The sequence below is a fragment of the Urtica dioica genome, chromosome 7, assembly GCF_054948205.1.
Source record: "Urtica dioica subsp. dioica isolate 48M chromosome 7, U.dioica_male_clone48M_v1_H2, whole genome shotgun sequence".
NCBI classification, from domain to species: Eukaryota; Viridiplantae; Streptophyta; class Magnoliopsida; order Rosales; family Urticaceae; genus Urtica; species Urtica dioica.
In genome coordinates this window covers 45155369-45273847 of record NC_142762.1, presented here as the reverse complement: position 1 = coordinate 45273847, position 118479 = coordinate 45155369, and the positions used below count along the sequence as shown (strand labels likewise).

At 34.7% G+C, this 118479-nt stretch overlaps 12 protein-coding genes across 16 annotated transcripts; all 12 read right to left on the bottom strand.

Annotated features, from left to right (window-relative positions):
• Window positions 1-13743: 13743 nt before the first annotated feature.
• Window positions 13744-15611, bottom strand: HSFB4 (heat shock transcription factor B4). The gene is made up of 2 exons (XM_089620553.1): window positions 15083-15611; window positions 13744-14999 (listed from the first exon to the last, which is right to left on the bottom strand). Exons 1-2 carry the CDS (start codon window positions 15329-15331, stop codon window positions 14172-14174), a joined length of 1077 nt encoding a protein of 358 aa, XP_089476679.1. The 5' UTR covers window positions 15332-15611; the 3' UTR covers window positions 13744-14171.
• A 15576-nt stretch (window positions 15612-31187) lies between these two features.
• On the bottom strand, window positions 31188-34106 carry SBP1 (S-ribonuclease binding protein 1). Its single transcript, XM_089621104.1, has 4 exons — window positions 33953-34106; window positions 33728-33828; window positions 33116-33432; window positions 31188-31950 (listed from the first exon to the last, which is right to left on the bottom strand). Exons 1-4 carry the CDS (start codon window positions 34021-34023, stop codon window positions 31453-31455), a joined length of 987 nt encoding a protein of 328 aa, XP_089477230.1. The 5' UTR covers window positions 34024-34106; the 3' UTR covers window positions 31188-31452.
• Window positions 34107-38321: 4215 nt separating this feature from the next.
• On the bottom strand, window positions 38322-40049 carry LOC149392080 (uncharacterized). The gene is made up of 3 exons (XM_089620519.1): window positions 39379-40049; window positions 39107-39292; window positions 38322-39023 (listed from the first exon to the last, which is right to left on the bottom strand). Exons 1-3 carry the CDS (start codon window positions 39877-39879, stop codon window positions 38736-38738), a joined length of 975 nt encoding a protein of 324 aa, XP_089476645.1. The 5' UTR covers window positions 39880-40049; the 3' UTR covers window positions 38322-38735.
• An 8519-nt stretch (window positions 40050-48568) lies between these two features.
• LOC149392079 (small ribosomal subunit protein eS28) lies at window positions 48569-48934 on the bottom strand. The gene has a single exon (XM_089618610.1). It carries the CDS (start codon window positions 48932-48934, stop codon window positions 48737-48739), a length of 198 nt encoding a protein of 65 aa, XP_089474736.1. The 3' UTR covers window positions 48569-48736.
• Window positions 48935-53905: 4971 nt separating this feature from the next.
• Window positions 53906-56714, bottom strand: LOC149392078 (subtilisin-like protease SBT1.9). Its single transcript, XM_089620246.1, has one exon. The coding sequence runs from the start codon at window positions 56572-56574 to the stop codon at window positions 54220-54222; it is 2355 nt and encodes a 784-aa protein (XP_089476372.1). The 5' UTR covers window positions 56575-56714; the 3' UTR covers window positions 53906-54219.
• A 5915-nt stretch (window positions 56715-62629) lies between these two features.
• LOC149392077 (putative serine/threonine-protein kinase At1g01540) lies at window positions 62630-65461 on the bottom strand. Of its 2 annotated transcripts, none has more exons than XM_089620247.1 (7): window positions 64639-65457; window positions 64444-64548; window positions 64245-64367; window positions 63997-64167; window positions 63777-63906; window positions 63374-63583; window positions 62630-63023 (listed from the first exon to the last, which is right to left on the bottom strand). In XM_089620247.1, exons 1-7 carry the CDS (start codon window positions 65238-65240, stop codon window positions 62874-62876), a joined length of 1491 nt encoding a protein of 496 aa, XP_089476373.1. In that variant the 5' UTR covers window positions 65241-65457; the 3' UTR covers window positions 62630-62873. The 2 variants fall into 2 exon arrangements, with proteins under 2 accessions (XP_089476373.1, XP_089476374.1); XM_089620248.1 differs by having other exon boundaries at window positions 62884-63043; window positions 64639-65461.
• Window positions 65462-81370: 15909 nt separating this feature from the next.
• LOC149392076 (transcription factor bHLH95-like) lies at window positions 81371-84151 on the bottom strand. 2 transcript variants are annotated; one of them, XM_089620250.1, is made up of 3 exons: window positions 83841-84151; window positions 82411-82800; window positions 81371-81825 (listed from the first exon to the last, which is right to left on the bottom strand). In XM_089620250.1, the coding sequence occupies exons 1-3, from the start codon at window positions 84036-84038 to the stop codon at window positions 81718-81720; spliced, it is 696 nt and encodes a 231-aa protein (XP_089476376.1). In that variant the 5' UTR covers window positions 84039-84151; the 3' UTR covers window positions 81371-81717. The 2 variants fall into 2 exon arrangements, with proteins under 2 accessions (XP_089476376.1, XP_089476377.1); XM_089620251.1 differs by having other exon boundaries at window positions 81723-81844.
• A 2083-nt stretch (window positions 84152-86234) lies between these two features.
• Window positions 86235-88878, bottom strand: LOC149392075 (transcription factor SPATULA-like). Its single transcript, XM_089620249.1, has 6 exons — window positions 88032-88878; window positions 87812-87910; window positions 87644-87709; window positions 87464-87529; window positions 86652-86936; window positions 86235-86532 (listed from the first exon to the last, which is right to left on the bottom strand). Exons 1-6 carry the CDS (start codon window positions 88470-88472, stop codon window positions 86461-86463), a joined length of 1029 nt encoding a protein of 342 aa, XP_089476375.1. The 5' UTR covers window positions 88473-88878; the 3' UTR covers window positions 86235-86460.
• Window positions 88879-90482: 1604 nt separating this feature from the next.
• Window positions 90483-94956, bottom strand: LOC149392074 (putative E3 ubiquitin-protein ligase RHG1A). Of its 2 annotated transcripts, none has more exons than XM_089619183.1 (7): window positions 94524-94956; window positions 94296-94371; window positions 91885-93636; window positions 91564-91614; window positions 91290-91388; window positions 91056-91196; window positions 90483-90970 (listed from the first exon to the last, which is right to left on the bottom strand). In XM_089619183.1, the coding sequence occupies exons 3-7, from the start codon at window positions 93538-93540 to the stop codon at window positions 90839-90841; spliced, it is 2079 nt and encodes a 692-aa protein (XP_089475309.1). In that variant the 5' UTR covers window positions 93541-93636; window positions 94296-94371; window positions 94524-94956; the 3' UTR covers window positions 90483-90838. The 2 variants fall into 2 exon arrangements, with proteins under 2 accessions (XP_089475309.1, XP_089475308.1); XM_089619182.1 differs by having other exon boundaries at window positions 91564-91617; window positions 94524-94955.
• A 3580-nt stretch (window positions 94957-98536) lies between these two features.
• LOC149392073 (NAC transcription factor 56-like) lies at window positions 98537-100917 on the bottom strand. 2 transcript variants are annotated; one of them, XR_016300294.1, is made up of 4 exons: window positions 100394-100917; window positions 99575-99826; window positions 98934-99273; window positions 98537-98824 (listed from the first exon to the last, which is right to left on the bottom strand). XR_016300294.1 is itself a non-coding variant. In XM_089620965.1 (3 exons), exons 1-3 carry the CDS (start codon window positions 100841-100843, stop codon window positions 99190-99192), a joined length of 786 nt encoding a protein of 261 aa, XP_089477091.1. In that variant the 5' UTR covers window positions 100844-100917; the 3' UTR covers window positions 98537-99189. The 2 variants fall into 2 exon arrangements, 1 of the variants encoding a protein (XP_089477091.1); XM_089620965.1 differs by having other exon boundaries at window positions 98537-99273.
• A 2072-nt stretch (window positions 100918-102989) lies between these two features.
• LOC149392072 (HXXXD-type acyl-transferase family protein) lies at window positions 102990-105802 on the bottom strand. The gene is made up of 2 exons (XM_089618468.1): window positions 105202-105802; window positions 102990-103976 (listed from the first exon to the last, which is right to left on the bottom strand). The coding sequence occupies exons 1-2, from the start codon at window positions 105661-105663 to the stop codon at window positions 103083-103085; spliced, it is 1356 nt and encodes a 451-aa protein (XP_089474594.1). The 5' UTR covers window positions 105664-105802; the 3' UTR covers window positions 102990-103082.
• A 10115-nt stretch (window positions 105803-115917) lies between these two features.
• WOX4 (WUSCHEL related homeobox 4) lies at window positions 115918-117102 on the bottom strand. The gene is made up of 3 exons (XM_089621021.1): window positions 116856-117102; window positions 116493-116777; window positions 115918-116403 (listed from the first exon to the last, which is right to left on the bottom strand). Exons 1-3 carry the CDS (start codon window positions 117042-117044, stop codon window positions 116176-116178), a joined length of 702 nt encoding a protein of 233 aa, XP_089477147.1. The 5' UTR covers window positions 117045-117102; the 3' UTR covers window positions 115918-116175.
• Between the last annotated feature and the right edge of the window lie 1377 nt (window positions 117103-118479).

Genomic DNA, 118479 nt, shown 5'->3' with positions numbered 1-118479 from the left:
CTTATCTCTTCTTCTCTCCCCCACAGCACATTTATATTTCTTCTATACATTTATATATTATATGCATTAATAATTCCCTTCTAGAAATATATACTATATTATATAATTATGATGTATATGGACACAATATATTAATAGTTCTTGTTTCTTACCCACTTTCCTTCCATCCACCCCCATTGGGAATCGGAAGCACAGCCTTGGCTCTCTCTATCGAAGAATATTAGAACTTCTTTCTATATAGCTATGTCGTATTGTAGACTCTGTATTTTATTTTATTATTTTTCATACAGATGCATTTTTATGCAAATTAATTATTAACCTAAATTTTTCGTAGAAAATCAACTGGAGTCAATTTTTTTAATCGTTTTTATATCAAAATTACAAAATATTAATTAAAATTAATTTTCAAAACATTGATCATTAAAGGTAAATAAATTAAAATAAAATTTTAACTTTAAACTTATACATGTACTTTCGAATTATATGCATTTGTATATATGTGTTTCTATTAAATGAGAAATGGTCCCATCTTGATCACTGTTTTTCTGAATTTCATCAGCATTGCCACTTTCAAACTTGGATTCTTTTCTGACTTACCAAAAGTTGCAAATAAGCAGTCAAAAACATCCAGTTGGCCTGTTTCTGTAGCTTCAATCTTTTGGTAGACGGAATCGGTAATCTATGATAATATTATTTGTTTTGTTCAGAAATCGTATATTTGCATGGCGATTAATTTATTAATATTCTTATGTTAAGTACATTTAAAAAAATTAAAGTATTTAAACTTTGTTATAAATTTTATAATCGAGGCCATAACAACTTAACTTGTACAAACAAATATGTGACTTTTTATATACAAATATTGATTTTTAGTTGAAATAAAGTAAGCATAGAAATAATAGAATAGGTAAAATTATATTTCTGTCTCATATAAGTAGTCGTAGATTAGAGGAACTCATAAATTGGGAAGTTTTTTTTTTATATATAGAAAAAATGAAAATCATCAAAATTACTCATACCAAATTACCAATTGTCCAAATCCCTTTGAAACATCCAACTATGTTGAATATATTACGCTTTTAAAATACTATTTCTGTAATTTTCTCTACAAACTGCTAACTATAGGCCCTTGTCAAATATTGGTTAAATTTGCCTATAGTAGTATTTCTATGAAAAGTTGTTGGAAGAATATGTCTAAATTTTTATTCTAAAAATTATTTTTTTCAAGTGGTAAACAATCATTTGATTTTTTTTTTTTTTTACAGTTTTGTTTATAAAAAAAAAACTGTTTGCGTTTGAAAAAAAAAACATTATTCTTGAAAAGAATTTAAATAGCACTTTAAAAAGTAATTTTATGGAAAGGTTTCAGAGTGGATCGAAGCTACTTATCTATTAGGACATTTCCTTAACTAGGACTAAATTAAATGACATTTCCATTTTCCTATTTTTTCAAAAATTTACTAAACTAGGACTAATAAAAAAAAAATCGTTTTTTCGATGGGATGAGCGGGAAGATAGAAAGAAAGAGAAAAAATAAGAGATTTTATTGGGGAAGATTGTAGGTTGGTAATTAGTATGATGGTATAATAGGTAGATTTTTGTGTATCTCTCATTTGACTTTTGTTTGACCGGTCCTAATTTGGTAAATTTTTGAAAAAAATAGGAAAATGGAATTTTGCCTTAATTTAGTGCTACTTTTGGCAATTTTCTTATCTATTATAAAGCTATTTCTATTATAAAGCCCAAATAGCTTGGGGGTTATGGTTCGAGCTTATTCTCTAGCAACTTGCTCATTGGAACAAACAACCCTACAAGCACTTTACTGGCCCAAGTCTGGAAACAGCCCTTTTTGAAAAAACGATCATTGGAACACTGTGCTTCTTCATATCTCGCCCGCACATAAAAAAAATTAAAAAAAAAAAAAAAAAAAAAAAAAAAAAAAAGAAGAAGAAGAAGAAGAAGATGCGATATTATTTTAAATTCTAATGACTCTCTGTATTGCATTCATTTGAGGGTCCATTTTTTTTCAACGACTGCTATATAATGACCCTAGTTTTGCCTCATATTCCTAGAAGATACTTGTTATTTGGAATCGCGTGCTATTCTTGTTCTACTTAGGTGTTGTAATAGCCTACGTAGATAATAACCAACACTATATGTTTTTCTACGTAGCTCTCAATTTTTATTTTTTATTTAAATCTTAAACAAAGTATAGTCTAATTCCACACAGAAATACGGTTTCGGAAGCACAAATAAGCCTTTAGCTCGTTAACACCAACTGTTTTGTGGGTCCAATGCCCAACACTATATGGGCTCTTCCGGAAATCAGTAGTAGTCTACAACCCAGAAGATATTTGGACAAGAATATTAATTTCCACAATCTTTTAATAATAGCTAATCAAGACGGTTGCGCCTAAACCTGGCTTACCGGGAGTTCCCGCGCCTCCCGTCCCGCCCCCGCCCGGACTCCCGTTAATTCGCCGAACGGGAGTCCCGTCCCGTTATATAACGGGACGGAGGCGGTAAATGTCTAACGGGATCGTACCGGGAGTTCCCGCGCCTCCCGTCCCGCCCCCGCCCGGACTCCCGTTAATTCGCCGAACGGGAGTCCCGTCCCGTTATATAACGGGACGGAGGCGGTAAATGTCTAACGGGATCCGCGGATCCCGTTAGGCATTAAAAAAAAAAAAAATTTAAAAAAAAGAATTTAATAAATAAAATGAAAGGATTAAAGTGAAAAGATTTGGAATAAGTGGGTAGAAATGAAAAATATGAATGTTGTTAAATAATTAAAAATGGGTAAAAAAAACAATAAAGAAGAATGTGAAATTAAAAATGGGCCTCCTAAAAAACCTCACCGACCCCTAAAAAGGTGCGACGGCGAGGAAAAAGAGCACCCCTTTCCTCGTTAAATGTTTGAAAATGTATCCCGGACAAGGGCCGGGATATCCCTTTGTTATACACGATACTTTAACCATTTATGTTTACGTTTGCAAAATCAACTTCAAAATCGTCTAGAATATCGAAGCACATGAATGTTTCTTGTGCTCGATTTCGATGTTGAATCCAATCTTTTCCGCACGTCAATGCTTCGACCATCTCCGGTTTCAGGCTGCATCTTCTATCGTCGATGATCCGGCCCGCGCTGCTAAAAGCCGCCTCAGAGGACACAGTTGAAACTGGGATGGTGAGGATGTCTTGTGCCATAGATGACAAGATCGGAAACCTCCTCGCATTCTGCCTCCACCAAACCAAGAGGTCGATGGCTTCGTCGTCCGACCTGACCCAATCGTTCCTATCGTACTCTTGGATCTCCGGATGGGACCGTGCGTCGGTTGCGCTTGACCTCGTCTGACTTGTCCCAGCTTCTTGTTGTTGAGGAGACGGGCTGTACGCGGGCGCGTTGACGAAGACATTCGTGTATTGGTGTCTTCTCGGATATTGCGTCTGTGATTGAGAAGGTTGCGCTCGGTATTGCGGTAGAAGTTTCGCCTCGTAAACCTTGAAAAGATCAAAAAAAGCTTGCACGATCCTCGGAAGATCAAGTGCAACGTAATCTTGGTCCACAAAATGGTTTCTTATGTATTTCAAAAAAAAATTTAAACCTCCAATTTTACATCGGACGTCTAGAATGGCTCCAAAACCGTATAGTAATGGAACCTTTCCAGCCCCCCAATATTTTAAAAACTTTGCTGTCATTGCTTGAATAGAATCTTGAAAAATAGTTTCGTTTTTATTTTTATCAAGATGCACAGCTATTGCGGTCATAGTATGAAGACCGAGAAAAGAAGTGGGAGTGTAAACAGCAGAAAGATAACAAGTTTCTTTATAAAAAATGTCGAGAAAAGAAACAAATGATTAAGCCATCCTAATATCCAAATCAGATATAGCGTTTTCGCCATGTACGCTGTTAATGTAAGAAACAATAACATCGACGTAACGCTCGGATAAGAAGTTGGTCAGCATAAGAAAGGTTGAATTCCACCTAATTTTGTTATCTAGGTGAAATGTGCGTTCTTGAAGGCCGTTTAGTCTAAGCCGTCTCTTAAGCTCATCTACTCTAGAGGTTGAACTATTTATCCAACTTATGTAATTCCTAATCTTGTTTATCGAAGGGTCGTAACTAGCGGCTCCGGCTTGAACTATGAGGTTGATGATGTGGGTAGCACAACGTTGATGTATAAGGGTTTCGTCTGCGTTAAGTTTTTGGGTCAACTCCCTAATCATGGCGTTGTTGCTAGTGGCATTATCTAAGGTCACAGATATAACCCTATTGTTCAAACCCCACTCAGCTAAAACACTAACTATGATATCTAAGATGTTCACACCAGTGTGCGAACCTTCTATCCTCCTAAACGCTATGATACGTTTGTTCAGGTTCCAATCGTCGTCTATGTTATGGACTACAACGCTCATAAAGTCCATCTTAGATTGACCGGTCCATATATCCGATGTTAAGGCTACGCTATATCTACCAGAGGATATTGAGTCTTTCATTTGTTCCTTTTCTCCTAAAAACCATTTTAGGATATCGGATCTCAAGGCTTTCCTAGACATTAGTTGTACGTTTGGAATAAAAGAACTAATGAATCTAACAAAGCCTTGAGATTCGATATGACTAAAAGATTGATCGGTTGATACAAAATATTCAACTAAATCACGTCTAAATCTTAAAGGATCGATGTTACTTACTTGGGTTGTAGAGGCTCCAGATTGTGTCCCCCCCTGGCAGTGTCTGTGATGACTCCACAATAGCGACGTCCCAACTCTAGTGTTATGAGCGCTAAAGATTTTGCCACAAACGTGACATTTTCCGGCTTTTTCACCGTTGGCAACCACCTCTTCAAAGAACGTCCAGACAACAGACCTCGCTCGACGTCGTGATGCTTGTGCTTGTTGAGGTTGTTGTTGTTGTTGCGGTGGTTGTTGTTGTTGAGGTGGTTGTTGTTGTTGTTGTTCTTCTCGGGCACGTCGTCTTTGTCGGGTCTCCTCTTGTTGCTCACGTTGTCGAGGTCGTGGAACTTGAGTTCGAGGCTGAGGTGGTGGCGGTGGGACGTCTTCTTCTTCATCCTCCTCCTCCTCGTCATCATGTTGTTCATTTGGATCTTGGGTTTCGTCGTCGTCTTCTTCTTCATTTGGATTTTGGGATTGATGATAATGTTCCTCGAACACTTGAAACTCTTGAAAAGCGGCTTCGGATGGCGGTATTTGTGCTTGATATGCTTGCTCGGGATCCATTTGAGGATAATATGGCATTTGTGTGTTTGGAATTTCGGTGAATTCCGTATTGTGGAAAGTAGGAGCAACATAATTTGGATCGAAAGAGTATTGGGTGTTTGGGTCGGGGGCGTTTTGAGACAAATGCAACCAATTTTCTTCAAAACGGTGCATTCGTTCTCCTCGGGAAGCTCTTCCCCTTCGACCTCCTCGGTTGTGGGATGATGATGCCATGAGAAAATGAAAGCTTTAGAGAGTAAAATTGAGAGAGTTTGAGAGAATTAGAGAGAGAGATTGAGAGAATTTGAGAGAGTTTGAGAGAGTTTGAGTGAAAGGTGTGAAGAAAATGAATGAAATGGGGGGGTATTTATAGATTTTAGAAATAAGTGGGAAAAAAAAATAAATAAAAAAACCTCATTTTCGGCTCCAACGGCATAAAACCAACGTTCATATTCAAACGGCTCTTTTTTTTCGGCCGTTGGATCTTTGATCCAACGGCCGAGATTAAAAAAAAAAAAAAAAAAAAAAAAAAAAGCAACGGTCGCTAACGGGATCCGCGGATCCCGTTAGCTACAGTAACGGGACGGGACTCCCGTCCGTTACGCTTAACGGGACCTCCCGTCCCGTTACCTTCATTACCGGTAGCGGGGATTCCGTCCCGTCCCGCTACCGGTAAGCCACGTTTAGTTGCGCCGATAAAAAAAAAATCATAACGGCTAAACAAACTAGTAAACACGCGACTTATATTTAATCTAACAACAACAATATGATTAGAAAACAAGATGAACGGAACAGTAAAAATTCAAGATGCGTGATCTTATCAATTCCGGTTTCTATTCCTCATAAGAATCGTAACTTTAGATGTGCTCAAGTTACTAAGACTCAAAAGAATTATGGATTATTATTTTTAATAAAGCAACGAATATACATATTTCTACCTAAGTGATCAGACCAAATAGAACTAAAAACATTAATGAACGGTGATCAAATACAAGAATAAAAATAACCACACACAATAAATAAATAAATAAATGAATAAATAAATAAAAAATCAAACAACGTCAAAAGACTCAAAACCAACTTCATTATTTCGTATCACGGTTTGAAATCATCCTCAACGATTTAAAAATCGAGTTGAGCATAATTAAAATGACGAAATAGGGTGTCGGAACAATCGCATCACGGCAATTGCTCGACACGCATCGTCGCCTGAGATTCTATTTTAGTCTTCGACCGTTTGTCTCATCTAAAGTGCGGCTCTGTCCAGTGTGTGCGTACTTTCCTGTCTCCATTTGATTAAATGATCATTGTGATTTCTCTTGTGATTGTGATGATGTTGGGCTTTTATATTGAAAAGCCCATTTTCTTGATTCCAGTGACGTTGCCAATGAATTTGCAAATAGTCAAACCCCGAATGATTGGGTCTGCTTGCAGCGTATGGCCTTAGAATACAGAGTTCCAAAACTTCGATATTTCGCTCTGATTCTTGCCACTCACTCTTCGGTGCATAAAAATCATTAAATCATGAAAAGTATTATTACGAGTATAATTACGAGTTATTGAGACAATGAATATGATTGAAAATGAATCTTAAATAATTAAAAAAAATAAATCAACTATCAAATGTTCACATTATCCTTTTAACATTTTTTCTTCTCATTTCATTCGTATTTCTTTATCGAGAAATTGCTCAAAGTACCACATTCTCACTAACTTTTTTCAATAATTCACCAAAACATAATTTTGGCCAAAAATACAAGTTGGTCCCTTCTAAACAAATAATTTTACCCTCCACTTAAAATCATCTTTCAATCTCACACCTACCATCTCCAAACTAATTAATAACCTCATTTAATAATATTTTATTATATATATATAATTAATAACCTCATTTAATATCACTTGTTCATCTATCATCTATCTCTCTCTCTCCCGTCATTCTCTCTTTCTACCTCAAAACCAAAAGAGAATCAAAACTCTAGATTTGAGCTCCGACACGCTCAATGAAGCACGACCAAAACTCATAGATCCGGTCACGACGAAGAACGTAGCTCCGACCAAGCACGTAGCTCCGATCCTCACCCAAGGTTAGTTTTTTTTTTTTTTTTTCAAACTTTTCCTTGGTTTTTGGGTATGTTTATTCTGGGTATGTTTTAGATTGGCCAAAAAATGACACTTTTTTTTCAGGGCAATTTTCATTGTTTTTAGGCGAAGTTCATCAGTTGTTGACATATGATGTCAACAACTGATGAACTTCGTTGATAATAATGTCATCGAAGTTCATCAGTTATTGACGTCAACTGTTGACATTGGAAGACAACTGTTGACATTGGAAGACAACTGTTGACATTAGCGTCAACAATTGACATCACTGTTGACATCAACTGTTGACATCTGAAGTCAACAATTACTAACTTTACCTTTGTTTGTAATTGTTAGTAATTGTTGACGTTAGATGTCAACAGTAGATGTCAATTGTTGACGCTAATGTCAACAGTTGTCTTCCAATATCAACAGTTGACGTCAATAACTAATGAACTTCGATGACATTATTATCAACGAAGTTCATCAGTTGTTGACATCAGATGTCAACTGTTGACATCTGACGTAAACAACTGATGAACTTTACCTACAAATAATAAAAATTGCCCAGAAAAAAAAAAAAAAAGAGTCTCGTTTTTTGGCCAATCTAAAACATACCCAAAAACCAAGGAAAAGTTTGAAAAAAAAAAAAAAAAAAACTAACCTTGGGCGAGGATCGGAGCTACGTGCTTGGTCGGAGCTACGTTCTTCGTCGTGACCGGATCTATGAGTTTTGGACGTGCTTCCTTGAGCGTGTCGGAGCTCAAATCCAAGGGTTTGGGTCAGCTCAACTTTGGCAAGGGTTGAGTGAGCTCAAATCTAGGGTTTTGATTCTCTTTTAGTTTTGAGGTAGAAAGAGAGAATGACGGGAGAGAGAGATGTTAGATGAACAAGTGATATTAAATGAGGTTATTAATTATATATATAATAAAATATTATTAAATGAGGTTATTAATTAGTTTGGAGAGGGTAGGTGTGAGATTGAAAGATAATTTTAAGTGGAGGGTAAAATTGGTTTTTTACAAGGGACCAACTTGTATTTTTGGCCAAAATTATGTTTTGGTGGATTATTGGAAAAAGTTAGTGAGAATGTGATACTTTGAGCAATTTCTCTTCTTTATTTCCCTATCTTTTTTCTTCTTTCATCTTCTCTTTGTTATCTTTCTATCTATTTTGTCATTGTCTCTCTCACGACCAAAATAACCATAATTTATGAACAAGAATTCTGCTTTGCCTGAGATAATTGAACAACTCCACTGATTATAGTGTCACTCAAGGAAGACCTCCCTGATGAGGCAAATTTCCCCCATCACAAATAGCGCCTCGGGATCAAAGCAAAGTCATTCCCTTCCACATCATTATTTATCACCACGAATTCCTCTGTCACCGTGTTTAGCATGTCTGCAAAGTTAAAGGCTAGCTTGGATCTCGCACACTTTGGATCTGCCGTGAAAGCCGATGTCAATGTAACGATATTCCTGACACCCTCGACTCTGAGCGACACTCCAAACCCTCTCTTTCTATTTTTTTCTTGTTTTCATGCGTACCCTTTTGTGTAGTTTTTCTATTATTCCCGTTTTGGATATGACAAAATTTTTTTGCTTGTTTGAAGTTTCATTGATATATCTATCAACAAATCCGAGCTTGTTTGAAGATTTAATGACATATATGTCATAAAATGATGTGATTTGTATTTAAATCTTCATAGAAACTCGTATTCGATTAAAAAAAAATCCCATAATATGACATAACATATAGATTTAATTATTCATTAAAATAGACAACTCAAGAAAATTTATTTTTAATGTTTTTCTAAAACACAAAGGCGGTGTCTCCGATACTTACCTTAGCACCGGCGGATGAGGGTGAGGGGCAGACGAAAGACACCATAGATCTGGTCGGATGGAGAGAGAGGGAGAGAGAGAGAGAGAGAGAGAGAGAGAGAGAGAGAGAGAGAGAGAGAGAGAGAGAGAGAGAAAAGGAGAGCAATTAGAAAAAAAAAAAATTAAAGGGTGAAATTGTATACAAAATTTTATTAATAGTTTTGGCATGATTATGCTTTAGATTGATTTTTGTAAAATATTCTATAATATACTAATATTCTTATCTAAATCCTTTTTCAAAAGAATGGTTGTTTTAAATCCAATATAAGATTTTTTTTTTTCAAATGTTAATTATTTCCTTTATAAATGAAGTTGAAAACATCATTTTTGTAAAGTTGTAAGATCAATGGACACACTATTTTTACGATCATTTTATTAAAAAAATATACTATCGCATGACATTTCCCAAAAATTAAAATTCACCGTTAATATATTACTATTTGTGATCTTTTTTTTTTCTTTTTCATTTTTGGGCCAACCAACGAAAAGGGAACCTATTTTTTATATTAAAAAAGTTTATGGACCAACCGACGGAAAGGAAAAATTCATTTTATTTTGAAATTTTGTCTGCAATTAGTGGTATGTCATGTGATTTTGTGGAAGATAATTTGTGAGTTTGACATCTTCCAATTTTTTTAGAAATTAGATTTATTATTAAACTCAATGCTATCTAACTTAAAATTATTTATGCATGTGTATTATTTGACCAACTAATAACACATTTATTAGGAAAATTCGCTGTTATATGGCACCAATAAACATTACAAGAATGTGAAATTTGCTCCTAAAGATAAAGGTTACTTTATTTTATTTAATGGCGTCAAAGACTTGGCATTAAAAAGTAAACCCACACTAATTCCAAAATTAAGCTTCGAGGGGGCGAATGATTCTTCTTTATTAGCACACTAATAATGTAAAGAAACATCGTTAATAATGATGATAACTTAAGAACTTTTATCGTAATTAGCAATCAAGTATTATATTTGTTACTTTTTCTAAGTTCGAAATCAATACTTAAGTACTAGGCATGACACCGACGGCTATGTGTCTTTTGATACCATTTATCCCATAAAAACATTTTCCCAACACCCGGAGCAAAATAAATTAATCAGGGAATTTTATAATTTCGCATAGATATGATCATGCAGTCGTGCACTTCTAAATTCCCACATTAAATTTAATAATACTGTTAATTTGTCAGTAAAATGATATAGATTTATATAAGAGAAATTGTCCCATTTGTCACAAATTTTATAATTTTTTCCCACTTTACACCAAAAGATTAATTTTTACCAAAATGTTATCATCTATATCAACAATGTTGACAACTATTTTTGCGCTTCACTATGAGATGTCAACATTGTTAACATAGATGTCAACAATGTTGACATCTCGGTGGCATTTTTGGAAAAATTAGTCTTTTGGTGGAAAGTGAAAAAAAAAAAATTATAAAATTGATGGCAAATGAGGCAATTTCTCTTTATATATTTGCCAAACCTGCTAAAAAAAGTGTCCCACCAAAAGAAAAGACATAAGAAAGAAAAATGGACTCATATAAAGAAGCTCAGACTTTTTGAATTAGTTAGCTCATTTTAGTCTTTTTCTGTTAATATTATTTTTAGGATAAGTTCTCAGGATTTTTTTGTTACACCCAATTAGTTTGTTGGCTTCTCGGATCTTAAGAGCATCTGCAATGCTAACATCATATTTGATATAATTTTCATACTAAATATGTTGTAATTTTTACACAAAATTTTGATTTTACTTAAGAGAATATTCTACGAATATAATTTTAGATTAATTTTTTAATTTCATTAGTTAATAATTATGTCTAATTATATGTAATTCCGTAATTATATTTTATTTATTCATAATGTGTAATATCTAGTGTAAATTAATGATAAGTTATTTTAAAACAGAAAAATATAATTATAAAAAAGTGAAAAATTAATAAACTTCATTACATAGATGGTACAACATTTTTCTTGAGAATAAATAATACACCTTTAAAAAACATAAATATGTAAATTACATATTATTAATTAAATTAATTACTATAAAAATAAAAAAATTATTATAAAAAAATTAGCATACTAAATTATTTAAGTTGTATTGAATGAATTAACAAGCTCTAAATAGATTATTAATTAATTTAACTAAATATGTATTTTTAATCATAGATTATGAATTAATTAGAATAAAATAATATTTAAATATTTAGTGTAATTTTGATACTAAATTTACAATTAAATTAAATTTGACGTAACACTGTTCATTTAGTATCAAAACTACACAATATAAAATTTTAGAGTTTTAAAGTTTTTACTTTTAGAAAAGGGAAAATATCAAGAGTATATATCGTGTTTAATCAAAACGCGAGATTTATCCCTTCGATTTATAGAAATATCAGACATATCCATTCAGTTTAATATAAATGACATATACCTCCCCTAAAAAATGTTATACTACAAATATTACCCTTTTCGTTTATTTTTTACAAAAAAAATAATTTGAACTCCCCAAAATACCCTTAATAGAATAAATATTATTTATTATTTTATTACAAAAAATAAAATGTTTCTTTATAAAAAAAAATCCTTAACCTTTTATAAAGAACTTTTTAATTTAATGTTTTTGTATATAGAATAGAAAATAAAAAATTATTTCATTAAGGGTATTTTGGGGAGTTCAATTTTTTTTTTTTTTTTGTAAAAAATAAACGAAAATGGTGATATTTGTAAGAGAGATATATGCCAATTATATTAAACTGAAGTAATATATCTAATATTTATGAAAATTGAAGGTATAAATCGTGCATGGATACTGTTGATATTTTCGGTTTAGAAAATTCCAACTCTATTTATGAAGATTTATATTTCCCATAAGTATTGCAATGATTGAATACGACACAGATTTGAAACCATTTTCTATTATTATATAATAGGAAATGTCAATCAAGCGAATTTAGAAGACTTAAACGAAGCAAACACTAGTCTTTTTAAACCCGATGCCCTTTATTTTCTTTTTTTCTTTTTCCTTTTTATGCTCTCAAGAAGGCCATTTTCGGGGTCCGATAACAAAGCATCTTTTACCGGGTGATCCGTATCCACTTTAAAGCCCATACATGATTATACACTTTTATTTAGCTTAGCTATCTATTGGACTTTGAATTTACTTTGCTTAAACAAACTATACTACACGTGCAAATTCAAGTCACGTGCGACAAGACGACCCAAAAGGGACAAAAGCGTAAAGATAGATAGCCACTTAGACGTGGCCACGGTTTCCAAACTAGGGTTAGGGTTCTATTATATTTTATTGGGTGTGTGAGATAGAAATCATTGCACGACAAATATATATTCTAATCTCAAACCCAATAATATACCTCGCTTTGTTTCTTCACACAGAGTAGACTTGAAATATATCTTTCTTACTCACTTTCATTTTCTGTGTTCACAGAGTTTGCCCGTTTTATTAGACCTTTAGACTAGAGTATTAAAAGAATTGCATAAATAATGTTACAAGCAACAAAAAAAAAAGAGTTAAGAAAAAGAAACAAAGTTTTCCTCAAAAAAAGATAAAAAGAAAAAGAAACAAAGTGGGAAAATGTATAGTCAAACTTTATGTTGAACTTCACTTGTTAGGGGAATAAGACATAGAAAAAAGTGTATAATCCCGAAAGACTAAAAAAAAAAGAGTAGTGCTTTTTCTGGACAAAGATGGCAATATATTCGTATATCCATCAGATAAGAAGGTTATTTTTATATCTTTTTTTAAGGTGTAATAAGATACGAAGGAAATATAATAATACATAGGGGAGAATAAGAGATTCACATAGGGGGTTGAAGAGATTGATCAGGTTCTTAAAGTAGGAAAAAGCACAGGTTTTTATCTGGTCTTTGGTGTATAGTAGAAGAAGTATAGAAGCCTTGATAGAAACATTTCAAGAACCACGTTTTCTTATTTTTTCCTCTTATATTTCGCTTTCATTTCGAAATACCCACAAGGCCACCACAACTACTCTTTACTTCCTTTTCTTTATAAATATATTCGTGCCGTGCGTGACAGACATTTCACATACACGAGAAATGGAGATTATAAATTTGATGAAAAGCTTATAATGACCTTCTTTTTCAATAATTATCTGGCAATACGATAATAATAATAATAATAATAATTAGGCTGCTAATACATATGTGATTTTGAGGACGAATGGTCATTTTGGTGTCAGCGTTTTATTTTCTTCTCGTCATCGAGTTTCGAAGTTATAAGAGACGAAGCATTCCTGACTCATATTTGTACGTATTAGCCATTAATGAAACGTTATAGAGAAAGCCCTAGAGTAAAGTGTCTAAGAAAAAACAGCCTGTAAAACCCTGGGTTTCATTTTTGATATTTTCTTCCTTTATTTTTGTTTACACGTTTAAAAAGAACACTCCAAAACCAATAGCACTCTCGTTTCTCTCTATTATGCATTAATTAAACTGAAACTTAACAGAGAAGATGTACACATATCAGGAAACTGTGGAGCAGAATAATAGAAAGATAAGCGAAAATAAGAGATCCGATGATGATAGAGAGCATTAAATTGCACTACGCAAAGAAACTGGGAAAAGAAAAACAATGGATGTGTTGGCCATTTTAACTTACATTAATAATTTGTGATCTTCACTCTAATCAAAACCCACCTGCATTAATGGCGGTATATAGAGAGAGAAAGAGAGGAACAAAAACATCTTAACCCGGCACTAAAAAGCTAGCTAATAATTAATAATATATTTACACTGATGATGATCGAATATCACAAAACCCCATGAACCACACGCACACAAAAACAAAAACACTCACAAAACACGTACTACTACTACTAACCCATATTCGTGTTATCATTAAAGCTTAGGATCAACCAACTAGAAACTAAAATATAAGAAAAGAGAAAAGCTGTGATAATAATAATAATCTTAAATTTATTAATAAATAAAAAAAAGACTAACACGTTGAAGGAGGCATGAGATTGAGACCTAGATCGTCCTTCTCCAGAACAAACCGAGCCTTGGTTGTTTGATCAACGTTATTGTTTGCATTAAAAGAAGCGTATTGATCAGGGTGTAATCTCTTCTTCGAATATTGAAGCGGAACGCCAAACAGCTTCGTTTTACACCCCATGCTATTATTATTACTCACCGGCTCTTCCACTATCGTCGCCGGAGAGTGGTTATTACCGAACTGCTTAGGGTTTACACTGTTCGCGTTACAGTACCCGAGAAACTGGCTCGCCGGCTTCGGATGGTGATGATGATTAGCAACAGAAGAAGCGTTTCCGAGAAGAAAGCTCGAGGAAGTACTCGTAGCCTGGTACGAAACATTACTCGGAGCCACAGGCTTAACGTGGTTCTGAACAAAGTAGATAATATCGTTGTAAAGCTTCCTCATGTGAGCTAGCTCCGACATGAGCATGGAGTTGCTGCGGCGGAGCCTCTCGTTGTCCTCGGAAAGCGCCGTCACGGAGCTCGCCGTCGTCGTCATTCCGTTCATCGGCGACGGAGGAGAGTCGCAGGAGGACCAATTGGCCGGGTTTTCGTCGGAGTCGGAGGGAGATACGCTGAGCCGGCCCGCGGAGGAGTGGAACGGGAAGAAACTCACCGGAGAAGAAGAGTTTATTCCGATCTGGTGGTGCATCGGGTGGTGGTGATGGTGGTGGTGCGGATTCGGCTGAGCCGTCTTCCGGCGGTGAATCTCGCACAGCAAATGCTTCTCTCCTTTCTTGAAGAACTCGTTCGCGAATTCCCACCGGTCCGGCACAATCTTTCTGAAACCCTAATTCCCCAAATTCGAACACACAGAGTCAGAACCAGAGACTAAAATCAACCTATTTATACACATATAGATACAATGCTCACGTAGGTGTTGAGCTGGCGGACGAAGCTGGAGAAGTTGTTGTGCTTGAAGTAGTTCGGAAGGAGGTCTCTGGCGAACTCCGGCGGCCTCCAGACGACGAACGTTGACTCGTCCTCTCCCCAAGAAACGATGTGGTCGGTCGCCACGTCATCAACGAGCTGGTACGTCTTCGTCAGAAACGGTGCCGGAACCGCCTTGTGCGACTCCAGAGAGAGCAGTATTCCCTCGCAGTTCTCCAACATTACCGCCATTTACGAGCTACGATCAGATCTGGTTTTCTCTTTGTTTCTCTCTCTCTCTCTGAAACTTCGGTGGATAAAAGAGTGCTAGTGACTAATACTGACTCATGAGACTTAGTTTTTGTATGTGTGATGATGGACAGTAATGCGGTTATTTTTAGGAGAGAAATGGATTTTACTTTAGTTTAATGAGGAATTAATTAAGAATTTAGACTTACACTCTCCTCGGTTATGTAGTGAGAGATGAGAGGGAATATGTGTCTGTCTGTCTAGGACTGTGAAATAAGGGCCTTTCAAGACAAACCCGTGACACACTCTACACACACACACACACACACAAACATACTATTCTCTCTTTTTTTTTTTTATTATTATTTTTTTGCTTTGAATAATTTCTCTCTCCTGGCATTAGATCCCGCGCACACCCACTTAAAAATCAGGTTCTTCTTCGTCTTTCTAAGAATTTACCATTCCACCCCCTTCTTCTTTTCCCTTCTTTCTTTATTTTTTTTTACCTCTTTATGCAATCCCGTTAGTAACATGGTCAAAATCTTCATTACTATTGTTGCCATAAACAGGTTATGGTTTTTCCTTTCCATTATTCCTATTTTAGGCGTTCAAATCTGTAGAATTTCTTCTCATTGTACAGGAATAGGTTTCTACTTTCCAAAACGGTATGTTGGCATTAAATACGCGTAGCCTGGGGTAATAAAGCCCAGAGTTTTAAGCACTGTTACTGCTTTTTGGTATACGGTAAAATTGCTTTTACACAAAATATTCCCTCGCGAAATAGTTTTAGGATATCTGCCAAAATTCAAAATGCCATTATGAAGAGTTACGTTTACACTAATCATGCACAATTTGTCCGTTCAAAATAAAGTAGGACTATCACTTGGTAATTTAGCACTAAATAGATGGTTGCTATCTCATTATTAATATACAGCTTATATATATATATAATATGATTATCTCACGTCGATATAAGCAAGTTAAACACAAAAGTTTGTTTGGTTATGCTTTTGCATATTAAAGAAAGAAAATAAATTTTGCGGCTATATATCTTGCATGCATGGTGGTAGAAGAAACTAGATGCATGAAGGGTATTTCTGTCACGGAATAAAGAACATATAGTTTTAAAAAGGAAACAGCAAGTATTGTAAGGAAAAAAAAAAAAAAAAACAAAAACAAAAACAAAGTGTGGTAGTAAGGTAATAACTAATAATAAGGGTAGCTTGGTTTCACGTCAAACGAGTGTCCTCTTTTTTCAATTTGTAGTTTAGCCGTTGTTGTTTAATGGTGGCAATATAACAACCAAAGAAGGGTCTATAAAAAATTTCGAATCCCCATCATTTTTTACTATACTATCTATCCCTATATAGAATCTCTCTATCTATAGCTGATATATTATAAGGTAAAGGATACATCGAACTACGTGATGGGATTTAAAGCCTGTTTTCTTCGTGACGACATTATTTCTTTTCTTCTATTTGCTTCTCTATCTCTCCCTCTCACCACTTTTCTTGTTCTTCTCCTTCTTCTTCTTCTTCTTCTCTTCTATTACTTCTTTTTTCACACAACATTCCAAACTTCTATATCATACAACAACTTGACAATATGCTCTCTCTGTCCACTATCACCTTTACTAGCTAACTTACAATATCTCTCTCTTGAGCCTCAAACTTTGGCTCTACATCTATCGGCTCGGCTCACTTGCTGACGTGTCCAGGTGATTGAATTATTGGACCTAAAAGTTGCCATGAATAACTGAAAAGGGGAGGTGCTATGTATGTATACAAAATAAATTAATAAGTTCCACAGCTTTCTCTTTTTCCATCTTTGTAATGGCCCAATAAATATTCTTCTTTTTTACTCTCTTCCAAAGGTGGTGGTACACACAGGCATATACACGGATCCTTTTTATTTTTTCTCCCTGAGAATGTGAGATAATTAAAGGACTAATTATCATTATTTGAGTCTCAAACAACAAACTACGAGGAGAGAAAAATAATTAAGATGATCAGATTCAGAGAGAGAGAGAGAGAGAGAGAGAGAGAGAGAGAGAAGGGTTACATAATTATCCGCCGCTTAACTGTTGGATCAGTGTCCGTAAAAGCATACAGACTATATATATAATTATTATAATATGTAGTTTATCATAAAGTGTGATTAAATATTAATGCGATAGTACCTCAAAGGAAGATTGTAATAATAAGGGAAGTGAGTGGACTGGATCTGTAAAAGTATATAAAAATAAAAAATAAAAAAATAAAGGATCAAAGATTTCATGGTGTGTGAATTGTAATTAGCGCAATAGTGACAGTCACCGAGTGTTGTTGTGGAGGTAGTACCACATGTACTGTAGATATAGTGTAGGGACACAAATACCCATTTTTGGGCCCCACAATGGGAAACAAATTGGAAAAATGATGGTAAATTATTTCATTACAGATATTAACTGATCATTATTGGAAAAACAAAGTTAGGGCTGTCCCCAGTTCCCCCCACGCCTTGTATAATTTCTTACTTTTTTAACATGTTACCCATTTGAGGTTAATAGTGATTTCATTAATTCTTCCTCTATTTTTGGCTAATAGAAAGCCAAAAAGTTTCAATCTTTGTCCCTAATTACGCGGGAGAGAGAGAATCATTACCAAACGGCTGTTTTTATTTTCTTTTTCAAGGTTGAGTTTTTCTTCTAGTTGAAGGACTGTGCTTTGATAATCTTTATTGTTTATCTTTTGGTTCATTGTTTGTCTTGGTACAGAAATGTTAAAAATTTAATACTCTTTTTAGTCAGATTGGGTTTTCAAAATACCAAATATATATGGAGTGTCAGCTTCATCGACTCCAGGAATTGAATTCAAATAAAAACAAATGCAAACCATATACTTATTTTGTATTATTATCTCTAAAACTAAACAAGTGATATGCCATTTTTCTATTTTTCTATTTTTTATTTTTAAATAATTTGTAGATGAGCCTTTTGTAGCTTTTTATTTTTTTCTTCTTCTTCTTCTTCTTCTCCTTCTTTTAATTCCATGTTCACACACAGTGTTTCTCTTTCTCTCTGTGCAAATTTTCTGCACTGTTTCAGCGGCTGACATTTGACAGTAGTCCTTTTAATTTTGATGGTTTCTGAATTCTGATAGAGTATGCTATTCTCGTGATTCTTGTTTTGTTTTTTGTTTTTCCATTGACAACATGTTTTCACTTATAACATTTCCTATTCCCTTATTCATGTTACATGCACATTTCTGGGAACATTTCCCTTGTACCTTTCACCCAACCCCCTAAGCACCTCTCTTTAATGTTACTTCTTTCTACGTTAATTTGTTCCTATTTTATCCACTAGCAATAATAAACAAATAAATAAATAAAAGAGAGAAATAAAGGTGACAGTGAAAATATCATGATATCTTTTATGACGTCAATTATGCAGGTTTAATTTTAAATTAAAATATGGTAGGATTTAAATATACGTACCATTGTGTTTGGACCTCACATAGATCAGAGTTCATGAAATTGTCGTGTTTTGCATTTAAGTATAACAAAGAGCCATGAACAAAATTATTAATTTTTAGGCTTATTTGAATCTACGGTCCCTGCTTTTTACCCATTTTGGAAAAGTGATCCTTATATATTTTTTTTCTTGGCACAAGTAGCTTCTGAATTTTAACTTTAATGCATTTGTGACTCTCTTTTTTAACCTCTTTTTTTTGGGTCAATTTTAGACAAAACCCCAAGTGCATGACATATGTGACAAAAAGCAAATAATATGATCACCATTTAAGGATCAATCTGCCATCAAAACATTTAAGTTCAAGGATCAAACTGAAAATAAGTCCGTTTCAAAATGATTAAAAAGAATAAATGCAAATAATAAGAAAACTCATACGTATATTAATGAACGTACAAATTTGAAATGACAGGAGGTGATAGTTAGTTGATCATCACCTAGATAGAAGAAATCTATTATTATGTAATAATCCATAGTGAGATATAGAGAGAATATACAGTTAAGTACCTATATATACTATATATCTTCATATTGATATTGATGTCTAACAATATCAAATCTATATTATTTAGTATACAGAATATAGTAGCCTATAATTGCTATAAGTATATAGGGTAGAATGTAAGGATACATTCATTCTCACAGGGATAGCTAGAGAACTTATGTTATTATGTAGCACTAATTTCAAATTTCTCTTCTCTCTTTTTTTTTATGCTTGAATAGTATAAGACACAAAATACATATGAGAGAGAGAGAGAGAGAGAGAGAGAGAGAGAGAGAGAGAGAGAGATCAAATAATATAAATGGGTCCACAAACGAGTATGGAAATCTAGAAAAACAAAGGCTGGTTTCTTTCACAAGTTGTCAGCAACTGAGACAGATCCTACCGAGCCCACCACCATCACTACGAAAATCACCCCAAAAACACACACAAATACATTTATATATATATGTGTGTGTGTGTATATATATATATATATATATATAGAGAGAGAGAGAGAGAGAGAGAGAGAGAGAGAGAAGAAGCACCTTCAAGTTGAACACGTTGAAGAGCCAAGAAGATTCTATTCTAATTTCTAAAACGCAGTGAAAGTGAAACCAACCCCACCTCCTCTCACATGACCACCGCCGATACCTTCCAAGCCCAATTATTAATTTATTCTTATTATTATTTTACTACCCCAACTATCCCCTTCTTTCTCTTGATAACCCCATTCCCTAATTATATAATACATATTTCTCTCTGTGGTTTATGGGAATTTCAAGGAGAGACAACTTAAAACACAGAGCGAATACGGATAAAATATAAATAATCTCTGATCCTAATATCGGGTTTTACAAATTATTATTATATACACTATTTCGAATGCAAACATACTATCATATTCGGAAATGAACACACTAGTACCATCTTTCTCTCTCTCTCTAAAGTAAAAGAATCAAAACCTGTATTCTATACGACAAGCTACAAGGTTCTTTCTTCTGTCTCTTTTAAGCACTCTCTTTTGTCCGTTTCACTAAATTTCTCTTGCACGGAGAAACCAACACATTTAATATTATTATTTGTTAATCTCAAAATCTATTTTTCTTTTAAGAGAAGGTAGGAAGAACATGCCATGAAAATGATCTAGCCTATAGCTATCTATTTAATTCTTAAAAATAAAAATAAAGAATAATAAAAATTATGGTCAAAGAAGTTTCAAACTGTGGAGAGTAAAGACAGAATTAAACAAATCAAGGGTCACGAGGGGTGAGGATATGCCACGAGTAAGTGATGATATTCGCTGATGGCACATTATTATTTATCAGTAAATAATATATATATATATATATATATATATATATATGGTTTTTATTTCCTGATACAATTAACTAATAATGGAAGTATATTAGTATATATTAGAAGAAATACCAGTTTGTCTTTCTGGTGCATCAATGTGTCAAGCTTTTGTCCAGTGTGTATTACATTGTCATATTTAGCCCTTCTCTTCTCTTCTCATCTCTCTAAGTACACATCACATATTATTTTTTCTCTCATCACATGCATGTTCCCACTTGCTGCTCTGAATGATTCAGTGATATCTCAAAAATTTACATATAAGACATAACCAAATAAATGGGGAATTGTGTTGCATTATCTTGGGGCATCATTTATGTTCCTGCAACTAATTAATTATGTATTCCTATAACGTCTTTTGAATCAATAGAAGAGTAAAGTTTTTGACCGTACGTTGTGATTGATATGCTCCTAGAGTTTTCTTTTTTAAATGGATAAGTATGTGTAGCTTCATATTGCATTAAAATAAATTCTTCCGGAACTATCCATGAAGAAATTTGTTAAAATATGTTTATATGGAATAAAAAAATGAGTATTTTTTTATTTTGTATAGAAATATTTTTTGAAGTAAATAATTTCTAAAATATAAAGAAGATACAGTTAGAATATAAAATATGGTCGTACAAATAAATTCGATATATAAAATAAAATAATAAATAATAGGAGGCTTAATAATATATCTCAAGATATCACGTATTATTTCGAAATTTATCCTTGAATCTGATAAAATTTTCCTTATATATTTTTAGTGGAGGAAAAACAAAATGCACATCTTAAATTTTTCACATAATTAATTTTTTAAAAACTTTGATGTGTTTCCACACGCACTCTAAACAAAATTCGCTTACCGATATCAAAGATCAACTGTTTGAGAATCTAATCAAGCATCGAAGTCTTGATTCAAAGGGTTTGAAAATTCCACCAAAAATATCAGAGCAAATCGATATTTAAAATAGCAAATCAGTAAACGGAAAAGGTTAAAAATGACCTGACAAGATATGTTGAATTTAAATATAGAGTTCTGTGAAATGTGAATCATAAATTCATTAATATTTGTTACTATTGGGCAAGTGAGCTGAATATGCATAATTTTGGGTTTGTGGAATGAAGTGAAAATTTATTTTCATCGCACATAAAATTTCATGTTTAACTGGAATGTATCATTCATTCCAATGTTGATCGAAATTTTATTGGCGGAAATTTTCAATTTTATGTATTAAAAAAAATAATCAAATCTTATAAATACTATAAATTATATATTAAATTTATATATTATAATTTAAAACTGTATATGAAGAAGAAGAAAAAAAAGTGGCGAAAATTGTAATTATAGGCTCTAGATAATTGACTATATATGCATATATATAACCTTCTTTCTGAGTAAATACAATATGGGTGTGTGTGAACTTTAACTTTATGTTCTATAAAATTTGATGGACGCTATGAAGTCCGTGCGTGTTAACCAAAATTTCGAAGGTTTATCAAATTGCGGTTTTTTGCAATATATATTATCTAAAAAGTCGGAATTAAAAAGATCATAAATTCTAATTATTTTAGAAGATCGTAGAAAGAAGACAAACACTACGTTGCAAGGCAAATTTGACACAGAATCAAATGTCACTAAAAAGTGATGAAGATATAAGCTTATGTCTTCGTCTAAACTCTTCTTCTTCTTCATAGTTTAATATATAAATTTAACGATGATGGATATAGATAATAAAACAACTAACGAAGAATGCTTATTTTTATTTCAATTTCTGTCAAGTTTTTCTAAAAGCATGTTACTACTTTACGTGGAATACCTTATTATATTCTGTCACACGTCATGCAATTAATTAGATTAGTAATCAATCCGTATATGTTATAAATTTTGGACAGTTTTTTTTGTATTTTAACCATATTTAATTCGTTCTCCTTCCCAGATATAGCTACCAATATAACCTGAGTGTCCTGAAGTAAAAAAAATATAAAAAATAAATTATTATAACTGAGGACGTTTACATTGGAAAGTAAAACCAGCATATATATTAAATATATATATTTATATAATGTGTTATTTTCCCTATTTATATATATTTATATAATGTGTTATATTCCCGAAAAAATATGACCATTAAGAGATATCTTATTTTGATAAATATGAAACTTAGGTGTAAAGGGTCCTTTTTCTAGTTTAATTTCAAATTTCAATTTTTCTGGTCTTTGATAATTATATTATTAAATTGTAAAGGGATGAATAATTACAAATATTTGTTTTAAAAATAAAAGTAACTCATGGACCCATACGTGGGGGAGAAAAAGAGAGTGGAGAAAGATATGCTCTTCTAGCATATGACTATAATTACATAATGAAGAATCCATTAAGGAAATATACATTGAAAAACGGGGATTTTGTATCCATGCAAAAGTCAAATTTTCCGTGAAAAAAAAGACGCTTAAAAAGCAATATGTGAGAATAATCTTTCTCCAATCTAAGCCCGAAAGTCTTTTCTCCTTAATTATAATAAAGGTAATTGTAGACTTGCATGGCGTGTTGTTTCGTAATTATCAACAAATTAAAAGTATATTTTGGGTCACTTTAGAATTACATTAAAAGGAGAGAACAACAAGAGATGTCTTTCCCTCCACTAATGTCTTTACCCTCTTCCTTTCTCTCTCTCTCTTTTTTTTTCTTTTCTAATTCCCTTTTTCTTTCTTTGCTAAAGACATCAAATCAATCTATACGTTATAAAGATGCTTCCATGAGAACGTAAGATTGATAACTTTATCGAATATACGTAAAAGTATATACACTTAGAATTGATAGTATATTCGAAAACGTCTAAACCCTTCTATTTTCTAGCCATATATTTTTGTAATAATAAAAAATCAAATTAAGGGGGTTTCAAATATGATCTAGCCAATTGATGTGATGCTGGGCCTAACAACTCCACTAATAACATACTTTTGATCAATGTAATGATCAGTCCATGGCCAACATTACATGTCTTTTCTTGATGACAAAAAAAATTAAAATAAAGAAGAAGATGGGTCCGAAATTAAGTTTATAGTACAAAACATGAACACCCTATGTATGACCTAAACATGATTAACCAAAAAAAGCACTACCCACCAAATGTCAAAAAGAAGGCCAAAGAAGAAGGAATGGTAGTTTGGTATATTTGGTTAGATTAAGAGAAGATATATAGGGGAACATAAAGGCTGTTGGATCACATGCACATCACATTCCTTTTCTTCTTCTCTTCTCTTCTTTTTATACTGTGGCTCATGAACGTTAAAAGAAAAGGCGTTTTAGAATATTTTGACATATATAAAAAAGAGAATATTTTTTTATGAAAAAAAAAAGAGAAAGAAAGAAAGAAAGCAAGAAATGAAAGTGATCAAAGAAGCTCAAAGGGTCCCACATTCCAAGGTGAGATTAGTTGCTTGGTATTTAACTTCCTCAATCCAAGGGATTCAGTGGTGATGATCAAGCTCGTAGTGGGACCCACCTCTTATCCTCGCCATCATTTCCTGCATGTATTACCAAGACCCACCTCTCACGTCCATTACTTACCAAAGCAATTAAAGTGTGCTTAAAAGTGGAAATTTTCTTCTTCTTTATTTCTGATGACAGCCAATAATTCGTCTCTCTCTGCCGTAAATCCGTATTCATTGGCTTCATCGAAATTCCGGGAGAAAAATCTATATGCTTTGCCCTCCAAATATCCGAGATAGTGCTTCGCTTCATTATTATGTGTTTATCAGAAAATCATTTGCCTTGCTCCGTTGATTCGGACTCGGACCTAAAAACAATATTCGTTGGTATATTTGATGCTTTTTTTTTTCCTTCATATTTCCACTCTCTATAATCATAGAAATATTATTGCCACCCAATTATCCACTACTAGGAAAAACCATCTTTTTGGCTTCTCAATCATGTCAAGCATAAAGTTCGTATAAGTGATCAATCGGTTCCGATGCATATGATTCAAGCAGCGCTTAAAAACGATGTATACTTCTGGTCCACCAAACTAGCTTTGAGCATACTTCAATCTTTCCCAATCTGTGCTACGTTTCGATTTTAACGCTCACTTAAGTTAGAAATAAAATCTGTTTAATTTCCATTGATTTTGCATGGATACATTACTTGGTTTGTTAATGATTTTCGAACAAATGTAATTGGTAAGTGTGTAGCTCATTAAACAAGCTAAAAATATAGTCATGATAATTTTAATCATTTATATAATTTCAGGGCAATCATAATATTGAATAATTATATCTGTACATATAATTATATTTACATAATAATTATAATTATGTACAAATCATTCATTAATCTTATGGACAGTGTAAAAAATATTTGGACATAACATTGACTATATATTTTGTTAGAAACTTAAAACACGGCATATTTTGCTAATCAAAATGGTTATATATCGTATAATTTTTTTCAAAAAGATAATATTGACTGGGGAAGAGGGAGAACGTGTGTAATCTTTTAGGGGTAAAATGCATTATAGAGTTTTTTAATAAAGAAAATAGATAAGAATTTTAGAAATTAAAAAAATGTCTAATTTCTTTTTCTTTTAAAATTTTGTATGCAGTTGAATTCTTATCAACCACTATTAATATAACATATACCATGTGGAGAAGCAAGTCTACATTTGATTAATTTTGCAATCTAGTCATTTACGAAAATAAACAAGTTAACACAGACTATCATATTTTTATGGTTGCCACGTTGTCAAAGTAACTGAACAAAAAACACAATGATTAAATTTTATCAATAACAATAAATAAAATAAAAAACCAATTCATATCCCACATTTTTCAAAATTAATCAGTTTTTTAATCTCTCTCTCTCATATTGTTCTTCAAATCATCCTACTAACAAAAATAATTAGATTTTTGTAGCATTTTTAATATGTTTCGGAAGGTTTATAGTGGTTAGACTGGGTAAATCATGAATACTTCATTGACATAAAAATAGACCATGATGGTTATTTTGTAGCTCATCACAAATACTTGTTAGTTTTAGTAAATAACAACTACTATGCATGAAAACAAAATTTTATACAAATTATGTATATCATATTAACAAAAATAAGTTGTCGACGAATTAGATTCAACCAGCAAAAAGGTAGAATTCTACACTAGACAAGAACATGAAGAAGTTAGAAAAAAAATGTAAAGGTATGCCAAATTTTCAAAATTTATGGACTGTTGGTTGCAAAGAAAAATAAATTAGGTCACCGTTCATAAAGTTTTCAAGAACCGTGGATTCAAATACAGCAAATAAATTCAACAAATAATAGACAAGGACATGTAGTAGATAATTAAATTTAAAACATGAGTATTGTCTGTCTGATTTCTATACAAGAGCCTGGACCACCACAAGCCAAACACTGTTGCTAAAAGTGGAACCAACCAACATTTTATAGGACGCATAATTTTCATTTCTTTGTGCTTCTTTATATTATGGATCACATATATATATATATATATATATATGTCTATATGTATATATATGTATATATGTCTATGTCCGACTACACATATACAGAGCCTCTTCTTGCGTCCTTCCAATAAGACTAATATGTATACGTACAAATCTGTGAGACAACTGTCTTCCAGTCTATCATCTGTGTGGTACATCATTTGTAAGGTTTTTATTTGATATTGGTTTATCTTTTCTTTTCAGGTCCTGTCCGGAGACAAAAAATAATAAAACAAAAAAGGACGGATTTGAAGAAGAAGAAAATATATATACGGAGTCAATAAATCAGGCCGGTAAATTTTGCTGCATTGAAGGAAGCAAGTTGAAAAATTAATATATTACTTGAGCGAGTTGTAAATTAATTTATTTTACCTTTAAATGAATGGATTGCTTATTCTAAAGATGAATAAGAGAAATAATAAATGAAGCGTCACGGAATAAATGCTTCAAAGTAGTACTAAAATATTAATGATGAAGAACAAGTATGATTTTTTTCACCCACCTCTAATTACCCTCTGTGTGTGTGAGGTATAGTCCTTTCCTTGTGTATGACATTGCCTAGCAAACGGAAAGTACACATTTTTTGTTTCAAATGTTTATTTCACAACCGAATGCGTTTTAATCGCCTAACTAACATAAGCATAAGCTACATATGATTATGTTGAACATTATCAAAATAGAGTTTTTTACTAGCAATATTTCTAAAATAATCTTTATTTTGATTCCTTTTTAAAATAATATTTTTTTAAGCGTACAATTATTTGAGATAATTTTTCATATAAGTAAAAATGTACGTAATGATCATGAAAAAAACTAAATAGAGCAGAAAATAGTAAACAATTTTTATTTTTCAAATGTAAACATCAACAAAAATTATTGGAACTTGAAAAACACTATTTTCCCAATAAAAAGTTAGACACTTTATTCTTACGATTAATTCAAAACTAATTAAATTCATGCGATTTCCAAGATTATGAGTAATTTACTCGCTTATTATTACCACGTATGTTTTTCCTCTATTTGCTTTAGTTCCAAGGGTATGCTAATACATTTCAAAATATATTTACGCCATAAAATTATAATTAAAGTGTCCTAAAGAATAAAAAAAATCAAAATCAGATCATTGTCTATCAGTGAGGCAAGTAAAAAGCTTTAAACAATATGGAGCTCGTTATTACAGACAGACAGCACTTATTGACCTACCACAAAAATGTGATCAAAATTGGCTCAGTGTTAGAGAAAAGAAAAATTAGTTGGAGGCACACATATACTTTCACTACTGTAAAAGCTCTGGCTAAATTAAAGGTTCTTTCAGGGAAAAAAAAAGAAGTAGAGAGATACAAAGTGGAAGGAACCATAGAAGAGCTGGGCCAGAGACCCCACAATGGAAAGAAGAAGGAAAACAAATATAAAGTAGAAAAAAAAAATACAGCTTTATAGGGAATAAGGAGGAGAAGTTGGGTGATTGAACTCAAGTAAAGCTTCTCTCTCTTCTTCAGTCATTTTCCCTTTCAATTAATTTCATATGATACTATATTGTATAACTATGTCTTAAACTCAAACATTATCCTAAAATCAACCGAGTATATACTAATAGACTAGTAGTACGTGCATGTGCATGTAAATGACATGTATATTAAGACTTGCTACTCGAAAAAAAAAAAAAAAAAATTAAAGGGTGTAAAAAAGGGGGTAAACCGTAGACGGACTAATTTGGTCTAGAATGGTTTTTTTTGGTAATCTGGTCTGGTATCTTATGTTTAAACCGATCTTAGACACTCCAATCCGATTTCAAATATAAAATCCAGGTTCTATTATGTTTAAGCCAAAATAAGTTTCAAAAACACAGTATCACATACAATTTCAACCTAATATGACAGGGACGGTCAAAAAATAATACGGTCTAGCTAGTTTAACTTATTTTCTTATATAGTCTATTCCGATCTTAATTTCTTCATATTATTTCGATATAATACAATTCGGAAACACTTTAGGGACGAATTGGACGCCGGTACACCCCTTAAAAAAATTGGTATTACCTAGATGTTTCATAAAATTCCTTTCAACGATATTATTCATTTGAGAAAAAAAAAATGGAGAGGTATGAGTATGATAGGACCTATAAGCTGGATCTGTATTTTGGGATGGTGGAAGTGGAGGTGGAGATAATGGCAATGATAATATCTAATTGGAATTCAAATATAGATATTGTAATGGTTTCAACAATCATGGACCAAGCATATTCATTTGCTTCTTTGTCATCACTTTCCAAGGCATGATTAGGTTAGAAAAGTTCTTCAATCTTCTCCATGCATTGGGCCTCAAATCAAGATAAACAAAAAACGTTATTCTCTCATAACCTCATATAATTCCCTCTACTTTTGTGTCCAACACACCTCTAAATACTTATCATAACTTGCTTCCCAAGGCTTTCTAAGTTCAAGAAAGTAAGATAGCTCATAATGGTAATTTGATATGGAAAAGTTGGAGATGATGAATTATAATTAATTTTGCTATTTATTTTTTCCTTCGAGGGCTACGTTTTGCTTGCTTGATATCTTTGAGATCATGTCCGTAGCTCTCTTTTCCTATGTAAATGTTGTGGCTATAGTTGAATGGCTCGGTGGAGATGAAGGGTAGTGATCTATTTACCGGAAAAAAAAAATTATATAGATAAAAAATATAAAGTTCATTATAATAATATTGTCTTTTCAGAAAATGGCTATAGCATTATTACATTGCAATTATGTTAGAGCGTATCTTTGTGACCTCTCTTCCATGAGATCTAGGTGCTATGATTATTTATGTATGCTCATAATACTTTAAGAGCCTACCCACTGTAGAACTGGATATAGTTATTACTTAAATACGATAAATTATCTTTATATTATCACTTTTTACTAGATACAATAATTTTTTTTTTAAAAAAACCTTCACTGACTAATTACTGAAACACCTTAATGTCGGTATGCGCGTAAATATCTATGCCCATCAAATTTATAAACATCTGGCATGTAAATATTTCAAAGAAAAAAATGTACCTTTAATGAAAAATAATAACAAAAAAGTGATTTTTTTTAAAGAAAATTTAAAATATATGAAATAACTTTTTTTATATTAATTATAATTTACATTTCCACCTCAATATTCATCGGAAAGAAGTCTAAATAGGCCCAATAATTATAGAATTGAATCTCAGAACGAGTCTTTACAAAAATAAAAAAATATGTATTTGATAAACAAAATGCATTTTCGGCCCCTTTTTTTATATAATTATCACGCATATTCACATAAAAAAAAAATTCTCTTAAAATATATATTTGAAAAATTTATACATTTGTATCTTTTACCCTAAAACTCTCATACACAGGTGCAATTTCCTATACTCTAGAGTCTAGGGAAAAGGATTCGTAAGAGAGTTCTAATCCTTACACCAAGAATGAGAAATCCATGCAGTAAAGCCAGATGTGATGGTTTATAAGAGCAACTCTAATCCACGCCAAAATCAAATTTGGCATGGGATAGAACATATTTGGTTTAAATTTGCTCCAATGTACACCAAATTCTACTTAAATTTAATGTAGATAAATAGTTACACACATAATTTGGTGTGGGACTATAGATCTACATCAAATTTGGTGTACCACAATTTTTATTTGCAAATTCAGCCCCTCAAAAATTAATTTATTATTTTGACCCTAATTTAAATAGTTCATATATAAAAAATACACATCATCAATCAAAAAAAGAGAGTAAATAAGATAACATTAATAAAATACATTACATTAATTAAGCACAATACATACCAAATAAAATACCCACCAATTATACTAATAATATTACAAACACAATCTCAATAAATAAATTTTAAAAAAAAACTTGCTACACGCGCGGCATAATAGAAAAAAAAAACAAAAAAAACATGTGCATATTCAAATAAAAACACAAATTATTTGAACAAAACTATCACGTGTGTGTTTTTTAGGGTGATTTTTTTTTTAATATTAATTTTGTAAAAACACTGTAGTTACACCAAATTTGGTGTAAAAGCTACACCAGTTTGTTGTTATGGATTGGAGATGATCTAAATAATTGCACCTGGACTGGACATGAACATGAGTATTTTAATGACAAAAAACAAGACTGTATATTTTGTTCAATGACTTTTCCAAATCTTTTTTCCTAGTTAGGAAGTACATGCGAAAGATGCAATTTTACGCATAACAAATAATCAGTTGATAAAATATTACGCATTTACATAGAATTTTACACCCACGGAAGAAAAAAGGAAAAAAAAAAAAAAAATCTCACAAAAATGGCAACTCACTTACCCATTTTTAAACGTGCAAATTTCCTAGGTTGCCTCATTCTTAAAAACAATTTATAATAGTACCATATATGCCATTCTTAATTTTGAGAGTAACCAATTTTATGCAGATTATATTCTTACTATAATTCTTCATTTTTGCCTTAAATTTTTTTGACTCGCTAGACAGCAGAGGAAATATATACATTCGCGAAATTAAAACGGAGTTTAGATTTTATGTAGTAGGTATTAAGTATATTCTTTTTTTTTTTAATAATATTAAGTATATTCTTATGAGCATTTATTTCAAAGAGAGAAATTTAGAGAATTATAAATCAAGATGAAATTTCCCCTTTCTAATCCAACTTCTGTTGGGCTAGAACTCCAACTGGGAAACCGCCAAGATCTCATATCCATCATCTAAAGGGATATTCGGCAAGATACCAAGGGTCCATAGTTGAAATTTATATTTAAGTTTTTTTTTTTGGAAAATAATTGTGTGTATATGTGATTATGTGTGGGTGAGAGGGGTTTTTTATTTATTTAATTAAAATGTTAAATAGTTGTAGGTAGAATTGAGATTTTGAAAATTTATCAGAGTCAACGAAGAGAAAGTCAACAAAACAATATTTGTGACCAGATTCTATAATCCTAACTATGATTTGTACAGAAAAGTAATGTAAGACCAGATTTGACTAGGAACCCACCAATCTTAAAACTCCAAAAACGTAACCAAACGTATCAGAACTTGTTTATATGCAGATGCAATTGGATCTGTCACCGGACAATTTGTTCATTGCATCGACTTCGAAATATATGCAAAGCCATGACTTTCGATAAGAGCACAAAGTAGACCTTGGAATAGAATTAGCAAAGGACAAGACAAGTTCACACAGAAGAAGAAGAAGAAGAAGCTATACAGAGAGACAAGACGTTCAGTAAGAAAGGTTCATAATTAAAAGTTAGTAGTTTGGTTTTTAATAGTACTAAAAAATCACATATAGACCTCCAAGCCAATGAACTTGGAGGAATGGCACATGGGACAAAAGCTGAGCTTGGCCTCGCAGCGTTTGCAGAGGCACAAGTGCTTACAGGGCAAGAGAAGCATGGTGACCTGGTTGAGCCCGCAGGCTTTACAGGTCATGGTGTCGTTGGTGGCGGGGCCGAGGAAGTCGAAGCAAGAGGCGGTGTCGTCGACCTCGCTGCTGTCGCCGCAGCCTTCTCTGTTGCTGGCGGCGGCGTAGACGTGGTGGAGGTTGGAGTTGAGGGCCGAGATCATGGTCTCGTTGTACTTGGCTCTCTGCTGCCACGCCGCCGCCTCCGCGCTCACCTGCCTCATCCGCTCCTCCAGCTCCGTGTTCCTCTTGTTCATCCTCTCCACCTCCTCTTCCTTCTCCCGCAGCTTCTCCATCACTCTCTCCTCCATTGCCGACATCATTTCCACCTCGCTCGCCTCCACTTTTTCCAATATGTTTTGCCGCATTCTCTCGCCCTGTAATATAAGATTGAACAAAAGATATGCATCATCAAAGTCCCTTTTTTTTATTATTATTATAACCACAGTGTCCGGGCCACGAGTCCCTGACGTTATCAACCTGGAGACTACCCTGTTTGGGCCTTTTTTTATGGGTCCAGTAGATATTTAGCCAACCTTTAATAAATATTCGGTAAATAGCCAATCTTTATATAATCAGTTGTAAATAATAGTTTAAATAGTTGTAACCGTAATAAAGGTTGGCTATTTACCAGATATTTATCAAAGGTTAACTAAATAGCAGTCTAATAGTGTAAATATGGATAGTTTGTTAATTAATTGTTTTTTTATAACCACAGTGTCCAGGTTAGACCCGATTAAAATCCACGAGGCCCTGACGTTATCAGCCTGGAGACTACCCTGTTAGGTCCCTTTTTTATGGGTCCAGTGGATATATAACCATATTTACATGTAAGGTTTGCTATTTAACCAACTTTTAATAAAAATTTGGTAAATAGTCAATCTTTGTGTAATCAATTGTAAATAGTTGAAAATAATAGTATAAATAATTGTAACCGTACTAAAAGTTGGCTATTTAACAAATATTTACCAAAGGTTGGCTAAATAGCAATCTAAAAGTGTAAATATGGCTAGTTTGCTAATTATTTGTTTTTTTATAACCACAGTGTCCGGTTTAGAGCCGATTAAAATCCACGAGCCCCTGACATTATCAACCGGAGACTACCCCAGTGAACCACAAGAATCGCCCTTACCACTAGACCAAACCCTTGGGGTTGGTAAATCTATTCTTATCCCCGAGTTTTGAGTCTACTTGGGTCTCTGTCCTTACCACTAGACCAACTAGCTGGGTTTTGTTCGAAATCTTATATAAAAATCATAGAAGGCTAAATTTCCCAATTCAAAACTAATAAAAGTAAGTCTACTTCAACTTCGAAACACCAGTTCTAATGACACTAATTCCGTTATAATCGAATATCTTGTTCGGATATTTCTATTTAAATTGGTGAAATATCTCATAAACTGATTAATCGGAAGAATCGATCAAACCATCCCGTTTTCTTTGTCTAAGAATCCAGCTTGATGACAAGTAACCATGACACAAAGACTTAAGTTCGGGAACTTGACAAATGAGATCTGTGTTTGAGGATAAGAGTGAGCAAACCTGAATCTTGAGGAATCTATCCATCTCAGCCTCTTGTTGCTGCAACTCGCGGTCGACTTCGTCGGCGATGAGCGACAGCAACGACGAGTCTCCAGTCGAGGCGATCCGTGTATTGTCAAGCGAGAGTCCCAACCCAGTCGAGACCGACCGCGGCCGCAAGAAATCAATGGACGATATCTGCGAGTTGTTCTCCATGAAATCTTGCTCCTTTAGTCTTTTCTTCTTACTCCCCAGCTCGTAATTCCACTGCAACTCAGCTCCAGTGTCGCTGCAATCTGTTGCCGCGGCCGGGCCCGGAGCAAATCCAACTACATGAACTAGAAAGAAGATGAAGAAAAATCACAGCTTGTTTGAGCAGATACGAATTGAAGAAACAGAAAAAAAGACTACTGCTTTGGATCGACTGAATTCGTATGTAATCACAAGTCAGCTCAATTTAGCCCTAAAATTAATCTGCAAAACCCTAGATTTTCGTTTTCCCCCTTTTTCGTTGAGACATGGTAGCTAAACTAATCATACGAAAAAAAATCGATTCTTTACCGCGTTTTTCTACGAGCGATTGCTCATCGAACCAGCGAAACTAAAATTCAGAAGAAAATGAAAGAAAATTACAGGGCGGCACATAAGGAGGATGCTGGGACTGATCTAGTACGTTCGTCGGTTCATAGTAATTGACTGGCGGTGATACCTGACCGTCGATCGAGTAAAAATTTCTGGAATAAAATCATATTAAAAAAAAAAAAAAAACAAGACGCATTGCAAGGGCTAGTCAGCAGAGATTAATCACTTGATTTCACTTTCTAAGTTTCAATTTTTGGGGGGTTCAGTTGAGATTACCTGAAAGATTTTGGCTGCTGTTGTTGCTGAGGCTGGTATTGTTGCTGGAAACGGTGTTCGTGAAAAGCCATGTCTGTGAGAGCCAAACTCGTCGTAGCTTATTTCTTTGTACTTCTCGTGTCAGGTTGTGAACGCGAAGAAAGAAGATGACCGGGACAACTATTTTTTTATTTTTATTAACTTTTGGGGCTATTCTCTAATTCTACCAAACTTTTATGGGCTTTCATAACCTTTTTAGGCCCATTATATTAAGCACCCATTCACTTAAAGGGTTCCTTTTTCATTGTAAATGTACTAAATAGCCAATTTAAACTTATGAATTTGCAAAATAGCAAAAGTTTGTAATGTGAAGCAAGTTGGTTTCTAAAAAAACTTTGAATCCAAGATTAATTTGTTTGAAAGTGATAAATTACTTATAATAATCGTCAAAAAATTTAATCCTGACTGTCAAACGCAAATTTGGCTATTTTGCTGAAAAATTGAAATTTGGCTATTTTGCTAATCAATAAGTTTCAAAGGGCTATTTTGTTAAATTTTTCCAAATAATATTAATTATATACCCATATATTTTCATGTCCCTTCTATATTTTTCCTATTCCTAACGTCATTTATATGCTATTCAACATTCTATCAAGGCATTGAGTTTGGCTTGACAAAATTAAAAATAGATGGTTTTCAATATTCACTTTAAATTTTGTGTTACCCATTCGAGTTTGAGAGTTGATCTATTCTCACAGTGAATCTTGCATTTCACTAATTGGATTCCAACTGCAAGCAAAAACATGCTCAATTTGATAGGCTTTAACTGCAAGCGAAAACATGCTCTAATCGAGTGTTCTTCTGCTCTTTGAGTCCATCTCTAGATTGGGTGTGTTTTCTTTTCTGTTCCTTAAATTATTTGTTATAATCAAAGACGATTCAACCTAGTCGAAATAGAAATTGGATCATCATCTTCATGATGTGACTGCTAGTAAATAAATGGCTCCCTATATTTTTTTTAAAAACATTGATAATATGGTTTTTTTTTAATAATACCATTGACAATACTTTTTTTTTTTATTAGAATCAATAATTTTATTGTTGCGATCTACATCTTTTTCAGTAATCTGAATGTGTGAGTGAGTTTAAGGACCCCAAAACGTTTGTATTTATAACCTCATCGTCATCAATGAGAAAGATCACAATCTTACTATTGTAGGTAATTGCTTAATTTTGGTCATTTATTTGAGCGCGATTTTGACCATTGATTAGTTAGTAAACTTAATATATGTGGATCATAATAATGAAGAAAATATTTCTTCATTAATACCATAAAAATATGTATTCTTATAGATAAATGAGAACGAAACATACTTATCATAAATGAAATTACTTGGAAATTTTAATAGTTGTGTCAAGCAATTAGTAGATAACATAACTATGTCAAATCATTCAAATATCATTTCTGCATGGTGGAACTAACCTCACCCAAAATACATGCACATCAAACCTTAAAGCCATATTGGCTAAACCATGTGTCGGTAAAATACACAATCGCATAACAAAAGGCAAAGAACAACATTAAATATGTGAAATAATGAAAACCCTTTGATGCCTCGCTACGTCACATGTTGAAGACCCACAAAAATCTCACTTGCTTCAGAAGTCCTAGTAGATGGGTCAATGATAGAGGAAAGAATTTGGTTATTGTTGTTCCACCACCGTACGAGCTTCGACTCCGCCTTGATCGAAGCCCGAACTAACATCACTAACACAACCACACATCCTTATGGCAGCATCGGTCAACTCCAATCACGAGGTCATATGTCTCCTCGCAAGATAAGATTTCACCGGGTTCCAATTGTTACATAATTTTAAATGAAAGATTTAACCTTAGAATGCACAGACGCACATCATAGACTTCCACCATGTTTGTGTGACAATGTTGTTCGAATACTTTTCACAAAGTATATCCCGTCTCTCGAATAGTGTCGACCCATCTCATTACACTACTACAAATTTGGTCTCCCGATGCCTATATCTGTAGTAGTGTTAGTTTGATCAAATTTTGAACAATATACGTGTTATCAAGATGTTCAACATCAACTAGGGTTATAAGTTCGCATCTCATTGTCATTTGACTTTGAGATGGAACCTTATGACACTTTAACATGGTATTAGAGCGAAACTCATTCTTGTTGTTAAGTCACTTGATTCTACAAATTTCACGCTCTAGTTATTCAATCTTGGCGCGAAAAAGCGCATCAGGAAGTTTTACATCGACTAAAGACGTATTTTTTGTGCTTCTTGTAAAAGTTACGAGTTAGACATATCTTTTGGGCTTCTTGTAAAAGTTATGAGTTACTATTCTCATTCGTCGTTGTCATTAATTTTGAAATGAAATCTCATGATATTTTAACACCTGTGTTAGTTTTATTTTTCGATTAGTTAAATCTTAGCTCTAGTTCATATACTTGTGTGCGTTATTTTCTTGGAGTTATATAATACTAGTCTGGTGCGTTGCTGGCTTATCGGTTCGGAAGCAAACGGAAGGAATGACTTCCGGGTCATCTTTATGCTCATCGAAAATTTCCGAGTTCCGATAACACGGAAATGGCAGCCACAGTTCCGATATGTGTTGGAAATGGCAGTGGGTGTGCGGAAATGGGTATACCGATAGTAGCCATGAGAGGTTGTGGACTGTTTGCGTTGATGGGTTATGCAGAGAGAGAGAGTTTGGACTGAGGGTCACTTAGCTCATTAAATACAATTGTTTGGTTTTGGCAGTGATGTGTAGTGGAGAGAGATGTTTTTATGCATCTGCCAATATTTTTCAATATATAATAATTCATGTACGTATAGCTTATAATAAGACAAAAATAGTGTTAATATTTGTAGACTTTTTTTTTATTAATTTGTTTAATATTTAACTATTTTTTACCCGCCATTTTTATATTCTCCTTATTTTTTTACAATTTTTAACTTTTTTATTTTACATATTAGTACCTTTTTTAAAAAATTTAACAGTTTAGTCCATTTTATTTACCATTTAACTTTGATTTTTTTTTTTTTTTTTTAATTACTTGATGGAAGTTAACGGAAATCCATATTTTCATTAAACTTAACGGAAATTCCATTTCCAATAACCAATGGAAGGCATCGATTTGCCTAATGGAAATGTCATTTCCAATAAACAATGGAATGTGACTTATTGGAAATAGAATTTCCATTACCTTCCAATAGCCGGGTTGAGTATGGTGTTGAGTTGAATTAAGGTGTTTTATTCGCTGTCTACTTAATTTTGTAATGACGTTTATGCTTTCCAAAAGTTATATGATTAGCTTGGCAGACCTAACAATCATTTAAGTAATATAGAAAAATAAGACACATTTCAATGCAGACAATAGAATTTTGATTACCACAAACAAACAAAAATATTGAAACGCGATACCCATTATTGTCTGCATTTAAATGTGTGATATTTTGCAATCACATTAGCTGGGTTATATTTTCTCTCTCCATCATGTAGAAACCCATTATTTATATTAAATTTTCAGCACATATACTATAGTCGTGTTGTCGTGTGTTGTGCTGGTAAAAAAAAAAAAAAAAAAAAAAGAGAGAGAGAGAGAGAGAACATGGAAAACAAGGGAACGAAGTCATGAAACGGAAACTTTCACATGGCCTAATTTGATAATCATTATGTATTTAAAAGTTGGAACCGACATCCACTTAAACACGGGAAAATTTTAGGATAATTTACTCGTAGTTCACAATTTATCCACTTCAATTACTTCCTCTCTTCGTATTTTAATCCGTGCAAGCAGATAAAACTCCCTTAATTTTCGGCCAACTTTATTTTGCAAATCCGACAGCAAAAATCATATCGGTTGCCCGTAATCTTTATATAAAAATATGTTATTCAATCTATGGTCATTTTCTCTATGATCGAACGTGCGAATACGACATTGCTTTTGATACTTGATGGACAAGGAATAATAACACATTGTGTTTGCACTTTGTATCGATGTTTCCCCATCAAGTTATGGCCTGAAGGCTAAATTTCCAGACTCGTGTCACATGTTGTGTTTGGTATAAGAAATATAAGTACTATGCGAAACCATCTTCTTTCTTTTTTTTGTAAATGGAAATGATTGTGACAAACTTGTAGCTTTTCACCCAAAAAAAAAAAAAAAAAAAAAAAAAATTATTTTCAAAATTGAGTGCAGTGAAGTGGATTATTTTCACCCTCGTGGTTATAATACTCATCTTTGTCATGAATCATGATACTCTTTCCCTTTGACTCAACAGGTTGATCATTTCCACGCTTCTCTGGGACACAATGATAAAAGGCAATACAAACTAGAAAGTTTTACACCATTAACCCAAATTGATATAAACTGTATTATGGAATATAGATTATAGTATTGTGTGTATGAAAGTCTGATCAATGAGAAAACTACAAGATTAATTGCAATCTCATCATTGAGAATAATAATAAACAAGAGAAAGAAAAAAAGGGTAAGGAATATAAATAAACAAATATAGTTTTAATTTAACCACATGAGGAAAGTCATCACCGCCGGGGTGGATCCAACCTGTAAACCGGGCAGTTCGGGCAACCGAAGAATTTCGAAACCGCGTCTCTCGTTCCCTGCCCGACCAACCCACCCTAACCTGCCCGCTGAGCTGTCACTCACCGCCGATTGCAAACGAAATAATCACAACAATAAATAAAAATATGATATTCCCAACAAAACTCTTCACGATTTCTATTTCTTTACTTTCCTCTTCTCTTTAACGATCATGAATCGACTTTGCAAGAATTCTTCAGCGTGATCGCTTTACCGAGCTTCTTTGGATCGTAAGTGAATAGACACTCAACTCGCCTGTTAAACTTAGTCCTCACTAATTTCCCCAGAACGTTGGCTTTCGAGCGAACCACGAAGCTCAGCCTCAGATTCACCGGCAAAGTCGTCGTTCCGGTCGAGCTGCTCAGTCCCGCTCCGCTTCCGTACATCGGGATTTTGCTTCCCATCACCGGGATTACCAGAGATCTCTGGCCCTTTCTCGATTGATAAAACTCTTTAATCTGGAAAAGGAAATGTTCAATTCGTAATCGATTCATCGAATTTTGAAACAAACAAAACAAAAACAGAAGAGAAATTGACTTACAGATCCAGACGCAACTACGATTTCGGAATAAGACAGATCTATAGGCGTTGACGTTACGTGTACACCGAAAAACGTGCCAGTGTTTCGAAAAGTCAGTCTCAGCGTCGAATTCAGAGTTATCATATCCGTAGCGACGCCGGTACTGTCGGAACCAGCTTGGATCTTGAACTCGTCGACTTTTATGCTCTGAATCAGATGTTCAGAACAATCAATTTAGGTTTTCAAACAAATCAAGCAAAAAAAAAAAGAGGGAAAGAGTACCAAAAACTAACCCTAAGAGTGATCCTGGGCTTCATAGGCTTACTAGCACCCCAAAGAATAAGCGAGAAGAGAGTGAAGAGAAGAAAGAACCCGACGATGAAAGCCAAGACGTAGCAGCGGCGAGGAATGCCGTTCCTCCGATCGTCGGCCTCGAGGAGTCCCTCTTCCTCGATCACGTCACACTCTTTCCAGTTCTTGTCGCCGTTCTTTCCGGCTCCGGCGCGGCGAGAGGCGTCGTTGGGGGAGATCTTGCGGGATCCGGGCTTGAGAGAGCCGGAGAATCTGGTGGAGGAGGACTCGCGGGAGTGACGCCCCATGGAGGACTGGGAGTGCGAGTGCGGCGGCGATCCCATCGGACTCAGCACCGGCGTCGAGTGGAACGACGTCGCCGTTTTCTCGCCGTCGTGTGAGTCGCGCGAGGGGCTCTGCACGTAGTACACCTGTCGCCGCGGCGAGCGCGGCGGCGACGATGCCGCCAGGCTCGTCACCTCCGAGTCCGTCTTCGCGTGCATTGTCGCTGCTTGTGATTGAGAGCGAGATGAAGAAATTCGGTGTGAGGGTTTTGGGTGATGAAGTGTGGAAATTAAAAAGGAAAGGGAAAGGAAGAAGAAGAAGAAGCTAGGAAGTTAAGAACGAGTACAGTTGTCACCGCTTAAGCAAAAGCTATTAACTTATATATATTATTGGTCTTCTCTCTTTGTATTTTATTATAATTTCTAAAACTTTGGACACTTGATTTAAAATTAATAATTTGTTATGTGCTTACATTAGATATTGACCAAACTGCCGTCGATAAATTTTATAAATATATTTGAAAATACTCTAAATTGACATTTTAATTTTACTATTGAAAAAAGGGAAATAGAGGAATTTAGACTAATAACCCATTTATCTTTCCCAACCAAAATGCTAATTTGGATAATTCTATTAGCGAGCCTAGTGTGCAAATACTTTTTTGCCTTCATTTTATTCTTTATTTCATTTTTTTTTTCTCTCTAACTATGTTCCTCGCTGCCAATACAAATACTTCACCGTTCTCTCTGTGGAAAAACTACTCTCCCAAAATATAGAATTAGAACAATCGAAACTCTCACTCTATCCATCTCATTCTCAATAAACGACAATCATCTGGCAATTCTTCTTCTTCTCCTTCAAAATCAGGCTGTCATTGCAAACCCTAGCATCCACAACCGTATCGTCACCATTTTCGACCTCGCTTCTGAACAAGAAACTCTCGAAAAGGTTTCCCCCTGAGTTGGACCGCATTCTCCACCTCGACGTCGTCGGAAGTCTCCATCGCGAGCACCACCCCCTCGTTTACTAGATGATAGGTGCGTTAATCACGCAGAAAACTCCTATTTTCCCGACTAAAATCAAGCTTGTTCTAGAGTATTTGTGATGTTTTTGTGTGTTTTTGAGAGACTTGTAGGTTTTAGAGGCCAATGAGGTATTAAGGAGGTTAGTAGAGCATCACGTGAAGTAACAGAGCAATTTTAAGAAGATTCGGAGACTTTTCGTCAAATTAGAGCAAAGAAAAAATACAGCGTCCTCTTGTGAACAATTCTGAGAGTTTGAAGTAAATATTTTGGATGATCCAAGTCCATGATTAGATAGAGCTCTCTCTTAGCTTTCCAACGCATATTTATTTGCAAGAATCGGACATCGGAGCTAGGAGTTATGGCCGTTACAAAAACGGTGCGCGCAGGAAAAAAAAAAGTGCGCGGCGCGACCCAAGGACCTCGCGCCGCGAGGTTCCAAAAATCGCCGAAATCATCTCCGAGCATGAGGCGCGGAACGCGAGGTCCGCCGGGATGTCAACCTCGCGGCGCGACCCTCAAACCACGCGCCGCGAGGTCCGCAAAGACAAAAAAAGAGGAAACGCGGATTTGGAGTCGATCTGAGCCGTTGGATCACTTTTAATTACCCAGTCTGCTCCGAAAATTAAGAGAAACCCAAGGATTTTTACCTAGGCCTATAAATACACCTCTCAATCTCTTGTTTAGGGATCTTAGCACTTTTTTATTGTTTTCACTTAGTGTTTGGGAGAGATGGAGAAAAGGAGGAGAGCCGTTCTTTATCAATTCACGCCAATTACAGTTTTATTCTTCTCCTTTACTCTTGAACTCCCGTAATTTAATTTTCAATTTAGTTTTTAATTATGGTTTCTCATTCTTATTTTCTCGTTCTCTTTTTGTTTTCTCGCTACGCTATGAACTAATTCCATTAAGGACTATGACGTAGCGGGTTTAGGATTCGGTTATGGATATGATTTAATATATTGAAGTTCAATTTCCATTCTCTACTACTTTGTTTAATTCAAATCCGTTTTAATGCTTGATCGAGAGTAGCTACCTTGTTCATGATTTTGTACTACAACTTGTTGCTTGAGAAAGATTAGGTTGTTAGTGTTTTGGTTTGAATTACTATGATGCATGTCTAGGCTAGAGATAGTTAGGTTGTCATAGAATCACGTGAATGCTCTTGATATTAATGCATGTTGTTGTTAGGGATTGAGATTGAGAGAAGATTTTCCTAATTTTGACATAGGTTGCTAGATGCTCAAGAGAGATTTAGCAATATTATTCTGTGAGTATGGTTAGCAAAGAGTAGTGTGTTGATTATTGAATGTGCGTGAAATTCGTGTATCCAAACTGTTGAATAAACCCGTGAAGCCTTGGTCCTTAGCCTCTTCTTCTGCTTACAACTTTTATTTGAGTATTTTGTTATTTATTTGCGTTAGAACTTGTCAATAATTTGTGACATCTTTCCATCTCATCTTTAGTTCAATTCGTGCTAGTTGATTTGTTTGTTAATTAAGCTTGTTCCTCGTGGGATCGACACTCGTACTTAATTCACTATATTACTTGAGCGACACGTGCACTTGAGCGCGTAAAAATCGCAACACTAGACCTACCGCAACTCCGATTGCAAGATCTAGATTGGTTTCACCGACGCCACAGATGAAGACCTCCTCGAAGAAGAGGGCCGATTCTCGCGGACGAGCTCGAGATCGACTGTGTAAACTACATCAGGAAGCTTCTGATGATGTCCGCCGGACACCAGATCGCGGTGGACGAGGACAGACATCATGTTCAGGAGCTTGCCACCTGGGATGCGAGCTTGGCGGTAAGCGCTGTGTAGAGAGAGTTCATGACCAACGAGACCAAAGTGAAAAAGACGTTCAGGTTCGGGTAAGAATTTTGTTTTATCTTTTTATTTTTTATTTTTTTTGCCTTCCATGTATTTATTGAATTTACTCACCTAGAAACATTCTCTTGTATCATTGAGGAAAAAAAATTTAAAGTTGTATCAATGGACAAGTACAGGGGAGGAGTCGGTACTACTCTAGATTAATGTAAATTATTTTTTTGAAGTACTATAATGCAAAGTTAAGCATTCACCTAGAGATATTATATATCAACAAATTATGTCATTTGTTGACATGTCAATAAATTGTATAATTTGTTGACATATATATGTCAACAAATGGTCAAACAAAGCCAAATATGTTGACACATACGAGACTCATAAAAAATATAACTAAATCTTAAGAAGAAAAAAAAAGGTAAAAACGTATTTTTACACTAGATCTACTAATAGAATTGTTTAAATTAACATTTTGGTTGAGAATGAGAAATAGATTATCAAAGATTAATATATTCGTCCATTCTTCTTGTTAAAATTGGATGAAAAGAATTGTGTATTTTCACTTTTAGACAACAATACTCTTCAATTAAAAATAGGGCAAACCACCAACGTAGCTATTTTGAAACGTGGTTTTTAAGATCTAGCACACATTTAGTAAATTTTGTAATCTAACTATTTATTGAAATTTACGACCATTAAATATCGAATATATTTTTTTGTGATTTAAATTAGCGAACATAAAACAGTAGCTAACGTTTGAGTTATTCTAATAAGAAAGTCAACAACGTCATCAAGCTTAGTACACGCTAGGACTCAAATTTGAATATTTAAAAGGAAAATCATTAATGAATATAATATAGGAAATAAATTAAATATTGATTAAAATAAGTAACTTGTGAATCTTCAGTAAATTTTCGTTAATTTTTATTTATAAATTATCAATTTTTCAAATTTTAGGGTTGTAACAATTATAATTTTTTTTATGCCTATTATAAACATTTTTCATACGTTCAAAATAAAAATAAAAACATAAGTACTTCATAATTAAGGAGATATATTCGTGTGCATTGAAAGAGAAAGTCAATGAAAATCAAATCCATCAAATCAGAGAACCTAATTGACCAACAAAACATGAAATGAAAATATGATGGAATAAATTCATATAGCGTTTAATAAATAAACGAAAATAAATCAAAATAAATATGCGATTTTGGGAAAGTCAACAATGTCATCAGGCTCAGTATACGCTTGGATTCAAATTTGAATATTTTAAAGGAATTAAATCATTAATGAATATAATATAGGAAACAAATTCAATATTGATTAAAATAAATAACTCGTGAATCGTCGGTAAATTTTCGTTAATTTTGTTGGCTACAAGGTTTGTTAGCAAAATTCTAGTAGAGGATAATATAGTAATTAACTTCGTACATTATTAAGCCACGTCATCATTTTTTGCTATAATAGAAATTTGGACGAAACATTGGCTAAATTGCAATATTAACGTTTCAAGTGGTTTAATCCGACTAATTTTTCTTAAAAATAATAACGTGGCCGAAACATCAAGCGTTAGCAACCAACACCGTAAAAAATACAAATAAAATTGCATAAAATAAAAAAGGCAACCTTATATTTTGTATTACACATCAATTCAAAACACATAATATGTACATGTAATCTTATATGTTATGGTGAAGAGGCCCGTGTGTTTGTCCACCTTTAGTCATGTTTATCTTCTTTTTTTTCGAACTATGCATGATCAATAAGTTATGGTATCAAAATTTTCGGTTCTCAGAATAGTGTTAAACATAATTATTGTACAGTGAACAATGCTGAAATAGAATAAATTTCCGACGTTATTCCATTCCGGTTTTCCCAAATTTAATCATCTTTAATATTTTGTCATAGCGCGTTATGTATATTTTAGCTCAAAGGCTGCTATTAAATTTTTTCTTACTTAGCAATCACTTGGCCAAGCAAATACTTTGGTTCCCTTTACTTTTTTTTTTAATATTTTATATTTTGCATCATTTTTTTTAATACATAACCTAGATGAACATGAGCTAGTTTATAAACTAACGACGTCAACAAAGACATTAACGATCATTAGTAGTATAATTTATCCCCTTTTGTTATTGTCATGAAGTTTATATTTATTGCAAAAATACTACAATGTTGTGTCCCATAATTTGACGAAATTTACTATATTATTAGGATGGATATGCGGTGGGCGGGGCTTGTTCTTTTATGCGCTTCAAACGATGTCATTCGGGAAATGAGGTAGAATGAAACTCCCTAGTATGATACCAGATTTTGAATAGAAAAAAAAAATTGCTAACCTCTTCTCGCCTTCGTTATTCATCGAACAAAAGTGAAAGCATTAGTTGAAACTAATTTCATTGAGAGGAAAAATTGCAACTATGTCTTGGATATCCATTTTAAAAAAAAGTTATTGCTAAGCATTATTTCAAATTATTATATATTATTTTGTTTCCCTGAGATAAACCCGAATCTTTATCATATATTCCTAAAAATCTAAAGGATAAATTTAAAAATAATATGATTAATTACAAAAATTACTTTAAATTAACTTTTACGTTAATAATTGTTCAAACAGTATGCAGTAAATATAACTAAACGAAACCCAAAACATTAAACAAATAATAATAATAATAATAATTGTAAACGATTTAAAAACATGTATTATTTCGCTATAAAAATATTAAATACGTGCAATTGATCTTATAAAAGTATTACCACATACAATTTCCACAAATCTAAATCATAATTAAATTTAGGAAACTAATCTACAATGTCGATCTAAAAGTTTATATGAAGCCGACGAGGTAAAGCAGTTTATTGTGGAAAAGCGCAAATTACATGTCAAATTAGCATTTTAATAAACTAGCTTTAATACAATTCATTAGTACTGAAGATAATAAATGTGATAATGTAGCAGTTTTCATCGCTGCTGTTGGTGTATAACATCGTTCTTTCTTTAATATTCGCATTTATACTATTTTGTCAAGGTTAGGTTCGACCGACGACAATTAATTATGGTTGGTATGTATTATTTGGTACAAATAATCAACATTACAGTCCAAAGAGGGATTGTAGAATAAGATCATAAAGTGGGCTCCACGGACGGACACATGTGAATCAATGTGATATATATAGAGAAATTTTTTAAAATAGACTCAATTAAAGCCGATCATATGTGATCTCGCGGGACCTCATTTCTCGTATTATTGGTACTGTATACAAAATGAGAAAAAATCGTATTATAAAATGTGGTATCGGGATTTTTGTCCCAGAATCATCCGGAAAATGAGACGGAACTGAGATCTCCATTTAGCACTGTTTAGTATCATATTTTTAAAGTTGTATTTTTTAATTAAAAATATAAGAATTTTTTCTAATGCGTTCATGATTAAAATAAAATAAAATAAATATGTGAAATATGAGAATCACAGAACTGCGAAATATGGTGCCGGAAATTCCCGGTATCGTGGAAAATGGTCTTGGGATATTTCGATACCATATTTTACGGTTCCGGAAGTCTCATTTCCCGCAAAATATGGGACAAGACCAGGGGATTTTATTTTCCGGATTCCATATGACAAGCTTTAGACTCAATAAGTAGAGAAATATCAAGAATACACCTCTTATTTAAAAATGAGAAATTTCACTTTCTAGACCTAAAAACTAGTAAAATATCGAAAAATTAGTCGATCTAAGCCACATCAAACGTTGCAATTGTAATCTAGCCAACGTTTCGTTTAATTTTCGAATCTAGCCAAATTTGATGACGTGTCATATTTATGTAAGATGATATTTACTATATTAGCCTTGGTTTGGTTTAAAAAAATACTAGCCAACGTTTTGAAACTTGGTTTTGTAGCCGAATTTGTTATATTCAGTTTATATTTCGAATTTTAAAAAAAATTATGTACTTGGCAAAGTTGGTTATTGAGTTTTTTTTCTTTAATGAACATTATAGTGTAAGCAAATATAGTGTAAATGTTCGTAAATTTTTGTTAATCTCTGTTGCTTTGTTAATTTATGTTAATTATGGTAAATTTACATATGTGCAGGTAGAGCCGATTTCTTTCCTTTCCTTTAATACGCATTTAATACGGTATTTTTGTTTTCCAAATTTATTTTCTAATTTTGAACGGGATTTTATCATAATTACGCGTATTCGTTATCTTGTTTGACTTATTCAATCAAATAAATATTCCTTTCCCTTTTAATTACATCACCGAATCTCATATTATGAATTCAAAAAGTTGAAATTTAATTGCTGAAATAATAGCTGTGTAAGCAAATACAGTGTAAATGTTTGTAAATTTTTGTTAATCTCCGCTGATTTGTTAATTTCTGTTAATTATGGTAAATTTTTTGTGCATTTATTTTGCATTAAATTTTCTCTTTTAATTACATCACCAAATCTCCTATTAAATTAGCTAAATATCCAATTAAATTGCGAAAAAATCTGAAATTAATTGGCTGTATACAATTCAAACCGATCAAACGTGGGCTAGTGTTTTGATCAAGTAAGTATAAGAAAAAGGGTAAATTAGGTATTTTATATCCGTAAATTTCAGTAAATGGCTAGATTGCAAAACTTACCAAACGTTGGCTAGATTTCAAAAACCATGTTTCAAAATGGCTACGTTGCTAGTTTACCATAAAATATCTTGGTTATACTTTTTATGAACATGCGCATAACTTAATTAAAATAAATCATTTTTTTCTTTTTGATTATATTATTAAAGAAAATGATGAATTTCATCGCAAATCGTTGCTATCCATCGTAAAACATTGCTAACCGTTGCAAACTATCGCAAATAAACTTAAAAAGAGCAACAACTCTTTTATAAAACTAGAAAAGAGCAACAACGACTCTTTTTATAATCGTTGTTGCTCATTTCTAGTTTTTTTTTTTGCGGTAGTTGGCGATTGTTAGTGATGTTTTGCAATGGAACCTATGATTTGGGATGGCGATGAAATTCATCATTTTTTTCAAAAGTGTTTAAATAGAGAGTTTGAGAGATAGAGAAGTGTGATTTTTTTTTAGAAAATTGTGTAGAGATCAAGTTTTGTCCGAAAGTCGAATTTGAGATATTTTGAACATAAGAGATCTATCCAAGATATTTGCTAATTTTTAGATCTAGAAAATAAAATTTCTCTTAAAAAAATTATCTAAATATGAACTTTTAATCAAATTTTAGACAAAAATATCATTAAATGCATTTAAACTAAGTTTTTCATTTCATTCTTCATCATATTCCATCGTATTTCACCGTATTCCACTTATGTTTCGTTTTTATAATCAACCGCCTTTTTTATATATAATATTTGCAATTGTTTTTTGTTATTGTAGAATTATCGTCGACATTCATATACAAGTGGACTTATAAATAGTAAAATTATCATGTAACTTGTTGTGATTGCGTGTACTGAAAGAATTAAAACTAACCCTAAATAACATAGCAAACATATTCAAAGTTCAAATCAAACAAACAATTGAGGCAATAAACTTTACCGAGATCTATCGAACAAATGGCTATAATATTTATTGAGGCCCACACAGAGAGTACAATAAACTTGTTCAATGAACAGTCGATGAAGACGAAACTACAATCACAATGGTTTTCATACAAAGTCTATCAAATGTTCAAAGTACAATTTCATAAAACTTTGTGGAAATTACCCGAGCTCCTAATTTTAACAACTTTTTTCAGGTATTTCAACTTTAAAGTTTTATTTTTGCTCAGTTTTTTTTTCATATAACTTTTCACTCTGATGGTTCATCTGGGAGGGAGATTAATATACAAGCTATTGGCTGTTCTCAAAGAGGAAAAATTGAATTTAAAGTCGAATGTTCAAGAGTTACCATCCTCTAATTCATGTAAATTTCTTGATGGTATTTGTTGAAGTATCATTATTAAAAAGAAAAAAAAAATACTCTCAACTCTATGTCTTTCTCGGGGAAAAATTGTAAATTTAATTTTTCATAACTCTAGATATCATTCTTAATAACATCGGAAATCAGGGACGAAAAGTTTGCATGCACACTTATATGTTGGATCGGAGTAAAAACGAAATACAGGCATAATTAAACCCAAAATTCAAGCCTTGTTGAAGCATCAACAATCTAAAGTCACAGAGAATTCAGAATCTCAAGAAGCTAAAAAAAAAACACAGAAGAAAAAGGAATCAACGCAACCTTCTGGCTTCCCTCTCAGACTCGAGGAGGGTGAGAATATCGCCCTCTCTGACCGGTCCCTTGACGTTCCTCATGATGAACCGGTTCTGATCGTCCAGAAACTTCACTCTCACCTGAGTTACCTGACCTCGCGATCCAGTTCGTCCCATCACTTTCACCACCACCGCGTACTTCACTCCCGTTTCCATTCTACCAAAACCAAATCAATCAGCTTTTGAATCTAATATTCCAACATAGCACTAAATTCTCTCACAAAATCAGGAAAAAAAAAAGCATCCGAGTTGAAATCACTAACCGGAATAAGACCAAAAAACAGCGTGAATCGGAAAAGACGAACAAGAAGACGAAATTACCTGAGAGATTCTTGTGAATGACGCGGAGGCTCGCAGGATATTCGGAGGGTTAGGGTTAAAGAAGAGACCCGATCTCGTGTGGCGAATTTTGATTATATTGGGGGAGAGCCGAGTGGGCCTGTTTCTGAATTGAGCCCAGTAACTAGTGGGCCGGCCCAGGGTTCTTTGTATTTGTTATTTTTTGGGAGAGTTACGCTTATATAATTGGGAAACTTACTAGAATATCGTTTTTAAGGTATAATATTTTTAAAATATTTACTATTTTAGAGCATTTCAAAAATCATATAGAAAATTCAAGAAAAATTTTAGTTTACAACTTAAAACGTTATTTTCTCAGGTAATAAGTAAAACATGAGCTGGCTACTAAAAGCAATTTTCGGAATCTTATAATTTTATGATTATAGCAAATTTTAAATTTCTCGACAGATAATTTTAACCTTGTTTTTATATAAAAATGTGAACATTAAATGTGAAACAAAAGAAATGTTATTTATGAAACTTGATAAAGCAATATTCTTGAGACACCGCACTACATCAACCCCATACATAACCCACACTCATTCTAAGGTTATGGCGTTGAAAATCTTCAAGTTTTCTTCGATATGGGTAAGTTTCGAGCACATGTTTAACAATTTTTTTGATTTTTCGCATTTTTTTTAACAATTTGTAGTTATATTTTCGGGGAAGAAATGGTTGGCTTCATCAAAAGAATACCCAATTTTTAAAGTTTTGAAATGAATTTTGAAGTTTTGAACTCACATTCCAAAGTTTTACAATATATTTTTTTGTTCAAAGTTTTAGTATGTATTTTGAAGTTTTGAACTCCTTTTTCAAAATTTTGCATTTATGTTTTTATGTTTAGTTAAGACTTCGATATTTTCAAAGCTTTAGTATGCTTTTTTCAAGTTTGAACTCAGATTTTGAACTTTTTAAAAACAATTTTAAAGTCTTGTATGAGTTTTGTATATATACTTTTTCCTTGTAGTGGCAACATTTACTCTAAAATAGATTGTTTTTGTCATTTTTTTCTTTTGAAATTTTATTTACTTACAACACCAACTTGTCATAAACTATAAACTAAGACGCATCATAAATTAAACTTGTTACTCGTGACTAGCCTTTCAATTGACAATGAGGTCGAGGGAGACTATAGTATGTAGTGGCATCATGTCCATGATGCACATGCACGGATTTACATGAGGCCGTCACGTGACCCCTCAAATTATTATCACTTTTTAAAACATTTTTGGCCTTTTTAAAAAAAAAAAATTACCCTAAAAGTTTACAAATTAACCTCACCTGAGATTGGTTTTTCAAATTTCTCTCTCTTGAATTTTTTTTTTTCAAAGTTGTCCCTCTTGTTGAGCTTTTCTGGCTCCATCATTGACGACACATACAAACAAAATACGACGCCGACCAACCAAACTTAAAATTGCATCTCTTTACGATACACATTAGTCCTGCCATCATCGATTCCCTATATAGTCAGGCACAAGCATTCAAGAATTATTGATCATTTTATCGTTCAAGAAAATCATCCAATGTGATGCTTAATGTTCTAATATCACTACTACAAATGTTGGATTACACAACCCACTTTCTACAACGCTTAAAATAAGTGTTGTAGAAACTAGAGATTCTACAACGCTTAACATAAGCGTTGTAGAAACTGGGTGTTTATACAACGCTTATGGCTAAGCGTTGTAGAATCTGGGTGTTTCTTTTTACAACGCTTATGGCTAAGGGTTGTAGAATCTGAGTGTTTCTACAACGCTGATCGCTAAGCGTTATAGAAACTTGATGTTTTTACAACGCTTGTGGTTGAGCGTTGTAGAATTTAATATATTTCAGATTTCCCACAACGCTTTGACTACCCGCTGTAGAATCCTCGCCGCAGCGAGAAATTTCTATAACGCATTGTCAAAGCGTTGTAGAATGATGGACCTCGGCGTGGAGAGACCTTCTACAACGCTTAAAATAAGCGTTGTAGAAGACCTTTGTTGCGGAGAAGTTCAATTGTCGCTGCGGCGAGATAATCTCGCCGCGGCTAGAAATATTCTCCGCCGCGGCGAGATGGATACCGTGGTCAAGCAGTTTTTCAAAATACTGCCTTGCCGCGGCGATGAAGGATTCACGCCGCGGCGAGATTATCCTACAACGATTATAAAGTCCGTTGTAGGAGCATCTCACCGCGGCAAAGAAGGATTCTCGCCGCGGCGACTCGTTTTAAGATTTCACTATAAAATTCCGTTTTCAGTTTTTTTCTCATTTTTTTCATAACCCACACGCGAGACAACCATTTTTGGCCGATTCCAAAAACAGTGGTCACGTCCTCGCCGCCCCAAAATCTCGCCGTCGCCTTGTTCTCGCCGTCATCTCTCTCTCGCCACGTGCTCGCCGCCCCTTTCTCTCGCCGTCTCTCTCACTCTCGCCGCCTCTCTCTCTTTTCAGTATTTTAAGCTATGATTTTCTAAGTTTTTTTAAAGTGGTTATTACTTTAATTTCATGTTGTTTACCCGAATTGCATGTTGTTTGATTTTCTTAATTCACAAATTTAGGGTTTTGTTTGATTTTCTTTGTTTAGAACACGAAATTAGGATTTTGTTTGACATATTATGAATGAATTTGTGTTAGAATGAATTTGAGTGAGAATTTTAGTTAGATTGAAATATTCGGATTATGTTGACACATTGTGACATAGGTTAGTGGTTAAAATAATTATGTTGATTAATGTTGAGTTAAAATGGCTGTGTTTGAAATATATTGATTTCAGTTTTGCTATCTACTTTAGAATAATCCCTTCAAATTATCCACCATCTTCAAATTCAAATGTCATATTTCTACCATTTTTCTCAAATCATAATCAAATAGCTGGGAAGAGGACACCCATCTTGTTATTTGAATAATAACGACAAACATTTATGATCGCCACATTTCAGCTCTGCGTGAATACAGTACATATCTGCAACAAATTGACTTTTTAAAAACAATACCGTTGTCTTTATTAAAAAAACAAATGACTGAAGTTTCAGTGGTAGAAATTTCTTTCGAACATATGTTTTTTATACATAGTCTCCGACAATTCATGTAATTTAAATATTAATATAGTTACGCGGACCGTGGAGGAAATTTTAGCGCTGATCTCATCTTCTTATACAGCCAAGACATATAAGACTAGTAATTCATTGCCAGGGTCGGCCAAACTAACTAGATTCAATATTTTGGAGTTTTATAAAAATAAATCAAAATTGTAAATTTTTAGGGTAAAAAAATGTAAATTTTTTTAAAAATAAGCAAAAAATGTAAAATAATTTTTTTTTGGAGCCCAAACCAAACTAATTGGGAACCAAAGACACAAACCTTACCCGCCTTAGATCAGGCCCGGCCGTGTTCATTGCTCAGAGCTGTAGGCCTTTAGCTTGCATTATTATTATTATAATATGACAGGCGTTTTTGTTGCATCTAATTTTAATATTTTCTCAACCACATATATAGAGCGTGATCGTGGTGGCATGAGTTCATTTCACATATCTTCATTTCTGAAATATTTCATGATTGGAAATTGGACCATATATAATTGTTTTATTAGTGATTGAGAACTATATATATCGTCATCATTTTTTAATATCATTACGATTGGTTACCATCGACGAAAAACGATGATCGTTATATAACTTATACTGCAGGGAAGTCATTTGCAAATTAAATATGATCAACAGTATGTAGAGCCAAATATAGAAAAAAGGAAGGAAGGTATTTTGTCCATGTGAGTGTGCATGGTAAGATGGCAATCATGACGTTAAATCACTTTCTAACGCATAAAAAAATTATCGTTTTAGGAGTGCGTAGTTAAGGAATTGAAATACCTTTTTTTTACAACGAGTGATGTTTTTAATTTTATGCTTGATAATATATAAAGCTAGCTAGATCTATGATTTTTGCTTGAAGGCTAGCCAACTCAATATGAAAGTTAATGATATTATGATATTGGTCTTATTTTATTTTCGTTTATTTTTACGAGATCTTATTTTTTCTTACTTATAGTTAAAATGAGGCAAAAATAATAATATTTGAAAGTAGGATTGCACCAAGGGCGGAGCCCGAATAGGCCCGACAAAATCCATTTGTCTCGCCGAACTGGATTGATTGAATTATTTCTTTAAAGTTTAAACACTGTATTAGCATGTCGATTGAAATCTATATATACACTTCATTATCATTTTTATTTGGAAGATTACAGAAATAATATTTTTTAGGTGTAATGTATATATAAAATATGATTGTTTATAACTTCAAACAAATATATTATATTCGTGATAAAAACTTTAAACACAATATTTTATTAAGGTAAATTTTAAAAACATACTAACTCATACAATTCAATTGATTCTTAGTCTAAATCCAAACATCACTACATAATAACTAGTCTATATACACGGCAATCATTCTCGACCGGAGATTACGGTGCATAAATGAGTAGGAATAAATAGTTGCCATCAGATCCTATTATAATTACTCATGCATATTAAACCGTGCAAGTATTTAATTTCATAGGCAAAACAAAGGCGATGGAATTATAGCGACAGCTGAAAATTAGGAAGAAATCCGCATTATGCACATGAGTACTCCTACGACTATCTGTCTATATGTTACGCCAAGTAATAGTCACAGACTCACATATTGTATATAGCAGCGGTGCAGAGAACTTTATCTCACTAACTTAGTTAGTTAGTAGTGACTGACTATACATAGATCTATGAAATACTCAACCAAAAGAGTAAAATTATATATTCCAGAGAGTCAGAGACCACACAAAGGAACGTTATCCTCGCCTTTTGTCCTCAAAACAACCTCAATATGTACAATTATTCCAGAACCTTTATTTCCTCCTGCTTTTATTTTTAATAGTTGTCTCCAATCATTTTTCAATTATAATGCCATGATTTAACATGCTACATTAAATTCAACGCGCACAAAAGAATTGAAAAATAAAAACTTATCCAGTTATATAAAATATTCTGGCTACTTGGTTGTCATTTGTCAATACGTAGCAGAGATAATGATGATAATCATGTACTTAAGAAGGTAATTAAATATTTAACACATTTTTGTGGTTTTGTTTAAATATGATTAGAGTGATTAATCAGCGGCTTGGAATCGAGCCTCGTGGCCACAATGGGGCTTCTAACGACGCGCTCATTTCCGACCCAAGTGAGGTAACCGAAAACGACGGTCTCTTTCATCGTCCTCGGACCTTCTATCCTCAGCTTGAACCTCTTCTTCTCTCCCTTCTTCCCGAACGACAGTTTCTCCGGAACCACGCTCACTTCGAACCCTTCCATGGCCGTCACGCGAGCCACGTAGCTGGACCGCCCATCGTCCACGCTCGTCACCGTCCTCGTGAACTCCCTCGCCACCACCGTCCGAGACTCGTTCGCGTTGTTGAAGAAGGCTATGAAAGAAGGGTAGTTCAGGTCAAGCGACGAGGGTCTCTTCCTCTCGGAACAGTCCGAGAGATGATCGCGACGATAAGACGACCTCGTTACGATCGTCTTGATCTGCTCTTTCGTGTAGTTCAGCGCGCAGAGGAGACTCACGTAGTCTTCGCTCTCGGCGTCGTAGACCAGACCCGGGTTCAGGGCTTTGTTCGGGTTGATGTGACCCGAACCCATCGCCAGCGGACTCGCCGGACCGTCTCCTTTTCCGATGTCCTTTATCGGGTCCCCCGCGTTGTCGGTGACGTCAGACGTCGTCATGATGGCCGACCGGATCGCGGCGGGGCTCCATTCCGGCCGGGCTCGCCGGAGCAGCGCCGCGACTCCGGCGGCGTGGGGACACGCCATGGACGTCCCGGAGAGGAGGTTGAACTCGGAGTAGAGATTCCGGCGGCCGACGGTGGCGACGGGGATGTTCGGCGGCCACGCGGCGAGGATGAGCGACCCCGGAGCCATCACGTCGGGCTTCAGGATCGCCGGGACGCTCGGGGACGGGCCTCGAGAAGTGTAGCTCGTGGCCATCGGAGCACGCTTTGTCCCGAGCACGGTTTTCCCGAATTCCATGCTGGCCTTGGGCTTCCCGTTGTGAGCCCCGCTCTTTATGTAGCTTCTCACCGTCTCGCCGTGTTTCGTCCCGAGCAATATCACCGGGAACGAGCTCTGGACGGAAAGCTCGAGATCGTCGACGTCGTCGGTGATGAAGACGCCGCCATGGAGCTTCGCCGACTCGACGTTCTTGAACTGCTCGCCCAGCGACGTGCCGTTCTTATTATTCTTGTTAGTACTATCGCAAACCGCGATCTTCCTCCCGAGCTTCTTGAGCTGGTTCCGGTCGCCGCACGAGCCGGCGAACACGATGGGGACACGTGTCTTGGTGGTGCTCCCCAGGAAGAGAGCCGGTCCGGAGACGGAGGCGCCGCCGGAGAGGCTCAGCGTGCCCTCGAATCTCCGGTCTATGGTCCCGGCGGCGACGGTCATGACCCACGGAATGCCGTTGTGGAGAGAGGCGTAGAAAGGTCCCTCGTTCCCGGCCGACGTGGCGACGAAGATCCCTTTCTCGGCGGCGGAGAAAGTCGAGACGGCGATGGGGTCGTCGTAGAGAGCGACTCCGTCGAGCCCCAAGGAGAGAGAGAGGACGTCGACGCCGTCGCCGATGGCCGCGTCGATCCCGGCGATGATGTCCGACGAAACCCCGCCCTCGGCCCACAAAGCCTTGTACATCGCCACGTGGGCGCGTGGCGCCACGCCCCTCGCAGTCCCCGCCGCGTACCCGAATAACGACGCGCCCGCCACGTGGCTCCCCGCCGCCGTGGACGACGTGTGGGTCCCGTGGCCCTCCGTGTCGCGAGTCGAGTTCGTCGAGAGCGTCAGGTTAGGGCTCGCGGCGAGGAGTCCCCGGTTGAAGAACCTCGCGCCGATGAGCTTCTTGTTGCACGACGCCGACGACGGTGATAGCTCGCACTTGCCTCTCCACCGGCGAGGTATCTCCGGCATTCCCTCGTCGGAGAAGCTCCGGCTCTCCGGCCACACTCCGGTGTCGAGGATCCCGATGATGACGCCCTCGCCATAATCCGACTCGGCCCACGCTGCGCCGGGGCCGGAGTTAGAGCCAGAGCCGTCGAGGCCGAGGAACTTCGAGGAGTGAGTCGTGTCGGGTTTAATCCGGGCGTCTCTGGTGGAGTGTAGATAGCCCGGAGAGGCTTTGACGGCGTCGAGGTCGGAGCTGGACAGCGTGGCGCTGAAGCCGTGCATTGCGTGAGTGTAGGTGTAGATCAGCTTAGCGTGGTTGGTCTCATCTGAATTGGGTTCGGAGAGGGACGAGAGTGTGGAGACGAACCAGGAATGGTGGTCCGCGAAGGCTTTTGGCATGGCTGACGAGTCCATGTGGATTATGTAGTTTTGGAGCTCATTTGCCGATGAAATGGCTAAGAACGAAAGGAATAATAAGTAGAGACTGCGATAGAGATAATGCAAAGCCATGGAATGGAAATGGGACAAGGCTTTGTGTTGTGTGAAGTTATTGTACTAACTCACTTATATAAGTATTTGTAATGGTTAATTAGTAAATGTTATCCCAAAAGTATGGGATCTCAAAGAAGAGAGATTCTTCCTTTCGCCTTTAGTTTACTTTTCTTTTTTTTTTTTTTTTTTTTGGAATTTTTAGTTTACTTTTCTTTTTTTCTTTTTTTTTTGGAATTTTTAGTTTACTTTTCATTTTGGGCATAACTCGCTACTATTGGGAGTGCGACCCACCATGATTAATAACACCATGCAAGTTGTTGTTAGGGATTGCTTGGCACGGGATTTTTTTTTTTTTTTAGATGAGCCCGGGATTTTATGATTTTTTTTTTCCTCATCTTAATTGAAATATCCGTGCATTCTTAAGTTTTCTGAATTTAATTTTAATGGTGTTGATCAAGAGTGACTTATAACTATATGTGCTTTATCTTTCGTTGACTTAATCAGAATCGTCCCTTGCTGATAAAGCGACAAACCTAGCTCATGCTTAATATTTTGGTCGTTGATCGGTGGAGGTGGATTTTCATATCAATAGTGGGCAATGGCATTCTTCTTTTCAATTTCATGGACCGCAAAGTAACACGCACACATGGAATACTAAAAACACGCTAGTTAAAAGAAGGGCTAGAATTCGATCAAAAAAGAAGAAGAAGAAGAAGGGGCTAGAAAAAAAAAAAAAAAAAATGGCAAGAAGACGTGCTTGTCGATATAATCTACGGTGGCTTTAACAAACACGTGTCTTTATCATTAATAACTAGTTCAAAAGAAGGAATTTGTTTTTCGAGGAAAAAAAGAAGGAATTTGTTTTGTTTTCTTGTCTTCATTTGAAGTTTGTAAAAAGTATATATATATTCCTTGATGCTGTGTCAAATATTATGACGCAGAAGAATAAAAAAAGAAAATATATTTCAACCTTTAGAGAATAACAGATAATGTTTATGAAAAACCTTAAAAAAAAGTATTTTTTACTTCATATTTTTAAATATGAATCACAGTAGTAATCACAATCATAAATTCTTAAACTTCTATTTATGTCTATAAATTCTACAACGGTTTAACACTAATTGCTTTTATCTTTTTTGCTGTTATTTTACAGATTAAAACGTCATTTTTGTAGTATCCCTATATGGATATGTTTAGAATTTTGTAATTAACTAGGTTATCTTAAACTCAAAGTTTGGGATTTAGCCCACGTTTAAAGAGTTTTAGAAAAATAGTCAATTCTATTAATTGACACTAGAGGTAATAGATTAAAATTCCATATTTGTCTTTAAATAAATATAACGTTTTTTTTTCTAGATTCGTCACTTTCTCTATCTTGTTTTTTAATTCGTCACTTTATTTCTCCTATTTTTTTCAAACATTTATTTTTGCATCAAAACTTCAAAAATCCATATCTATCTCATACGAACTCGAAATTGAATGATTCCAAATTATCCTACAGATTCGTGGCGCCGAGATCTTCAAAAATAAACTCATTATATTTGATGAAAAATCATTTTAAATGCATCATGTTTACGTTTCCATTTATTTCCAGATGATTTCCGAAAATTTTCAGTTATTTCCATGTCTAAGACTGTAACGTGATTTTTTTTACATCTATTGCATTAAACATGATTTTTCATCAAACACAATATATCTATTTTTGAAGATCTCGGTACCACGAATCCGTAGGATTTGGAATCACTCAATTTCGAGTTCATATGAGATAGATATAGTTTTTTGAAGTTTTATGGAAAAAAAAATGTAGGAAAAAAGTAGGAGAGAGAAAGTGATGAATTTGTTAATAGATAAAGGCAAATCAAACTTTTTTTTTTTTTGCTTATCAGTCAGTTTGACTATATTTATATAGTTTGACAAACATGAGTTAAAAAAAAAAAAGTTTGCTTTTAACCATATTTCTAAAATGCCCATATGTTTATGATTTAAGCTTTTTCTACATAAATTAGATAGACTGATCGTCTATTGACAACCTTGCAAAGTAGATATCGTAAAATAAATAGCAATTTTAATGTTGTGACAATTAACTTGTAAATTGCATTATGATTATTTTCTTTTCTTTTTGCAATAAATTTGTTTCCGTTATTATTTTTTTCTTTTTAAATTTTAATTGGAATTTAATTAGATTGATTATGTCAAATTTATTCTATTTATTTTAGTTAATGACTATTTTACAAAATATACGTACTTGGATTTTAATTTGGCTAGTAAATTTTTATTTATTTTTAACAATTTTTATTTATTTTTAACAATTTTTATTCATACATTTACACATATAATGTATAATCCGATTACATTAAATATTTAACTTCGAGGGTTGGGTTGAACTCAATTCAAACAAAAAGAGACCTTATATGAATGATGGGAGGTAGTTCCACCCAAAGTATGTCTTTAGATAGTTTGGCTAGTTAACTATAGTGTTCTATTTTCTAATCACTATACATGTGAATTTAGATACAAGTCCAATTCTCAAATATAATAAAGTTAACAATCATTTTTATAAATTAAATATCCTCTCTATTTTACATAACTCATGATCTAAATCTCTATTTTTAATAAATTTGGTGCCAATATAAATATTTCGACGACGTGATTATTCTGATATACCTGGTATATTTTCAATTAACATTGGTTGATAAAAATCAACTATACACTAAAAAAATCAACTATACCTATTATTTTCATCGCCTAAAGTTTTTTAAAAGACGATGGTACATGATTATAAGTGCTGTTACAGAAGCTTTGGCAAGATCATATATAACATCAAGGGGTTATACTTTATTTCAACGTTTAGTATAACCATATTTTTCCCGAGGGTTTGTGTTCTATTTTATACAAGTTGTTTTCATTTATCTTCTTCATCTTTTTTCGTGCAAATTAAGTGAAAATTGGCCTGGTAACACGTATAATATAGCACTTGCATTGGTGTCTATTCCAATCCGATATCTTTGATGTTGTTAGTCAAGACTCAAGAGTATGCAAATAATATCATATGTGGCCAAAATACATTAACTAAAATAGTAAAATTATGTGACGGACGGTTATGGCGGTATATAAACTTAATACCATAGTGTTATTATGTTAGTTAACGGTCTCTTTTAAAACTTCGTCAACTTGCTTAAAACCACCCAAACCCATATGGTAGACATATATACTCCAGGCTAAATAAAAAGAGGTATAATTAAGGTTAAATTCACATGTTATACTGCGGTAAGAGTTTCACATATTTAGCCCTCTGATTTTACATATAATTGATAGATCAGAGTCACGAGAATGGTTATTTGTCTTTGTCATACATCAAAACAAGTAAGTGTCACATGATATTAACATGATAATCGACTCTTAGCGACAGCATATAATCGTTTAACGTTTTCCTTGAAATAATAAATGATGCAGATTGATTGCTCTCTCTCTCTCACCCTCATACAAAAATTATGAAGAGGCTACTGATGTCACGTTCACGTATATTTACTAAAACATACAGTGATTTCCGTATAAATAAAATTATCTTTTTTTTTTTTTTTTGAAGAATATAAATAAAATTATCTTAAAAGGATAAAATACTGTATATATGTGTGTGTGTGTGTTTATACTTTATTAAAACCCTACCTAGTTTATATGCATTGCATCCAATATTCATATTTATGGGTTTCAACGTGACCACATTCCACACACCACTTGTCGTATTGGTGAGGCCCAAAGGTGAGAGAGACATGATGATAATGGGCCATTAAATCTTTGAAGTTCACACAAAAAATAGTGTTGGAGTATCTGATATAGTTTATTTATTTATTTTTTTAAACTTGAGAAGTCAATAGGCTTTGAAAGGAAAATACCATTATATTTATTTTGTAACAATAAATATTTCATCGGATTCGATTTTCAAAAATTAAAATTTCAGGGGCAACAACGACTCTCGAATGAGTTGTTGATGTCCTTAGGTTTCATCGGATGAGATCTAATGAATTCCAATTGAATCGAATAAAATCCATTGAAATGAAATATTTTCTTCAATAAAACGAAAAAAATGGTTCTTTTAATTTATTTTATTTTCCTCCAAAACATATCAAAGGTCAAGATTTGTGAGGATTGGGAGAGATTGAGAGAGAGTAAGTGAGATTGGGAGCGAGAAGTGATGGAATGATATGAGAATTATGTTTGAAATGGTTTATTATGTTAGGTGAAAAAATCTATTTTCATAAGTTGGTAACTATCAAACCTAAGCATTGATTTTTCATAATTCTGAGGTCTAGAATTTTTATTTTTATTTTTAAAGAATCCCAAAATACCAATGATCGGAATATTATGATTTGTGAGATGGCTGGTCCTGGTTCTTCTAGGCAATCAAAACATATGCGCTGTTGTAGCTTGGGGTGAAGGACCTCACTTTGTGTCAATAATGCCATTATTGGAACTAAATTATCTAGTTGAAGTAGCATCCTACTCTAAAATAGCCATACACAAATTTTCAAAATTTGTTTATATGAATGGATTTGACCGAACACAAAAACTTAAGATGCAATAAGATTTTAAATTCCAAGAATCCATCCATGACAAGAGCAGTCCCGATACCGATAACAAAATTTTATAAATTTTCAATTAACGATATGGATTTGTTATTTTTTCTATACGGGTTCTCTAAGTTTTTGAACACTCTCTAACTATAACTAATTTTTCGACATATGGTACTAATCTCATCGATTCGTGCTTTTTTCGAGCGTGGATTTCTTACATGTCTATGTTTTCTTGCTTTTCATATTATCCTATTATGATGTTATCGCAGTAGTATTTGAACTAGAGACATATCAATAGTATCATTTTTTTTTTGTAAATGTCCCGTGAATAGAAAGCTTCGCTCCGATTTGGCTAGAATTCCGACCATTCTCGGAACAAAACACTTCGTTCTGATTGTCAGTTCGCAAGGAACAAATTCATCTCTTTATGTTGTATTCTAACCCAAAATGCTGTATCAACTCCAATCTCTATTAAAAAGTTAAAAAGAAAACAAAAAGGATCATAACAGATAGTTGGGTAGAAGAAATAGGCAGAGCCCGCAACATTGAAATCAAGACTTATTTGTTATGATTTTAACAGTGCAAATACGATACGACCATAGTGGAGGAGAAACTTTTGTGTGGAAAGCCAAAAGCAGTAAATGCCATAATTGAAGGGGTCCAAAATCCAAATATGAAAGCCGTTCATTCATACAATCCGATCCTTGCCGTAAGAGAATCTTCTTCGATGACGGTCACAACACAGACTTGGTGGAGCCTTTTTAATTTAATAATTAGTGTTTACCATGGAATAGTTGGGACCCACAAAAATTTGTTCTTGTTCCAAATCATCTCCCACCAAACTCTCTCTGCACAAAAAGTTGTGTGTCTCTCTTCGCAATCTTCTTTAATGAAGCTAAACATTATCATCTCTCTTAAATAAATACATGTTTTTATTTCTAGACCTACATGATGTAACATTATGTTTTTTTTTTATTTTCTTTTTTCTCCCTTATTTTTTCTTCTTCCTCTTTCCGTTAAGCTCGCGGAACATTAGATATTGACCCTTTTTTTTTCTCCTCAAATTGTGACAATATCTTATCGGTGGATGTATTTGGTTCTCTGTCGGTGAAATAGATTAGTATTAAATAAAAACGAATCAGCCATGATAAATTATATACATAAAATAAAATATATCTAATTCTACTAGCTGATAGGGGAAAGAAGAAGAATTTGGTCCAATTAGAAAGAGACTATACAATCTTTTTACCGCAATGTCAACTGATCAGCCTTCTCTAGCAAATAAATAATATGGGAAAATTCAACACCACAACCACAATGTTTGATATTTCAAAGCTTATGAGTCTATTGGTAAGAAGGGAAACAAATGAAAGAAGACTCTTCACAGAGTGGATACTCTTTAGTTGGTAAATATGGCATTAGTGTCAAAAAGTTTTTCATACGAGTAAATGGATGACTTTGTTTCACAAGCTCTGTTTTAAAGCGTAATCGACAATCTCACAACGATGAAATCATAGTAATTCTATAACATCTACAAAATCTAATTCGTCCATGAAGGAGTAAACAAAAAAAAATTAATTAAAAAAAAAATACACCATGTACTTATATATTACATACAGCCAGTGGAATAAATGACACGAAACAAATCCAAAAAAAAAAAAAAAAAAAAAACCTCACTGTGAAAAATGACAGCAAATATACAGAAAGTAGAGAAAAACAGGGCATTTTGATTCACCTTTGTTCATGCTAGGCTAGTGATTCTTCTTCGTCTTGTTTCTTTCTCCACATCGTCGACCTTGTTTGGACACTGCTTTCGTAGCCACTGCTATCCCCCGATTCGTTGACATGCTTCTTGGCCGCCACGCTGCTCCGCTGTTCCCGCCCCGGCCTTCGATCCTGAGACATCATTTCGAGATCTAGTAATCGTTAATGCCAACTCATAATCCGCTTTTAATCACGGCGCTTCGCCAAGAATCTTACATCGCTAAAATAATGAGGACTCAAACAAGGATTATTAGATTCTCTTGAATAAAACTCGAGCACTCTTTTGGGCTTTAGCCATATTCGGACCGAGTGCTCAAACTAAGTATTGTGAAGTCATGAGACAGCTACTATGGTGATACATCATGTGTGAAGGGTTCGGCTCGAAAGGGTAAGAAAGAAAGGTACAGCGATAGATATGTTACGTCTTTCAATCAGGGCATTTTTTTTAATTAGAAAATTAAAGAGTGAAAAGCGAAGCTCACATCTCTGAAAGGGAATTCGTCGGCTTCGAGCATGTGTATGACGTGTCCCATCTTGGGCCTCTTCTGAGAGTTGGGGTCCACGCAGCGCAAAGCCACGAGTAGGGCCCGCTTCAGAGCCCTAGACGACGGCTTCTCCGCCAACTTCGGGTCCACAACTCCGTCCGCGTTTCGGTTCGTGACCATCGTCTTAAGCCACTCAACAAGGTTCACCTGTAAAAAAAAAATAAAAAAAAATAAAATCATTGTTCATATTATAAGAGACATTAAATTATTGTCTGCGGTGAGATAATTCCGAATTTTCCAACATAGTGAATTCCTCTAGTCTGCACATAGTTTTTTCTTCGTGGTTGATTTCTAACAAGTATTAACGAAAGGAATGTGGCGAGTTTTGATAAAATAGTACCTCACCGGGTGGCCGGCTATAATCAACTGGGTTTCGACCCGTGATAATCTCCATAAGAAGAATCCCGAAACTGTAAACATCGCTTCTCTCGTTCAACATGCCCGTGCTCGCGTACTCCGGAGCTACATATCTGCATCCAAGAAAAAAATAAACCCATTTAAAACCCGAAAAAAAAATTAAAAAAATAATCGTCGAAAATCTCTAGAAAACAAAAACCGACCCGAAAGTGCCCATGACGCGAGTGGTTACGTAACTACTGTCGGAGCCCAAAAGCTTGGCGAGGCCAAAGTCGGAGACTTTAGGGTTCCAATGCTTGTCAAGCAAGATGTTGCTCGACTTGATGTCACGGTGGACCACCTTCGGCTCCAGACCCTCGTGCAAGTATGTCAACCTATTTCACATAAGCATTTAGTTGTTTTGAATTCCATTATTTATTTAACAAAACCAACAAAAAAAATAAAAATTTACCCTTTTGCAGTGCCAAGAAGTATATTCATCCGAATCTCCCATGTGAGAGGACTGCAAGGCCCAACATCCCCATGAAGCCATTGTTCCAAGTTCCCATTATCAACATACTCATACACAAGCATCCTAAATTAATTACACAAAACCAAATATTAACAATGATAATAAATAAATAAATCAAAATCAAAATCAAAATAATTACCTGTGAGCTCCTTCAGCGCAGTAACCAAGCAGCCTCACCAGATTCTTGTGCCGTACACGCCCAATTGCCTCAACCTCCACTTTGAATTCCTTCTCAGCTTGGCCTCTAACAAACAAAAACGAGAAACCCTAAATTAAACAAAATTGAAAATTAAATAAGAAAAAATGATTTTTTTTCCCGGAATTGAAAGCGAACCTGTTGTTGAGCAAGTTTTTCACGGCGACCTGAGTATTGTCCTCGAAAATCCCGCTGTAGACGATCCCATAGCCACCCTCGCCGATCACATTCTCGTCGGCGAAGCCGTTCGTGGCAACCTCGAGCTCTCTGAGCGTGTACCAGTGTCCCCAGCCCAGGTGCGAGACTTCCGGCACGGCGGCGGCGCCGCCTCCCTGGTCGCCGGAGCGAGCCTCGGAAGACGCCCGCTCCGGGTACGAAATCCGGTGGTCCTTCCCGATTTCGATGTGGATTCTGTTCCCCTCGCCGGACTGGCTCTCCGTCTCCGCCGCCGGGTCGGGCTTGTGGAGCTTCGGGTCGGGCTGAGGGATTTCCTGGATCTCCTTGGAGACGTTGGGGATGGTGAGACTGTTGTTGATGTGGGAGGGCTTGTGGACGGCGGCGCTGAGTCGGAGGGTTTTGGATTTGTTGCTGTTCCGGCGAGAGGTGAACCAGAGGGAGATTAGGAAGAGGACTATCACTATGGCGGCTCCGACGCAGATTCCGAGGACCACCCATAGCCTGAGCCCGAATATCGAGGTCGGCTTCGAGAGCTGGTTGTTCAGGAACGAGTAGTTTGACATTGTTGTACCAACTCGAGTATCTAGAATTGGTTAATGGGTTGTTATAGTTTGGTAATTATCGAGGAAGAAGAAAATGGAGTTGTTTGAGACTCAATATCGATTCAGTGGCCTGGCATGACGTGACGTGTGCAGAGAAATTAGCATTTTCAGCACTCACTCGCTCTTGAGTTAAGTAGTGCTTCAATGTTTGTGCATATTGTCTTGCTTTCTTCATATTTACGCTTTAATTATGACTTAGTTAATTAATACCACCACCGTATCTACAACTTTCTCACTGTTTGACTTTTATTTCTCTTCTGTACTTTATTTGGGCCATCGATTCCGTGTGGGTGAGTCTATATCAGTTAACCCGTGATTTAATTCTATGATTTTATGTTCTTTGTCGCATCTTTTGGCTGCTTATACTTTATAATGTAGTTTGATTTTTTTTTTTTTTTTTGTGACGAAATATATGATGGCTAAATATGATTCTATATTATAGATTAGAGTTGGATAATTTATCTTACGCTCGAGCTATATAATAAAGTTGAACTAACTAATAATGTCTTTCATGCATAATAGCGACTAAAAAATTATTTACTGTTATTGAAGAATCCAAAGAGAAAGGACAAATGTAGGGACTTTTACTATTCACTCCGAATTAAAAAGTTTTCTAAGTAGACGCAGTAACGCCATTAAGTAGACTTTTACATTGTTAGCCGGCTGAAGGATAACAATGGCGAGACCGAAATCAGGGGCTATCAGAGGTAAAAATGTTGGATTGCTTTTCCAATTTATTTACCGACGGAGCAGATGTTGGAAGGGATTAGTACTATGGTCACTCACGCCCAAAATCTGGATTCTGGCTTTTATCAGAGGTGTTGGCATATTGTTGGGAAGAAGAATGGGAAAGGAATTCGGTGGATCTTTAGACTTTAGGATATTAATGATTACTTTCAATTTACAAGACTTTCTTTAGTTAGTAATGGTGGTTCACTTTGTGTAACACTTGCCAATTATTTAAATTTTGTTTCCCCATCCAAATGAGCTTTAACTTATTAACAATGTTTATGGAGAATAAGCTATGATATCATAAGAAGATGCCTTGGAATTATAGAATTGATTTAATAGCGCTGTATTTTTTTTTTTAAAAAGAGATAAAATAGTGATGTTGAGTCGACAATGTAAAATAGCTCTACATTTTGGATTTTTGCGCTATTAAATATTTAAAAAGTAAGATTCTTTATTATTATTATTATTATTTTGTTCTTGGAGATTGCGGTTTGACTGTGTCAGTGGTTGCTCTTTCCGTGTCTGTCTTTGATTAAGAGAATACTTAGATTTAAGAATTTCGCACGGATTTCTTTAGATTCTTTAATTATGATCTTATACATAATATACATATCTTGTTTGTAGTTAAACGACAGTCATATAAGACGTCAAATTTGGGCTCGGTAATTGGGCCTATTCTTACTGCAGTGGTCCTACAAGCTTTAAAGGCCCGTACGACATTTGACATCCCATTTCTATAAATTACTTGCAATACAAATACATTACAGGAGTTACAAACCTTCCTAAAATTATACATGTTTAAAATTATTTCAAGATTAGTAGTTTGTCAAAAAAATTCAAAGCGTTAATGATTATTTTTTTATAAATAAAATCATATAAGCAAACAAATTTAAATAAATATCAAAACAGTAAATAAAATTTGAAATATATTAGAAACGTCATGAATATTTACAACCTGAAAATAGTCGTGTTTTCGATAAATAAAATTTACACATTAATCTCTTGTGATCACTGACAATTATTGTTGAATATTTTAAAATTATACTTACCTAGTATTCTAATTACTACTGTTGTCTCCGAACTACTAATTCATTAGCGTCCAAATTAAGCGGAAAATATAATTCAAATTATTTTATAAAGTTCAATGTAAGTTTAAATTTAGCTACAAATGTAGAAAGTACACACACCCATGGACGAAAGTACATTAATTGGAGCAACGTACTTGTTAGTAGATCTTATAATTAAATAAACATTTCATATAATATAAGATCAAAATCAAACTGGCTGGTCGGTGTTTCAACTCAAGTGTCGGTGGAACAAAAGCCTAACATTTGTGATGTGTCGTTTTTCATATTAATGGTTTGTGTTCGTACGTTCTTTCTGGTGACGTGTCACTCTACTTTCAATCTGCTTCTCTTCAATTTCCACGTTTACGTGACATGTGACGTGGAAGAGTGATGATATTATATCTTCATCATTTTATCAAATAAATCATAATTGATTAGTTTGCAATATCTATTATATTCACATTCATTGAAACAAAGAAGTACAAATACACTTCAAGCTTAATAACATCTCTTTTTGTAACAAAGAAAAAACAAAACCCAATTCCGAAGATGCAAAAAGCGCGAGCATAGAATATTTGACATGTATTGTAAATAGCAAAGGTACGTAATTACTTTGATGAATTTCGTTTACAATAACGTTGATAAATATGGACGCGAGTGATTAGTCCACGCATGCATGACACGTCATAATTGTAGTAGGGAAAGAGCAATTTTATTGCAAATGATGATAGAGAAAGACAGATAGTAAATAATGGTGTTGGTTCATTGTCGTGCTCAAATTTCAAATTCATGCTTCACATTTTTATTTTGTCGTTATTAATTTCAAGCTCAACACCGCTATGTGGTCGTCAACATCATAATTTTTATGTAGGTTCTGAAAGTAAATGCATGGCGTACATATGCTATTTTCATTCATCCACATGTGATACATTTTTCATCGACACATGGTTATAAACAAAGTATATGTTGTTCGCGAGATACGCATTATTCAATGAATGTGATAGATGTGACATAGTAAAGTTCTATATATAATAAATAAATAAAATAGTGGCTGCCTAAGTCCGGGGTTATTTTGCAGCAATGCATTGAATTGCGATTGTTTGGTTTAAAATTCTAAATTTATTTTCTGTTTTCTAATTCTAAATTTTAGAAAACACTTTTAGAAAACATGTTTATTTATAGTATTTAGAAAACAAATTTAGAATCGTGTTTTTTTTTTGAAATTTATTTAGAAAACAAAAAACAATGAAAAAATGTTTTCTATTTTATCTCTCTTATATTTTAAATTAAACTCTAAAATAATTTAATGTAAAACATGTTCAAATAACATTTTAAAATATTCTGAAACGTAATTCTAAATCTGTTTTTTAAATTTAAAATTGGAATTATAATACAAAATTTAAAAACCAAAAATAAATTTAGAATACTAAACCAAACGACCCATAAAATAATCAAATTATTCGTTTTATTCTGACGTCAGTGTCTGAAGCGGGATCGCAACGGAGTCTATATTATCTCTTGAGACAGTAATAGAGTAGTGCAGCTAGTTAGCGGTACTTTCATACTATTTCTTAAACAGAAGTTGAGTTCAATCTCTACCTATACGAGTAGTCTTTGTGGCGGACAAAACACAAGTTCAAAGTTAAGATAAAAAAAAAAAACTAGTCCAATGCTTAAACTGGGATAGCCTTGGGGTAAAAATGAGCTGATATCCAGGACTTGGAAAAAGGTTTTTTTTTTTTTTTTTTTTTTTTTTTTAAAGAGTTGCGATTATCACTTGGGAATACTTTGTGAAAGCTAGTTTTGAACTTAATGTCATCTTGTGATTAAATATTTTTTTTAACAAAAATAGAATTTCTATTAATAATCGGGTAATACACCCATTGATACTAAAGAAAAATATCTTAGTATAAGATACACCACAAATTTAAGTTGGAGTGAATCTAACACTAAGTACCGATAATAGTTCATCTTTTGCTTGCTTTCGACAACGGGAAGAGTTAAAGACACAAAAAATTCAACACATATAAGACTCTTTTAAAGTACCCATAATGGTTGATGAAAATATTCATTCAACTACGGTCCGATGACCATGAAGAGGATAAATCATCTGGCTGTATAGGAAAAAACCTAATAAAATTCCTTACATGAGATGGTGGACGATGACTAATCCATCTCTAATCCAAACAAAAAATCCAACACGATATAACAAAATAAAAGACACACAAACACAAATTCCATGGCAAAGAAAGTTACAAAGACCAAATTAAGACAATGAACCATTCTCGACATCAATAGGCGCAGAAAAAAGAGACTCTTCACGTCGACACTCTCCAGTGGCGAATAAGGCCACTACCGAGAACTCCACGTAATCGATCAGATCAACTTGAAGCCCTCAACCCGAGACAAGCGGTAGATCTAAGGCTGCGGTATTGTGAAATGTCCCCTCGACCAGAAAATCGACGAAGTTTCACAAGCATGAATAGGATGAGAAACCGTCAGAGAAAGCTTTGGAATGGATTAAGACCCACAATGAAATGTATTTTTATTTGAATATGAAAATAAGAAGAAAAAAAATCAATCAATCAAAAGAAAGTGCTCCCCCAGGTCGAAGCACACCTCAGAGGCTGCATCCGGATCCTAGAGGGGCGACAACGACTACTGCTAGAAAAATTAGAGTTTTTTTTTGTTCTCTCTGTTAAGAGAGAGAGAGAGAGAGAGAGAGAGAGATTGAGAATATGTCTCTACCTTGTGATTAAATATTTTTCTATCACAATTATAAGTATATAAATATATTTTTATCATTTAATTAATTGAGAAGAATAATAGATGCCATTTTTAAATGTTAGTTAAGTTTTTTTTTTTCATCTTTCTGAATTGAGATCATCTAGAGCCGGTTTGACTTTTTGGGGTCTTAGCAATTGATAAAAAAAAATCGTTAATATAAAAATTAAAAAATAATGATTATTAAATAAAAGTTTAAATACCAACTTATAATATAATTAAATATAATTATATCATTATTATATTTTGTTTGCACATAATATATTTTTTTGAAATACAAATTCATGTTTTAAAAGTCTATATAAATGTGTTCACAATGCTCTCAAAATTAAATGAATAAATTCGTAGTAACATGTATTTTGGTTATATACAAGATTTCAGATGCCCACAAAATTTGTATGGTCTATATTTTGGTTTTATTTTTTGTTTAGTTGTTGTTTTTCGCCGAATTTCCGTTTTTCGATTTATTATTGTTTTTTTTCCAAATTCTGTTGCTTTCCGATCTATTGTCGTTTTTTCCGAATTCCATCGTTTTTTTGTTAACATTTAGAGAGAATTTTGCGTAGCTGAGATTCAAACTCAGGCACTATGCCTTGAGCGCATAAGTGCGAACCACTAGATCAAGTTGCGAACTTATATAATCGATATAGTTGTAATTAGTTTTAATATAAGATATGTAAATCAGGAATTTTAATATAAAAATCAATATAAAAAATAGTTATAATAAATTGATAAAATATTATGATTTAAGTTATAAAAAATGTGTCACATGTAAATTATATAGATATATATATATATATATATATATATATACATATGTATATACACATTTATACAACTATATATAGACATGTATCGGGTATAAATAGATTGAAATTACCGAGTTGTTGGTATTTGATATTATATTGGTGTAAAAATAATTAAGTATTGAAGATTATAAAATAAGGTTGGTATGAGTCTCAAGTTTAAAAATTGAAAGATACAGACACACCACATACACATATAATATATTTAGCATATTATGTAACATTATTTTCGTTCGGTTTTTCATCGACATTTCAATTTTTCATGTAAAACAACATTTGAAAACAGCTTATCAGTTGCACTTTTTCACATTTTTACCGTTCGATTTTTCGTCGGCATATCAATTTTCCGTATACCAAAAAGTTCGAAACGCCATCAAAAACGGTATTTAGAACCTTGGTTTTATATGAGAGCAATATGTAGCATTTCTTCCAACTCTAGATTTTCAATTAATATATACATAGTATGTGGGATCTCTCTTTTTTTTTTTTTTTTTTTTTTTTTTTTTTTTTTTTTCTTTCTGAAGTTGTAATTTGTAGCCCTTTTTTGTATTTTATCGCAAGAGTAACGTGATTAAAGTTTTTACTGTAAAAATAATGTGTTTTAAGTTATACACATTCATTTTTCTTGATGTTTAAATTTTTTTTTATTAAGTTTACTACTTTTTCCTCTATTTAACTTAGCATATTTATTGTTTACAATTGCATTTATGAACCCTTTGAAAAATTGTTACTTTTATAACAATTTAAAATAACTATTATTTTAAAAAATCTTGCACCGTAAAAATAACATTTTTGTAATTTTTTTTTATTTTTTCAGTAGAAGTATCCTAGCTTTATATTGTGAAGAAGACATGTTGCATTATTTCAAGGGAGTTTTCCAAAACTAGGGGTAAAAAAAATGAAAATGATTTTTTTGGACTTTTTTTTCAAAATGTCACAAATAGGACCTCTGACATTTTTTCCATTTATGTAATTACCATTATATCCTTATTTATTTACTTTTTGTAAATGTCAATGTCTCATTGACCCCACTCTCTCCTACCCCTCTCTCTCTCTCTATTATTTGTCTTTATATGTTATAATAAAGCACACATAAATAATTAATAAAATAGACACATTTTTTATCACGAAATTCTGAGAATTCTGAGAATTCGTGACGTATCTATCATGAAAAATGGGAATTCGTGACCTTTATGTCACGAAAAAATTAGAATTTCGTGACACTTTGATGGAATTTAATGATAAAACTCTTGTTTATTTCATTAAATACGGCGTAGAGGACCAATGGTTATTATAAATATAAAAATAAAAATTTGAAAATAATAAAGTACACACATAAATAATTAATAAAATAGATACATTTATTTTTATTTTTATAAAATTAGTTTTTAATAAATAATTAATAAAATAGACACATTTTTTATTTTTTAAAATAATTTTGTATTAATTTTTATCAAAATAATAAAGTACACACATAAATAATTAATAAAATAGACACATTTTTTATTTTTATGAATTAGTTCGATTTAATTTCCATGAAAATAATAAAGTGCACAAATAAATGATTAATAAAACAGACAAATTTTTTTATTTTTATGAAATTAGTTCGATTTAATTTCCATGAAAATAATAAAGTACACAAATAACTGATTAATAAAACAGACAAATTTTTTTATTTTTATGAAATTAGTTCGATTTAATTTCCATGAAAATAATAAAGTGCACAAATAAATGATTAATAATACAAACAAATTTTTTATTTATTTATATGAAATAATAACAAGAAACAATAAGATTTCGTGACTTTCATGTAACGAAATGCATGTTTTCGTGACGTTTCTGTCACGAAAAATGCGGATTTCGTGACTTTTCTATCACGAAAAATTGTGATTTCGTGACTTTCCTCTCATGAAACATTGAGATTTCGTGACGTAGATGTCACGAAAAAAACTATTCAAGTCACAAAACAGTACGTTTTCGTGACATTTCAGTCACGAAATGGGATACTTTGATGGAATTTAATGAGAAATCTCTTTTTTATTTCATTAAATACGTCTTAGGTGACCAATATTTGTTATAAAAATAAAAATTTGAAAAAATACATAGTTAGTCAAGCTCTACTTACCTAGAAGATATTGAAGAACTAATGTGTCTTGTATTGTGAAGTGTTGTTGACATACATTAATTTGTACAATTTCATCATTTCAAATGGGAAAAGAATGTCAAGTAGTCTAAACATATGAACATAGGTTAATGATGTTTAACGTCATGCCGTTTTCCCAACTACCTTATCCTTAATGTGGGAATTTATTGATTACTCGTGTATTAGCGTTGTTAGTCCTCCAAATCAACTCATTTAACAGTCTAGAAGCAAGTTTATGAGGACCAAACGAGATCAAAGGAGCAAAGAGAGCATGTTTCACGTAATTGACTCGGACTTTGTGACTTCTTTGTCACGAAATTTCGGGAATTCGTGACATCTTTGTCACGAAAAAATGGGAACTCGTGACTTCTATGTCACGAAAAATTGAAATTTCGTGACTTATTTGTCACAAAAAATGGGGATTTCATGACTTATTTGTCACGAAAAATGAGGATTTCGTGACTTTCCTGTCACGAAACAAAACTCTTCAAATCACGAAACAGTACGTTTTCGTGACATACCAGTTACGAATGAGATACTTTGATAGAATTTAATGATAAATCTCTTGTTTATTTCATTATATACGTCGTAGGGGGTATGGTTATTATATATAAACAATTTTTTTTTTTGGAAAAATACATGGTAAGTCAAGCCCTACTTACCTCGAAGATATTGAAGAACTAATGTGTCTTGTATTGTGAAGTGTTGTTGACATACACTAATTTGTACAATTTCATCATTTCAAATGGGAAAAGAATGTCAAGTAGTCTAAACATATGAACATAGGTTAATGAGGTTTACCGTCATGCCGTTTTCCCAACTACCTTATCCTTAATGTGGGAATTTATTGATAACTCGTGTATTAGCGTTGTTAGTCCTCCAAATCAACTCATTTAACAGTCTAGAAGCAAGTTTAGGAGGACCAAACGAGATCAAATGAGCGAAAGAGAACATGTTTCACATAATTGACTCGGACTTTGTGACTTCTTTGTCACGAAATTTCGGGAATTCGTGACATCTTTGTCACGAAAAAATGGGAATTCGTGACATCTTTGTCACGAAAAAATGGGAACTCGTGACTTCTATGTCACGAAAAATTGAAATTTCGTGACTTATTTGTCACAAAAAATGGGGATTTCATGACTTATTTGTCACAAAAAATAGGGATTTCGTGACTTTCCTGTCACGAAACAAAACTCTTCAAGTCACGAAACAGTACGTTTTCGTGACATACCCGTTACGAATGAGATACTTTGATAGAATTTAATTATAAATCTCTGGTTTATTTCATTAAATACGTCGTAGGGGGTATGGTTATTATATATAAACAATTTTTTTTTTTTTTTTTGGAAAAATACATGGTAAGTCAAGCCCTACTTACCTAGAAGATATTGAAGAACTAATGTGTCTTGTATTGTGAAGTGTTGTTGACATACATTAATTTGTACAATTTCATCATTTCAAATGGGAAAAGAATGTCAAGTAGTCTAAACATATGAACATAGATTAATGAGGTTTAACGTCATGCCGTTTTCCCAACTACCTTATCCTTAATGTGAGAATTTATTGATAACTCGTGTATTAGCGTTGTTAGTCCTCCAAATCAACTCATTTAACAGTCTAGAAGCAAGTTTAGGAGGACCAAACGAGATCAAATGAGCGAAAGAGAGCATGTTTCACGTAATTGACTCGGACTTTGTGACTTCTTTGTCACGAAATTTCAGGAATTCGTGACATCTTTGTCACGAAAAAATGGGAACACGTGACTTCTATGTCACGAAAAATTGAAATTTCGTGACTTATTTGTCACAAAAAATGGGGATTTTATGACTTATTTGTCACGAAAAATGGGGATTTCGTGACTTTCCTGTCACGAAATAAAACTCTTCAAGTCACGAAAGAGTACGTTTTCGTGACATACCAGTTACGAATGAGATACTTTGATAGAATTTAATTATAAATCTCTTGTTTATTTCATTAAATACGTCGTAAGGGGTATGGTTATTATATATAAACAAATTTTTTTTTTTGGAAAAATACATGGTAAGTCAAGCCCTACTTACCTAGAAGATATTGAAGAACTAATGTGTCTTGTATTGTGAACTAATGTGTCTTGTATTATTAAATACGTCTTAGGTGGCCAATGGTTGTTATAAATACATACATTCATTTGTCTCATTTCATCATTTCAAACTAATGGGACAAAGTGTCAAGTAATCTAAAACAAATGAACATAGGTGAATGATTGTTAATGTGGGGATTTATTGATAACACATGTATTATGATTGTTAGTCCTCCCAAATCCACTCATTTAACAGTTTAGAAGCAAGTTTATGAGGACCGAACGAGATCAAAGGATCGAAAGAGAGCATGTTTCACGTAATTGGCTCGGATTTCGTGATTTCTCTGTCACGAAATTTTGTGATTTCGTGACGTATTTGTCACTAAAAAATGGAAATTCGTGACTTTTATGTCACGAAAAATTGGGATTTCGTGACTTATCTGTCACGAAACAAAACTCTTCACGTCACGAAACAGTACGTTTTCGTAACATACCAAAATCTGAATCCAGAAAAAAAAAGGAAGGATAATTAATGCTCACCTAATGAAATTGCTAAGCAAGGATTTCCAAACACGTTGAATCGTCATGTTGTCCGTTATGTCGATTTTCTGTCTAACTTCTCTTTAATGTGTGGATTTTATTGATAACGCATGTATTAGGATTGTTAGTCCTCCCAAATCCATTCATTTAACAGTTTAGAAACAAGTTTATGAGGACCAAATGAGATCAAAGGATCAAAAGAGAGCATGTTTCACGTAATTGACTCGGATTTCGTGACTTCTCTTCCACGAAATTTCTTAGAATTCGTGACGTATTTGTCACGAAAAATGGGAATTCGTAACATTTATGCCACGAAAAATTAGAATTTCGTGACTTTTATGTCACGAAAAATGGGGATTTCGTGACTTATCTGTCACGAAAAATGGGGATTGCGTGACTTTCCTGTCACGAAAAATGGGGATTTCGTGACTTTCCTGTCACAAAATATGGGGATTTCGTGACTATCCTGTCACGAAAAATTGAGATTTCGTGACGTATTCATCACGAAACAAACTCTTCAAGTCACGAAACAGTACGTTTTCATGACATTTCAATCACGAAATTGGCCAAAGTGAGCTAAAAGAAAAACATATTGAGTCTGAGCTAAAAGTAAAAGTTAGAACTAAAAAAAAATTCGCTAATGATCGAAAAATTGCATTAAGTGACGAAAAATTAATATGATCGATGAAAATTACAACAAAAATATTGTAAATATAATTTGAAAAAATATATTTTCTTATATATATAGTCCAATATTTTATTCAAACTAAAATAATTAAACTAGCGCAACTGATATATAAATAATATAAATTTAAAATTATAATTTTCTTATATATATACAGGCATGTATATAAACGATATAAGATAATAGATCAATTATATATATATATATATATGTACGAACACAATTCACAGATGGGACTCATGTGAGTAATCTGACAACGTATGTACTATTATATGTCTCAAGTATAAAATGAAATAGAAAAAATAAAAGAAAATGTCAGCTCATTTTTCCTTTTCTTACGCAAAGTCAGTTTTTTCCTCTCCTCCCTCATTTCTCATCTTTTCTTTTCTTTTCTTTCTCTCACTTCATCAGACTTCACAAACCCACTCTTCAAACTCCATGGCCGGGAAATCGTAACAGTGCTAATTTTATGAGACCGAAATTATCCGATCATTTTAAGGGAAAACGGCATGTCGTATCGTCGATATTCGAACGACAACTTACACCGAAACGACAAATAACACTCTCGCCGGCCGTCTGGGTGACGAAAACGACGCCGCCGCCGATAATCGGAGAATTTCGCCGGCATTTAGATCCGTGCTTGGAACACATGTTTCGGGTCTCCGCAGATCCGAAGAGGCCACAACCCTTGACACACGTAATAGGCTGCATATTAATATATACGATTTTGAATCAAATCTATAATCTTCAAATAAAAACTCTGTACTAAGAACTAGCTAGTCTTCTTTTGCTGTAGAATTTTTTTTTTCCTACGCATAATTTTGCTGAACCTATTCTGTGGTCGTCGTGTCATGGTAGTTTGTTTTTATAAGAGCCTTTGTAATTGTGCAAAGTAGTACTTCTGACGCAAGATAATCAGAATAAAAGGAAAAAAAATATATTAAATGAAATATAATGAATTGTAATTAAAAAGTAAAAGTAAGGGTAAAATTGTAATTACATAATTCATTTTAAATTCATCAGTCTTATTTGTGACCTTTTGAAAAAAAAGTCCAAAAAAGTCAAAACACTTTTTTTTACTCCTATTTAGGGCAATTTCCCTTATTTCAAGTCAACATGAAAAAAGGGATGTGTAAAATGGGCCAGCTAAAACAAGAAAGTTGGAAAAAATACTGGCCTTTTTTCGGACAAATTATTTCTTTGTTGGATCAGATTGTTCTTAAGAAAATTTTACATTGAACTCCATGTTTGTTTTAAGAGATTATTTGTAAGCTATAACTATGATCTCTTCAATAATTTAAGATCAAAATCCAATAAGTCAAAATACAAAATTATGACTTTTTTTATAGAGAAATTGCCCTATCTGCCACTCTTTTGATAACTTTTTTCCCACATTCCACTAAAACCTTAATTTGTCCCAAAATGCCACCATGACAAGAGTAAAAAGTCAAGTTTGCCCTTCACCCATTTCGTCTCTACAGTAACTCTCATTTCTCAACCCACTCAAACCCATCACTTCTCACCCGAACCCCTAACATCGAGAAGAAAAATGGCGGACTCAAACTCATCACCCCCGCGTCCGACACCCCCGCGTCGGAGTACGGCGAGTTCGTCCGACACGGAAGAGGAAGAACTGGTTCCCAAAAAACCCCGTACAAAAATGGGAACTTTAAAGGTTAGTCTTTGATCCAAAATCCCTAACAGTTATTCTCTTGATTTATTTTGATTTTATTGATTTATTTTGGGTTAGTGTTGTTGATGAAATTATGGGTTAGTGTTGTTGATGAAATTTTCTTGATATTTCGGAATATTAGTCTCTGAACATGAGAATCGGTTCGTCTCTGAATATTTTTTGGTGATTTTGTCTCTGAATACTTGTTGGAATATTTGTCTCTGAACATGGGAATCGGTCTTGTATTTGTCTCTGAATAGATATCAACAATGTTGACATCGACGATGTCAACATTGTAGACATATATGTCAACATTGTAGACATTGTAGAAATCTATATCAACAGTGGACAATGATGTCTACAATGTAGACATCTATGTCTACAATGTAGACATCAGATGTCTACAATGTTGACATCTATGTCTACAATGTTGACATCAGATGTCTACAATGTGGACATAGATGTCAACAATGTTCACATAGATGTCAACAATTTATTGTTTTTATTTCTTGATTCTCATATCATTTCCTTATCTGATAATCTTTATTTTCAGGGTTGGTCGAGATTTGTTCCCGAAGAGAACATTGTAGACCATAATTTCAGTTTTTCAGGGTTGGTCGACAAGGATGAATGAGCTAAATTGATTCATAAACTCTTATTTATTTAATATCAGTTTTTGTTGAAATTATGGTACTTTAATGATTATGGTATGTAAAACTTTAACTTAATCTTAGTTTTTTGTAAAAATTATGGTACTTTAATGATTATGGTATGTAACTTTCCCATTCACTCATCGTGTATGCCTTTGCGGCACCGTAAAATTTCCACTTCACATCCTTCGAAATCCCCTTAAAAGCAGTCTTCAAATTACCGGCGAGATGAATTTAAATTTAGTTCTTCACTTAGGCATGCAATTCACATCATTACACATATATAAAACATAGTGTAAATAGACATATTAAGCAGTTTCAAGCATTCAAGTCATACAAAAACCCATACAAAAATATAAATATTACGAAGTTTAGACCAATGATGTGAGAAATTCATCGTCAGAGTCATTTCTTGTTGATCCTCATCCTCCTATAATAGAGAAGTTCTTCTCTCTGTGTTTTCAGCATAAACAGTTGTGTCCCCTTGGACACGACTTCCATAAAATCTCTTTTTTTCTTCAACCGAGTCTCCCAGTCGTCTCCGATGATTTCTTTCATAACACTTTCGAGACACATGATCGGACCCGATTCAGTTTCACTACAAAAAGTATCCAAGTACCATATGTACTCAGCCTGGCTCATTTGAAACTCCGTGAGTTGTGCATCACCGAGTTCCGATCCGCTTGCCTTATTAACATCAATTGACTACAATTTTAGTAATTGTCTACAATTATAGGTATGAATGTCTACAATCATAAAAAATAATAACAAAAAATCAGCTTTGCTTGGCATCAAAATGTACCTCATTTTTAGAACATTTTCTCTTTCGGGGCTCGAAGTCATCATAGTTTGTCACCGGAGATTCAATGGAGTGTTTTTCTGACATTTCTGCATATTTTTTACAATATTAGAGTCAACAACGTTCATTAGTTGTAGAACAAAAACTCACCATCATGTAATGCAAGCAAATGAATAACTAGAAAACTTCAGGCCACAAAAAAAGCATTCAAATGTCAACAATGTTGACTTTAGATGTCAACAATCCCTTCACATAGATGTCAATATTGTTGACATCTGATGTCAACATTGTTGACATATATATCAACAAATAAGAACGTCATCTTCAAAAATCACATAACATACCCATAACAAACCCATGCTTTTAAACAACAAAAACGAACGAACCTAGGGTTTTATTTCGTCATCTTCATTATTTCAAGACGAAAAGCTTTTTTATACCCAGAAAATGAAGAAAAAAAAACGAACCTAGGGTTTTATTTCGTGGATTGCAACTTCTTTTTTTTTTTGGTCGGAATGCTCCTCCGACAATAACTGAGCTCCTCCGATGAATTTTTTGAGCCGTGGTCACGAGTTTTCTCAGCTTGGACGAGATGCGGGAGAGTGAGGGAGAGAAAGATGAGATCTGGACGAGAGAGCTTGGACGAGATGAGGGAGAGAGAGAGAGAAGATCTGGACGACAGACAGAGAGATGGACTGGAAGAGAGATAGACTGAGACCTAGATGTACTGGACGAGAAAGAGAGAAGAGATTGACGAAGGAGAGAGATTGACTGAGACTCACCTATTAATCGGTCTTCATTTCGGGAGAAAATGGGTGAGTAAAGATGTCTGCCAATTTGTAAAGAAAATAGATAGTGAAGGGCAAACTTGACTTTTTACTCTTGTCATGGTGGCATTTTGGGACAAATTAAGGTTTTAGTGGAATGTGGGAAAAAATTATCAAAAGAGTGGCAGATAGGGCAATTTCTCTTTTTTATATGTGTCTGTACAAAAATACCTTTAATGAAATATGCTTTTATTTTTCTTTTGTATTTACTGACATGAATGTTAATAAATCTTCAAACAGTTCTTATAAATTATTTGAAAATTTATTGACAAGCTTGTCAATAAATTTTTTAGACGTCAATAAATCTTCAACTAATTTGGTGTGTTGAAGGTTTATTGACATCAAAAAAATTTATTGGCAACGATATCAATAAATCTTCAAAAATTTTCCTAAAATCGTTTGAATATTTATTACCATTCATGTCAATAAAAAGATAAAATGTCAATAAAACTTCAAACGATTTTTAGATTTTTCTATTTTTTTTTCCAAAAAAAAAAATCATTTTTTAAACTTCACAACCAAATGATAATGATCTCTAACCTTACTTTTGTTATCATTAAGTAAATAACAAAAGTAAATACAAAAGAAAAATAAAAGGATATTTCAGTGTTGGTATTTTTTTATAAACACATATAAGAAAGTCATACTCTTAGATTAATTTTGACTTTTTTGCATTTTTGTCCTAAAGTATTGAGGAGATCATAATTTAAGAATAATCCGTTATTTTAATCAAGAAGTAAAGCTACCAATGACCAACATTCAACTAAAAGAGAATTTCATCAAACATTGACCACAAACTTAACCGATTATATCAACCGGGAAAGCGTGTTGCCAAAGAATCACCGAACACTAGTGCAAGATTTAACCTACTCAGGATTTTCCGAGGCATGTCTCTATCATGAGAGCGGATCAAAATTCTTCCTACAAATTCAAGGATAACAAACGAAACTATCAATGAAACAATAACCAACCAACAATTGGGTATAAACTTCCAAAGAGACAAAAGCCCAAGAACTTGAGGTCGATAAACAACCTAAACATTCTGAGCCAAAGATTTTACGCATTAGACATACGAAATGCCTCATGAAAAACACGTACAACTCCGAAAAAACCCATGCTGACTATCAAGCAAATTCACATGACAAACTAAATATAGCAAACAATTTGTTGGGGAAATAGAGGTTCTATTTAGTACATGAGTTCTATTTCAAACCCAACAATAAAAGGCACTGAATTATAAACACGTAGATTGTCCTAGTCTATATTTTATACATGGTTGTAGATAATATACATAATGTATTAGATGGTATACCTGGCTGTGTAATTTTGATTTCCGTTCTACATAAGAATTTTAAATCATACTCGTCCCCTGAAAATAAACAAAAACTTAAAAGGAATTTCAGGATACCCCTTAAAAAAAGGATTATACATATTTTTAGTTGATTACATTTTTAAAATGGAGACATACATATAAATACCCTTATAGTTGGAAAAGAAAAATCGAAAATAAAGCTTAAATATGTAGGCTTAAGCTAATGTTGTAACTTTGTATGTACATTTCTCAATACATTTCCATTACTATTACGGAGTTTTTAACATTCGATATCAAGAATAGCTCTTACTTCTCTTAAGCATATATTAAATCACCAAAATGAAGATCTTCAACACACGTCACTGAGCAGATAATATCCACATGTTCATTTCCACTGCTGCTAATCTGAATATATCATCCGATTTCGCCGATAGTGCCTCTGCAATCTCTTCCGAAATTCCACTTACCTAATTACAAAAATTAAAACTAATATTAAAAATACAATGATCACATCCGAATATCCGAGGAAAAGATTTAGCTGTCTATGTCTAAAAATTGGTTACAATCACGTTTAAAGACACAATTACTAGCTAGCTTGTATCACCAGTCTAGAAAAAATGCATTTAAAAAGAAATGTACTCAATATGTTAACATACAAAGCATAATCAGTCAATCCCCTTATCTAATTTAAAAATATCACATACTAATCCCTGAAGATCTCATGTCAGAAAAATAAAATAATTTAAAAGGTTATGCGTTACTGTTCTGATTGTCATTTATTTTTTAACTAAAATTTCATGATACTTAATATGTATCAGAGCTCACAAAGCTCAAACTAGATTCGATCCCAAAATTATGAAATCAGACCAGAGCAACGCGTTGAAAGAGCCACCATCTTAACATTTCATATTCAAAATCTCAAGAGAGAAAGAAAAATGAACTTAATAAGACAAAAAAAAAGTTACGAATTACTATTCATATTGATGTTATGATATTTAATACCTGTTGTCTTAGAACATCGTAAGATTATAAATAGAGAAATCATCACTTACACGGGCATATATCATTAACATGGTACGAGAGTGATCGGAAGAAATGTGGGCAGAAATCACTTCCAATTTGTGTTTCTCTAGTATGTTGAACATCGCAGCCGAAATTCCCGATTTCGTTGGCGAGCAAATACTGATTTGAGCATCATCGGCGAACGTGTGGACCACAACATTCGGCGAAAGCCACGTCCGAAAACTAACGCTTTCGCTGTGCAAATTTCGGCTTGAATTCCATTGTCGATGATCAGCCAAAAGCAAGTCCTTTGATCGATCAACGTGCGCTTGATCTTGATCCGGGACTGTGTTGACAATTTGTATTTGCAGTGCTTGGAGAGTGTGCTCTAAGGTCTTAATATATCTCACTGCCTCGTCGACGATGCTGGACTTGTCCGCCTAAATAATATCCTCACGTTAAGTTTGTTCTTTACTAAGCCTATTAGTTGTCCAGTTACAAAATAAACACTACTACTTTGAAGTTAGACCAAAGACTAAAGAGGAAAGATTTTGTTTACCATTCGGTTTCAACCCCAAGTCATATCAATATATTTCCATCTCATTCCTTCATAAAATTACTAACAGCTATCTAATAAAAAGTCACTTTTAGCACCGGTAAAAACGTTTCTTGGCTTCGTTCATGTGTGTACATGTCTATGATTTGAAAAGGAAAACAAAGACAATATTTGGATGTGTGTAGTTATTTGAGAGGTTCATAAAAAAAAAAGTATATTAAAGGAGGTTATAGAGAGACTTCTTTTATATATATATTGAGTGTACTTAAAGATCATGAAACAAGAAAGATGGATGAGAGGAATCGTAACATACATAATTGCATTGGAAAACTTGGTAATTCATATAACTTTTCATATATAATTTTTTAAATTTTTTTTATAAGAATAAAATTATTTAACAAGAAACAAAATTTTTGGAAAGGGAAAGTTGGCTTCTTTTTCAGCAAGTATATTTTTTTTCTTTGATCAACAACAGATATATTGTAGCAAGCATGGAAAAAAGCGTCGTTTTTTGCGATAAACGTTCAGCAAAAAAATTGTTTCATGTTGAGTATTGTAAAAAAAAAGAAATTATTATTTTTATTTTTTTTATTTTTATCAGAGAGAAGTGTAATTGAAAATAAACAAATGTTACGCACATATGCATATACTTTCTCGATTCTTATCCAATGCTTTCTTTATTGTTCTATACGGAAAATAATCTTCAGATCCTCGTTAGTAATTTAATATGATCAACTTATTAAGAAACTAATTGTATTTGTTGGAACTAATTCCTAAAATTAGATTCATAAGGATACTCTTCAACATATATATATATATATATATATATAAAGAGAGAGAGAGAGAGAGAGAGAGAGAGAGAGAGAGAGAGAGAGAACTAGTAATATGTATTGTTTATAACAATAATAAAAAAAAATTAAATACCTTAAGAGGAAGTTTGTCGAGAGGAAGCAAATCACGAAGAGAAGAGAACATATTTCTCATCTTCTTTCTTCTTTCTCTCTCCGTCCAAATGTGTATTTGATCGTGTTCTTTTTCCGTTTGCGTATGAATTCCGTGATCTCTCTTTTGGTCATTTGTCATGTCCACTTTCCCTTTTCTTCTTGTTTTTCTCTTCTTCATTCCAAACCCTTTCTGATCATCCACATATGTGATGTGATGCAACAAACTTGTTCTGTTAGCTATCTCATGAGCTACATATCTACCTTGAAAATTTGACACGACTTAATACGGATATCTATATGCATACATATTAGGATATCTATATATAGACATATGTGGATGCAAGTATATTAGACATGAAAAACATATAATTTTAGGCTAAAGTCGATAAAAATTAAAGGTAAATTTTTCAAATTTTAAAAGTAAATTTTCAAACATATACTTCATTTATTCTTTAAATTAAATAAATTTATAGCTACTTTGTTTTGTGTGTCGTACATGGTGTATTTTAACCAGTGATTATTTAGTACCCAATGTTTGATATTTGAAGTTTTATGTTTCCATAATGGCATCGTTTGACATAATTTTGTTTAAAAAAAAACGCTTTTAGAACTATTTTTTTTAAAAACTGACAGGTGTTTGGTAAGCTGTTTATAAAACAGTTGTTGCTGATAACAAAAGCTGATTTTGCGTTTGGTAAAATAAATATATCATAGTAAAAAAACTAAAATAGACATAAAATAAATATTTAACAGTGCTATGGATAATCACGTGAGGATATTAAAGTAATTTTATATCAAATACAAAAACGTTTTTTCTAAAAGCTAAGATTCGTAGCTTTTGTGACTCATGTACAATTTTTAAAATCGTTTTTGAAATTTTTTCTAAAAACTGTTTTACCAAACAGTAAGATTGCAGTTTGGTTTTTGCTAACAACAAAAACAGGTTTAAAAAAGCTGTGCCAAACACGCCCAATATTGCATTGTGCTCGATCAATATTTAGTACCTTACTTATCCGAATACGCTGGCCGTGGGGGACAAGTTGTTCTCGAGTTTGCTAATAATTTTTAGTTCCCGAAATCATAAAATACAAATTTATCCAAATTTTAATCAATAATTTTTATATATTTGAAATTCTCAAGCTTTAAAACATGTTTGTCATTTTTTAGGAGAACATGTCACAGGTACGCATTTGAAGATGATGATTCTTTGAATACCTAACATTTAAAACATTCTATAAATACCTCGTTTTATTTTATTTTCGGATAATTTTGCTAATATTTTTAATGAAAATGTAAAAAACCAATAAAAATTGAAACGAAATTGTATTAAAAAAGATAAGTATAATAATACTGTAAATAGCAAGAAAACAATTATAAAAATAAGGTATACCTAGAATAAAATGGGACATTCTCGGAAAAAAAAAAGAGGCAATTAGTCGGTCTTGTCAAATAGCAAGCCCAAACCCAACCTAAACAGCCTATAAGGCCGATATTGACCAATTCCATTTCAAACTGTTCAAATTAAAAAAAAAAAAAAAAATAGACAATTACTACAAAATAAAATGAAAATTAAAAATTTGCAATATGTAATATGTACTACGTGGATTGTTCATTAAATTGTGCATAAGGTATTATGAACTGCAATAATGCAAATTAACCGAGAGGGTTTTCTCTCCAAAAAAAAAAAAAAAAAGAAAAAAAAAAAGGGAAGACGACAAAGAGAAGCGAAAGGTGGTAGCAGAGGATTACGATAGGATTCACAATCATGAGACCATGCCGTTATTTGGCTTCCAAACAAAATAATCTGACGGCCATTATTTCTCTTCTTCTTCCACCCTCCTTTTCTTCCTTTATTACCGAAACGCCCCTCCTACACAGCCAGACCAGACCTCAAATTATTTCTGTTGCTTTACTTAACTGGCTTTTACTCCTTTCCATCAACGCAACTTCGAGATGGGAGTGGCATTAGTGTAATTCTTGAAAAGCTTAGAGGCAAATGCTGCCAATGAAAGACAAGAACATTCTGACCCGACCGTTATAACGATTGACACAGGATCAAAGAAGAAACTTTACGCTTGCACTCTCAGCGGTGAAAATTCGTCCACTGAATACAAAGTTCTGATGAATGGAAGAATTTTCTATATTCCATTGCAGGTCTCTTTTTAATCTCAAATATCATGTGATTAAGGTTAAAACTTGTGAAAAATGATAGTTTGTTTTTGTTTGCTTTGCGATAATATCATAATAGTACGCATTAATGTGGTTACTGGAAAAGATAAGGAATATCACATGTAGTCAATAATGACAAGCTTTTCATATATATAAATATATTATTGATATTCCACTTCGCTGCAGTGCTTTGGAGGAGGTGATTGCAACATCCATTCAGACATCAATACTCTGAATGAGATTGTTTCATGGTTTACGTTATCAGTTTTATACATGTTAAAATAGTAAAACACCAAATCTCTCAACAAGATTAACTTGTGTCAGCAGTTTTTTCTTAAGGATCATAAGCCGACCTTTGCTCGAAAAAAATACAGAACCCTTGAGTAGTGAAAGTAATAATAAGAAGAAAAAAAAAAATTTGGGTCACAGTTTCAAACGTCAGGACATTTCGAGGGTGAAGTATTGGACTGCACTCGCGCTGTTTTTCCTTCGCCGATGAGTTCCTTCATAACATTTTTAAAAGCACTAACCCGTAAGTTCCGAAAGAAAAGGAAAAAAAAAAAAAACTCGGGCAGAGAAGATGATCCATTTATGCTCGGCGATGGTTGGGAGGGATATTTACCGTTGAGGGCGGGTTTAGATTGACAGGTCTGAAGTGAGTGTGAGGCGATTGTTCGAAGGCCAACGGAGCTTGTGAAGTGGGAACGTTTGCGATCGGAGGCAAGACGAGCTGGTTGTTGGAGAGATTATAAGGGGATTGAAGCAGAGCGTCTTCGTGGCTCGAAAACGAGGCTATTCCGATCCCGGGATTTGGAAATTTGAGAGCGTCGTTGAATGCGAATCCCGAGTGAGGCAGGCCCGGCAAACACACCGGATGTAGACTCACTCCATTTCTCATTGATAACATCTATACGAAATGATAACGGCGATAGAAAAATGTTATGAATCGATGACAGTATATAGCAGAAAATCTACGGAGAAAAAAATACACGGGAAAAAACTAGGCTAGAGTTATGTCCCTGTGAAAATCAGATATGTCGCACTGGGGGCTTTTCGGGCCGGACCAAATCCATTCGGGTCAGCAAATTTTTGACCCAAAAATATGTCAGCTTTTTCTATCGAAGTATATTTGCATTTTGGTTGTAGATACACTGATAAGTGTAGCCATGGTCAGTAAGTGCACTTCAGAACATGATTTGATACTTAAAAAACCAGCTTGAAGATCTGTATGATATATGAAAAGCTTAATCCTTTTGTTCTGTTCACTTGTTTTCCGTTCTTTAGTTAAAAGAAAAAATGTGAACGAGATCCGTAACCAATCGCGCTACGAACGGAGTATCAAATGCAAAGCTGGTTGTCAAACTAGCTAGTCACTACTCATCAAGAATGTTCTTCCAAACAAGTGTATTGTTACCGGTGGAAAAGAAAGCTGACCTGAACTTGAAGCTGAAGTTGCTTCAAGTATTCGATCGCCTCATCAAGCATCGAAGCCTTATCCGTCTAATGCAAAAACAATAACAAAAACGGCTCTTTAAGATACAGTACTAAAACTACCATAAAGAGAAGGAAAGGGAAAGGGAAAAAAAAAAGGAAAAGGAGTTTCTCAATCATTACCTTGTTAGAATTTGGAATAAGGTTCTGTAAGGCTTTCATTTTCTCATTGATTCTACTTCTTCTTCTCTGTTCAGCCAGATAAAAAGACAAACCAGATTAGCTTTTCAGGGTTTTCAAAACAAAAACAATCAGATTTGAGTCTGACTTGAGAGCGTTCGAATGAGAAACCTTTTCCGACAAGTTATGAACCTCCGCGGCTCTGCTCCTCTTTGAAGAACTCCGCCGCTGCTGAGCTGAGTTCGACGGCGCATCCGATCCTTCTGGACCCTTCCGAATTCAAAAAATAGAAAGAAAAAAAAAACTTTTAAATTGTTTGGTTGCGGAGAAAATTTAAAAAGAAATTGAGAAAAAAACTTGAGTTTTTATGGATTCAGAAACCTAAACATACCTCGCTGTCGCAACTGAAATCTCCAAGATCGTTCTCCGGCGAAACTCTCCTTCCTTTCAACGACGCGTTCCCATCGGAGAAAGCGTTCTCCGCTCCTTCCTTCGAATCCGAGCCGAAGAAACCGCCGGTCGGATCGGCGAATCCGAATCCGGAGCTCGGCTCCGGCTCCGTCCGATTCTCCGATCGACCAAACCGAAGGCGATCCTCGGAGCCGAGCAGTCCCTCCGCCGCGGCGGAGAACGGTTGCGGCGGTGGAGAATGAAGCAAATGACCGTACTTGGCCTTAAAACCGGTGTTAGCGATCGTCGACGGAGCAGAAGAGAACGGCGGCGAAGAAGACGACGAGCTTTGGAGGAGCTGATTGAGAATGTTACTTATGTCTTCCGATTCCGATGCAAGTCCGGCGCCAGAAGACGGCGCTGTTCCGTACAGATCCTCCATGTACTCACCGAAATACAATTTTATTAAAAAAATGAAAGTTTAAGAGAACAAAAGGAAAATATTTAGAAAAGATAATGATTATAGTATGAGCACTGCTGTTCTTTCTTCGCTACTACTCGTTTTTGCTTTGTATTTTGTTGTCTGTACTTCGAATATTGGAGTTATGGGGGTTTGTTTGTTATTTCTAAGTTTGGGTTCTTTGAAATGAAGGCTGTTCTTTTCTCTTTTTTTTTTTTTTTGAATACTTGGGATGAGAATCAAAGAAAGAGCCTTACTTTTTGCTATTTTTTCTATAATCATAAATTTGATTACTCTCCCGCGCTAATTATCCTCGCCAACGTCGTTATGCCTCTTTTACCCTTTGATTTATATATTTTTTTTGCCAGCACCCTTTTATTTATATTTAATTTTCTTTCTTACATTACATTATCCTTTTATTTTCAGTTGTTTTACTTTTACTTGAAATAATATATAATTATCATTACACATATTCTATCCGCCTGGTCTCCATTTAATTAAATAATCTACATGATCAGAAATTTATTATTAAAAAAATGTTTTACAGGATAGTAAAATGCTAATTGCCCATCATTTTTAAGCAAGCTGTTAGGTTATTAGTATTAGTCTTGTTTGCCTCTCAAGCTCCCAATATAATGTCGCCTTGGTCATGACAAATAGGCAAAATTGTCAGTTTTATTTTATTTTTATCAAAAACTGTCAGTAATATAAATAATTAAACATATACATATTTAATTTTTAAAGAAAAAAAGGAAAATAAATGGAACACTAAAGGCATTCATTTCTCTGCGCCAATTTATTCGACAATACTAAATTTTATACCGCATAAAGCATGCAGTGAAAAACCTAACAACTTGCTTTGTCTAACAAAAAACAACATTATTTTTCCCTGGCTATCTTAAAGCACCGGTACTTGATTTAGGTAGAGCTCAACCATTACTTTAATGGGCAGTTTTATGCTTTAAATATTCAATCCTCATAAAACTGTACGAAGTTTTTTTTTTTTTTTTTTGTTAAATTTTTATGAGAAGCAATATTTAAAAAAAAAAAAAAAAAAAAAAAAAAGGTGTTCGACTTCAAAGGAATAAATTAAATGACCCATGGTACGGGGGAAAAAGAAAACCAGAAAATTGAAGTCCGTTCTGCATAGGTATAGTAATAGCATAGGAAATCATTATTATTGTTTGAGATGGTGATAAAATAAAATTATAAAAATTGAAAAGAATATAAACATGGGGTTTGTTGGTGTAGTACAAGTTGGGCAAGCAAGAGTAAAAAAGTCAAACATATCATATCTCATCGTCGTTTGCCATCTTATCCAACCGAACCAAACGTCACAAATTTTCCATTGGCCTGCAACGGAGAATTTAATAATGGGACCAAATTCACAGTTTCCGAGGCCACCCAGCACCAACACACACGCTACAAGCTCAGACCATGTTTCTTTGTAAATTCAAAAACCTTTTTTAACTTCCTATTTTTATATAATATTAATCTTATCGTCGTGTCCTTGGATTCCCTTTGGCCAATTTTTTCAAACTCGCTTCTTGGCCTAGCTAACAGCCTAAGACCACCATTAATAAAGCAAACAAAACCGTATACGTATCGTTACAGATGTGATGTTTTTTTTTTTTTTGTGCACGGTTCTACTCTCAAACTCGTGTCATGAATTTGGTATTGGTCCGTGTCGGTGGAAATTTAATGCACAAAAACATCAAATTTTGGTTGAGATTGAAGAAGATTCAAGGAACTACGACAAAGGAGGAAAAAAATAATAATAAAAAAATGGTTTGAAAGAGAAATGAATCGGAAGGTAACAAGTTTGGTCCAAAGCCACGAACCCAAGCCCCACAATGGAAAATGCAAAAGCCATGAAAAACGGACTTAGTCTATCAAGCCCTCCAAACGAGACTAGTCTAAAAACTAACCAAAAAATATGATAACAAGAATAACAATTAAGAAAGAAATAAATGAAGTTGCGACAACAAATGAGGCAAAAAATAGAAAAGGGCATTCAAGACGAGTATCATAAACGTCATTCATAATAATAAAATAAATGGATAAGTCAGATTTCTAGTTTTTGCTTTTCCTCAATTCATAAATTGGGGGGCTTTAGAAAACGGAACAAAAATTAATAAGTAAAAATGTGGATCATGGGTTCGTCTCCTTTCTGTGTGTATAGAGAGAGAGAGACTCTTGGAATCTCCTGTGGTGTTTGTCATGGTTCTAAGCAAAGGTTGAAGATTTCAACCACAAATGGATTGGGTGATGAACAAGGTAGCAACTTTAGAGAAGCTAATTAGGTCGTAAAAACAACGGAGCCTGAAAAGAGGAATTTTGACCGCGCCTCACCTTTTCAGGGCCGTCGTTTTACAGATCGGACACAGATTCTTCTGTGTCAACCATTGTTTTATGCAGTCTCTATGGAAATCGTGACCGCACTCGAGCGTTCCAATATCTTCTCCTTCGTTATAATCCTCCTGCGAATACAAAAACGTTAAAAAAAATTCAACTTTCTGCACAAAATGAAAGGAAAAAAAACAATGGATTGTCTCTTTCATTTACCTGGCAAACACAGCACGGTTCGTTCTCTGATTGAAGATTCTCTGCAACAGCATACTTCTTCTGCTTCAGGCACTTCAACACAGTTTCTTCGCTGAGTCCAGTACTAACGTTTCCGATTCGCTCCTCAAGAGCAAGCAGCTCCTGAAATTTTCACATGAATTGCGTAAATAAATTATCCACGTACAATAGTTAAGTACCGAAGACACACGAAAGCGCAGAGCTGAAATATTTTACCTCATAAGACATGTTATCGACATCGAGTCGCATGTCCCTATGCCGATCGTGCATGTCAGCCATCCCGGCAAATACTGCTGGGTCGAGAATCATAACGTCCTACCACACACACACACACACAAAGAACAAGTCAGATAATTGTATCATGATATCTCTAATTTGAAAACTACTACCACTCAGATTTGACATTGATGCAAAAGGCTGTAAATCTAAATGGGTCTACAGTGTAATTCTCATGTACGAAGACTGCTCGAATTAATGAAATTTGACATACCTCGAATCGCAAACTCTCGCCCCTTCGGATAATACCAAGGACATTGCGGATCTGCTGTAAAACAATTAAATTCCATGAGCTTCCTTCCCAATCAATCATACAATACAAAACTAAGTTTGGAAAAAATAAAAACAAGACTCAAATATGTGTGGGTGTGTTTGTGTGTGTGTGTGGAGAGAGAGAGAGAGAGAGAGTATCAAATGCAATACCGGTACCAGATAGAAACATTACAGACACTTAGATCTTTACCGTCAAGGCCTAAGACACTAAGCTTGCTATTAAAAGTTGTAGAGGGCTAAGAAAATGTTATAGAGAACATACCTCAGATACGAGCCTGGTACTACCTTCGGGCCCAGCGGCCAAGGCTCGAAGCGAGTAGTGAATTCCCAATCCATTGTTACTATCATTGTGCCTCTCGAGCCACGACGCCAACCTCGGGTGAGGCTGATGATGATGACCCATCTCGTGCGCCGCCGCCGCCGCGTAATTACTCCCCTGCCCTCCGCCAGACTCAGAACCAACGCTCGGAAACAAGGACCGCCGGAGAAACTCCGAGATTCTCCTCGGATGCTGCTGAGGAGGAGGAGGAGGCTGCCAGGCTGGCGCCAGCGCCGCCGCCGCCGGACCGCCGGCTCGAGAAGCGGAAGAAGCCCCGTTCGCCGGGATGTTCACGCTTCCTCCGGCCATGCTCCGGGAGCTCGGCGGATGTCTAATCAAGTTTCTAAAGTCCGGCACCGGTATGTGATGGTGGTGGTGGTGGTGGTGGTGGTCCGGCACAGCAGTCCGTGCCATGGCTCTCGAGCTCAACTCTTCTCTCGGCGGCGGCGGCGGCGCGTCTCTGTCTCCGAAAGCGAGCGAGCTCGACGAGGCTCCGTTTCTCGCCAGAGAGGCTCCGCTCCATCTCAAGGGGTGAACGGTTTGCTGCAGAGGAGGGACGTCGATCGCGTGAAGCTGGCTCGGGTTTCGCATGCTATCGACGGCCGAGATCGGCCTCAGCTCCAGAGACTGGTCGGCCGGTAGAACACTCATCGCGGGCTGCTGGGAAGACAGCAGACCCGAACGCCTCACGGCCCTCCCGGCGGAGCTTTGCTGGGTCGAGGAACTCGTCCTTTGACGGATATTCCTGTGGGAGCTCTCTGGATTTCCCATCGCGTTCGGGTCGGGAAACCCTAGCCCTAGTCTCATCGGGACGCCCTGTTCGGAGGACGGGGTGAAAATGCTCAGCCCACTTCCGGCGCCGTTCTGAGCGGTGTGGATTAACGGCCTCGGATTACCATCGGCGCTGCTGCGCTGGAAGTAGCTACAACTTCCGCTAGAAGACGATGGTCCGATGCTTCCTTCGATGGCTTTCCTCTTGCAAGAAACCTGACCGCGGTCCATGGAGCCTTGTCTCGCATCGCTCTCGCCGCCGACCAGAAACCCGGCGCTACCCGGAGGAAGAAGAAAACGCTCGGAACCACCACTCGGACGGCTCTGCTCGTTTTCGGTCCCGCCAAATTTAAACGAACTCGGGAACTGCGTTGCTTGGCCTCGACTCCCACTATGACCCACAAACCCTAAGTTAAGGCTCGGCTGGACCGGATTAGCATTCGGACTCTGGGCGAACATAAGGACGGCGCTTTCGTCGGGAATAGCAGCGTTGTTGCTGGGCTCGCGTCGCTGGTCCTCCAGCCTCGGGCCCGAAGACGGCCATCCGAGCTCCAACTTTTCTCGGCCCGCTTCGCTCTGCATGTTGCTCGAGCTAGCTTCGTTCGAGCGCCACCGATTCAGGGTCTGCCTTTCGCGGCTCATAGAGTTGACGAACGCGATGTCCATATCGCTCTGCGACAGCAAATACTCCGGGATGTGATTCTCCGGAGGGTTGCGCAGATTGTTCCAGCAAATCTGCTGGTCCATGGCCGCGCTGTTCGATGAGCTTCCGAGGTCGAAATCGAGGGTCTCTGGCAAGGAACCAACAGTGCCTCTTTGCCCTTGCATCACAGGGTCTATATGATGAATACAAGAACGGGTTGAGAACGAGAATGAGATGTATTCTTTAGCTACAAACAATGGCTCAAGAACTCACTGGAAGATCTGATTGACAAGGAAAAAGAGAAGGAAAAAAAAAAGATGGCCATTGTTAGATTGGAAAAAAGAACTCAACAACACATTTGCAAGGAACAAGCAATGAGAAAGTAGTGATGTACTTATTGTGTGATAATTTAAAATGTTCAAAATGAACTAAGGAGACACGAGCATTGTCTCTGCTTCCGATACACACGAGAAACTAACATCCTCATTTCTCACCAAAACAATGTACTCTATTATTATCAAATGACTAATAAAACCCAGTACGGAAAAAAAAAATAACAAACAAAATAAAGCTAAATTTAAACTGGAAGGTTTATGCTTCCAAACAGTTTATCAAAAGACAAATCAGAACCAGCAAAGAACCCACTTTTAAAATCAATAAATAAATAAAAAAAAGAGCAAGGTCAGATTATTGAACCAGAAGAGACAAATGAAAACCCATTCGAATTTTTTTTTCTACACGATCGGAGGCCAACAAACAATCTAGACAATATAAGGCTTGCAAAAACATTTACCGAAAGCCTCATCTTAAATCTACTTTTATAATATTAAAAAAAAAAAAAAAAAAAAAAAAAAAAAAAAAAAAAAAACTTGTTAAGCCAAAAAGTGTGAAATGTTTAAGAACAAACAAAACATAAATGTCGGAATAAATATTCAATCACCACAAAAATGCTACGGAATGAATTCGCAGATTGCATCTTCTCGTAAATCCCTCAGCGTTTTGGTCCACAGATTGACCTAATACCACAAAGCAAAATAGATGATAAACATGAAGCGTAAGCGATATTACTTGAGTTTTTTATAAATTAAAAACAAATCTTCCGCAACCGATCGAGAACAAAAAGGTCGGAATAATACAACAAATCTGAAAAAATAAAAATAACACGTACCTTGACGAAGATTCCGATCTATCTGAGGAAAAAAAAAATTCGAAAGGCCTAGTTCGGAGAATCGGGTCAAAGCGGTGGAGATACAAAGCCGTCTCCTTTATCTCAAAGCAGGTCTTGTTTTCCCTTCCGACGGTTTTCCAGGCTCCTTCTCGAGAAGAGAGAGAGAGAGAGAGAATACAGAACCCACTGAGCAAAATGGGAGAGAAAAAGAGAGAAACTGCCTTTGGGTGGACAATAAGAGATATAGAGAGAAAGGAATTGTTGAAGAGAGAGAGAGATTAAAGAGGAGAGTAATGTTTTTTAATTTACAAAATAACCACAAATAGGTGAGAGGAACCAAAACCCCCAAAGAGAGTAATGGTCATTAGTCATACATTGCAGCTTCCAAACAAACAAAAAAAAGAAAGAGAGAGAGAGAGGGCAAGAGATATTGATTAATTTGAAAATAAAATAGAATAAAACCAAAAGAAATAGTAATGAATCCTAATAATAATAAAGAAGAAAGAAACATCAACATTCAACAACTAGTGTGTAATGTGTAATGCGTAGAAAGAGAGAGAGAGGACCAAAGGAGGTGGTGGTGGTGCCATGTTGGAAGACTTGGGCCGCTTACTTACCTATTTATTTTACCAAACGGTTCTAAATTATTCGCTTTCCTCTTCTTCTTTTTTTTATATAATATTTTTTTTGTTCTCTTCATATAACAAATAAAAGGAAAGTGAAAAAAGTAAATTTAATTAAATATTATGTATAGTATACGAGAAGAGAGACCCATCTCCCAATGCGCCGAAGAAAGTCCCACTCTTTGTCCTGTTTCAATCTCCTTCACGCCAAACACCTGCGTTTCGCTCTCCTCGGCTTCGTTTTGGTTGGCCTCAAAAACATCACATTTTCACATGCCTCTCTCTCTTTCTCTCTCTCTGACTAGAAGCGACTAATTTGAGCTGTGCTTGAGTTGTGACTTGTGAGCTAGCTTGTGACCCTCTCTATTATTTAATTTATTAATTTTTTATTTTGAAAAATTAAGATTAGTAAGGAGTACACGTGGCCGTGCATGTTTTGATGTGGGACCCACTTGGCAGATGACTTTAGATTTTCTTTGCCCTCCCTGAGAGAGTGCTTTTTCCTATGTGGGGGTTGCGGTGGTAGTGTGGTACTATTTTTTGACTACTCTATTAATGGGTGATTTGTTTTAGCATCACATGGTTGAGAAATTAATTAAATAAATAAATATAATAATCAAATTTTAAGGCGAAGATAAAAAAAACTTCGTAATTATTTATGACCCACTGTGTGAAACGTCATATGGGTTATTGTTTTAAAACTGAGTTCGGTCTTCGGTGCTTTGTTTGAGATTTTTTTGAAATGAAATATTCTTGGTGGCCGTATATATAACTTTGCTTCAAAGACGTGTGAATACAAAGAAGGACCTTTGAAAAACTCCAAATTGTTATGTATCTAAAGTTATTAAGTTAATAAATGGCATGAAAATTAAAATTCAAATAAAATCAAAACAACTCCGTTAGGTGTTTGGGAACGTACTTTATATTATATGGACTCTCAAAGACAACACAATACCATTCCTTCCTCATATCTCAATCGTGGTGTGGGCCTATTTTTTAAAAATTAATTTTCTTAATTTCTTGTAACGTTTTTGGTTCAATATCCGTGTGCCTTTCACCGGTTTTGGCTCTTGCCTTTCAAAGGTGGTTGCTTTTCTTTCTCTGCTTTATATTATGGTTTTAATAAATTCATTGTGCTTTTAATTTTGGCCACGAAAACGAACTCCTATCTGTCACATACATGTTACATACGAAGGTTAGCTTATATAACTCATTGCGTAACACCCCTTTTTGCTCAAAATCACACCCCATATTTTACCTTTTATTTAATATAATTTATTGCTGTGTATATGACCATTACAAGATAAGAATGGCAAATGACGAATCAACCTACACTTTTGAATTGTCCCACTTCTGACAGAGGAGAAACTGGATTTAGCCTGTGTGTTACTTTACTTACAACAACAAAATTCTATTTCTTAATTTTTTTTTTTTAAAAAGGGAAAATAAAAATATATGACTTCCTAGGCTGTGTAATCCTAGACCTAATTAGTGTCGTCCGAGCAAGGCAAGGCAATGCAAGGAAATGGTGGTGATGGTGGTTGGGCAAAAGCATGGGACCTAATCCCAAAACAATTACTTTCTTAAATCATTTGATATCAAAGTTTGGTGATGAAGTTATTGAATCAATTTAATTTAAGGGAACAAAACCCATGACCTCCTTTGGGGTCAATTGGCTCATCAACATGTGTGTGTGACCCAAAACTAAAATATAAAGGGGCCAAATAAGGGAACCTATAGACGTGGGAGAATTATTGATTTGATCCACTTTGAGTTGTTGCTGTTTTTTTTTTTTTTTTTTAGGGTTTTCCTTTCCCACTTTGAATATTAACCCACATGAAAGAGAAGAGAGGCATGCTAAGTAGTGATTGAATGTCCTTGACAATGATTTTTATTTGTGATAAACCATAGGACTTTGTTTGGAGGGATCAAAGCTTGCCTTGTAGCTACCACAACATAGTGGGTGTCACAACTTTGTTAAGGCTCTAATTTTTTTTGTTACTTTTTGTCATTGCCTCATATATATCAAGGGAAACAAAGGGGTTTAAAGCAAAATTAACTTTCCATCTTAAAGTAGGGAAGAAAAAAAAAAGTGATGTTTTGGTGCTTGATGGCATTATTGGTAGGTATATTATCTCAAACTACGAATGAGATGGGATGAGAAATGAAGAGGGAATGAGAATCCACACACAATCTCCACTTGCTAAGAATCAAAGATGAAAAGGCATGCACTACTAATTTGAGGGATTAATTTTTAAATGCGATTTCTTGTGAAGGGAAAAAAAAAGCAATCCTCAGTACATATATGTGTGTCAGCCTTAAACTTGAATTGTCACAAGAGCAAGTTGATCAACGCTACTTATTGCATAAACCAATCGCCTATTCATGTAGGAACACACACAATCAATGAGTTTACCAAACAATTCCGTCCCTTTTCACCTTTTGACTTTTGACTTTTGACTTTTGAGTATATACTCGTAACCCAAATGCCATATCCATAAGCATCCAGTGCTTCAAGCATAGGTAAAAAAAAGGTCATGAAACAACCATATCATGAGGTTGCCAAAGCTTCAAAGATAAATGAAATGAGTTTGGGAAAAAGACTGGTCCAATTCCAACGATGTGGGAAAGATCAAACAACCGAAAGATAATAACCAGTCAGCAGTTATCAAACTTGCATGGCTTTCAAGCAACCTCAAGCTATAGAAAGACTAACAAATTCTCACATAAACAACTATATCAATCTAGAAGGTTAAGCTAACGACTAACTACATGGAACATCTTTAAGCCTAGAAACACATTATGAACCAGGACTCTGAGAGTTTAACATCTAGATTACAATCTTAATCAACAAGGATAAAAGTCTGCACATTCTACCGAGTATAAAAGTTGCCAATAAGGTGGTTTAGAAAGTTGGCTGACTGGAATTTGAGCAAAAAAAAAAAAAAAATTGATGTTGCATTGCTAAATAATATTTTCCATTTGGTAATAAGGATCACTAATTATGTCTAGACAACCATGGCCGGTCATGTGGTAGCTAGTTTGGTCTAGCGGTAATCCCGCACACACCTCGACGGAGAGGTCATGGGTTCAAGCCCCCATGGGATGCAGAAATGCATGCCCCTAGGATTTATTCTAATAAGTATGTAATCTTGGCCAGTAGTGTCACCTACTATGTAATCTTGGCCGATAGTGTCACCTGCGCTTTGCACTGCTAATATATCATGTAATTCTGGCCGATAGTGCCTCTACTCAAAAAAAAAAAAAAAAAAAAAAAAAAACCCATGGCCGGTCATGCTCAGAGCCTGGTCAGTTCCTCGGTAGAGGCATTACGGTGGATTTAAACCACAATCACTCAACATTCTGAAATATTATACATAGACCACGACGGAATAAATATTTAACCACAATGTCTCGATATGAATATGACTGAAATACATAATATCATTATCTGGGACTAGCGAAGCTAAGGAGGGTCTTAGCCAGCAATGGAGGAATAACCCTTGTACAGGGTGTTACAATTTGCAACTAAAACTTTTCGTGAAGGTGCAATATAGGAAAAACTCTCAGCCATTGCGGGAGAAGCGGCAGCGCATAGATGATCGTAAAGCTGCTGATATAATTACCGTTTTTTTTTTCCTACCTCGAATTTTTTTCCTTATTACTCAGCGAGCGAATCTGCATTCCCAAAACCGCAAGAAAGATCAGTGTTATCATATCCGATACTGTCATTATCTTTCTTCACCCCGCAAAATTAAACAAGAAAGATATTTGCATAACTATTTACCTTTATAAGATCTCCGGTTCTGTCATATCTCCCTCTCTTCCTCAACTATATAACTGATGGTATTTTCTTTGTCATTTTCTTTTCTTTTTTCTTAGATATATATTCTCAATTAGATTATTCCAAAGGTAAACGTCTCTCGTCGGCATACAGGTACAGGAACCTTTTCTTCACTTGTCTGAGTGTACAAAACCGTTCTCTCCACAATATTTTCGATTAGATATATGAATCTAATGTTTGTCCAACAACCTTTTAATGATCAATCCACTAGATCATTTAACTCTAAGAAGTCATCTTCTAGAATGGCAAGTAAATGCTGAGGTGTAACACTCTCCATATTCATCTGGAACAGCACAAAATAATTCTAATAAGTTTGGTATACTAATTTCAGTTCCCCCATTTGCAGAAGAAGAATCTTATTCTACGAAAGTATGAACTTTATTTACCCAGCTATGTTATTGACCAAAGTAGCGAAGAAGAACGAGTTAAAATAGGAAAGACGACGACAAGAAACTATGCATGACAAATGGAAACTAGAAAGAGTGAAAAGCTCTATGATAAGTCATGACATATAGGAATGCTTATAATTTAGGAGCTATTTACGGAATAAATGAAAAAGAAAAATCAAATCAAATAGTTTTTACCTCGGCTGCATCAGGGTCAAGGTACATGGGAAACTCAAAGTTTAAAATAGGAGCAGAGTTGGTCCTGTTCTCATAATTTATCTCACACTCATCTTCTTTCGTATCTGAACACTTATCACCATCGTATTGAACTCCAATGTGCCGCACCGGCACCGCCGATACGCTTTCTTCAGCGCATGAATCGAGTCCATTCTCCGATATTGCATTTACGCGACGGGGTTTCGTAAATACTCGGCACAGCACAAACGATGCCTGTCATACCCAATAATATAGTTACAGTTTATCCTAAAGTCGAAAACTTTAGACGCATTATTGCAAGATATTGACTCAAACCCCATGACCAGCAGTTGAGAAATCGGCTAAAAGTAGTAAAAAAAAAAGATTGCACAATCTTTACTCAACACTGATTCTCATATAATCATTGAAAACAGCTCTTGCTTTTTTCACATTTAAGCATGAATCTTTTTTTCTTTTTCTTTTTTTGGGTATATACTCGAACCAAAAACTAAGAGAGGTAATAAGACTAAAATCACTTACCATGAACAAAAGAGAGGCCAAACACAGACATATAAAAAAATAAAAAGCGCTTTCAAAAGTTGGAACCCTTTACTGTCTAAATGGATGAACATGCAGTAGTGAAAACAGCGACCAAACCCAGTTTCATTCCCTGATCAGATAACAGCAATACAAATTTCTTTACTTTCAGAAACAACAGTACTAAACAAGATACAGGTTACAGAAACATGCATTTTCATAATCAAATCAGAAATTCGAACAGAAGTAACCATAGGATAGGAAGAAGAAAGGGCATTTAAGTACCTTGAAATGGTCGAGCAGAGAATACTCGTACAAAACCCAGTCAGTCTTCACGGCGGTTTTGGCCGAACTCCCTGAATAGAAAGCAAAGGCGGTCCTGGTCCCCAAACACCCAGTCCCTCCGCTCTCCAGAACCATCTTCACTCTCCCTCTCCGCCGCCAAAACCCACTCTTCGCCGTCCTTTTCGCTCCTTTCAGTCCCCTAATCCCGGCGTAGCAGTACCAGTGCCTTCTCTTCCCTCCCGGACCGTACGCGAAGCAAGCGCTCTCCGGGAGCTCCACAGGATCGAGCCCGTACACTTCCAGCTCTCCGATCACCCCGGAGAATCCCTCCGATTCCGCTCCGACGCGATTCTTCCGGCCGAGATAGTGCCGGAGAAGCTCCTCCTCCGACGGCCGAAACCGGCATCCCGGCGGCAGAGGAGAAATCGGCGGCAATTTTCGGTCTTCCATTTTCGACCCGTTTCTTCTCGGGTAGCGAATCGAAATGACAAAAAAATAATTGAGCTCGATTGCGAAGACTGTGAGGTCTTATATAGGGCTTTGGGAGAGACGTGAGAGCGTGTTCATTACGCTTTTCTTTTAGCGCCTTCCTTTTCACACTGCCTGGGTTCTCTGTTTCAGGCGTAGACCCATGTGTGCCCGGGCTTTCGTTTTCCGACCATTAGTTAGGCTCCACGTGTCTTGCTATTCGGGTGCTTACCGGCGTGGCTTCACGCTGCGGTTTAATTGGCTTGCGGACTTGGCAGCTTGGATAGTTTGGGTTTTTCTTTCCATGTGGGAGAATTCTAACGGTGGGGATTACTCGGGTGGATGCCATATTTGGCTTTCGTAGTGAATCTACGACCGTTGGATTCGGTATGACAACTGATTCGAAGTTGCCACTTCGGAGAGAGAAAGTGTGTGCGTGGATTGTGATTATTTCCGGTTTGGGGCTTTCTAGTGGGACCCACATTTTAGATGATATTTGGGACGCTCGCTTTCTGAAGTAAGAAGATGCTATCGAGTGCCACGTGTAGGAGTAAGCTGTCTTCTGTGAGGGTTTAATCGTAAAATCGTATTAGAGTAGAGATTCGTGTAAGTTTTCTTGGCCAATAATCCAGTCATCTCTCTCTCTCTCTCTCTAACGAAGTACCAAGGAAAGACCGAAAGAGTGATGTCCGAAACAAATATGGAATGTCCCAATTTACAGATAAATTGATAACCGGCTGCAAATTTTAGGGAAATATAAAATATTGATATCAAAGTATCAATTAGAAACGGATGGATATTACTACCTAAAGAAATATACCGATATATACATTGTAAAATATTATGCTATTTGTTGTACTTCTCTTTTTTCCTTTAACAGCATTTGGTTTGGATTGCTCTGACGTCTAACTCCATTTCTACTTCAAAATTCTATTATATAGCTTTTCCCACTTTATTATATCATTTATGTCAAATTACTTTATCACCGATCTAAAATTTTATTTCTAACACTCAAAAAACATATTCTTTTATCTATTTATTTTTAAATTATTATAACAACCTTTTATATATCACATCTTAATTCACGTATACTTACCTTTTTTTTTAATTTCCAATCATATATTTTTATTTGTCATCTATTTTTCATAAATAGACTATTAAATAAATATGAACACAAGGGAAACAGATACTCTAATTATCTCCTTGCGAAACACATGGGAGACACCATGCGGCTCCGGTGTTGGTCGTTTCAGTAAAAAAAATATTAGTTTTCTCAAAGAGGCAAAAATACAAACAATTACAATGCACACAATAAATAACATGGCTTCAAGACGTGGAAAATTTTATGAGCTTTTTTATTTGTTAACTTAACTTAAACTGATCCATATTAGTATTTATACACACCAGATTTCATAATTAAAAAAAAAAAAAAAAACACCTTGTACAAGTTAAGCTTATAACTCACATATGATGCATTATGAAAAGAAGAAGATATACATCATGGAAGATGTTCTTCAATTCAGAGGACTTCTCTTAATAAAGGTTAAGCCGACCACTATGATGATCCTCGACCAGTATGAAAATTTTCTTAATAATTTTCAGGTTTAAGAACAAAAATTTAACTTTTAAGTAAAATAGAACGCTTTGACTATTTTTTTATTCATATATATGACAAATATAGTATATAATTGATAGTATCGTCATTATTGTATGATTTTAAAAAATCTGCTATATTTTTGTAAAGTAACAACCAAAATCCGTTAATTATGTAATTTCTCCTAACACTATAAGCAGGCCCATCTAAGCAACACTATAAACAAGGTCCAACAAATTCTACAATGACTTTATTGCATCAATGCCAACAACTTGTGTGTCTCTTTTAATAATTTGTCCGTCCATTTATCCTCTCCTGCTTGTGTTTTTTTCTTTTCTTTTTGGCATGTGTTTCAATGCTTTTATCTATTCCATAATCAAATTCCAAACAATAACAACTCATAAACTAAAAAAATTTACAATATTTCAAGAGAATAAAAAAAGTGAAATACTTTAGAATTGAAAAAAAAAAAAAAAAAAAAAACTAATCTTATTTCTATAATAAAAAAAAAATTTACCTTGAATAAAATTACAAAGAAGACTTTGACATTGTCCATACAAAGATCGATTTAATTGAAAGCCAAATAGAGTAAAAAACATTACCCATCTTTTTTTTTTCCCCTTGTTTTCAAGCAAGTAGAGGAGACAAACCCGCCGCTTGCATGAAGTCTGCGTCAGCCTCGAGGCGGCGCATGGTCTCCGGCGAGAGACAGACCTCGAGATCGATGCTGCCACCGCCGGAGCGGCCCGGGTAGCACGACAACTTGCCGCTGACCTTGTTCCCGTATCCGCTGCGAAGAGCCAAAGCCTTTCCCATCCCAAACTCGCTACCATACTTGTCGAACCGCGGCGAGCTTCCCATCATGACGCTAAAAGGATCGAAAACCTCTCCCAGCTTGAACACCTTCGGCGCCGCCAGCCACTCCGCCAGAAGCCGCCGCACCGCCACGTCATCGTGCCCCGCGACCGCCACGTGGACCTTCCACGCCGCCGCGCCCAGGTTTCCCTTCAGAAGCTCCCCGACCGTCGTGGAAGCCCTGATGGGGTATATCACGTTCCCGAAATACTCCTCCGGTATCGGCGGGTTCAGTCTCGGCCGGTTGTTGGCCGCGAGACGACAGCTCGTCACCGTCTCCGGCGAGAGGTCCCGGGACATGATCACCGACCGCCACACGAACGCCGACAGCGACTGGAAGGTGGAGATCTTTGTTGTGCCGCTCTCGGAGTTGGCTCGGGATTTGAGGTTTGCGAGCGAGTCGGCGGTGAAGCTGAAGATCCTCTCCCTCAGAGGCGGAGCCTCGAAGCGCTCGATGAACTCGTCGTGGTGTTTGTAAGGGAGGTTTATGGTCGGGCCGTGGCCGGCCGGGAACCACCGGTCGAAGAGCGGCGGCCGGGAGATTGACGAGGAGTTGGATCGGAAGATCTCCGACCAGGATTTCCAGAAGTTCCAGTACGACGTTCCGTCGCCGATGGCGTGGGACATCGAGCACCCGATGAACACTCCGTCGATTAGCTCTGTCACCTGATCATTTTATCACAAAACTACTTATGTTTTGGTGGGTTTTATCTGGATCATAAGGTTATTTTTGGAACTTGGATTATGAAGAACAATTAAACTTTCAAGGAAAATGGAACACACATTATTCTCATCTATTTTCATCAGATTTTCTTCAAACAAAACTAGAATGGATTTTTTTTTTTTTTTTTTTTTCCAGGCGATAGGCTATATGCAATAACAGTACCGCTTATGACATCACTAATACGATTAATGTACAGAGCATCTTTAATGATTTGTAGCTTATTAACAATTGTGAGGATTTGCTAGAAATTAGCAAAAGTTGTAAGTTAGTTGCTTACCATTATTTTGCACTTTACCTATTAGTTTAATTAAGCTAGTTTGCTTAACTAAGCTACTAGTTGCAAATTAAATGGACCAATTTTTTATTTTTTTATTTAATAAATGAGAATTGAATAGAAAATAATAATAAAATATTAATTATTGACATGTGGGATAAAGTTAAGCTAGGAAAGTGATTTAACTTATCATTAGAAAACAAATTTATTTAAATTAGTTGTAGCTTAAATTGCTTATTTGATAAGTTAAACAAATATGATATTTGCTTACCATTAAAATGCTCTTAGCACAAACAGAAATCTTGAACTTTAATATGTTGCCGTAATTACATAATTGTAGATATACACTTTTATTCTCTTATTGTAGAACAGTCATCAAATTTCTAGAAAAAGATATAATTAACAACTTTCTAGTAATTATTAAAAAAAACAAATTTCTAATAGGAAATTATCAAATTCAGATTTTGTGTTTTATTTTTTTTCTTTGTCAATGAATAAATATTGAAAAAAACAGATAAAAGATTGATGTATAGCGTATCATAATATTTTACCAAGACATGGAATGAAATTATATAATAAAATTCACTGATGATCCAAACAGGGACAGAGCTATACAGTAGGCCGAAATGGAGGCTCAAGCCCTCCACTCAATTTTTTTTACATTTTCAGCCCATTTTAAAAAAGAATTATATTGGTTTATCTTAAAATTTTACAATTTAGCTCTTTAAAACGTTTTTTTTTCAAATTAGTCCCTGATGAGTTTTTTTTTACTCCGTCCCTGATCCAAAGTACAGATTCTTTTCTAGGCATTCTCCTTTGAGATTGAGAATTGTCAAAATTGGCAGCTTCGCTTAAAAATAAATATATATAAATAAAGAAATAAAAAAAAAAACCTGAATAGAAAGCATGCTCTTGGTATGTGCGTCATGGTTGACGTTTTTGTGGTGGTCGAAAAACGAGTGAACAATGACCGGCACATCCGGTGGCGACAGAATATCCGCTACGGTCATGTCCAGCTTGGCGTGGATGAACTTCACTCCGGGCCCGTCGTTGCAGTCCACGTGGACGGAGTACGACGGCGGGTCAACGGTCTGGACGGTCTTGAACCGGCCGGCGAGAGGGTAGAAGTGGACCAGGGTCAGGGAGAGAGAGTGTTTGAGCTTCCGAAGCAGAGACTCCATGAAAGCTTCCGAGTCTTCTTCTTCCATTGGAGGCTTCGCAAAGAGAAGGCCTTTTTGGATGTAATGCACTGAGAGCATGACCAAGTCCCATGGAGTTAAGTTCAGGGGCTTCTTTGATTCCTCTGGGATTGTGTGAGGTTTTATGAAACATTCTGATATGTGTTTCACACCCATTTGATCACAATTACTTGTTTGTTTTTATTTATGAGAGTTTGCTGGACTGTAAAATGATTCGGTTTTAACATTCGACGAGACTTGTCCTTATATATTCATTTTTTTAGTAATAATAGTCAAAAAAAAAAAATTAAAAGTTTTTTAGTAATAATAATCAATTAATGGTTGCTTAAAAAATATTAAAACTTGGTGAACAAGGAACAATCAGACACTCTCTCCTTAATGTTTGACTAATACTAATTCATTGGGGGGAGGGAGGGTAGGTGATATTGAAAAATCAACGGTTAGATTTTCATGTGTTCATCTTAAGAGAATCTTCAAAGTAAACAAGAACAATTTTTTAGTTTTTGAGTTGAAAAAATTGAAAACAAAAATTGAAAACATGTTTGGTTTAAGTTTTTGGAAAAAATTTTGAAGTTGTTTTGGAAAAAAGTAAAGAAAACTGAAAACAAATAAAATGTGTTTTTGAAAAAAAAAATATTCTCTTCTCTCCTCTTTCTCCTCATCTTCTCTTTTCATTCTTTTAAAAACAAAAATGAAAACTATACCAAACACTTTTTTCAGTTTTTTCATTTTCTCAAAAACAAAAATGAAAACTGTACCAAACAGCTTTTTGAAAACAACTACAAAACAGTTTTTCAGTACAACTACAAAAATTAAAAAACAGAAAACAAAAACTTTTTGAGTTAACTACCAAATACAACCTAAATACTAATTCAATGGTAGGTCGTACTCGTAGGTGATACAAAAAACCCACTCTGATATTATTTTCTACGATATACACGTGATAGTAAAATCAGATCCAATAATAATAGTAACTTCATATTTCTTGGGATCTACCTACCTACCTACCTACCTACCAACTTCATATTTCTTGTAATGTACAAGTGGGAAACAGTAAATGGTAAAAAAAGAACAAAAAAAAAGAAGTAAGCCGCTTTAAATGCTATTGAGTTTATACATATTAGATATCTTCATGTATAGAAATATTATAAATATGATAATAACACATTAAATTGAATTTTAATCCTAATAATGTAAAAAATTGTAAGAGCCTAATTTTTTGGACAAAAATATCTTGAAGATTAAAAAAAAAATTAAGAAAATTTTGATACTTGATCTATTGTCCTCGAAACGTCGCTGGCCGCAATTGTACACATGTTTTCACTTTTTATGTACGTCCAACTACTAATTATGTGGGCTCGCTACAATTTGTCATCATTATTTTTATATTCAAATTATTGTAATTTTTTATTTTATGATATTTTTTAGATATTCCACTCGGTCAACTAGCACTTGAAAACTTGGCAAATACTTAGCATCCGATTCTCATGCAATATGGGCAACCCATTTAAGGCTCAAATATTGTCGGCAAAAAAAATTCCTAGAAGTCACGAAAAATCAAGGAGATTCTCAGAGCTGAAGAGACATCATCACTACCCAGAACTTCGTGAAAAACAACGCCTCTTATTTGGTGGGTATGGGAAATTCGGTGAAGGTTTTTGCTGAAAAGTGGGCTTTCAAGGATAAGCTTATTGAAAAAACAACTCTCGGGGAGGAGGTATAATGGTAGACGACCTGTTTGTAGAGGGCCATAGAAAATGGGACCTGGTGAAGATTGTGGATATCTGTGGTGAAGGTTTGGTGGACAGAATTTTGGCTCTCAAAGTTCGAGATCAGCCAAGAGAGGATAGATACTATGTTCTGGGAGGCCACTGAACGTGGGAATTTCACGGTGAAATCGGCGCTGCCTACTTTGTGTAATTCTCAGAAGAATCTGTGCGATGGTCTGTGGAAGAGATTGTGGAATTTGAAACTCCATATGAGAGCTTGGGCGATCCTGGAGTCTATATGGACTCGAGGAATTTGATTATTTTCCAAGGAAAAACTGACAGCGAAGAGATGTCCATTAGATTCATCGGAAAGATAGTGGAAGATGTATGTGAGAGACTGATTGAGAATCGAGATCATGACCCCCCCCCCCCCCCCCCCCCCCCCCCCGTTAATCGCGGTCTCTAGTCTAAGATGGCGGCCTCCGAAATTTGGGACCGTGAAGATCAACCTCAACGCGGCCTTCAACCGGCGAGGCTGTTGTTGGGGTTGTAGAGAGAAGTGAGGAAATCGAGGTTCTATTGCAATGGTGCTCGAAGTTGGAAGCTCGGAATGCAAGGAAAGTGAAGCTCATCGCCATCCTCGAAAGCGGTGCTCCTAGCTAAATTTCGTAACGTGGAGAGAGTCATTTTTAAGGAGACAACAAAAGTATAATGGAGAGCCTTGAGAACAATTTTCATTGCCAAGATTGGCAGCTTCTGCCGGTTTTCGAGAAAATCGGATATCGTATTTCGTGTTTTTTTTTGTGTATTTTTAGATGGTGTTCTAGGCAAGTTAACGGCGTGCCTAATGAGTTGTACCGATGAGCTAATAGATTTGGATTATCAGGACTTTGTAATGTATGGGGACTCATGCCCCTTGTGCGGGAGATCTTGCGACTGATGCCATATTTGAATGATATGTAAGGAGGTCTCTTTTTCCTCTCCGTCGCACCGATATCGAGGGCGGGGAGGTTTTTTTAGAGGCCCTGGTTACTTAAAAAAAAAACCCTGAAAAATTGAGATCTTTTTGTTTTATTTACATGTTAAATGGACTATAGTTTTGGGGCATATCCAATAGAGATCCTCATTTTGAAGATCCTAAAACTTCAAAACAAGGGTTTAAAGACCTTTACGCCAATGGGGACATCATTTTGAGGATGTTTAAACCTAAAAAAATTATTTATATTACATATTAGTCCTTAATATTGAACATTATTATACCTTCATAAATAATAATAACACATACACAATATATAGAGTTACATTTACTCAAGTTTGCTTGGGACAAGTAGTAATATCACTTCTCTTCGTACGGGTAGGACGCGGGATCGAATTCCGCCGGATGCATTGCCAATATTTATTTAATTCCGGGGTGTGTTTGTGTGGTAGCATAATAGATTATCATATTTGTCCATTCCCCATATTTGTATATATCTACTCTTGTATAATTGGCTAAAAACTCCCTCCTTAAAAAAATATAGAGTTACCGTTCAATAAAAACATAGATGGAAACGTAAAATTACACACAAATATAGAGTTATATTTTAACAAAACATAGATAAAAATGTAAAATTATACTCAAGTAATAATAAAACATACTTAAAATTACTCATATAATAATAAAACATAGATTTCTCGACCAAACTTTAATGTAGATTTCTTTAGTGTAGTTTTATTTTGTATGGTGTTAATGCATTTACGCTACTTGTATTAATTTGTGCTAATTTTAATTTTAATATAAGTAGCATGAGATGTTTTTTCTAATCATCCACTAGTAAATATATCAAATTATTAAATTAAAAAATATTTAATTATAATATTTATATCTTTATGTACCAAAAAATAAAATATTTGATTAAATTTTGAAAACGGGGTCAAATTTAACAACTTATACAAAATAAAATACTAAAATATATTTACACAACATATTTACCAGTTCAGGCCAACGCTTACGTGGCCTCTCTACCACCTCCAGGTCGACCACATGTCCTCTAGATAAACAACAAAGATGAGCTGACCATCGGCTATAAATAGATATATTTCAGCTAGAAATGTAGGAGTTGGTCTCTATTATCGTTATTATTGTGAAAGTTGTATATAATAATGTTGTTGCGCACGTCACTTCCGTGAGCCACCTCGACCCAATTGCACTTTGATCGCTATTAGATAAAAGCATCCTTTCAGCTTATTTATTCTTTTTAGTCAAATTTCTTTATATTATTTCGCTATTAATTAGTTAAACTCCATTCTTCTATGACGAATTATTGAAATCCAAATAAATATAAATAAAACGACACACTAGATATAATATATATATATAGTTCGTGATTGTTGAGAAAATGATTCCGATATCGACAACTATTATTCTAGTTGAAAAAATAAATGGAAAGAAAAATGCAAGAGTATAAAAAGTTACAATAAATAAATTTGGTATAGTTTTTACATCAAATAAATAGTGTTACACTAGAACCGATTCCGACATCGACAACTATTATTCTAGTTGAAACAATAAGAAAGAAAAATGCAAGAGTATAAACAATTAAAATAAATAAATTTGGTATAATTTTTACATCAAATACATAGTGTTATATTAAATTTAGTGTAGCACTATTTACATGGTGTATGAATTACAATAAATATAATTTTTTGTGTTATTATTGAAATATTTCAACTCCTATTTATGAATTATTCTTGAATTGTTATTTATTTATTATTATTTGTGATGGTCTTATTGTTGTCAATCTGATTGGGTGAAGTGAAAACGATCATCAAATTGATTGACTAATTTTTTTTTACGAGCAACACCATGATATATTTTGAGCCTTTAACTGCTTTTTTAGAAAGGAAATTGATGATAGAGATAAAGGTGGGACTCACCTCAATCTTTATCATTAGCGCACTAAATGCACTAATGTGTATCAGCGCTCTTTTACAAAAGCTCGCTTACCTATTTCTTTAGTGTTTTTTTTTACCTTTCATTTTCATGGACTTGGTTGAACGCCTAATATCAAGAATATAATGTGTCGTCAACAAATGTAGTGATATATGCGATTTTTCCTCGTCCCTTCCGTCCGACAACCACCAGTTACCTCAATTATTCTATTTTATGCCTTCATCGTTTTCATTTTTTTTTTTTTAGAAGACAAACATCATTAAAATTTGTAGTCTCTTTGACCAATCAATTTCTCACCAACCTCTCATAAGTCTTGCTATATAGGTGGATGATTTTCTCGTCAGGCTTGAAGCACTTTCTTCTTTATTAAATGATGGATCGCGAAGGAAAAAAAGTCTATTTATAATTATATTAAAATTAAATTGGTAATAACAGAGTAAATTTTCGTTAAAACAAAATATAAAAAGAACTTACAATACAACTACATTTTAATAATTTTTATTCATAACATTATAAAGAAAAAAAGCAAAAAAATTATACGAAATCCATTTTTCATCGTTATTTTTTGACATACAAATTCAGAAACTAACAATATATTTTCATTGGACTCATTGCTTGATTTTGTTTGATATTTTTATATATAAAACAATTTTTTCAATATTCAATTGCTCCATTTGTGTTACAAAGTTTTTAAAATCGTTTTTTTTAATATTCCGAAGGATATTTCTTAGTCGATACTAACATTTTCTTATGTTGAAAAAAAATAACCAAAAAACACAAACACAAAATTATCATAACAAATAGAAAGAAAAAAAAAGACGGGCTATAGCAAATCAGACTCCTCTTTTATAATTATAGCCCAATATGAGTTTAATTTGGTAATTAGCATAGTTCACGAACAAACAATATCATATTCCTATTATACCCCTCCAAACGATTTTTGTGCCAGAAACTTCGATTCTCAATTATTCCTCGCTGCATCGAAGGTGTTCACCGTCGAACATTGCAGTCTTGTCGGTTCTGCCATTGTACGGAAGCTCGAAACCCTAGACCTCACGAACCTTTTACTCCGAACCCACGTCGAGTTCGACCTGACTTGCCGCCATGAAGCCAGAGTTCGTGATCCTTTTCGGGACGGATCAACGGTCAGATTAATCCACGCAGAACTCCACGATTAACTTTCTTAGTTATTTGGATTACAAAATTAATACGTAGAACTGAACTTGCGACCTATGAACGACCGAATCGGCGCACCCGCAAGACTCGCTGATGTTCAAGATCGTTTCCAGAGGAGGATCGTCATAGTTAATCGGATTAACCTTCATAGTTAATCCAATTAACTATCACAGTTAATACGTCGAACTATATTCGCAACCTTTGAACGGTCGGATCGGTGCAATCGCATGACTCGGCGATGTTCGAGATCAATTTCGAAAAAGATTCGTCACAGTTAATCGGATTAATTGTGACATTTAATCGAATTATTTGTCGCCGAACTAGATTGCAGAAGTGGACGAGTCCAATTTCCTTTGTTGTTTTGGCAAACCAACCGGAACATCAAAATTACAACACTAAACAATTGAAACAAAGATCGATCGATCCAAACCTGCTTGTATTGAAAATCGATAGTTTAAGATAGATACTTTGAACGACCGCACGAACAACTCGTCCTCCGCCGAGTTGTAGCTCTGCTCGTCGCAATCCAGCTCGGCGTCGCCAAACGCCTCGCGCCTCGCCGGAACCACTATTCTCCTCCCAAATTCTCTGGCGTAATATGCAACTAATCGGAAAATCGGACGCACTGTCGAGGTCGGAGGTCCGTCGGAGTATTGAAACTTTGGTGGAAGATTCGTGGAGGAAAGCGAGAGGTCGAGATTGAAGACACCATTGTAAAACCGAGACTGGAAACCCTAGAATGCTACACCTAGAAGCTCGAAGAAGAAGAAGAAGAATAAGATCAGAAGAAGAAAATTTCGTCGCTAGTTCAATTATTGGAGAGAGAGAGAGAGAGAGAGATAGAGAGAACAAATATGCAACAAGTGGGGGTATTTTTGGGACTATGATAAGTATTGATTATTTGCCTAAATAAATCTATAATTTGGCTAAATTTTAATCACTCCAATATTGATACTAAAAAATCTCATAAAAATAAGAATTATGAAAGATAAAACATTTTAATAGTGTACTCAATAGTCAATACTCAATATACATTCATCATTCAAGTAGAACTTTTCTTTTTATTTCGTATTTTTCTTGATTTTTTTTTCTCTTCACGATTTAATCAACTGATTTTTAATATCTCTTGACCTCTTTTTTACTGTAGTAAATCAACTTGAAACAAGTAAAAATAGGAGAAAAACCAGTAAAATATGATATTCTTAGAATAAAACGAGGTATTCTTAGAATAAAATAAGGTATTATAAGAATAAGGCTGAAAAACTAGGTACCAACGGAATTAGCATCTAAAATAAGGAACTGTGAGTAATTTAAAAGTATTGAAATGCCATTAAGTCTGTACTACTCCAGACTCTGTAGTAGTGATTATATCACTGAAATAAACTCTAGAGTATAGCTCAAACAAAACACAGAAATGCCAAATATAACTACCAAGGCAGACGGAAATCAATAAATGCCTTTAACTCACAACGAAAAAAACTCATATATATATATATATATATATATATATATATATATATATATATATTTTATATTTTTAATAATTTTTATATTTATTGGCATGTGTTTACATATATACTGACCAATTTGAGAATGAAAATCAACAATAAGTCGGTAAAAAAGTTTAATAAATTTGAACACTATCTGAATAAGTAAACGCTTGAATAATTGAAACTTGTAACAATATAAACATTGTGTACACAATTCTCTAGATGTGAGGAAAAAATCAAAATGTACGCAGTTTCAATAAATGTATTATTCTCATTATTATTATACATTTATTTATATACAAAGAAAAAATAGATAATTATAATTAAGTCACATAAAACTTGTCAATTGCATTTTAGCTAACATTTGATTAATAATTTGAAGTGGCCAATTTGAGGTTGTCGTAGGTGAGAACAATTATTTGGTGCTGAAAATATCCTTGTTAATTGGATAATCAAATTAATATTCAAATTTCTTAAATTTTAGAATCTCTGTTACTATAATAACCAATTTATTCTCTCTCAAAAGAAAATTGACGGAAGAATTCGCCCAACAAAACCAATTTGTGATGAGGGTTAGCGATGATAAAAGACGAAATTTGATTTATGCTTTATCTATATGAATACATATCTCGCTGTTTTACATTGATGCTCAATTCATCCAGATTGAAGATAATGTAGCAGATCTTGACTTACCATTTGAACTAGGTTATTGCTTTGCAAAGAATGCATTAATTCTATCAAGACGAATTCCAACCAAACAAGAGGAACATGGAGTTGGGTGCGAGAGAGAATTGGATTCTATATCTATGAGCTGATTATTATTTATTTTGTGAAAAATGTGACGAATATACGTACACAAAATAAAATTCTAAAAAACGATTAAATATGTGTGTACTATGATGTGCTTGGTGTATGATTTATTCTATATGCATACATATGAAAATGACAAGTCAATTTATGCGGTTACACTCTACTTGGAGCCCGCAAATGGAAGCGATGTATTCATATTGGTAACTCTTCTACAATGTTACACTTTATTTTTTAGGATATTCTCTACATTTCATTTTCGTTAACCTCTTTTGAAAATCTTTATAGCCAGAAAACGTGCAAATCCGGCCAATTCGATGTCTATGGACCACGTTTTTGTATCTCATGCTTAAAGGCGCAAACATTAAAAATAAATACAAATGATAAGAGGTCTAAGTACGTGTCCGTAGAATAGATTAACATCGACCTTTACAATCAGAGTATTTAATGGTCCCAGAATTTATTAGAACTTTACATCTTTATTATATATATAAATGGCTATGATTTGGATAATTATCACTTGCTTCTTCTGAGAATAAAGAATAAGTGAATAACTACTGCATTAATTACATATTTTTTTAATTGAGGCGTTTTTAGCCCATCATTTGGATATTTTATGACTGTTTGGTTAATTAATTTTTGTTACGTATTGTGAATGGCATTTTCTTCTCGCTGCGAAATTCTAGTGAAAGTTACAACTTAATAAAAACGTTCAGTTTGAAAATTTGGACTTTGGAAGAAAAAGACTGACAATATAGTTGACCAATGTTTTCTTTCTGTAGGCTTACCCAGAAACCCATTGCCACCGCTGAAATAAAAAATAACGGATCAATATATCTTTATTTATTTACTTAGACTTTTGAGTTGGAATTGTTGTTTTTGTTGCCTGTTGATCATTTAACCTGGGGACAAGTGAATTCAGGTTCATTAGTTTGATTGAAAAGTTAGAGCGATGGACAAGACCATTTGGATAATTGATAGTCATGTCTCTTTCTTAGTTATTTTTCTATCCTCAAATAATATATGTTTTTATTATATTGTATAGTACATGATTTTTAATTGAAGAGTGTGCTTTGATTTTCTTGATGCGCGCGCTGTCATCCTTAAATCTTCAATAAATATATTATGCATTAAAAATTCAAAATTATTGACTAAACTAAGCAAGTTTTTTCCACACCATTTCATAGATTTGATTGCAAATAAATAAATTAAATAATCTTAAAACATAAATAATCCAAGCAATTTGAAAAATTCTGGATTGCTATTAGTATAAACGACTTTATGCGCAAAATAATTGAAATAAATTCAGTTTGTCCAATTACGGACAAGCATCTGTCTTTTTCATATAAAGTATAGTAGTGTAATATCAAAGTGACAGTGTATACCGCAATACATTCCTTTTATTTTTTTTAGAAGAAGGATTTGAAAAAAGAAGTTTAATTAGGCAATATATTCCTTTTATTATTTGCCCTTTTCGGTGCATTACGATATTCTAGCTTATTTGCCTCAAGGAACATTCAAAAAAGATTTTAACCTATCCACTCCAGTGAAGGATCTTTGAAAAAAGAAGTTTAAAAATCTTAAAAGAGCGAAGTAATAATGATCACGGACACAAATTCCATATATAGCCTCTAATAAATTGTTCTTCACATAGGTGTAGATATATAGTCATGATTAAGTGATGCCAAACATCTTACTATATTAATAATTTACTGATCTGCCTTTCCCTCCGAATCTCATCTCATAATCATCGACAGTTTACAAAATGGGACCCACCAAAACACCATCTATTTCTTCCGAAATACTTTCTTGTTTCCCCGCAAAAAATAAAGAATAAAAAAATTAAATCTTAAATTGCATGTCAATGATTTCAGAATATTAAAACAATTTGTGCATGTCAGCTCTCGATTAACGATACGCTACTTTATGAAAGTCACATAAGTGGCCAAATTAAAGAATGCACTAGCTCTCGTTTCTGGAACTGGTGGCTCTCTCATATAGAGTACATAATTAATTAAAAATCACGTCCTCCTAATAATATATAATAATACAAACGTTCCGCTTTCAAATTTTTTTCAACTCGCATTTAATTTGAAGATAAACTCATAGCGATAGGTTTAGGAACAAAAAAGAAAAAGTAGGTGCGTGGACTTCAGTGTTTGATAGGTTTTTGCCGCTTTTAACAAAAAAGAGGTTTCTTTGATGCGATGAAAGGCTAAATTTCTGTGTACATAGTCAAAGCACATATCTAAAAAAGCAGATCGTATACACAGAGAGAGAGAGAGAGACACAGTGATACCCACCCAGCACAGAGAATTGGAATAAAGCTCTTAGTCATGACAAAGCGCGCTTAATTGGTTCCAATAAGGCAGCGCAGAGATTAGAGAGTACACAAAAGAGAGTGCGAGAGACAACTTCTCTTTTTCTTCTTTCCCGAAGCCAAAGCATATATATGAGAGGACGTGAATAAAAGCTGAAAATGATATAATGATCATCAAGAAGTATTATTATTATTATCATTATTAAAACCTAGTAGTAGTAGACTAGTAGTTATTCATCTTCCTTCGGGGTGCAATGGGAATAGCTCCAGAGTCCTACTTCCCGCCAGCTCATCACCATCCTCATCACAATTACCTACTCTTCTATTACAATTACCACTAATTACACTACTGGTAATATTTTCATTTTTACTACTCATGATATCGAAGCACTCGGATCCCCAGCTCATGCACTTCCTCTTGTACGGACTCACGCTATCTCCACGCTCTCTTTCCACGCCGCCCTAAATAAACGCAAAAAAAAAACAAATACCGTTCATAATGATATTATCGTTAATAACTAATAAATGATACGAGGGTTTAGATTATTTACCCTAGGGTTCAAGGCGATGGAAATGTGAGCGTGCGATGATCTGGCGGAGTGAGCGGCGAGTCCGAGGTTGTTCCGCTTCTGCTTCTGCCTCTCGCGGGCCTTGTGGTTCTGGAACCAGTAAAAGACGTTTTTACCCTCGATCTTGCCGAACTTGCTGAGCTGTCCCGTGATGTGCTCGATCTGCTGGGCGTTGGGGGTTCTCATGCCTCCCCTGTAAAGACTCTCCAGTATCCCTATCTGCTCCTGAGTCGGGTTCCACCGCGTCCCTCCCGGCTGCGTCTCCACCTGTCACAACAAGACACGTGTCACAACTCGACTCTGACTCGCGTAGCTAGGGGTGAAGTATAATATACGGGTCCTTACCTGCGGGGGTATTTTGGACTTTTTGTCGTCGTCGGGACGAATGAAGCTCTTGAGATCGAAGGAAGGGTTGGGTTGTTGGAGTTTGGGGGCGAGTGGTCGGAGGCGTTTGCAGCCGAGGGAGAGAGAAGGGAGTTCGTGGGATTCGGACCAGACCGCACGTGCCAACTGGTGAACCTTCATGCTTATCATTCCGAATGAAACGTGTGAGGGTTTTCACGCATATCTCCTCTCGCTATATATATACATCCAATAAAGAAAGAGAGGCCAGTTGAGGGAAATGTGTTGTGCTTGGGATAACCAAGACCAAATCATGAGGTGAGGTTGACTTATTATCATTTCTTTTTCTTTTTTGTTTAAAAAAAAAATGGAAAAGAGAGTAAGAGTGTGAGAACGGAGAGATTGGTATATTGTGTGTATGTGCGTGTGGGTTGGCCCGTCAAATCGGGTCGTGTTTTTCTCGCTTTCATGATAAGGTGTACGTGCTTTTCGGTGGCCTCTCTTCTGCTATTTTTTTTTTTATTTTATATAAATTATTTTGTGTGCTATAGCCTATAATAATAAAGTGAAAAAGAGAAAACATTGAGTGAAAGAGAGAGAATAAATGGAAAAAATATATTCTTCCAATCCCAAAACTTGAACATGGGAAACCCTCTACTTTTCAAGATACGGATATACATATGTGGAAAATGTAAGTGAATGCCGTCTGTTTTTTTTTTTTTTGGTATAATATAATATGTATGGATAGACTAGACTGAATGTTTGAAATATATAAATTAAGGACGCATATATACACCACACACACTCATACACATACCCCAAAATCTCCCTGAATGCCATATTATATCCCAACAACTTTCTTTTCCCTCTCTTTATTTGGGAAAGAACTGTTTGCTCCAATTTCCCAAACAGTAGAATATGTTATTTCTATAAAACCGCCATACGAAACCCCACTTTGACATCCCATTGGAACATATATACTTATAAATAGAAAATTTTCTACTACGAAACTACGTACTTCACGAACTAGAAGTCGCTGTTCAGGAATGATGAGTTTTTTTTTTCTTTCAAGTAAGACTGGTCGTCACGTAATGATAATACTATATTATAGTTAATCATAATTGGAATCACGGAAATGTTTCGTTTATGAAACACGTGCGACGGTGCACGTGCTTAGCTCGTTCGAGAACGCCGTAAGGAGTTATCACAAACACCTGGTGGGCGTTTACGTGCCATTATGGCTGTAACATCAATAAATATATATTCATGACCGTTCCGTTTAGCCTTTCTTATAATAACTTTATTCGTCTATTTATCTTCGCCTCGGGAGTCCACGTCGTATTATTTGATAATGCGTGTCACTGTTTTTGTGTTTGTTGGGTCGACCAGTTGTTGGGTGGACCATTTATTTTTATTTAAATATATTTTACCCAAATAGGCAACCAGTTAAACACAACTTTTTCCTCCCAATTTACCACTCCCGCTTTGATTAATTTAATCAATTGTGTTTCTAAAAGATTTAAACAGATTAGTTTGACATAATCGCTTTGGTGATAAAACGTTTTGCCCAATATAGATATATCATAACTTCGCCACTAAAATAGATATGAAAAAAATATCTTGAAAT

Coding starts and splice junctions, on each gene's coding strand:
- HSFB4 (XM_089620553.1), bottom strand. CDS start 15,331: ATGGCGGTAATGTTGGAGAACTGCGAGGGAATACTGCTCTCTCTGGAG. Junction 15,000..15,082: donor TCCGCCAGCTCAACACCTAC/GTGAGCATTGTA, acceptor TTGGGGAATTAG/GGTTTCAGAAAGATTGTGCC.
- SBP1 (XM_089621104.1), bottom strand. CDS start 34,023: ATGGCTTTTCACGAACACCGTTTCCAGCAACAATACCAGCCTCAGCAA. Junction 33,829..33,952: donor CAGCAGCCAAAATCTTTCAG/GTAATCTCAACT, acceptor ATTTTATTCCAG/AAATTTTTACTCGATCGACG. Junction 33,433..33,727: donor TCCTCCTTATGTGCCGCCCT/GTAATTTTCTTT, acceptor TCTTCTTTCTAG/TTCATGTAGTTGGATTTGCT.
- LOC149392080 (XM_089620519.1), bottom strand. CDS start 39,879: ATGCACGCGAAGACGGACTCGGAGGTGACGAGCCTGGCGGCATCGTCG. Junction 39,293..39,378: donor AGCCCAGGATCACTCTTAGG/GTTAGTTTTTGG, acceptor CATCTGATTCAG/AGCATAAAAGTCGACGAGTT. Junction 39,024..39,106: donor TCGTAGTTGCGTCTGGATCT/GTAAGTCAATTT, acceptor TTCCTTTTCCAG/ATTAAAGAGTTTTATCAATC.
- LOC149392079 (XM_089618610.1), bottom strand. CDS start 48,934: ATGGAAACGGGAGTGAAGTACGCGGTGGTGGTGAAAGTGATGGGACGA.
- LOC149392078 (XM_089620246.1), bottom strand. CDS start 56,574: ATGGCTTTGCATTATCTCTATCGCAGTCTCTACTTATTATTCCTTTCG.
- LOC149392077 (XM_089620247.1), bottom strand. CDS start 65,240: ATGTCAAACTACTCGTTCCTGAACAACCAGCTCTCGAAGCCGACCTCG. Junction 63,584..63,776: donor ATAGCCGGCCACCCGGTGAG/GTACTATTTTAT, acceptor TTTTTTTTACAG/GTGAACCTTGTTGAGTGGCT. Junction 63,024..63,373: donor ACGAATTCCCTTTCAGAGAT/GTGAGCTTCGCT, acceptor ATGATGTCTCAG/GATCGAAGGCCGGGGCGGGA.
- LOC149392076 (XM_089620250.1), bottom strand. CDS start 84,038: ATGAAGAAGAGAAAAACAAGAAGAAAAGGGAAAGTGGACATGACAAAT. Junction 82,801..83,840: donor TCGACAAACTTCCTCTTAAG/GTATTTAATTTT, acceptor GATATTATTTAG/GCGGACAAGTCCAGCATCGT. Junction 81,826..82,410: donor TGTTAATGATATATGCCCGT/GTAAGTGATGAT, acceptor TTTTGTAATTAG/GTAAGTGGAATTTCGGAAGA.
- LOC149392075 (XM_089620249.1), bottom strand. CDS start 88,472: ATGGAGGATCTGTACGGAACAGCGCCGTCTTCTGGCGCCGGACTTGCA. Junction 87,911..88,031: donor ATTTCAGTTGCGACAGCGAG/GTATGTTTAGGT, acceptor TGAATTCGGAAG/GGTCCAGAAGGATCGGATGC. Junction 86,937..87,463: donor AACTTCAGCTTCAAGTTCAG/GTCAGCTTTCTT, acceptor CATTTCGTATAG/ATGTTATCAATGAGAAATGG.
- LOC149392074 (XM_089619182.1), bottom strand. CDS start 93,540: ATGCAAGGGCAAAGAGGCACTGTTGGTTCCTTGCCAGAGACCCTCGAT. Junction 91,197..91,289: donor TCGATAACATGTCTTATGAG/GTAAAATATTTC, acceptor TGAAAATTTCAG/GAGCTGCTTGCTCTTGAGGA. Junction 90,971..91,055: donor AACCGTGCTGTGTTTGCCAG/GTAAATGAAAGA, acceptor TTGTATTCGCAG/GAGGATTATAACGAAGGAGA.
- LOC149392073 (XM_089620965.1), bottom strand. CDS start 100,843: ATGGAAGACCGAAAATTGCCGCCGATTTCTCCTCTGCCGCCGGGATGC. Junction 99,827..100,393: donor CTCTGCTCGACCATTTCAAG/GTACTTAAATGC, acceptor TGGGTATGACAG/GCATCGTTTGTGCTGTGCCG. Junction 99,274..99,574: donor TTGACCCTGATGCAGCCGAG/GTAAAAACTATT, acceptor GTGCTGTTCCAG/ATGAATATGGAGAGTGTTAC.
- LOC149392072 (XM_089618468.1), bottom strand. CDS start 105,663: ATGGGTGTGAAACACATATCAGAATGTTTCATAAAACCTCACACAATC. Junction 103,977..105,201: donor AGAGCATGCTTTCTATTCAG/GTTTTTTTTTTT, acceptor TAAAATGATCAG/GTGACAGAGCTAATCGACGG.
- WOX4 (XM_089621021.1), bottom strand. CDS start 117,044: ATGATAAGCATGAAGGTTCACCAGTTGGCACGTGCGGTCTGGTCCGAA. Junction 116,778..116,855: donor AGTCCAAAATACCCCCGCAG/GTAAGGACCCGT, acceptor TTGTTGTGACAG/GTGGAGACGCAGCCGGGAGG. Junction 116,404..116,492: donor CCATCGCCTTGAACCCTAGG/GTAAATAATCTA, acceptor GCGTTTATTTAG/GGCGGCGTGGAAAGAGAGCG.